The following is a 143,714-nucleotide window of genomic DNA, read 5'->3' on the forward strand; positions in this document are numbered from 1 at the left end:
AAAATTTAAAAAGACTAAAAATTATTTGAGTATCATTTTGAAGACAGTTTTTATCCACTTAGTTATCATACCAGCTGCATGTTTCTTGAACCCTTGACCTGAATGGCCACCCTCAGGGATTTGAAGGTGGTACCTGCTCTATTTTGTGGCCACTTAGATACCATGAATCAAGTTTTGGCCTTTTTGATCTTTGTTTTCTCATCATTTACGCCCAGTTGATTGTAATTACGGTACTGGAGAAGGGCTCGCAAGGTTCTTTTCAGGCCTTCTGGTGTCCTGGAGAGGATCACAGGGGCATCTGCATAGAGCAGGAGGGCAATGCTTCGGTCACCTATTTGTTTTGGGGGGGGGGGTGATTTGGTTTGTTTAGCCATTTTACTATGCCAGTTATGTAAAAGTTGAAAAGCAGGGGGGCCAAAATGCCCCCGTTTAACCCCCTTTTGAGTTTTAACTGACTTCGAGAGGGACCCCTGCATATCACACCTCACCTTGAGGGATGTTTTAGTATTTAGGGCAGGTAATAGATGAAGAAGCCTGTGGTCAGTTGAGGCAGCCTCCAGCTTCTCCCATAGCTTAGTCCTGGGAACCGTATCAAAGGCTGCCTTGAGATCTATAAAGGAGGCGTAGAATGATGCAGGTCTATTTGATACGTATTTTTCCATCAGTTGATGAAGAACTAAGCCCTGATCGGTAGTGCCTCTCCCCTCTCTAAACCCGGCTCCCTCTTCAGCGATCAAATTCTCCAGAGCCAGCCACTCTCCATCTGGAGGTGTTTTCCATCAGGATGACCAGGGAGAAGATTAGCCTGACAACTTTCTTCTTGATCAACCCATGCTTTCTGGGAATCAACCTCTTGTTTTCAAAGAGTTTATGAATTATCTTTTTCCCCTCTGTTCATTTTATTTGTCATCTGCTCTAGAATGTTCCCTATAATTGACCAATTGTGTTAATTATATTTTCTCTATATTTTGTCAGTATATGATGGACAATTTTTTCTTAAACTTTCTCATTCACTTATGAAGATAATGGCAATATTTGTATCCTATTTAACCATATTTGGAGATTAGACAATTGTAGAAGAAAGATTCAATGTGGGATAAGAAACAAAGTTTTCTACTTTTCAAATTCCTGGATGTTCCCATTCTAGTTTCATCCCTTTCTGGAGAAGAATGAATTTTGGAATATTTCCAGCATTAAATTGTACTTGGACCAAAATGGAGAGTTGACAGCAGATCTGATCATCAAAATCTTCTTGGTTCTCCCCAAGGGGGATCCCAGGAGAGAGATTCTGGCGTATTCTCTAAGACAGAGACTTACTATCATCCAAGATGCTCTTTCACAGCTAAAGTTGCTCAATAAGGTGGGAGAAATTTTGGTGTCTTTTCTCTGTTTTCCAAAGCCTGAGGTCCCATTTCAAGTGGGCAAAGCAGGGGTGAAATGTTACCAGTTTGCTCTGGTTTAGGCAAACCGGTAGTACCGTATTTTCCGGCGTGTGACTAGGCGTATAAGACGCCCCCCCCCCAATTTTCCTGTTAAAATATAGGGTTTGGGCTACACTCGCCATGTAAGACTACCCGCACACCAAATAAAAATTAAAAAACATCAGATTTGATTTCAATATGGTAATTTTAATTCAAATGCTTATGACATGCAGGTACTTAGCAGAAAAACTGTCACTTATAAACATATAATTGACTTGGCGTGGCCAAGTCAATGTCACTTCTTTGCCCTTTTTTAACCTACAAAACACAACACAACACAACTGGCTCACCCACAATGTAAAAGCAGCTGTGCTAGACCCAAAATGGCCCCTGCAACAAGCAGGAACCTCACACAGCCACAAAAAGCCCCAAAAACCAACTTTCACACTTTACACACACAAAATTCCACATACAGCTTTGTGAGATTTTGTGTGTTTGTGTAGTTAGAGTGAAAAGCTACAGAAACATACTAAATCTCAGAAAGCTGCACAGATATTATTTTAATTTATTTTTATTTTTATATAAAAGCAGCTAAATTTAAAACTTCCTAAACTTTAAATGGCTAGGTCTAAAAAAACAACAACTAAAAAACCTCCCAATTAACTATATTTTTTAAAGCTCCCAAAGGGGGAAAAAAGTTACCCAATAGAGCAGGGGTCTCCAAACTTGGCAACTTTGAGACGTGTGGACTTCAACTCCCAGAATTCCTCAGCCAGTTTTGCTGGGAGTTGAAGTCCACAAGTCTTAAAGTTGCCAAGGTTGGAGACCCCTGCAGTAGAAGGTACAAGGCAGGCAGGAAGACAGGCAGGCAGATAGAGCTGTTCACTGATGAGCTTGATTGCAGGCAGGGAGATTCAGTTGCTTGCTGATGCAATGGATTGCAGGTATTGCGACCAGCAGCTAAGGTAAGCAAGCTGGAGGCTGGGGGTGGGGCTGGGGGGGGATTTTTGCTACCAGTTAGCAGGCAACTCAGCTGGGATCGTCAGAGCCATTTAAAAGGAAAAAAAAGGCTCTGATGATCGCGCGGCTCAGTTGGGCATGGGGGGTGGGGGCAGGGATTTTTGCTACCGGTTCTCCTCTTCTCTCCAGCGTATAAAATGACCCCCGACTTTTGAGAAGATTTTCATGTGTTAAAAAGTCATCTTATACGCCAAAAAATATGGTAATAAAAACAATCAGTTCGGGCAAACTGGTAGTAAAAAATACTTTTAAAAGGTAAAAAAAGGTTCCAACGATTGCGCAGCACAGCTGTGATCATCAGAACCTTTTTTTTTTTTTACCTTTTAAAGCAATTTTTTACTACCTATTCGCCCGAACCGTTGGTAAAAAAAATGCTTTAAAAAAGTAAAAAAAAAAAAAAAAGTTGGCCAAGCCCACACAGTCACATGACCACCCCAAGCCACGCCCACCAAGCCACGCCCACAGAACCGGTAACAACAATTTTTACATTTCACCACTGGGGCAAAGCCTGGAGTCTCCGGGGTGGTTGGCCTCCCATGCCAGGTGGTCTCATCTCATGGAAGCTCTTCAAGAGACGGGACCTAAGTGGAGTGGCTTTGCCATGTTTTATGGAAACCTTTCAAGATCTTACTGGTCAGAGGTTTCTTTCTTCATCACAGTTTTACTCTACATTAAGATTATTTATTTATTTATTAGTTCGATTTATATATGCCGCCCTTCTCCAGAGACTCGGGGCGGCTTACAATGCATTAAGCAATAGCCTTCATACTTTTGCATATACCTGCTTAGTAGGGCTTTAAAAATCTAATGGAATAAAAGCTTCCTAAAATTTTTACAGTAAACTTTGTTCTCAGTTTTAATAAGAATATATCATCATACTTAAAAAAATATCAATTCCATCTCTCTAGACTTTATTAAATAGAAAATTACTTTATTGTAATGTTAAATTCTAAAAGCAAAAGGGAGGAACTAAAGGAAGAATCTGCCAATTGTTTAACCTCCTGCATCTGTTTAGAAGTAGTCAGAGATTTCATATTTACCCCAATGAAGATCAGACGCTACTTATCTCCATCCATTTCTCCCTCCATTTGAGTCCTAACACCTTTTCTTTGGCATTCCTTGTTTTTCTGCTCAGTCCCTGCCTCAGTCCAAATGTGTGGAAAGTTGCCATCCTGGATTTGTCAAGAGGGCTCGAGAAGGAGAGCCAGTTTGCTGCTATGACTGCCTTCCTTGTCCGGAGGGGACCTTCTCCACTCAGGAAGGTGGGTCACACTGAAGAAAACGGGAGGCTTTGTGGAACTGGATTGACAGATCGAAGCTCACCTCGTTTTTTATTTTTAACCTGCACAATTTCTTAGGTAAATGGAAGTAAATCAAAAAGACTTGAAAGGAGGGGCTGGGAAGAGATGGGAGGAGGGGGTGGCAGACTGGGCAAGCTTTACTAACAGTGGAGGAAATATCTCTTCTGCTTTTTAGTTTGGATATGTGAAGCTAAATTTACCTTTCTAGGAACCTCTGAGATCTTTGAAACTAGATGAATTGTTTCAGGTCCACCTTCTGAAAGACGTTGCAATTCATTGTTTATTGGCCTCCCTTGAGGATCACTGAGAAGGTGTCACTGGGCCATAATCTGGTGTTGTAGATGGTTATGGGGGGAACTCATTACACAAATAATCTGCCATATAGATCGACCAATCAATCAATCAATCAATCAGAATAGAGTAGAAGGAACCTTGGAGGTCTTCTAGTCCAGCCTCCTGTTCAAGCAGGAGACCTTATACCATTTCAGACAAGTGACTGTCCAGTCTCTTCTTAAAAACCTCCAGTGTTGAAGCACCCACAACTTCTGGAGGCCAGCTGTTCCACTGGTTAATTGCTCTCCCTGATAGGAAGTTTCTCCTTAATTCCATATGGCTTCCAGATGTTGCAGGGTACTATAGGTATCCTCCAACTCCAGTATATTAACTGCCATGTGGCAGGACTCAGGATGTTTGCCTAAAAATATTATATGATTCATTATTAACCTCTAATAATGTAGGTTCCTATGAAGATTCTACACATTACACAGGAAATAATTAACATCCTAGAACCTCCCTCAACTTCCTATACCTAGCTATATTTTTTAATTAAAAAAATCCTTCTTATGCTCCTTTTAATGAAATAGTTAAGAAATACTTCTTGGAAAATGCCCATGGTAACAGCTGTCATCCAAAAAAAGTATTTCTTGACATGTAAAAAAACCAGTATATTAAAGAAATATTGCTTTTTGGCTTTCTCAGATACACAAAAATGCACCAAGTGTCCAGATGATAAATATCAAAATGTGGACAGAGTCCAATGTATACCCAAAGTCATAACCTTCCTGTCTTATGAAGAACTTCTGGGCATCATCCTTGTCTCTTTTGCCCTTCTCTTCTTCCTAACCACAGGCCTTGTTTTAATAATCTTCATTAAATACCGAGAAACTCCCATTGTCAAAGCCAACAACAGGGACCTCTCCTACATCCTTCTGGTCTCCCTCCTGCTTTGTTTCTTGTCTCCTTTTCTCTTCATTGGTCAACCAAGGAAAGCCACCTGCCTTCTCCGACAAACAGTTTTCAGCATCATCTTCTCAGTTGCTGTTTCTTCTCTCTTGGCCAAAACCATCACGGTGGTGCTGGCTTTCCTTGCCACAAAACCAGGAAACCGAGTGAAGAGATGGTTGGGGAAGAGCTTGGCCAACTCCATCATCTTCTCTTGTTCTGCTGTCCAAATTATCATCTGCTCCATCTGGCTGGGAGTTTCTCCCCCCTTCCCTGACTCTGACCTCCACTCCCAGCCTGGAGAGATCATCCTGCAATGCAACGAAGGGGCCGTTGTCATGTTCTACGTCACCCTCAGCTACATGGGCTTCCTGGCTGCCATCTGCTTCACGGTGGCTTTCCTGGCCAGGAACCTGCCTGGGGCCTTCAACGAAGCCAAGCTGATCACCTTCAGCATGCTGGTCTTCTGCAGTGTCTGGGTGACTTTTGTGCCCACCTACCTGAGCACCAAAGGGAAATCCATGGTGGCTGTGCAGGTCTTCTCCATCCTGGCCTCCAGTGCTGGTCTGCTGGTCTGCATCTTCATCCCCAAGTGCTACATTATCCTTCTGAGGCCAGACCTCAACACAAAGGAGCAGCTCACAGCCGGAACAAATGTAAAAACATGAGATATAACACCATTATGATAATGGAAGAATTGTTAAAGTTTTTTTTAATTGAAGGGAGATATTCTTTCCATTTAGATAGTATGCAGCAGTCAAAAAAAATCATATGTATATGTTTCAAATTTGGAAATTATTGAATTCTTCACAAAGGAGCAGCTTACAGCCAGAAAAAATGTGTAAATGTGAGACTGAGGAATTTCAACCTTTAACATTTTCCACAGTCCAAACATAGAAAATCCAAGCTCTTCTCCATGCATGAGTGGGCCAACTATTTTTCTTGAAATAAATAAAGGGTGTGTGGAAGATTGTGAGGAGACAAATTTCTTGGAGAAATGGGAGCATGTTAGCAAGACAGAAATATAGAAGGAATGTATGGAGCAACGTTGATGCCCTCATTTCTCAGTACATTTCACCCAAACTGTTGTGGCAACGCAACTGAGATGTTTCTTTTTGTTTACACAATAACTCTTTCTTGAGGGTAGCAACAATACAAGGCTGGGGAGGTAACTTGAGTCTTGCTAATTCTGAATATTCATGCTCACATCATTTATTAAATGAAATATGCATATGTATGATTGTCCTTTTCTCCTCCTTTCCTGGAATGTATAAATATGAGTGCATCCTTTTGTCTGTAAAAATTTCCTCCCACTATTTTCTGGAGGGAAATTCCTCCAGTGGACTCTGAATAAATAACAACTGCAGTGAGCCTGGATTATTGGTTTTTTGGCTCCTGTGTTTGATTCCACAGAAACTGGTGTCAGGAGTGGGATTCACAATCTTCCATCTGCCACCATGGACAACCGATGGGGCAGCCCTATAGGGTGAGGCAGTGGTGGGTTCCTCCCGGTCCGGTCCGGTTCGGCTGTGCCGGTAGCGGTGATGATATGACGTCACCGAACCGGTTCTCCCCCCCCCGCCCTCCCCCCCACCTACGTTATTCTTACCTTTTATTTGGTCCCACCCCCAATCTATTGCTGCCTCCTGAGTCCCAGCTGATGACTAGAGGGAAAAAAACTGTTTAAACTCTTGCCGCGGGGCTTCAAAGGGCCGTCCTACTGCTGATCAGTGTTAAAAGCAAACAAATGAGTCAGGTCGTAAGTGTGAGGACTTGGTCGTAGGTGCGAGGACCTTCCAGAAATGACTCTGACCAGCTAGCCACGCCCACGTAGTCACATGACCTCCAAGCCACACCCACAAAATAAGCCACACCCACAGGACTGTTAGTAAAAAAATTTAGAACCCACCCCTAGGGTGAGTGTTGTGAGATTGATCCCATAACCCTTCCCACTGCCATAAAAGGCCACCATAGGTGCTTCTGTCAGACCACAGTCTGTGTCCAAGTGTCTCTTGTGGCTGGAAAGGTTTGTGGTCCCTTCTGTCTCAATTTCTCAGCCACCCTGGCCCTGCTGTGAGCTCAGCCAAGCGATGGCCGGAGGCATCCAGGAAGGCAGGGAGAATTTGGCTTTGCAGAGTGAGTGGGACCCTCTGTGTGGAAGAATGGAGGCTGACCCTGAGATTTTGTGCAAACTCCCTTTTTTCTGTTGTCTGAATGGAGGAATTCAGCTGATTCTAGGCAGGGAGGGAAGTGGATGATGGGGCTCAGGCGGACTCTGATTGGGGAAGGAATCTTTCCCAAAGAAACAAGGAAACCTGCTGTGTCCCAGGGCTGGGAGGGGGTCCAATGCCCCCAAAGGCTGAAAAAAAGGGAGAGAGTGAAATTGGAAGACATGATAAAAAAACTCTTCCTCCTTGTGAGAAGAGAAATTCCTGTATCTGCACAAGGCTGTGACAGAATCCATGCAAACAGGAGCAGGAAAGCCGGTTTTTATTTTAGTTAGATTTTCCCCCAGTGTTTTTTTATTTTTACAAATAACTAAAGGAGGTGAACATGTCCAACTCTTCTTCTTCCTCCTCTTTTCCCCACAACAATCACCCTGTGAGGTGGGCTTGTCTGAAAGAGAGGGTCTGTCCTGAGGTCAGCAAAGAGGCTTTCAGGGCTAAGGCAGGACTTGAACTCAGGATTTCCTGCTTCCTAGCCTGATGCCTTAACCATTGTCACTGTTAAGGCAGGGCGGATTTTGGGCAAAGGCCCTGCTCGTCCCCACTGCTGCCTCATGTTCCAGCAGAACCACAATCCCCCCCCCAGGTCTTTCTGGGGTAGAGCAGCCCCATCCGAGAGCAAAGGAGAGAAACTCCTGGACACAGAGAGCCCCCCCCAACCCCTCAGGTTTTGGAGGTGGGTCCTTGCAATAGTCATTGTCATTAAGTGAGTATTTCGGCTGGTCACTCTGCAGGTCCCAGAGGAATGAAAGCCCCCCTGCCCTTGGTGTGGTGGGATCAGCCCCATGAATAGGATGGCTGCATCCAGGCGGTTTTCTTGAGAGCAGGAGAGGTCGGCCTCTGCCTTTTTCTCTCTCTCTGCTTTTTCATTTTTTTCTCAGATTCTAATATAAAATGCAGAAATGAAGGAGAAAATGGGAGGGAAAATGGGGGAGGGAAAAGGGAGAAAAAGCTTCCGACTCCCTTCTCCACCGAACCCTGGCATCTCCTGGTGGTCTCCCACCCCTGTTTAAATCCAAGCCTGCTTCAGCTTTTCCAGATCCGTCTGCTGCTGCATCCTTAAGATAGTCCTTGACTTACTACCAGTATTGCAATTGGTAAGCTGGGCGGTCATTAAGTGAGTTGCTCTCAGTTTTGCAATGTTTCTGCCATGGTTATTAAGCAAATCGCTGCATTGTTTAGTGAATCAGATGGTCATTAAGCAAGTTCAATTTCGACCTTTGATGTTGCTTGTCGTATTTCCGTGCCCGTTGTCAGGAGCGTGTGACCATGGGGAGGCTGCTTTCAGTCATACGTGCGAGGACCCGTCATAGATCCCTTTTTTCAGGGCCATCAGAACCTGGGACTCTCCTGGTTGTAAGCAGAAGACGACTACGGGGTCCTTGATTAGGGACGGTGTGAAATTGAATCCCTGCGTTTCTTCAGCCACCTTCTCACCATCTCTTCTTCAGCTGAATGATCCCTGATCCTTCCTCCCATTTCTCTTCCAACTCCTCTTCAGCTGGGCCTGGAGAGGAAAGCCTGGATTCCCTGGCTCTCTAATGCCGGACAAGGGATACAAGGGACCACCTTTTAATTTGGACTGCACCCCCAAACAAGGGGAACAACCTGTGGCTTTCCAGCTCTCCAGACAACTGACAGCTGTCCGTTCAGATAGACGAGCTCTGATTGACGGGATTCAGGGCTTGCTTGCAAGAGCCCTTTAAGATTCAGTGGATAAGCCCCGCCCCCAGGTGAAGGCAGCCGTTGGTGGTTATTTTTCAAATTTCAGGTCCAGGCCAATCAGAGCCTTGGCTTGTGACATCAGAGGCTCCTCCTGAGCTCATTGGCTGGAGCTCACCATGGCAACCTCCAGCATCCTTGGGGAGTCTGGACCACATAATGGAGGCTCTGCTCAGCATCCCTGGAAAGTGGCTGGATTGGATGGCAGCACTGGGGGCATCGCAGGGCCTCCCTCGCCTGGGCTCCTCAGGAGGGAGAGACCCTCCCCTTTAAGGCAGAATTAAGGGGGGGGGAGATGAGTGAAATGGGGTTCAACCAAACACGACAGACGTGCTGATACCTGCCGTGTCTGCAGCCTCCATACCTGTCTCCAAACTCCTCATCCACCATGTCGAAGGTCCTTGTCTCGGGAAAGGGGCTGGGGCCGGGCGGCTGTGGGGCAGCGATATGAACTAGGGAAAAAATTGGCTTCGGGATGTCCCAGTTGGAGAGCCATTGAGGCCCCAAAGCTGGAAACTGACCTGGGGAAATTAACCTGAAAAGGGATTCCATTGGCCAGATGTAGTTATTTCCCAAACAGACTCGGCCTGGGGATTTATTTATTTATATATTTTCATTTTTTATTATTCAGATTTTTATCCGCCTTTATTGTTTCTCTCAATAGCTCAAGGCATGAACGTACTGAAGACGCCTTCGCCCTCACAACAACCTTGTGAGGTAGGCTACGGCTGAGAGGGAGGGACTGGCCCAAGGTGACCCTCCAGGCCTTCGTGCCTTGGATGGGACTGGTAAGTCCTTGGAGGGGGAGCTCTTTCCTTATCTGAATGGTCACCTCCCCCTTTCCCTGTGATCAGAAGCCCCCTAGCAGTGCCAGAGATGGCCGAATTGATCGATCGCTCATTCTGACTCCTTTGGAGGGTTTTGATAGATGAGATGCCTCGAATTGGAGCCAGAATCAAATGGGAAGTCAGGACAGTTTGAAGGGAGACCAGTTGTGATGGATTCTGTCAGTGTTTCTCAAACTGGGCCCCTTGAAGGCATCTGTGGACTTAAGGCCGGTTAGCAAAATGTCCCCTGAACTGAGAGAGGAAGTGACCGTGTCTCTCCATTTTTCAAACAGGTCAGCACCAGGGAAGAAAAGGTCCTTGAGGGAAGATCCTTGGGGAATCTCTCAGAGAGCAGTGATGGCCTCCATCTCCAGATTAACCAGCTGAGAGATTCCTTTGACTTTCAGATCCAGGAATTCAAGAAAGACAAACAACGGATGGAAGAGCAGCACAGTTGTCTCAACTTCAGTGGATCAACTTCAGACCACAACAGAAGACCTGCAGAAAACTCTGCTGGAGAACAAAGGAAGGTTGGACCATGCCAACACGATGATCCCCCAGTTAGAGGTAGAGAACAAATCTTTGGTGAAACACACTGAAGAAATGTCTGAGGTTACTAGCCAAGTGGCCTTCCTCAGAGTTGAGAAGGCTGCCTTAGAACCTCTGAGAAACTCCTCAAAGAGGTCTGGAACCTTCTTAAGGACTTAAGAAGCACCTCTACAGTCTGCAGCATGAACTGGCTGAGATGGACAAAAGTTCCACTTTATGGAGAAAAGCCACTCCATCCAACTGAGGCAGAAAGTCACCCCTCTTCAGAATGTGAGGGGAAATGAGAAGAAGCACCTCAACAATCGGCATCAGCAGCAGACCTCTGTTTACCAGACCACAATGGAAGACCAGCAGAAAACTCTGGAGGACAACAGAGAAGGAGTCAACCAGGTCAGAATGGCCATCCAAGAATCAGAGCTGCAGAACAGGCGTTTGGAGAAAGTCAGAGAAGGTCTCCACAGAGAGGTCACCAGCCAAGGGGGCTTCTTCAGAAATGATGTTGGCAATCCCGAGTGACCAGCACATGGCAGAACTTTGCTGACACTCTCTCCCCATAGCTGGAATGGAGGAATGGGGGCCTTTTACCCATTTGAGAAAGAAAAGAGACTCTTCCCCTCCCTTCCCTTGACGTGCCCCCCAGTGTGCCAGGGGAGTCATGGGAGCCCCACCCTTACCAGGGGAAGCCCCTCCCTTACCCCCACCTTACCAGTCACTGCAGGACTGCCAGATGAGCTGAAAGCCTCCCAGCCACCCAGCATCAGGCCCTGGAGCTTCTCACTCACCCTGCCTACTGACCCAGCTACTGCTGGGCACGTCTCGGCTGCGGCATGCCCCAGGCAGGGTGAGTGAGAAGCGCCCCACCGGCCAGCCACTGAAGCTCCGCCACTGCAGGAGGGAGGGAGAGAGATCCGATCCAACCTTGGAGGGCTGGTGGTGATGTTCTCTCTCTCTCTCTCTCTCTCTCTCTCTCTCTCTCTCTCTCTCTCTCTCTCTCTCTCTCTCTCTCTCTCTCTCTCTCTCTCTCTCTCTCTCTCTCTCTCACACACACACACACACACACACACACACACACACACACACACACACGGGTCTCTCACCCCCCCCATCCCCCCATGGCAGCGACATCCCTTCACTAACCTGCTTTCCAGCTCCGTTCTCCGCTGAGCATGCGGGGCAAGAAATCTGTGGGACTCTGGTAAAAAAACCCACCATAATTGAGACCTTCCAACTTTTCATGCAAAAAAAAAAAAAAAAAATCTCGCAAAGTTTGAAGGTCTCAACTATTTCTTTTACTGGAGTTCCACAGACTTCTGTCCATTCCCTGCATGTGCAGCGGAGAACGGAGCTGGAAAGCAGGTTAGTGAAGGGATGAGGCTGCCTTGGGGGTGGGAGTGGGGGGGGGGCTGAGGGACCCCTGTTTGTGTGTGTATATTTGGGTGTGTGTGTTTGTGTGTGTGTGTTTGTGTGTGTGCGTGTGAGAGAGAGGGAGAGAGAGAGCACATTGCTGCCAGCCCTGGATAACTCTCCGAGGTTGAATCTCTCGCTCTCTCTCTCATACACACACATACTGTCCTTTATTTGGGATTGCAGCACAGAGGCCTCTCCCAAAAGCTGAAGCCTTCGGATGGAACATTTTGGGGACGTCCTGTGGTGCCAAGGAAAGAACGATTGGTAGGAAAATGTGGGGGGGGGGAGGAGGAGGTTTGCTCCGAAGTGACAGCAGAGCGTTGCACTTGGGAGGCTCCACGGGTAATACCGGTATTGGATTGCACGTCCTGCTCCAGTGAGAGGGGGGGCATGCAGGGGACTCGGTGGCCAGGGAAGACGGGGTTTTGGGGTGCAAAGGAAGAAGGGATGATCTCCCTTTCCCTCCTCCATTTCGCTGCAGGGCCGCCATGGAGCTCATGCAGGGCAGCGCGACTGCTGGCGAAGGGGGCCCTGGCAGGCCGGCGGCTGGGGAGGTGCTCCAGAGATCTGGGCCGAGTTGCTCGGCCCTCGCTGGCTCAGCTGATTCACGGGCTGCAATTAAGGGGCCGAGCCTCCATGAAGTGACCGGGGAAGGGAAGGGGTGCCTCCTGTGCTGGCCATGCCCTCCCCTTCACTTAAATTAGGCCCAACCCAAAAAATCAGGCTAGGACTTATTTTCGGGGTAGGTCGTATTTTCTGGGAAACACGGTATTTCTTACCTGTCCAGTTGTTCCAGCAACTCTTGGTTCTCCCTGAGGAGCTCCTGGCTCTTCCCAGCTTCCTTCAGAACCCTGCAGTGGAGATGGAGGTTTTGGAGTTCCAACATCTGGATTCTGTAAAATAGGAAGACAAGAGGGAAATGAGCCCCCTCAGGTCTTCCCTTGAATCATCAAACCCTTTTAAAATGAAAACTAACTAAAATGCCTGGCACTTCCTTTGTTTTACCCAGCCTTACTTTTTAATTAAAAAAAAAAGTCGCTGGGTGAGATCATCCGTGGTTTTGGGGTGAAGTATCATCAGTATGCAGATGATACTCAGCTATACATCTCCACCCCGGACCACCCCAATGATGCCCTTAAAGTGATGTCCCAGTGCCTGGAGGCTGTACGGATCTGGATGGGGAGGAACAGACTCAGGCTCAACCCATCCAAGACCGAGTGGCTGTGTTTCCGACGTCCCGATATAGTCAGTTGGTGCCATCACTGACTATTGGGGATGAGTCGTTGGCCCCCACGGAGAGGGTTCGCAACTTAGGCGTCCTCTTGGACTCACGGCTGTCTTTAAAAGAACACTTGACGGCTGTGGCCGGGAGGTCTTTTTATCAGATTCGCCTGATTCGCCAGTTGCGTTCCTTTCTGGATCGGGACTCGTTAAATACGGTCACTCATGCCCTCGTCACTTCACGCCTGGACTACTGTAATGCTCTCTACATGGGGCTCCCCTTGAGGAGCACCCGGAGGCTCCAGCTGGTCCAGAATGCGGCCGCGCGGGTAGTTATGGGAGCAGCATGGCGCTCCCATGTGGCTCCCCTCCTGCGCGAGCTGCACTGGCTCCCTGTGGTCTTCAAGGTCTTAGTTACCACCTTTAGAGTGCTCCATGGCTTAGGACCGGGGTACTTACGAGACCACCTTCTGCCACCAATAGCCTCTCACCGCCCAGTACGCTCCCATAGAGAGGGGCTTCTCAGGGTGCTGTCAGCCAAACAGTGTCGACTGGCGGCCCCCAGGGGGAGAGCCTTTTCTGTGGGGGCACCCACCATCTGGAACGAGCTCCCCCCAGAGATACAGAAGATTCCGGATCTGCGCACTTTCCGCCGTGCCCTCAAAACATTCCTGTTTCAGCAGGCCGGCCTGGCCTAACTTTCCCTTTATATTGCTTTTTGATTTTATTTTAAACTGGGATGTCTTGAATTATCTAGGACCAGAGTGTTTAGTATATTTTAATTGGTTTTTGTTTAATTAACATTTGTATTACATGTATTTTTTATCGTTCGCTGTTCACCGCCTTGAGTCCCTCAGGAATAGGGCGGTATATAAATTTAATAAATAAATAAATAATTACTTGAGTTTTGCCATTTCTGTTGCCACAGCTACAGTGCCAAGTTCTTCTCACAGGAACCAAAGCAGGAAGGATTTCAATGATTTATTAGGCACTTCAGAAATGCTCAGAAAAACTGACAAATCGGTAGATCCTGTCTACATCGCCACCATATTCTGAAGGGATTTGATTCACTTTTTCAGTCTTCACAACATTATTTAAGTGCAAATGAATAAATGTTTACTTTCAGTATTTAGCATTACATAATCTACAAGTACCACAAAGGAATCTTCAGATCTTAAAACCTTTTTTTCCCCCTTTTTTGGCTTTCATACCAGAAAAGGCAGCAACCAATTCAAAACAATTTCCAAACTTTCTAATGGGGACAGAAGGGGGAGAAGACTGAACTGGTGAGAGCCGAGGGGGAGCCGAGAACTGAGGTCAGTGAGCAGCAGAGGAGGAGATCAAAGCAGGGACCTCCTAAATTCAGAGGATTTGGCCAGGAAAAGTCCCTGTCAAGAGATTCATGATGTCTCCCACCCATCCAGGCAACGTAATTCAACGCAGAACGTTGTGTAATGTGTGTCCAGGGTAGGGAGCTAAGGAGAATTGAATAGGAAATCCTGGAAGAGAAAGTCAGGGTTTCTCACCTCCGCAGTTTCTCCTCCACCTCCCTGCAGAGTTCTGCGTTCTTCTCCGAAAGCTGGGCGTTTTGACGCAGGAGTTCCTCAGTCAGGGAGAACGACTTGTGCTTTCTGTTGCTGTAAATAGGAAAACCAGAGAGAAATTAGACCCTTAAGTTTTTTACTTGACTCATCAAACATTTTCTTCCACTGAAAAATATTAAAAATACCTTTATGTTTGTGTCGGTGTATAAATTCAGTCTTGCTATTTCTACCAACAATCCTTTTACCATTTTTTTTATTTATTTTTTTTATTTATTAGATTTCTATACCGCCCTACTCCCGAAGGACTCAGGGCGGTGCACAGCCAAACAATAAAAACACATACAATACAAAATTTAAAAAATAGAATAAAATCAAATTAAATAATTTTGGCCCCGACAAATTTAAAACCCCAAACTTTTAAAACCAATTTAAAATTGAATATATAAATACTAAAAAATATTTAAAATTTTAAAAATCTTTTATAAAAGAGGGGGAAAATTAGGCCAGGCCGGCCTGGTGAAATAGTAAGGTCTTTAAGGCGCGGCGGAAGGTGCACAGATCCGGGATCCTCCGTATCTCTGGGGGGAGCTCGTTCCAGATAGTAGGTGCCCCCACAGAGAAGGCTCTCCCCCTGGGGGCCGCCAGTCGGCATTGTTTGGCTGACGGCACCCGGAGGAGCCCCTCTCTATGGGAGCGTACCGGCCGGTGGGAGGCTATTGGTGGTAGTAGGCGGTCCCGCAAGTACCCGGGTCCTAAGCCATGGAGCGCTTTAAAGGTGGTAACCAAAACCTTGAAGCGCACCCGGAAGACCACCGGGAGCCAGTGCAGCTCGCGCAGGAGAGGTGTTACATGGGAACGCCATGTCGCTCCCATTACCACCCGCGCGGCCGCACTCTGCGCCAGTTGGAGCCTCCGGGTGCTCCTCAAGGGGAGCCCCATGTAGAGAGCGTTGCAATAGTCCAGGCGGGAGGTGACAAGGGCATGAGTGACCGTGCGTAAAGAGTCCCGATCCAGAAAGGGACGCAACTGGCGAATCAGGCGAACCTGATGAAAAATCCTCCCGGTCACGGCCGTCAAGTGCTCTTCTAAAGACAGCCGTGAGTCCAGGAGGACGCCCAAGTTGCGAGCCCTCTCCGTGGGGGCCAATGATTCACCCCCAATAGTCAGTGATGGCGTCAACTGACTATATCGGGACGTCGGAAACCACAGCCACTCAGTCTTGGATGGGTTGAGCCTGAGCCTGTTCCTCCCCATCCAGATCCGTACGGCCTCCAGGCACCGGGACATCACTTCAAGGGCATCGTTGGGGTGATCCGGGGTGGAGATGTACAGCTGGGTGTCGTCAGCGTACTGATGGTACTCCACCCCGAAACCACGGATGATCTCGCCCAGCGGCTTCACATAAATGTTGAACAGGAGAGGCGAGAGGACCGACCCTTGCGGCACCCCACATATGAGGGGCCTCGGGGTCGACCTCTGTCCCCCTGTCAACACAGACTGCGACCGGTCAGAGAGAAAGGAGGAGAACCACCGCAACACAGTGCCTCCCACCCCCAACTCTTCCAACCGGTGCAGCATGATACCATGGTCGATGGTATCAAAAGCCGCTGAGAGATCTAACAGGACCAGGACAGAGGAGCACCCCCTGTCCCGAGCCCTCCAGAGATCATCAACCAACGCGACCAATGCCGTTTCCGTGCTGTACCCGGGCCTGAAGCCCGACTGGAACGGATCCAGATACGTCGTTTCATCCAGGTGCTGGGGGAGCTGTTGCGCGACCACACTCTCAACAACCTTCGCAACAAAGCGACCATTTATTGGGTCTTTTAGACAGGCTCCATAAAAATGGCCAATGGGTACAGTTTGAGGGATTTTTGATAAACCTCCAGGGTAGTCTTAAGGGATTTGATTAGTGACTTAATATTTAAGTCACTTCTTAAAGTGACTTAATCACTTTAGTCACATAGTCACATAAATCTTAGTCATCAACTAAGGTTTAATGTGTTGATAAGAGTTGTTTATAAGAGTTGGATTATTTAAGTTTTTACTTCAGTATTTAGCAAAGAAAGTCTACACACCCCTATTAAAAGGCCAGGTTTTGGAAATGTAAAATAAAAAATCAGACCAAGATAAATCACTTCAGAGTACTTCCTCCTTTAACATAACATATAAGATGTACAATTCAAGTCGAAAAACAAACTGAAATCTTTGAAGGGAAAAAATTGATGTTAAATAGGTGAAAAATCCATTAAGGGGACTCTGCTCAAGCCCCCATCGAGTTCAGCTGTTGAGTAGGGGGTTTCTGACATTTCTTCAGGTGCCTCTTACAGCAACAGCCTTGGTCTCCACATCTTCTAAGCCACCAAAGTCACCAGGCTCACAGGGAAGCATTATTTGCTATGTGAGAGAATTGATCTCTCAGCCCAGGGGTGAAATCTAACAGGTTCTGGAGAACTGGTAGCAGAAATTTTGAGCACTTTGGAGAACCAGCTAATATCACCTCTGGCTGGCCCCAGGAGTGAGGAGGGAATGGGGATTTTGCAGTATCCTTCCCCTGCCACACCCACTGAGCCACGCCCACCGAGCCACACCACGCCCACCAAAGCCACACCCCCAGAACTGGTAGTAAAAAAATTTGGATTTCACCACTGTCTCAGCCTGATTCGTTCACATAATAAAAGGATAATGTGAAGATTTGCCATCCTTAGTAATGGACACTTAGACCATTCCCCAGAAGATTTAGACTGCTTACCTGAGGGGGGCGGGGGGTGATGGACCGCTGAGGAGGAGGCCCTTTTTGGATGGGGGGCAGCTGGCTGGCACCTGAAGCCTTCTGCTGAAAAGCCATGGAGGTCATGAGGACGTTGGGCCTGGACACAAGGAAGACCCCCAAGCCCAGTTAACACAGGCACCCTGGGTCCTATAGATGGGTTGGAACTATATATTACATACCTCCGTGTGCCTCCATAAGCCCAAGTCCAGCGGCTCTTCTGGTACCACTGGGGAAAAAATAGACTTCTTTAAAAACACAAACTTATTGACTGCGATTAAAGACATTCATTTTTTCAGCCACAGTTTGATCTGGGTTCTTTATTCCCCAATATTAGGAGCCAGCTGATACTTCTGGCATCTAAACTCTTCACCCTTCCTGCTCAAGTTAAGGAGATAGTGTTGTTCTTTAATTGTATTCTACCTCTATTTGTAGACTTTCCCTTCCTTTTCATTACAGGGTTGAGTAATTACTATTCTAACTGCTAAAGTATATAAAGCCCCCCGCATTTGTGATCTTATTCAAGAGGGGGGAGCGGACCTGGCAGGTATCACGGAGACCTGGTTGGGCCATGAGGGGGGAGTTCCCCTCGTGGAGATGTGCCCATCAGGCTTCCGTGCATTTCATCAGCCAAGAGCTCAGGGCAGGGGCGGGGGGGTGGCGGTCATTTTAAAAGAAGGTCTTGATCCGAGGGAGACCACTGTACCTCAGATAGCCGGATGTGAGTCCCTTTTTGTGAAGTGGGGTCGTGGGGTGCAGATGGGTCTGTTGATCACGTACCTGGCTCCCTGCCACGTGGCAACGACCCTGCCCGAACTCCTCAATGTTATAGCCGAGGTGGCGGCTGATACCCCCAGACTTGTGGTCATGGGGGATTTCAACCTGCCATCCATCGGTGAGACATCTGAGGTAGCTCGAGAGTTCATGGCTTCCATGATGGCCATGGACCTGACCCAAGTAATTCACGGCCCTACTCATATGGGGGGACACACTCTGGACTTAGTTTTTATCTCTGGTCAGTGGTTGAGTGGCCTTGATATAGGGGATGTAGCTATTGAACCCTTGTCATGGTCTGACCACTCGCTCCTTCGACTTGACTTTCTGACCGCCGTACCCCGTCGCAGGGAGGCGGAACCGACCAGGTGGTTCCGCCCCAGGCGCCTGATGGACCCTGATAGGTTCCAGATGGAGCTTGGGCCATTTCCTGAGACTCTAGCTCATGACTCGGCTGACGACCTGGTGGCCGCCTGGGATAGGGCGGCTGCCGGGGCTTTGGACCGGGTCGTGCCTTTGCGGCCTCTGACCCGGCACCGAACTCACTTAGCTCCTTGGTTTTCCGAGGAGCTGAGGGTGATGAAGCGCCGGAAAAGACGCCTAGAGAGCAGTTGGAGGGCCAGTCGTTCCGAGTCTGACTTGACACTGGTAAGGTCTCATATTAAGACCTACCTAGTGGCGATAAAAGCGGCGAAATCTAGCTATTTTGCCATTCTTATTGCGTCATCAGATAACCGCCCAGCCGCCCTGTTTAGGGTGACCCGCTCCCTCCTCCATCTGGGAGCGCGGGAGGACCCCTTGCAGGGCCGAGCTGAGGATTTTGTACAGTATCTGGATGATAAAATAACTCAGATTCGGGAAGACTTGGCCGCCGACTGGGTTAGTTCAGACGAGACGACTGAGGCAGGCCTTGAGAGTGTTATCTGGGAGGAGTTCGATCCTGTGGCTCCCGAGGACGTGGACAGGATCTTGGGGCGGCTGAATGCAACCACATGTTTATTGGACCCGTGTCCCTCCTGGTTGGTGCTGGCTTCCCGGGAGGTTACACGAGGCTGGCTCCAGGGGATTATTAACGCTTCTTTGAGCGAGGGTGTCCTGCCGGCCGCCTTGAAAGAGGCGGTGGTGAGGCCTCTCCTCAAGAAGCCATCCCTGGACCCGGCTGTTTTGGCTAACTATCGTCCAGTCTCCAACCTTCGCTTTATTGCGAAGGTTGTTGAGAGTGTGGTGGCGCGACAGCTTCCCCAGTACCTGGATGAAGCTGTCTATCTGGATCCGCTCCAGTCCGGCTTCAGACCTGGGTACAGCACGGAAACGGCATTGGTCGCGTTGGTGGATGATCTCTGGAGAGCCCGGGATAGGGGTTCTTCCTCTATCCTGGTCCTATTAGACCTCTCAGCGGCTTTTGATACCATCGACCATGGTATCATGTTGCGCCAGCTGGAGGGACTGGGAGTGGGGGGCACTGTGTTGCGGTGGTTCTCCTCCTATCTCTCCGACCGGTCGCAATCCGTGTTGACAGGGGGGCAGCGGTCGACCCCAAGGCGCCTTGTTTGTGGGGTGCCGCAAGGGTCGGTCCTCTCGCCCCTCCTGTTCAACATTTATGTGAAGCCGCTGGGTGAGATCATCCGTGGTTTTGAGGTGGAGTTCCATCAGTACGCTGATGATACTCAGCTGTACATTTCCACCCCAGACTATCCCAATGATGCCTTGGAAGTGATGTCCCAGTGCCTGGAGGCCGTGAGGGTCTGGATGGGGAGAAACAGGCTTCGACTCAACCCTTCCAAGACCGAGTGGCTGTGGCTGCCGGCGTCCCGGTATAGCCAGCTGACGCCATCGCTGGTTATTGGGGGCGAATCATTGGCCCCCACGGAGAGGGCCCGCAACTTGGGTGTCCTCCTGGATGCGCGGCTGTCTTTAGAAGGGCATATGACAGCCGTGGCCAGGGGGGCTTTTTGTCAGGTTCGCCTGATACGCCAGTTGCGCCCCTTTCTGGACCGGGACTCCCTACGCACGGTCACTCAAGCACTCGTCACTTCTCGTCTGGACTATTGTAACGCTCTCTACATGGGGCTCCCCTTGGGGTACACCCGGAGGCTCCAACTGGTGCAGAATGCGGCTGCGCGGGGGATTATGGGAGCGACGGGGCGCTCCCATGTGACTCCTCTCCTGCGCGAGCTGCATTGGCTTCCGGTGGACTTCCGGGTGCGCTTCAAGGTGTTGGTGATCACCTTTAAAGCGCTCCATGGCTTAGGGCCAGGGTACTTACGGGACCGCCTTCTGCCACCAATAGCCTCCCACCGGCCGGTTCGCTCCCACAGAGAGGGCCTCCTCAGGGTGCCGTCGGCCAGACAATGCCGGCTGATGACCCCCAGGAGGAGAGCCTTCTCTGTGGTGGCACCTACCCTATGGAACAATCTACCCCCAGAGATACGAGTGATCTCCGACCTTCGGATTTTTTGTCGGGCCCTAAAAACTTATTTTTTCCAGTTAGCCGGTCTGTCTTGATTTTAGGGTTAGTTTTAAAATTTTAATATTGATTTTAAATTGACAAGTTTTAAATTATGGGCCAAATTTATAAATTATTTTAACTTTATTTTTTAACTGTGATGTTTTGTATAGATGTTTTTATCTTGGCTGTTCACCGCCCTGAGTCCGAAAGGAGAAGGGCGGTATAGAAATTTGAATAAAGTAAAGTAAAGTAAAGTAAAGTCAAGTGTTATAATAAGCCTCTCTTTAATTTCATCCTACCTCTATTTGAGAACTTCCTCTTCATTCTCATCCATTGTAGGAAATTGCCTGCCATTGTCACAGAGGAAATGCTCTTTCCTTCAGCACTCAACCCCTTGGGTGACCCAGAGCAGCCCAGGAGACCTTCTATGACACGGGCTACGATGTCACAACCTTTGGTCCAGCTGTGGGGAGAGGCCAGGGGTGCCCCTTGGGCAGCTCTGGGCCTTCCAGGAGGAAGGGGTTGCAAGCCCAGATAGAGATCCTGGGAGGTCTCAGGCAAAGTCTGTGGAATAAAAAAAGAAATTTTTTTCTTTCTAGAATATTTCTTATTCTATTCTATTCTATTCTATTCTATTCTATTCTATTCTATTCTATTCTATTCTATTCTATTCTATTCTATTCTATTCCATTCCATTCCATTCCGTTCCATTCTATTGTATTTCATTCCATTCCTGTTTCTACTCTATTCTATCCTATTCTAGTTCTATTCTATTTCTAAGGATCAGGAATTGTGTATTAATCAGCAGTTATAAAAATATGGGACTGGGCTGGGCAGGGGCCACTACAACTGTTTTAATCACTACTTTAAACAAAAGTTAGCATTCAAGTGATGAACTCAAGTTTGGATGGAGAGAGGAAAATAATCTGGAGTTGTTACGGTTTTTATTCCATCCCATCTTTGGATTCCAGCGACTTCCACAAAATAAGACAAAAAGAGAGAAGCTTTGGAAATCCAGACCATTCAGGAAATTAGACAGGTCCGTTAATACAGGAGGAAGTGAAATAAAAAGGAAAGAAGGAAAGTGTTAGGAATGCAAAGAGAGGAAAGGAAACTCCAGCACAGGGAATGACTCAGGAATGAAACTGACAAGGAGGAGCCTGGTTGGAAGTCCTTGTTGTATGCGATCTTCTTGTTCAACTGAGGATTGTCCCCATGAGATGATCTCCTGCCCTGGAAGAGCTTCCCCTTCAGCCTCTCCCATCTCGGAAGGCCCAGGAGAAGCTCCGGGTATTTGGGAGGCCATTGTTTCAGAAATAGGAAAGTTTACACATTTTTAAAATTAAAATAAACAGAATTTCTAAATTCTACATCCTTTCAACCTGTGCAGAAAGTAATGTTAACACTATAACTATTTTAGCTATTTTCTGTAAGCTGTTTGACGACACTATTTTCTTTAACGTCCAATTTCACTTCATCTTCCGATCTTTTTGCTCTGCGTCTCCAATAGATTTGCTTAAGGCTGACTTTTATCATTCTTTGCTTTTAATTTCTGTACATCTCATGGATCACACTCTACAGAGCTAAAGAACTTTTTCTACAGAGTTTGATAATTTCTCTTTTTTTGGTGTTTGCATTTTATTTTTCTTCTGTCAAAGTCTAGGTTTTCCTTTGTTTTGTAAAATATATTTGTAAATATTCCTTCATTTTCCCTGACCCTTCCCTCCTTCTGATTCTGGGCTGCATCTGAACAGAAGAAAGCAGATTTCGCATTCAAATCCTCCAGTTCTTTTTTAAAAAAAATAACATTTTATTAGGTTATAGAATAAAATACCAAAACAAAACAAAAAAAACCCAAAGAGGAAGAAATGGGAGGAGGAGAAAGAGAAGTGGAGGGCAGAGAAAAAAGAAAAAAAGTGCTGACCTCAGACTTCCTCTGTTGCAGTAAAATAAAGCATTAAAATCAAATCTCAACCTTTTACTTTTCCATAATAATATAAATGGTTTTGTAAAAGAAAGCATCCAAATCCTCCAGTTCTCAGGGAAGACAAAAGTCCTGCTTCTTTTTCTCTCTACTGGCTGCTTCTATTCCTGGCCTGCCCCCTTCGTCATGACAACCCTGTAGCCAATCAAAGAGGGGGAAGAGACGGTTGCCTGGGAGCTTCCCTGCCCTCAGCCTGATGGAGAAGAGGCTGAAGAAGCCAAGCCAAAGGGGGGGGGCATCAAATAAAGAGCAAAATTCAAAGCTTTGGGGGGGTGAGAAAGATGCAAAACCTCCCAGAATTGCAGAGGGAGGGGGGCTTAAGCCCCTTCCCCACAAAATGAAGAGGGTCTCCTCAGCTGGGGGCTCTGGAGGGGCCACAGGGTACCCCCATCTTCCTCAGAATCATGGAGGGTCACCTCCACGGTGGGACAGGCTGCCTTTTCCCACAGGGCAACCCCGGATCCCCCTTGGAAGACCCAGTCCTGCATGGCTTCTCCCCCACAGGAGCCTCTCCTGGAAAGACTATGGAGCCCAAGCGAGGCTGGAGAAACCCCCGGGGCTGCGTCCCCCCAACATTCAACCCTGGGACCCATAAACCAGGTTAGTCTCTTCCTAGGAATGCCCCAGATCCCCTCCTCCTCCCTGGCCATCCTGGGCTTTTTCCGTGGGTCTGGGCTTTGCTTTCCCCCTGAGTGCCCCATGCATGGAAAGAGGTGGCTGAGCAACATGGGATATGGTCTCCCCCATTTCCAGGACTCAGAAGATGGAAGTTGGATTTTGCAGATCAGCTTTCCATCTGCAACACGAGGGTCCTGAGCTCCCCTTCCCTCCTTTCTTCCCCATCCCTTCCCCACATGGGGAGAGAGGCAGCCTTGATTTCTCCATCTCTTTTCACTTGGCTTTCTCTAACTTCTCTCTCTCCCTCTCTCCCCCCTTCCCCCCCTCTCTCTCCCTGTCCCTGTGATTTTTTTTAACTCCGCAAAGTTCGAAAAACTAGTTTTTCACTAAGGTTGATTTTGTTCTTACAGACTGGCTGCACTATTGCATCAGCCCTTTTCTGTGATGCCCTTGAGCATTAGCTTTCAAAATAAAGTAAATTTTGGTTCCAACTCAGCTGGCAGCTATTTCAGATCTGTGACATGCCTTGGCATTAACTGGCCCTTGGAGTTTTGTCTTTCATAACTATGCAAACAAATATCAGATGTATTTATTTCTTCAGCCACAGGTGCCGTGTATTCCCTCCGGGGCCACTTTCAAGCATGGAGCTCCCAAACCTCTCAATTCTACATGACCGATTTAATTTCATCTCTGCCCCTGTTATTATGAATCACATGAGGATTATTTCCCTTTCATTTCCCTCCAGAGAATTTCCCAACAATCTTTGACTGCAAGAATTAGCTGAATTATCCAGGGATCCCTCCTGAGAGGGAGAATTATGATAAAAGTTTCAGCTCTGCTCTTTGGCCGAATCCTTCAGGGGAGGCAGAGAAATATGGAGTTTTGGGACAGGCAGAGTCTGTGCTCTTGAATGTACGTCTCTCTCATTTCCAGATGAAGCTGAGTGTTTCTTTGTGTTTGAAGAAGGAAAGCAACTGGATATTCCACCTTGTGAGAGTCCTTTGATTTTTCTAATTCTTCTTTAGAAACAGGAAAAGGATTGATTGATTCACCCCATGAATTATGGATCTCCTGCTTCTGCTTCTGATGCTGCTTTTGTCCCATCCAGTCTCTGGGAAGCTGAGAATGAAATGCCTGCTGAGTTTGGAGAACCATGATGGGAAACAACCGGAGAGCTTTTACAGCCCAGGAGACCATTTCATAAGTATAATCACCACTGGAAATAAAATATTGTATATAAAGTTGCTTTTCAATGTGGCTCCTTCTCTTCAGTTTGTTTTCGATGATCCGTAAGTCATTCAGGGTGATGGAGTTGCAGTCCCTCCATTCTAACATTCTCCTTCTTTTCAGTTTTTTATTTTTCATTTATTCCTATATTGGGGAATATGTCTAATTTCCTGAATGATTTTGATTTCCATGGCTGAAAGGGCTGCAGATTATTTTTGTCTCTTTATTCAATCCTTAATTTATCACTTGGATACTGAGTTTTATTTAAAGTAGTGGTGGAATCAGTTGTAGTTGCTGTACCTCAACCAATTCCCATATTTGTGTAACTGATCATTGCTTTTGGATCAATGTTGGCTTAAGGCTCAGTAGGCTTGTGGAGGATTATATATATTATATATAACAAAATTATTTGTTGTGGCTTTTGATTATAATAACTTTTTTTTCAATAGGAATTATAAAGAATTTTTATATTTCTTAATATTCATTTTCAACATTCAACTGGCCAACAAGAATTCCCATCTCTTCCACAACCTCACACTTGGCTACAACATCCATAACAACTATTTGAGCACTTTCCACACTTCAGATGCCTTGCTGGACACGCTCTCCACTGGAGAAGCCAATGTCCCCAACTATAGCTGTGGAAGGAAGGAGAACCTCCTGGTTCTTCTTGATGCAGCTGGCAGGGACATCTCCATCCAGATGTCAACATTAGGAGGCACCTACAAAGTCCCACAGGTTTGTGTGTGTTTTCTCCTTCTGGTAAAGTGAGGGGTGAGTGGTGGGTGAGCAATAGATGCAATCATGTCTTCTCCATGGAATTCAAGAGCTGCTTTTCTCCATATTAGCAAAAATGTCAATATTTTACCCCATTATGTTCATGTTGAGTTTAATCATAAAAGGCCTGAAATGCAAGTAATAAATTCCCTGGAGAAGATATTCTAGCAACTATTTAATTGATCAAAAAATATCCCTGATTGTTGGGGCCTCTATTGGCATCTTCATTTTCACACATAAATGATGCCTGCCCTATCCACTCAAATTGAAGTTGGCAATAGTAGCATTTAACCTATCTAAAATGTGGAATAAAAATTACTCTAGCAACTATAGGCCAAATAGATATTGTGGGTAAAATTTATACCATGATCCTCTTAGTTAAACTTGAGAAAAATTCATTCCGTGCAGAAGGTTTTAGGTATAGTTAAATGCTATGTAGATTTTGTAAGAAATAATGCATAAATTAATAATCTAATATTGGTAACATGTTTGTCTTGAAATAGTTAATCTATATCAGTGAGGTAAAACAAGGTTTGCAGGCTTTCTAGATGTTAGTGCAGCATTTGACCCAATAAACAGAGAAATATGGAGAAAATGTTTTGCCCTCAAAATGGAGCTCAGCTGTTGAGTCTGATCCAAGCCCTTGTTTGAGAGGGAGGTTTGGGCTCAATGGAGCCATGAGAAGAAGGATCTATGCTTACCAAGGGGGAAGGGAAAGAGGCATATTTGAACCCTTGTTCTTCAGTCTAGATATGAATGACTTACTAGGACTAATTCAGGGTCAAAAAACAGATCATAAATAAACTTTATTTCATTCTTTGACAAAAATGACTAAATTAGTGGACCAATGAAATGCAGTGCATGTAGTATACAGTACTTGGATTTCAGAAAGGCTTTGACAAAGTAAACCACAACCTATTTCCTGGGAAGCTGAAAAAATGTGGGATAGACAGCATCACCCCCAGATGGGCTCAGCCTGTGGTCCTCAATGGAACTACGTCTGCATGGAGGGAAACAAGCAGTGGGGGACTCCAAGGTTCCATTTTAGGCCCAGTTCTCTTCAACATCTTCATGAATGATTTGAAGACAACACTAAAGTGGCAGGAATAGCCAACACCCCAGAAGATAGGCTGAAGATCCAGATGGATCTAGGTAGACTTGAACCCTGTGGCTATCTAACAAAATGAAATTTAATGTAGAGAAAAGTATGGTTTTATACTTAGGCTAGAAAAACCAAATGTCCACTTACAGATTAGGTGAAACCTGGCTCCATAGCAGTAACTGTGAGAGGGATCTTGAAGTCTGAGTGGACAATCACTTAAACATGAGCCAGCAATCTGTAGCAGCAGCCAAAAAAGTCATTGCAATTCTAGGTTGCATTAACAGAGGGATAAAATCAAGATTGTATGAAGTATTGGTACTGCTTTATAATGCCTTGGCAAGACCACACTTGGAATAGTGCATCCAGTTTTAGTCTCCATATTATAAAAAAGATGTAGAGACTCTGGAAAGAGTGCAGAAAAGATGATTAAGGGCCTGGAGAATAAAACATATGAGGAACAGTTGCAGGAATTCAGGATGTCTAGTCTAGTGAAAAGGACGAGGGGTGACATCATACCAATGTACCAATATTGGGGGGGCTGCCACAGAGAAGAGGAGGTCCACCTATTTTCCAAAGTACTAGAAGGCAAGACAAGAAACAATGGATGGAAATTAATCAAGGAGAGAAATAACCTAGAACTAAGGAGAAATTTCCTAATGGTGAGGAATGGAACGTCTCCCCTTCAGAAATTGTGGGTGGTCCATCACTGGAGGCTTTTAAGAAGAGACTGGACAGCCACTTGTCTGGAATAGTATAGATAGATACAGATTAACAGAGTTGGAAGGGACCTTGTAGGTCATCTAGTCCAAGCAGACCCTACACCATTTCTGGCAGATGACGGTCCAGTCTCTTCTTGAAAGCTTCCTGTGATGAAGCTCCCACAACTTCTGAAGGCAACTTTATCTCTTTATTTCCAGGTTGAATCTCTCCTTGTTCAGTTTCCATCCATTATTCCTTGTCCGGCCTTTGGGTGCTTTGGAAAATAGCTTGACCCCCTCCTCTCTGTAGCAGCCCCTCAAATTTTGGAAGACTGCTATCATGTCTTCCCTGGTCCTTCTCTTCACTAGACCAGCCATGCCCAGTTCCTGCAACCGTTCATTGTATGTTTTAGCCTCCAGTCCACTAATCCTCTTGGTTGCTCTTCTCTGCACTTTTTCTAGAGTCTCAACATCGTTTTTAATAGTGTGGTCAAAACTGGATGCAGAATTCTAGGTGTGGTCTTACTAAGGCTTTATAGGGTGGTATTAGTACCTGTCTTTATCTTGATTGTATCCCTCTGTTAATGCAATTTAGGATTGCATTGGCTTTTTTGTCTGCCGCTGCACACTCTTGACTCATATTTAATTGGTTATCCACTAAGACTCCAGGATCCCTCTCACAGTTACTGCTATTATGTCTGGTTTACTGCTTGAACAGGGGGTTGGACTAGAGGACCTCCAAGGTCCCTTCCGATCCTTTTATTTTGTTATAAATTCTGTTATATACACATGTTTAGCCTGCTAAATTCCTATTGGAATACACTGATTTACACAGATAATGTGATATTCTCATACTTACACATTGGATTGTATAGACTTGGATAGTTTTGTTTTAATAATTATCTGATAATTTATAAAGCAAGTTTAAAAGTTATGGTCTTTGTGAAATGACATCATAGCCATAGATGGTCAGCCATTAGAGCAAGTAACACCTTTCCTTACCTGGGTAGTTTGCTCTGAGCCTGAATCTTGGCTCCCTCATCATCCAAGGAGCTCAGTTAGAGAAAGGGCAGGAGTGAAAGTGGGGCTTAAATGAAAACCTCATAGCTCTCCAGCTTCCTCAGCCCCAATGATTAAAGTATTGGAGGCCCAGTTTTCCCCCATGTTCTTACATCAATCTGATGTTTGGGGCTCCAGAGAGAAACCACCAGCAGAACCAACCCAATCTCAGCCTCTGAGGAGGATCTTGGGGTGGACAAAAGGACTCCAGCTGCTGCCCTCAGAGCTGATTTGGGAATTTACACAATTTCTGCTTTGTCTAAATTCAGAAAATATGGGCATTGGCATAAAATTTAATCTATGGAAACTGACAGACTCTAAAAATTGTGGCTGTTGGAACAGACAAAACTTCAATGAAAGACCAAACTTGGATTATGCATCTGACAAATCTTATTAGGCTTTGTGGTTTGCCTTTTTCTTGTATAACTGGAGAAAGAAGTTAAAAAATTTCCTCCAGAAAGAATCTGGGATAGAGAAGCAAAAAAGATGCAGCAATCCTTGAAAATTATAATAGGCCCTTTATTGGAATAGAATACTCCAGTTGGCATTTGCACGAGTTAATCAAATTGTGGTAAATTGTAGGGATACAGTAATATGATTTACATTTTTATAGTTTTTTTATTTGCTTATTATTCTCCATTATTATGATACAATCTTGCTAATATTCTGTCTTTAATATTTTAAACAATGTCTGATTAACAAACTATTCTAATACATTCAGGAGAACCAGGTTGGATTTATTAAAATCTAATATTTTCGACTTGATCTAATCCTAAATGTAACACAGCATTCTTCATTGCTTTTTCAGATCAAAGTTGAAACTGCTTCAGAGGCTCTGAGTGATAAAAGTAAATTCCCCTTTTTCCACCAGATGAATCCCAAAGAAGGATTCCAGTACCCAGCAATTGTCCACCTGCTCCTCCATTTCAGATGGACCCTGATTGGCCTCTTTGCTTCAGACACAGAAAATGGAGAGAATTTCATGAGGATTTTTCCTCCTATGCTTGTCAGGAGTGGAATTTGTGTGGTTATATCACAACTGTTCTCAGCAACTGGATACACAACAGCCCTCAGGGATTCCCTCTCTAAGTGGAGACAAGTCAACGTCTTTGTTCACTTCATAGAATTTATTTCCATTTTGGAGAGAATTCTTCCTTTCCATTTAACATTTATGCGTCTGCCAGGACCCATTGAAGGGAAAGTCTGGATCCTCACAAATTTTGCAGGGTATCCAATGAACAAGCGCAGACTTCTCAAATACATCCATAGTATTTGGAACTTTGGTTATCTGGGAAAAGAAAGGCCAATGGATTCTGCCTTTGAACCCAATTTCTTTGTGGAAGAAAAGTTTCAAGATCTTTATTTCCGCTATTCTCTTTCAAAGAATGTCTTTTCTGTCAAAGGCCGCAGAAGATGCACCCAGAAAGCCCCACTGGAGACCCAGGAGAAAAGGAACAGGTTCCAGATCCCAAATAACTATCAATGTTACAGTTTCATTCAAACTCTGGCCCAGGCCTTGAATGCCGCTTATTCCTCCAGAATGAGGAGGAGGAGAAGGAAGGAGGGAGAAAAGAATTTGGGGTCTCCAAGGCTGCAGCCATGGCAGGTATGGGGGTCCCAATATGGATTCATCTAATCTTAGATCCTTTGGAGGAGGAATCCAGAGGAGAAGGAGGGGAACCAACTCAACAGATCTGGCCAATTCTCAGGGAATAATGGTTCCAAAGAGTAGATACCATGGCATTTTGATATTAAACTGTGCTAATTTGAAAATGCTGTGTTCTTTTTTAAATAAAATTCCTGTATTTGTGGGTTTGTGATGAGCATGGTGGAATTTCCCCTTTGTTCTGTCCCCACTGCAGGTGGGTTTGTATGCAGCTCAACAGGCAACTAACCCCCCCTCTTCTCCAGTGAAAGGGAGCCTGGGGTGGATCTGGGTGTTTCATTGGGAGAAAAGGGCACGGAGAAACTGAGGAAATGCAAAGAGTGAGAATCAAATATAAATAGGAGATAGGCAGCATTAACTAACAGCCAACAAAGAAGCAGCTGGAACCTCTCCAGGGATGCTCCGTGTGAGGGACGGAGGCCTCCGGATGACCATGTGTCTCGGTCAAACCGGCTGCTTCCGTCTCCTCCAAAGGCTGAGAGAAAAGGGAGTCTGGCTTCAGACCATACAGTTAGGCTTATCTGCCCCCGGCCACTAGGTGGGGCTAGAGCAACAATAGCACAATAGATACATGTTGTGGCATGACAACCTTTATAAATTTGGAGGAGACCCTGAGACTATCTAGCCCAGTGGATCTCAACCTGGGGGTCGCGACCCCTTTGGGGGTCGAACGGCCATTTCACAGGGGTCGCCAAAGCCCTCTCTCGCCCCCCCCCACCTTCACTCACCCTCACCCTCTGCCTCTGTTCGATCGCCCGGTCACCGTTCGCTTACCCCGCCCACTCCCAATCTATTGCTGCCTCCGGAGTCCCAGCTGATGGCTAGAGGGAAAAAAAACTTTAAATTCTTGTCGCGGGGCTTCAAAGAGCTAGCTGCAAAGAGGTAAATTCCTGGAGCAGATTTTTTTCCCCCTAGCTATGCTGAAAAAGCAAAATTGAAAGTAAACAGGCTGCAACATGACAAAATGAGGCAGAGAGATTTCTTTTTCTTTTTCCTCACCAAAAAAGGTAGGTGCAAAACTACAAACAATGGGAAATTTAGGGCAAGAGGAGGTTCAAGATTTTAAAACACAGAAGAAAAAAAGCTCTATTTAACTAGGGAATTGTAATAATTGAGATACTATTAATTGTATATTTCTGAAAGCAGAAATGGTTAAGTTGTGGTTTGGAGGAATATAGGGGGGAAATTATTTGGTTTATTATTATTGGTAAATATAATTAATTGATTTGTAAGAAATTGGATTGCATGGAAATAATTGGAATATTCATGTTCATATTGATTAATATACAAAAAAGATAGTTATATAACTAATTGATTTATATTAAAATGTTGAATTTGTATTAAACAACTGTATTACATAATTAACCAATGTGAGGATGGATATAAAAATAGATGACAATGGGAAGGGGTATAATATAGAATAGAAGGGAAAAATTGAATTTGATTAAGATTAGAGATGAGGATGAAGGGTAATATTGGTTTTTTAAAAAAATAGATGAGGAATAAATATGGTAAAAAGGAAATATAGAAATTGTAAATTTAATTGAAATGACTAAATCCTGTGTTGGAAGAAATATCCTTCTGGGTTCTGCTCCAAGTGGGGAAAAAGACACTGGAAACATGGAGACTGCTTGGAAAGATGGTTTAATGGTGGACAGGATCAATGGCTTGATGGGGCCCATTGTGTTAGTTTCTGTTGCTATTGTGTTGCAAATGTCCTTTGACAAAGGATTGACTTTCTGCCTCTGGCCCATTAACAAAGGGTGGGGGGCAGGAAGGTGGGAGCTGCTTTGTCTGTAAAATATGCTTCTCCATTTCTCACCCAGGTAGGGAAATATAATATTCTGCCTTTTTAATATTTTCCAAAATATTTCATTTTTCTAGGAAAAGGGTGGGTGCTAACTTCCTACAACTGTTTAAATTTGTGAACCGGCCAAATACTCTGTTCAAAGAAAATACGTTGTATGTTTGTATGTGTGTTTCTAATTATTGCTATTTATTCCTATTTGTTCTCTTTTATTCTTTAAAGTTTAACAATTCATTCTTTATCTTAATATCTTAATATTTGTTTGGGGTTGGCTTTCTTCCCTTTCATCTTTTTTATTGTACAGCAATCTTTCTCCTCAAACCTACCACCTCTGTCTTTTCTTTCTTTCTTACTTTCTCTTCCCCCCTTCTTCTTCTTCTCCCTACTTCCTCTTTCTTTCTCCTTCTCTTCCTCTCTTCCTCCCTCTCTTACCCTCACTCCTACTCTAATTTCCCTTCCCTTCCTTCATCCCTCTCTATTGCTGTATCCTTTTATGCATATGGACTACTCAGAGGGCTGAAAAAGTTATTTTTGACTGGTCCTCGCACTTTTGACCAGTCCTCGAACTTACGACTGTCCTCACAATTTACGGTTTTTGCCCTATCTTGTCACCATGGTGAAGAGAAGCAGTTGTGAAATGAGTGACACAGTTGTTAAGAATGCTGCACAGGCATAAATGTGAGGATGGTCATAAGTGAGAGGACCAGTCCAAAGTGCGAGGACCTGTCAGAAATTACTTTTTTCAGCCCTCTGAGTAGTCCCTATACACATAGCCATGGCCATCCGGTCACATGACCAGCTAGCCACGCCCACCCAGTCATATGACCTCCAAGCCACGCCCACAAAATAAGTCACGCCCACAGAACTGGTAGTAAAAAAAATTTAGAACCCACCCCTGGTTGGGGGTCACCACAACATGAGGAACTGTATTAAAGGGTCGCGGCATTAGGAAGGTTGAGAACCACTGCTCTAGCCCAACCCCTCCTCTCTGCAGGAATCCCAGTTAAAGCTTCTCTGACTGATGGCTGCTCCGTCTTTGCACTCAGACAATCCATGAAGAGGAGATTGAACTTCTCTGCTTTATTGGCTCAGCTTTAAAACAGCTCATCCTTTTATCATATTTTTTCTCTCCTTCAGCTAAAATCTCCTCTTTTGTAACTGAATTCATTTTTCCGTGTTTGACACTCTGGAATAATAGTGAGCAGATCTTACACTCGTGTGTAACGTGTGTCAGTGATTGGAAGAGGGCTGCATCCTCCCTTCTCCAACCGAGAGATTGTGTCAGTTGGAAAAGGGGCTCCCAGACTCCTCCTGATCTTCAGCTCTTCTCCTTGTTCGATTTTGAGATCATTTCCACAAACATGCCTATCAACTTTGATATCCCTCATCTTTCTTCCAGTCCATCATTCGTGTTCTTATAGGAGACTCTATTGTTAGTCAAGTCCTAGTTCCTAAAAATCAGATATTTTTCTACTACTTTTTACTCATGCACCTTTCTCTGTGTCCTAATCATAAATATTTTTTCTGGAAGCTTGATATTCCTCTTATTAAATTTTACCTTTTATTCAAAAAGGTAAAATACAAGTTTTGGAAAATAAAGCAATTACAAAGACAAAAAAACCCCCTACACAAAACATTTTTTTAAAAAATTGTGCATTAAAAACAGACAAAAACATGCATATTGTCCCCCCAGTTGAATACAATACAGCAATAATAGTTTCTCCCTCTTGCAAAATAGGCCCACAATTATAAACTACACATCTATTTGCAACTACCTGACTTGTCATCTATCTGCTATATATAAAAAAAGGAGTTAACAGGCAATCCAACAATAAAGTTAAATTTCAAAACTTTAAAATTATCTGTTATCTGTTTTTGTATTTAACTCACAGAAAATTTGCAGGGGATTCTTATCTACCACAGATCACCACAATCATTATCTCTGATCCATCCAGAATCTGTCCAGGGTTAAACACCTTTGTTTGTTTCTTAATAATAATGCATTTCTTTAAAATTTTAATTAGAATCTTTCCCAACAACTGCTTTCCATTCCCCAAAGTCACAGGACCGCCTGTAAATTGAAACACAATGACTCTTAAGACTTTTTTCCAGTTAAATATGACAAGTCCATTCCCCAATCTCCCTCAATCTTCTTGAAAGAATCCATTTCTTCAGTCTTCCGTTCTGTCCAGTTTGAGTCTTCATGGCCTCTCCAGCCCTCTCCAAGCAGCCTGCCTTCAAACCAGACTCCTCCTTCAGGGATGCCAGCAGAAAATTAAGTTCCAGTCCATCCATCCATTCAATCCATCCAATTCAACAATTGTTGCTTGCTTCTGATTATCATCTTTAAGTTGATTTAAGACCATTGTTATTTCATTAAACTTTTTAAATGACGTTTCAAATAAGGCTTGTAAGACTTTATATTCTTTAAATCACATCAAATTAGCTTATTCTAAGATCGTATTAATTACTGTATTAATGACAATTTAGACAAATTGATGACCAATGGCAAATTGTTATCCATCACCTTCAGGTTTCATAGGAAAGATTTAAAAGGGTTAAAAATTATTTGTGTATCATTTTGAAGACAGTTTTTATCCACTTAGTTATTATACTATCTGGCCCTCAGGTTTCTAATCACATCACACAATTGTTTGTGAGTCTGTCAGATCCGTGAATCTGCCTTTCTTTGGGGGAAGGAGGGGACCCCGGATTACATTTACACTTTACCTTCTACCCCTTTCCTCCCCCCATGTATCTTGTATCCTGCAGCCCATTGATTTATAACCTTTAGCCTGGCGCCTAAGCGGCCTGGCATTTTCTCACCTTTTGGGGAGTGTCAGGGGAGGGGGGGCCATGTGTCGGAAGAGGACCCTGGGAAAGTTCCCTTATCACTTTCTCAGAGCCGCAGGTAAAATAACATCTTCACACCTGTGGATTGGCTGAATCCCCACTGGACTGTTGGGAGGGTTTCCACTTTCCTTTATTCTAACTGTATTGCCTGAGGGCCCTCAGAGCCTCCTTTGATTCCGTCCTTCCACCACTCCTTCCCAATAAAAGCTTCCTTTTGAAAGGCCAAGTTTCAGGAGTCTGTATTTTCCTGAATGAGGAGGAGAGGCCGGACCTTACAGAGTCCTTTCCTGAGATCCAGTGATGTCACCAGAATTCCCATAATCTATTTAGGAAGTGTAATGATGGGTGAGAATGACTTTTGGGATGAGGGGAAGAGAGGCTGCCTAGGGAAGGATCAGAGAAGAGGGGAGAATCCTGCAGCTGCATAAAGGGAGAGAAAGAAACTCAGAAAGGATCCTGGCTAACTCTTCAAGCTGAGAAAAAAGTTGGTGGGAGATTTGTTCTTTCAGATCTGAAAAATTTTGTTAATGTCACATTACAATTAAGTAGAATTAGCACATCTGGAGGTGTTTTCCATCAGGATGACCAGGGAGAAGATTAGCCTGACAACTTTCTTCTTGATCAACCCATGCTTTCTGGGAATCAACCTCTTGTTTTCAAAGAGTTTATGAATCATCTTTTTTTTTTCTCTGTTCATTTTATTTGTCATCTGCTCTAGAATGTTCCCTATAATTGACCAATTGTGTCAATTATATTTTCTCTATATTTTGTCAGTATATGATTGACAAATTTTTCTCAAACTTTTTCATTCACTTTTGAAGATAATGGCAGCATTTGTATCCTAATTAACCATATTTGGAGATTACACAATTGTAGAAGAAAGATTCAATGTGGGATAAGAAACAAATTCTGTTTTTCAAATTCCTGGATGTTCCCATTCTAGTTTCATCCCTTTCTGGAGAAGAATGAATTTTGGAATATTTCCAGCATTAAACTGTACTTGGACCAAAATGGAGAGATAACAGCAGATCTGGCCTTTCAGGCTTCCTTGGTTCTCCCCAAGGGGTATCCCAGAGAAGAGACTCTTGCATATTTTCAAAGACAGAGACTTACTATCAGAGGAGGTGCTCTTTCACTGCTAAAGTTGCTCAATAAGGTGAGAGAAATTTTGGTGTCTCTTCTCTGTTTTCCAAAGCCTGAGGTCCCATTTTAAGTGGGCAAAGCCTCAAGTCTCCAGGGTGGTCCAGGGTGGTTGGCCTCCCATGACAGGTGGTGTCATCTAATGGAAGTTCTTCAACAGATGGGACCTAAGTGGAGTGGCTTTGTCATGTTTTATGGAAACCTTTCAAGATCTTACTGGTCAGAGGTTTCTTTCTTCATCATAGTTTTATTCTATGTTAAAAAATCTAATGGAATAAAAGCGTCCTCAAATTTTTACAGTAAACTTTGTTCTCAGTTTTAATAAGAATATATCATAATACTTAAATCTTTTTTCAATTCCATCTCTCTTGACTTTATTAAGTAGAAAAGTACTTTATTGTAATAAATTGAATTTATTGTTAAATTCTGAAAGCAAAAGGTAGGAATTAAAGGAAGAATCTGCCAGTTGTTTTATCTCCTGCATCTGTTTAGAAGTAGTCAGAGATTTCCTATTTACCTCAGTGAAGACCAGAGGCTACTTGTCTCCATCCATTTCTACCTCCATTTTCCATGGATGAAGAGTCCTAACATATTTTCTTTGGCATTCCTTGTTTTTCTGCTCAGTCCCTGCCTCAGTCCAAATGTGTGGAAAGTTGTCATCCTGGATTTGTCAAGAGGGCTCGAGAAGGAGAGCCAGTTTGCTGCTACGACTGCCTTCCTTGTCCGGAGGGGACCTTCTCCACTCAGGAAGGTGGGTCACACTGAGGAAAATGGGAGGCTTTGTGGAACTGGGTCCATCCAGGACCTTTTCATGAAAGTGCAAGTTAAAAAATAGATTGAAGCTCACCTGGGTTTTTTATTTTTAACCTGCACAATTTCTTATCTAAAGGGAAGTAAATCAAAACGACTTGGAAGGGGAGGCTGGGAAGAAATGGAAGGAGGGGGTGGCAGACTGGGCAAGCTTTACTAACAGCAGAGGAAATATCTCTTCTGCTTTTTAGTTTGGATATGTGCTGCTAAATTCACCTTTCTAGGAACATCTGAGATCTTTGAAAGTAGATGAATTGTTTTAGGTCCACCTTTCGAAAGACCTTGAAATCCACTGTATATTGAATCCTCCCCTTGAGGATCACTGAGAACGTGTCACTGGTCCATAATCTGGTGCTGTGGATAGTTATGGGGGGAACTCATTACACAAATAGTCTGCCAGTCATGTAGATCAATCAATCAATCAATCAGAATAGAGTAGAAGGAACTTTGGAGGTCTTTTAATCCTACCCCCGGTTCAAGCAGGAGAAGACCATTTCAGACAAGTGACTGCCCAGTCTCTTCTTAAAAACCTTCAATGTTGAACCACCCACAACTTCTGGAGGCCAGCTGTTCCACTGGTTAATTGCTCTCCCTGATAGGAAGTTTCTCCTTAATTCCATATTGCTTCCAGATGTTACAAGATACTGTAGGTATCCTCCAAGTCCAAGATATTAACTGCCATGTGGCAGGACTCAGGATGTTTGCCTAAAAAGATTATATGATTCATTATTTACCTCTAATAATGTAGGTTCCTATGAAGATTCTACACATTACACAGGAAATAATTAATATCCTAGGACTTCCCTCAACTTCATATACCTAGCTACATTTTATAAGGAAAAAAAAATCCTTTTCATGTTCTTTTTAATGAAATAGTAAAGAAATTCTTCTTGGAAAATGTCTGTGGTATCAGCTGTTATCCAAAGAAGGTTTTTCTTGCAAGAGAAAAGGACAGAATATTAAAGAAATATTGCTTTTATGCTATCTCAGATACGGAAAAATGCACCAAGTGTCCAGATGATAAATATCCAAATGTGGACAGAGTCCAATGTATCTCCAAAATTATAACCTTCCTGTTTTATGAGGAACAACTGGGCATTATCCTGGTCTCTTTTGCCCTATTCTTCTTCCTAAACTCAGGCCTTGTTTTAATCATCTTCATTAAGTATATAGAAACTCCCCTTGTCAAAGCCAACAACCGGGACCTCTCTTTCATCCTCCTGGTCTCCCTCCTGCTTTGCTTCTTGTCTCCTTCTCTCTTCATTGGTCAACCAAGGAAAGCCACCTGCCTTCTCCGACAAACGGTTTTCAGCATCATCTTCTCAGTTGCCATTTCTTCTCTCTTGGCAAAAACCATCACGGTGGTACTGGCTTTCCTGGCCACAAAACCAGGAAACCGAGCGAAGAGATGGTTGGGAAAGAGCTTGGCCAACTCCATCATCCTTTCTTCTTCTGCTGTCCAAATTCTCATCTGCTCCATCTGGCTGGGAGTTTCTCCCCCCTTCCCTGACTCTGACCTCCACTCCCAGCCTGGAGAGATCATCCTGCAATGCAACGAAGGGGCCGTTGTCATGTTCTACGTCACCCTCAGCTACATGGCCTTCCTTGCTGCCATCTGCTTCACGGTGGCTTTCCTGGCCAGGAACCTGCCTGGGGCCTTCAACGAAGCCAAGCTGATCACCTTCAGCATGCTGGTCTTCTGCAGTGTCTGGGTGACTTTTGTGCCCACCTACCTGAGCACCAAAGGGAAATCCATGGTGGCTGTGCAGGTCTTCTCCATCCTGGCCTCCAGTGCTGGTCTGCTGGGCTGCATCTTCATCCCCAAGTGCTACATTATCCTTCTGAGGCCAGACCTCAACACAAAGGAGCAGCTCACAGCCAGAACAAATGTGAAAACATGAGATATAACACCATTGTGATATTGGAAGAATTGTTAAAATTTCTTTTATTTGAAAGGAGATATTCTTTCCATTTAGATAATATGCGGGAATCAAAGAAAATCATATCTATATGTTTCAAATTTGGAAATTATTGAATTCTTCATAAAGGAGCAGCTTACAGCCAGAAGAAATGTGTAAATGTGAGACAGGAATTTCAACTTTTAACATTTTCCACACTCCAGATGTAGACAATGATCCACGCTGTTCTGCATGAATGAGTGGGCCAACTATTTTTCTTGAAATAAATAAAAGGTGTGTGGAAGATTGTGAGGAGACAAATTTCTTGGAGAAATGGGAGCGTGTTAGCATGCCCTCATTTCTCAGTACATTTCACCCAAACTGTTGTGGCAATTGAGACGTTTCTTTTTGTTTACGCAATAACTCTTTCTTGAGGGTAGCAACAATACAAGGCTAGGGAGGTAACTTGAGTCTTGCAAATTCTGAATATTCATGCTCACATCATCTATTAAATGAAATATGCATATGTATGATTGTCATTTTCTCCTCCTTTCCTGGAATATATAAATATGAGTGCATCCTTTTGTCTGTAAGATTTCCTCCCACTATTTTCTGGGGAGAAATTCCTCCAGTGGACACTCAATAAATGTCAGAGTAAATGTCTAATTCTCCCAGGCAGGGGCTGGCACCTCCCCATATCCCATCATACCCCCTTACCTCAGACTCCTCCCCTGGTATATAAAAGGGTCCTACACGTGGGCATCCAGCAGTTCCAGATGTGTGCCTGCAAAGACAAGACAGAGGTCAGTGACCTTTATCCTGAATTGGGCCTAGGAGGACTCCAGGCCTAGAATAAAGAATCAATGAAGAGATACCATTGTCTCCTGTGAGTTATTGGGTTAGATCCATCCAGCACTAACAAATTGGTAGCAGAGGATGATTACCCATAACTCTAAAGAATGACTGAACAAGCCGTTCACTCTGATAAGAAGAGCAGAGTAAACACCAGGGCATTCACCAAGAGGATGGCTGCTCAACTGACACCCAAAGGTGCCATGCCAAGAGCCACCCCAGCTGGAAGTGGACAGGACATTGAGCCGGGCCCACTCCTCTGCAAAGAGAGACCACGGGAGGAAGCAGATGACCATGAAAGAGAAGGGCCACGAGAGGAAGACGAACTGAGAATGGCCCTGCTGAAAATGATGGAAGCGCCCATCAGCAATGGAGAGCTCATCACGAAACTCCAAGGCCTCCTAGAAACCCATGGAGCAATGATGAGCACCCAAGAAGACGCCAGCCCGGTAAGGGAAAGGGAAGGGGATTTCCGCGCAGAGGCCCCGGACATAGAGGGGCTCAGTTTTGCGCCAATTTCCCGGTGGCCATCTTGGAATGGCCAGTAACCAATGGGAAGCCGGGATTTGAATCCAATGGCGGGAAACAGCCAAGGCCCCAAAACAAATGGGGGGCATCCAGAAAACAACTGCAATAGACAAGTCCAAGTAAATCAGAAATTGCCTAGCGTGCTCGAGATAGAAAAAGCAATGGAGACTCTAGCAGCAGCCTTTGGCTCCGCATTCAAGCCTCCTGCACCAACCACAAGCTGCAAGGAAAACCTCGAGGGCCAAGAAGGCACCAGAGTGACCACCGGCTTCGAGACACCAACTCTATCACTACCAAAGGGGGCAACGTGCTTCCACGACGAACAAGAAACCCCGACCGCCTATGGAGCAGAACAAAGGCAGGACTCGAACTCACCACCCGCCTCACTAACTACGAGGGATCCAAGAGAAGAGAGACGTGCCAGTTACCTACCTGCTCTGCGACCTCTGCCAGGCTTCTCCAACCGACCAGGGGCCAGCACATCCGGATCAGGACCAGCCATTGCCACCGCCGCTGCTGCTGCGCCACTGATCCTCAAAAGTTCTCGACTTACGACCGTTTCGATCCCGAGCCTCCAGCCATTCTTTGCCAGGGACTACACAGCCCAGCAGCGACTTCCAGGGTCCCACGATGCATCCAGACCCACCAGGGGTGAGTCAAGGGCTCCACCAGCAGGCCTAGGCCTAGGCCTGAGAACTGCAGCCATGAGCTCCCCTCCAGCCGGCCTCCAGCATGAAATGGGCCTCGCACATGCTCAGACGCCACCTGCAGGAAGAGAAGGGAGGAACATAGAGATAAGTCAGAACATAGAGACAAGTCAGTACAGACTAGCCATTCCCATGCCATATTGTGAGTTCCCTCACTCACAAAACCATGGACAGCTACCCTCTGTAAGTAACCATTCTAACAATTCTGGGGCTTTATCTGTCAACTTTCCCAAACTGCAAATAGATGGAAAAAATCTTCTAGAGTGGAGTCAACAGCTGCAGATAGTTTTTATGAAAGAAAACTTACTTTTCCTAATATCAGATCCACCCCTGAAACCCTGGACTTTTGAAATTGACTGTAACCACCACAGGGCTTTTTGTATTTTGTTAACCAGTATTTCTCCAACTTTGTACCCAAGCATAGGGAATCACATGACAGTGCATGAAGTGACACAAAAACTTTATAACCTTTTTTACAGCAGAAGTAGAGCAACCACAACTAGGATTTCCAGAGAATTCCATTCTGCCAGACTTTGACCAGGGGTCCCCATGAGTGAACACCTGTTAAAACTTAACGCAACCAGGACTGAATTAATGCATAGGGGTGAAGCAATCACTGAGAAGAGTATGATGAGTACAGTCATAAACTCTTTAGACAGTAGCTGGGACAACTTTGTGATGCAATTGGACAGCCTCAGTCTAGAACACTTAACATTAGACACACTCACTAACCGCCTTATTGCAGAGGATAATTTAAGGAGGGACCGTCACATGTCAAGAAGGGACCCCAGACCCACCAAAAGGGTTGAGTTCCAGGACAGGGGAAAGGTTGCCCCAAAGTGTTTTTCCTGTGGGTTCAGGAATCATTTAAGGAGGGATTGCCCCAGAGGTGATAGGGACAGAGGATATAGAGAGAGACGGTCACCAGACCGCAGACATTTCAGGGAACGGGGACGTGGGTGGTCACCCAACCCTAGAAAAAGCAGTGAACGCAGGGATGCTTCCAGAGATAGCAACCCAGGGACCATGTACGGCTTCAGGCATGGTAAAGCAGACCCCAAGCAGGGGACAGATGAGAACATGTGGCTTCTGGATTCAGGAGCCACTAATCATACAACACACAACCCCAATCTATTGACCTCCCTCGTAGAGACAGACTTCAAGATCAGAATGGCTAACCAGAGCACAGCCAAGGTCATAGGGAGAGGGAATGTACATATACCAGGGACTGGGAAAATAGAGGGGGTACTGTACGTGCCAAAAATACCGCACAATGTCTTAGCCATTGCAAAGCTCACAACAGACACAGACACAGAGGTAACATTCAAGGAAGGCAGGGTACAGATACTCAACCAAGGAAAAAGGGTTGGCAAGGTAACCACACATGATGGATTACCGTACTTTACACCCAGTGAGAACAACGAGGGAAGTATAAACACAAGCATCACCCATGACCAGGGGGAAGACACTGAAACTAGAGGGGGACCCCAGGAGGAAACAAACACTGTGTCACCAGGCAAAAACAAGGTATCCGTGGGAAAACCCATCCATGACAATTGTGCCCACCTCCTTCACAGAAGGCTAGGACATATCAGTTTCCCGGTTGTAGAAAAAATGCTAGGATGTACAGAGGGTTTGAAAGTAAAGGACTGCAAAAATTATTTGGAGTGTTCAGTGTGTAAATCTTCAAAGATTAAGGTCAAAGCGAGGCCCAAAAGGTCAGAGCGCACAACTGACCACCCATTTCAGCTAGTACACATGGATTTAGTGGGACCACTGAGACCTTCCATTGGACACAGGAAAAGGTTTTTCTTAACCATAGTAGACGACTACAGCAGGTATGGCTATGTGTACTCTCTCAAGCATAAAAATGAGACATTCCAAAGGTTCAAAGACTTTTATAAAAGGGTGGAACTACAACATGGGGCGAAAATCAAACAGATAATGACTGACCGGGGCACAGAATTCATGGCCAAGGACTTTGCAAAATGGTTAAGGGAGAGGGGCATATTGCATTTTAGCTCCACCCCTTTTTCCCCATTCCAGAATGGGGTCTCAGAACGAAAAAACAGATTGCTCCAAACAATGATGAGGTGTGTTTTGGAGGACGCTGGAATGAACCAATTATTCTGGTCAGAGGCACTACACTATTCAAATTACACACTAAACAGGTTGTGGTCAAGCTCAATCAATAAAACCCCATACGAACTAATGTACAATAGAAAACCCAACCTAGCCCACCTACACGTATTTGGTGCCCCAGCTGATGTCCACATTCCCCGACAGCTAAGGAAGAAGGGAGAAAAGGTGTCAAAAAGACTAAGGTTCGTGGGCTATGAGCCTGGAACAAAGGGATTCAGATTTGTGGACTGCAATAACAAATTCATTGTGTCCAGGTCTGCGGAATTCCATGAGCACTCAAATTGGTCAAAGCTCCACTGCAATGACATTTTCCTTGGCAGAGACATGCAACCACATAACCAAAGTGACAAAGAACTGACCACCAGAGGGCCAGAGGAAACTGAAACAGACAGACCCAAACACCAAGAACTGAAAGCCGAGGAATGGAAAGAAGGACACCCCACACTGAACCTAGATAGCCTCACCGAAAAAGAAGCCGAATGCCTGCATGAAGCAGATACGCCTCCAGACAGACCAACTAGATCCAGTAGGAACAAGTTACCAAAGAGACTAGAAGATTACGTCATGTCCATACACACAGAGCATTTCACACCCAGTTCCTACGAAGAGATGCTCGGCCTCCCCGAGGAAGAGAGGGAAAGGTGGAAGCAAGCCATGGAAAAGGAGATGGAGAGCCTCCGAGAACTACAGGTATACTCGCCAGCTCAAGCACCTGAGAACAAAAAGCCAATTGGGACCAAGTGGGTGTTCAAAGTCAAAACACTCAAAGACAACAAAACGCTCTACAAAGCGAGGTTGGTCGCACAAGGCTTCGTCCAAAGGTACCCGGAAGACTACACGGATACCTACTCCCCCACAATCAGAGCTGAGAGTGTCAAGAGCGCCCTAGTAATTGCCACCATCCTAGGGCTGGAAGTATTCCAATTCGACGTGCAAACTGCATATCTACACGCAGAAATGGATAAGGAGATCTATGTTAAGGCCCCACCAGGATACAACGATGGGAAGGACAACACATGGCTCCTGAACAAAAGTTTATATGGACTCAGTCTGGCAAGAGGTGGTACGACTGTCTAGCCAAAGCTCTCAACACCATGGGCTTCAAAGCCACCTCTGCAGACAAATGTTTTTTCACAAAGAGAGAGGGAGGAGCATTCGAAGGTGTTCTTGTGTATGTGGATGATATATTCTACATAGGGAAGCAAAGGACCAAATGCGATAAATTTGCCACCGAGTTAGGAAATCATTTCTCTCTGAAGTCACTAGGGGAGATGCAAGTACCTAGGGGTGCAAGCGATTAAGACTGACAAAGGCTTCCGGATCTCACAAAGAGAGAAAATCATGGAACTGTTATCCAAATGCAACATGTCAGGGGCAAAACCCTGCGAGACACCCATGCAACTGGACTTCATAAGGAGCATGTACAATGAAGCTGAACCCTTCGTTGACAACAAGCTGTACAGGTCGACAATAGGCTCGCTACTCTACATCGCCAACTGGACGAGGTCTGACATCGCTCTGGCCGTCAATCTACTGTCCAGACACGTGAGCAAGCCCACTGTCCTGCACTGGGATGCCATAAAAAGACTGCTCAGGTACCTGAAACACAGTGTTAACGCCCAGCTGTGCCTCGAACCAGACCTGACTGAGAAACCCAAGTTAACCTGCTATGCAGACGCTGACTGGGCCGGGGAGGCCAAAAGTAGAAAAAGCACTTCCGGGTACGTAGTCTTCTTAAAACAATTGCCCTATACATTGGTATACGGGACAACAGAAGCTGGTGGCCATTTCTACCACCGAAGCCGAATTCGTCTGTTTATCAAAAGCCGCAAATAACCTAGTGTGGTTCAATGATTTACTTACTGACATCTGGGCCGAGCCAACATACCCCATAGTCATACATGAAGACAACAAGGCAGCTATAGAAATATCAAAGGCAGATGCTGTGGGACAGAGATCAAGGCACATAGACATAAAATATAAACACGTTAGGCAATTCTCAGAAATGGGATTCATTAAAGCCATATACTGTGATACTGAACAACAAACAGCAGACATACTTACAAAACCACTACCTCAAAAGCAACACGCATATCTCACATCAAGAATATGTGTATATATGTAGATCATGTGTTTTATGTGCCTAACATGTATTTTCACAAATATCATATGACTGCCGTTAATTAGACATTTAGAGGGGGATTTGTCCTCCCAGGCAGGGGCTGGCACCTCCCCATATCCCATCATATCCCCTTACCTCAGACTCCTCCCCTGGTGTATAAAAGAATCCTACATGTGGGCATTCAGTTGTTCCAGAAGTGTACCTGCAAGGGAAAGACAGAGGTCGGTGACCTTTACCCTGAATGGGCCTAGGACCACTCCAGGCCTAAAATAAAGAATTGATGAAGAGATTCCACTGTCTCCTGTGAGTTATTGGGTTAGATCCATCCAGCATTAACATGTTGCCTCCATTTTGGAAAACAACAAACAGACCTGAAGGGACCATCATCCCTTGGCCAGCTTCATAATGCAGAAACCATGAATTGTTTGGGCCATCAGAAGTGAAACATGGCACAGGTAATTGGGTTGACATGTAACTTTAAGACCCTGATCCTGGTTTGGAAGCCATCCTGGTTGGTTCTTAGAACTCTCTAAGCCAACATTGAGCAAAGCCTGGGATGCCCTGTGAATTCAGCCCCTTCCTGGCCCTTCAGACTCTGGCAGAGTCACAAAACCTTCCTAGATATTCCAAGTGAGGCTCTCAGGCCCAAAACCTCCCTGGACCAGGAATGGCTGGCAGAAGCTTCCAGGAGAGCCTCCTTGGCTCTTTCTCTCCGGCTGTAACCACTGAGCCCACCGGCTCCTCCTTGGGGGACAGAACAGCCTCCTCTGAACCTCCGTCTTTGGCATCTGCTAACGGCATAGCCGTGGCTGAGGATGATGGGAGCTGAAGTCCATGCATTTGGAAGGGGCGGATGGGAATTCACTCCATTCAGGCAGGACAGAGATCCATAAAGAGGACTTGGAAAAAACCTCGTGAAAGCAGCAGCCTCCATTCTTCCTCCCAACGCCTGGCAGGAGAGAGAGAGAGAGAGAAGGGAACCCAGGGAGGGTCACAGCCACATTCTCCCTTCTTCAGTTTTATGGGATTCATGTCCAGCCTTTCTGCTCTGGGGAGCAGCCCCAGTATCCTGAGCCATGGCCTCACTGGGAATACTGGAAACCAGCATCCAAAGCCATCTCTGGAGCTCCAAGTGGGAGGAGGGGAATCAAAGTGACCGGTGGATCCTCTGAAGAGACATGGAGAGATCTCTGGAAGTCTTCATCAAGCTTTGTCCAGAGATTGTGGGGAATCCCTGACTTCCATCCATCCATCCATCCACCCACAAAGCCTGGTTTCCGTCCCTCTCCCACCATCCCAGCTCTTTTCCCTGGAGGCCAAACTCTGCTGCGGTTCTCCCGTCCCTCCAGCCCCCCTTCGCTCAGCCATGGCTCCCTCAAAGCCCTGCAGGTGGTGCCCAGAGCCCCGGATCCAGAAGCGGATCCTGGGGGAAGAAGCCCTCCGTCCCACCTGCAAAGGCCCATCGTCCCCTGCCTGATCCGAGGGGGGCCCAGGGAGGCCACAGGAGGCCCTGAGTCCAGGTGGAGGGGAGAGGAGGGCTGTGGGGGCCACAGGAGCCCTCAAAGGGTCCAAAGGCAGGAACTGGACGGGGGCTCAGCCTCACCCACACAGGGAGGGAGGGAGGGAGGGAGGGAGGGAGGGGAAGGTTCCCCCCCACCAGAACGAGGGAAACGGAGGGATTCTATTTCGGAATCTCAGTCCCTGTTTTCAGGGCCTCCATGGCCGACCCAGGACGAGGCCCCTGGTCCTCCACTCTGCAGGCCTCCTCCACACCCACCCACACAGGCCGCCCTCAAAGGGCCCACAAGCAGCTTGGAGGCCCCAGAGGGAAACCTCCAGGAGGGCGGAGGGGCTCCTGCTTGGGCTGGTGGTCCGGCTGGATGACCTCTGGGGGCGCCTCCAGCCCTGGGATCCTCTGGGACTCCCCCGAAAGAACCGGGAGGGGCTGCAGACCTCCCCTCCCCAACCTCCCTCCCCCCTTTGGGGAACCTTCCCGACTCCTGACTGGAGAGGAGAGAAAATCTCCCCCACCTTTTTTCTCCCCTCAAAATGGAGGGAGGGAGAATCACCTCAGGAAAAAAGAGGCCACAAAATGGAGGAAGCTGCGGGGTCTTTGCCTGCTTTAGCTGTCCTGCTCGCTGCCTGTGGGGGCCAGCTGGGGCTGAAAGGCCAGACTGTAGGCTGCCCCCTACAGGCAGCGTGAGGGACAGCTAAAGCGTGGAAAGAGGATGGAGGACCCCAAGTGCTGGACAGGGGATTCTGGGAGTTGAAGTCCAGAGGCCTTTGCTGAGGTTGAGCCACCTGCCCTGGGAGGCCCTGCACTGGACACTCGGACAGATGACCTCCACTGAAGGGCCCCCCAAGGGGGGGAGGCCCAAATCCCCCGTCCCCTTTTCCCTGACTTCACGGGGGCAGGAGGGGGATATGGGACACTGGGTGGCAACCAGGGAATGAAGGATTTTTCCCTCTTTTTTAACATATATACATATATATATTTATTTTTCTCCTCCATCAGCAGAGGATCTAAAGCCTCCACCTTCTTCCTTCTGGTTCCGTTGCTGGGCAGAGGCCGAGGCAGAGCTGGGGGAGCCGAGGGGGGAGGAAGGGCCAGGCCTCCCTTCCCCCCTCAGAGCCTCCATCCTGGCTTCTCTCCTCAGGGGGGACCTGCTGGCCGATCGGCCCCGGAAGCTCTTTGGGGGCCCCGAAGCCTCTGGATCTGGGGGGGAGGAAGGTGGGAGCCTGGATGGAGACCATGGGAGAGAAGCCGGAGAGGCTCTTCCTCCTGCGAGGCTCCTCTTCAGCCCAGACTCTCCTCCGCCCAGTGTGGGGAAAGGTCCCCCCAGCCTCCCTGAGAGGAAAGCGGCCCCAGCCGCCCCTGCCCCCCTCCCCTGGGCCTCTCCTGGGCCCCCGTCTCTCTCTGGCTCCCTCCCCTCTGGGCCCCTCCAGGCTCCAGGGAGACCCGGCAGAGACCCTCCGGGAGGAGAGGAGCCCCTTCCCAGGCCTCCGCCTGGACTTCCACCCAGAACCCCCCAGGACCTCCTAGCCAGGCCCTGAGAGGAGAACCTGGGATGGGGACCCTCCTCTCCCTTCAGATCAGCCCCCTCCCCAGTTCTCCCTTCTGGGCAAAGGGGGACATCTCCATCTTCCTCATCCAGAGAAGAGACACAATCCGTCAACAATGGATCCCAATGAACCAGGGACTCGGGTGCCCCAAGAGCAGCTTCAAAGCACTCGGAGGCTTTTTAGGGAAGGGGGCTTCACCCCACAGCCTCAGAGATGGGAACGTCACAGGGGTCCCCCTTTTTAAAATCAGCTCCAATTTATGAAGTTCTGACATGAAAGAAAAGCCCAAACAGGCCCCACTCTTCACCTTAGGCAGAATCCAAGGGGACTGATTGCTTCCTCAGCCTTAGAAGAAAGGCAGCACCAGAGTTAAGGGTCACCAATCTAGAGTGGCACCAAACTCCATACTTCTGGGTGACTTTCCCCTGCAAGTCCCTGGAGACAAGAGACCCGGTTGAAGGACAGCAGAGGTCAATTCCCTTGTTATTGGACTATCTTCCTCCAGCATCCCTTTCCTGACACGTCCTGACAGGAAGGACCACAACCACTACAGGAATTGACCCCAGGAGTGTAGTTGTGGCTTTTCACAAACAAGCTTTTCTCCAGCCTCCCCTCTACACATGGAGCCCAGTAGAAGCTCAGGATCCCAAGAGGAGAAGTTGCTTCTCCCTGTAATTAATAATGATTATCTGGGCCTTGGAGATCTCCATACCTGTGATAGAGAGAGCAGATTGAAGCCATATGCAAAGGATCTTGCATCAGAAAAGGATAAATTTGTCAAGCTCTGTGGGAACAAGTTTTGGGGCAGGCAGGATCTGTGCTCTTGATTGTACCTTTCTCTCCTTTCCAGGTGAAGCTGAGTGTTTCTCTGTTTATATCAGGAAAGTCGCTGGCATTTCCATCTTCTGAGAATGCTTTGAATTCTCCCAACTGTTCCTGCTGTGGGTGTTAGAAACAGGAAGAGGATTAATAAAGCTCCATGAATTATGGACCTCCTGCTGCTTCTTCTGATGCTGTTTGTGTCCCAGTCAGTCTCTGGGAAGCTGAGAATGAAATGCCCTCTGAGTTTGGAGCACCAGGATGGAAAACAAACATGGAGCTTTTACAGGCCAGGAGACCATCTCATTGGTATAGTCAAAACTGAAACACTAATATCGCCTATAATGTTGCCTTTTGACAGTCCTCCTTCTATACCTTCTCATGCGTAAGTCATTCAGGGTGATGGAGTTGCATCCCCTCCATTTGCATTCTAACACTCTCCTTTTTTGTCTTATTTCACTTACTTTTATATTGCAGGACTTGTCTAATTTCCTGAATGATTTTGAATTCTATAATTTGCCTCCTTTTTTATTTTGTAGAAAAGACTCAAATCCAAAGATGGGGTTATAAAAACCTGAAGGCAATGCAGATTATTTTCCTCTCCCCGTTCACTCCTGAATTCATCACTTGAATTCATTTTGTGTAAAGGAGGGACTGAAACAGTTGTAGTTGCCTCTGCCCAGCCCATTCCCATGTTTCTATAACCGATTATTGGTTTTGGGTCAATATTGGCTTAAGACTCAATAGGCTTGTGGAAGCAAAAAGGAATAAATTCTTTTAAAAAGTTACTTGTTACTGTTGATAATAACTTGAACATTTTTCTACAGTGTGGCTTCTTTCCCTTTTATATACACCCTACCATTCATTTTAACCATTCAAGGGGTCAACAAGAACTCCCAGCTCCTGCACAACCTCACACTGGGCTACAACCTCCATGACAACTATTTGAACTCTTTATGCACTTCAGATGCCTTGCTGGACATGCTCTCCACTGGAGAAGCCAATGTCCCCAATTACAGCTGTGGAAGGAAGGACAACCTTCTGGCTCTTTTTGATGCAGCTAACAGGGACATCTCCATCCAGATGTCAACATTAGGAGGCACCTACAAAGTCCCACAGGTTTGTGTGTGTGTTTTTCTCTCTGGTAAAGTGAGTGGAGGGGGAGCAATAGATGCAATCATGGAAGTCAAGAGTTGCTTTTCTCCATATTAGCAAACATATCAGTTATGTTTTTTTCTCTTATGTTCTTGTTCAAATTTCTCATACAAGGCCTGAAAAGCAATAAGGTCATTGAAGAGGATTTTTTCATGGCTATTCAGCTATTCAAAATATATCCTATTTGTGGATAAACTATTGGCATGTTGATTTTTACATAGATATAACACCTGCCATATGCAGTTGTATTCAAGCTGGCAATAGTAGCATCTCTCTATATATATATTTAAAAATGGAATAAAAAGGAATCTAGCAATTACAAGCCAGTTAGACTAATAGATATTGTGGCTGAAATATATTGCTTGTTCCTCTTGAGTAAATTTGAGATTGGGTGGAACAAAAGTAAATTCCTTGCAGAAGAACAAAAAGGTTTAAGTAAAGAGTTTCATAAAGTTGTATAATAATCAATCAATTAATAATCTAATATTGTCAACACATTAGTTTTGAAGTATCTAATTACACAATATGTCAGTCGGGTAAACCACAGTTTTCTAGCTTTTATAGATGTTAGTGCAGCAATATTTTGGGTATAATAAATTATAGGTGGAAATGTGGAAAAATTTTTAAAGTGAATTATTTTGAAATGTTTTTAAGAGAGGAGTAAAATATTTTATGTTGGTTATTAGATGTGATTTAAAAGAAACATTGATTTGATTTGGGTCTTTGAGGTAAGGAAAATATATGAAATACTGATTGTTAAAATGATAAGTGAATATTATAAAGACCTGTTTAGATTTGGAGTTTTAGGGTGATTACATAGTAGAATGTCAAATGCTAGAATAAGATGCTAGACGGAATGATAAAAATTGGGTTTAGATTTGTTCTTTTTTTCCTTTTTTTTCTTTAAGATGTTAATGGATGAAATATGGAACTTATACTTATGTTTTTTTTTTAAAAATTAATTTTATCAAGTTACATAATATTACAATTCTACTAGCATTGGTTAAGCAGTGTTTGTACATATATACAGGATATATACATGGTGTCTCTTAAATTACTTATTCCTTTTAGTGATCACACCATCCCTTACTCCTTCCTTTATTTTATCATCCATCCATTTATACCACCCTTCTCATACCATATAGTAATCCGAATTTTCATTCTCATTTCATATCTCATAAGTTAGTTTACTCATCTCTGCGCATTCAAATACTTTTCTAATTATATGCTCTTCTGGTGGTAATCCCTTTTCTTTCCAATATTGTGCATATATCAGTCTGGCAGCTGTAGTAATGTGTATTATTAGATACCTCCTTTTTTTTTTGCCGTAGGCCCTTTTTAATATTCCAAGGAGAAATGTTTCCAGTGCCAAATCAATGTCTTCTCCAACTATTTCTTGTATCCATTTCCGAATCTTTTTCCAGTATTTCATCGCTTCGGAGCATGTCCACCACATATGGAAGAAGGTACCCTGGCGGTGGCCACACTTCCAACAATTTGAATTTGTATTTGGGTAAATTTTGGCTAATCTTTCGGGGGCTAAATGCCACCTGTATAGCATTTTATATTGATTCTCTTTATACGTTACTGCTCTAGTCTATTTAAAGTTCTTATTCCAGATAGTTTCCCAATCATTCAAATTTATACTATGCCCAATGTTCTTTGCCCACGCAGTCATTTGATTTTTAACCACCTCCTCCACCCTATCGTATTCTAATAAATAATTGTATAATTTGGCCAACATTTTTTTTTCCGTTCCCATCAAAACCTTATCAAATCCGTTTCATCCTATTTCTACACCGAATTCCTCCTTATCTTTTTGATATCTAGACCACCAGTCACTTACTGGTGTAAGTATGGCCACCAGTCAATATGAATACCTTGTTCTCTCAAAGAATCCTTGGATTTGAGATTTCCTCCGCCATCCGGAATGTCCTTATAGCTACACATTTTCTCCATTTCCAGCATACTGGGATGTAGCGAGGCCTCCATTATAGAAAGCCACTTCGGGACTTTCATATATTGCCGTTGCCTAATCTCAGTCCAAGTTTGTATTAGTGTGTCCCTAATTTTGTGCCTATGAAATTATGTTTTTTTTCCCCCCTATCTTTATCCCATAGGTACGCGTGCCACCCTCTCTGCAAATCGTGGCCTTCCAGAGTTAGGATTCTTTTGTTTTCTAAGATGACCCATTCCCTTATCCACACTAAATTAGCTGCCTTATAATATATTTCCCAATCAGAGAGTCCGAACCCCTCCCCCCGCTCCTTTTTTCCTGTAAAATTCTAAGTGAGATCCTAGGTTTCCCCCCCCCCCCACCAGATGAATTTCCTAATATATTTATTCAATTCAAAAAAAAAAATTGTCCAAATTTACCGGTAGGGTTTGGAACATACTTATGTTATACCGGATCAAACCCTTGCTCTAAAAAGATGTGTTTTATGTTTTATGCTTAAAAATAAATAAAAGATTTTTTTTAAAAAAAAGGTTTAAGTAGAGTAAAGAGTTTCATAAAGTTGTATAGTAATCAGTCAATTAATAATCTAATATTGTCAACACATTAGTTTTGAAGTATCTAATTACGCAATATGTCAGTCGGGTAAACCACAGTTTTCTAGCTTTTATAGATGTTAGTGCAGCATTTGACACAAAGAGCAGATCAATATGATGGAGGAAATTGATTGCCCGCAAAGTGAACTAGCCTGTTGGCCCTGATCCAAGCCCTTGTTTGAGAGGGAGGTTGGGGCTCAATGGAGCCACGAGAAAAAGGATCGATACTTACCAAGGGGTAACACAGAAGAATGAATATTTGAACCCTTGTTTTTCAGTCTGGATATTAATGACTTACCAGGACTAAGGAAGGATTCTCATGTATATGGCTAAAGTGCTAAAATATTTACTTATTTAGCATATGGCAAAGGTATAATTAGCCAGGAGTCTACAATGTTAGTACATAGTATTTGTTTCGCTGCCAAAGAGTGCGAGTCCATTCAGTTTGTGCCCATGAGCTTCTCCAGGGTTCACCACAGGGGGTGAACCAGCTCCGCACCAGAAAGCCGAGAGGTGTCCTGTGGCATCATCTGGGCCTTCTCTCGCCACCGATGGTGCCTCACAGTTGGGTGTCACATCCAAGCAAGTCCAGCATTGTTAGGGGCCTGACATCTGTACCAAACATGCCACATTTCCCACCAAAGTGGTACCTATTTATCTACTAGTGTTGTCACATGCTTTTCAACTGCTACCGTGTTTCCCCAAAAATAGGACATGTCCCGAAAATAAGGCCAAGCCTGATTTTTGGGGTGGGCGTAAATATACGCCCTCCCCCCAAAATAAGCCCTAGTGATTGGGTGGGCATGGCCAGCACAGGAGACAGCCCTTCCCTTCCACCGGTCACCTCAGCGAGTTCGAGAAGTTTGATTGAACTTGCAAGGTTTTTTTTACCCTACAAAATGTTTGCCTGCAGACAAGAGAGAGACACGCGACAGAGCTGCAAGGCAGGTAAGACGCACATCTTGTGTCTCCCCGGTCCCTGGTGAGAGGAGGGGAGAAGAGACGGAAAGAGGAGCAAGCCACGTCTCGCTCCATGTGTCTTGCTTCTCCCCCGCCCCACATGCCACCCCCCTCGATAAAGAGCCGGGTGCTGTGGAAAAGGGAGCCGGGTGGGCGCAGGCTTTGGGCGTCTGGGGCTGCCGGGAGTTGCCCGACAGAGAGGCAGGAGCGGGACTGGAGTTTGCAGGTGAGGGATGGATGGATGGAAAGCGGGCGAGTGCCAGGAACACCAGGGAGATTCCCACCTTTAGTTGTCCCAGCGAACAGCTGAGTCTCTGGAAAAGGGCGGCATATAAATCAAATTTAAAAAAAAAATGTAGCCAATACAGCAAGTAACACCTTTCTTTACTCAGTGTCACTTTTCTCTGAGACCGAATCTTGGATCTGCCATCATCAAAGGAGCTCACCTAAAGCAATGGCAGGATTGAATTTAAAGTTTAAATGGTGAACCTGAAAAAGAAAATCATAGCTATCCAGCTTTCTCCCCAATTATTAGATGAGAATATAATGCCAAAGTTACCCCCAAGCCCTTCAATTGAACTGAAGTTTGGGGCTTAATATCTACCTCTACTGAACAAGCCCAATCACAGCACCTGAGGAGTATTTTGGGGGTGGATAAAAGGACTTCAGGTGCTGATTCAGAGCTGAGTTGGGAATTTCCACAATTTCCCCTTTCTCTAAAATCAGAGGAAATACAGTCATGTGAAAAGGAAAGTTCGCCCTCTTTGAGTTCTTACGATTTTATGTATCAGGACATCTGATAAAAAACCACCTGCTCTTTAGCAGTTCTTAAAAGGAGGTAAATACAACCTCAAAGGAACAACAAAATAGGACATATTACACCATGTGATCATTTCTTTCACAAAAAGAAAGCCAAAACGGAGAAGTTATGTTTGAAAAACTAAATGCACCTTATGATACAATAGCTGGTAGAATCACCTTTAGCAGCAACAACTTGGAGTAATCCTTTTCTGTGTGACTTTATCAGTCTCTCACATCCTTGTGGGAGGAATTTTGGCCCCCTCTTCTTTACAACAGTTCATTGAGGTTTGTAGGGGGTTTATTTCTGCACAGCTCTCTGGAGGCCCCACCACCTCGTTTCAATTGGGTTGGGGTCTGGCATTGACTGGGCCATTGCAATGCCTGGATCCTTTCCTTTTTCAGCCACTTGCTGGTCTGTTTGGGGTCATCAGCCTTTTGCATGACCCAAAGTCCACCAAGCTTCAGCTGTCAGACAGATGGTCTCACATCGGACACTGGGATGTTTTGGTAGACAGAGGAGTCCATGGCCGAGTCAATGATCACAGGGTGCCCAGGTCCCGTGGCTGCAAAAGAAGCCCAAATCCTCACCCCTCCATCTCCGTGCTTGGCGGTTGGTGTGTCATGGTGCTGATAGGCTGTGTGTGGTTTCCACCAAAAGTGGCTCTGTGCATTATGGCCAAACTTCTCCACTCTGGTCTCGTCTGTCCAAAGGAGAATGTTCCAGAAGTCTTGTGGTCTTTTCAGATGCAATTTGGGAAACCTCAGCCGTGCTGCCATGTTCTTTTTAGAGAGAAGTTTCCTCCTGGCAACCCTTCCAAACAAACCCAACTTCTTCAGTCTTTTTCTGATTCTGCTGTCAGGAACTGGAACATTTAACAGGCTCACTGAGGCCTGTAGAGTCTCAGGTGGAACTCTTGGTCTTTTTTTGCCATGTCTCTGAGCATTGCACGGTCTGACCTTGGGTGAACTTGCTGGGATGGTCCCTCCTGAGAAGATTGGCAGCTGCCTCGAAAGTTTTCCCCTTCTGAATAATTTTCTTTGCTATAGAAAGATGGACTTTAAATTGTTTGGAAATGGCCTTGTAGCCCTTCCCAGATTGATAGGCAGCAACAATGGCTCCTCTCAGATCACTGCTGGAGTCTTTGCCCTTTGCCCTCAATGCTGGAGACCAGAAAACTCCCGAAACTTTGGCTTTTAAAGAGGTTGTCACACTTGTGATTATCGATTAACCCAGGTCCCTTGATCAGCAGCACCAGGCTTCCTCTCAGCCTCTTCACACCCATGGAAACAGTCAGGGTGTCCTTAGCCTTTCACACCTGGCTTCCCCATTTTGGCTCTCTTTCTGTAATGTAAATGATGACAGGTTGTAATATGTCCTGTGTTGCTGTTCACCTGAGGTTGCATTTACCTCCTTTTAAGAACTGCTGAAGACCAGATGCTTTTTCCTCTGTCCAGATACATGAAACCACAGAACTCACAGAGGGTCTCCTTCCTTTTCCACAGGGCTGAATTTCTTAGTGTACAATTAAACCTCTGGAACCTGACAGAGTCCCCAAATTCTCTGGGTTAGAAGATGCAGAATTTCAAATAAAGCTCTCTAGGATTATGCATCTGACAAATTATATTAGGAGCTGTGGTCTCCTTATCTCTTGTGTAACTAGAGAAAAGGCCAAAAATGATCAAAGTGGTAGACAAATAAATAAACAAATATTGCTTCACCAAGAATCTGGAATATTGAATGTCAACTGCATAAGAAAGAGAGAGATCAGAGTCTTGGACTGCATATTAGACAATCAACCTATTGGGAAACTTGTGTTAAAGCAACACATTTGCTGTTCAGTCAGAATTAAAGATATTATTCCTTTATTGGAACAAAATGCTCACTTGACACCTGCACATCTGGATCTGATTGTCCCAAAGATGCTTTTTTCAAGAGGCAACTGGACTTTCTGGTTTTTCTTTGAAGACCTTTTGCTTCTCATCCAGAGCTGAAGAACCTGGACGACTGAGAATCTCCATAGACATGTGGGTCTGATTGCAATAAATTGTGATACAGAAATATGTTTTTTTATTCTTATTCTTGTTAACACTCTATGCTTAATATTCTTTTTCTTGAAATAGCATAATTGCTAATCAACAATGATCTATTTAATTTGTTCATCAATACCAAGTTGAATTTATTAAAAAAATAAAGTTTTGGACTTTATCTGACCCTCAATGTAACACAGCTTTCTTCATTGCTTTTTCAGATCAGTACTAACCTTGTTTCAGAGGCTCTGAGTGATAAAAGGAAATTCCCCTTTTTCCACCAGATGGAGCCCAAAGAAGGATTCCACTACCCAGCAATTGTCCAACTGCTCCTCCATTTCAGATGGACCCTGATTGGCCTCTTTGCTTCAGACACAGAGAAGGGAGAGAATTTCATGAGGATTTTTACTCCTATGCTTGTCAGGAGTGGAATTTGTGTGGTTATATCACAAGTGTTCTCAGCAACTGGATACACAACAGCCCTCAGGGATTCCCTCTCTAAGTGGAGACAAGTCAACGTCTTTGTTCACTTCATAGAAAAGGTTCCCATTAGGAACAGAATTCTTCCTTTCCATTTAACATTTATGCGTCTGCCAGGACCCATTGAAGGGAAAGTCTGGATCATTACAGCTTTGGGAGAATTAACATTGGAAAAGCACAGACTTTACAAATACATCCATACTATTTGGCTCTTTCAGTATCTGGAAAAAGAAAGGCCAATGGAATTTGAATACAATTTCTTTGTGGAAAGAAAGTTTCAAGATTATTATTTTCTCTGTTCTCTTTCAAAGAACGTCTTTTCTGTCAAAGGCCGCAGAAGATGCACCCAGAAAGCCCCAATGGAGACCCAATGGAAATGGAACAGAAGAAAGATCACAAATCTTTACCTTTTCTACAATCTCATTCAGACTCTGGTCCAGGCCTTGAACGCTGCCTATTCCGCCAGAGGGAGGAGGGGAAGGAAGGAGGGCGAAGGGAGGTTGGGGGCTCCAAGTCTGCAGCCGTGGCAGGTATGGGGGTCCTGATATTGTGGGATATGAAGAATTGCTTCTAAAATAATGTTTCATTACAGCTTCCACTTCTGCGTAATAAATAAAGAAAATAAGGAACTAGAATATTAAGGAATTTTTTGAAAAACTTCTTACAGTGAACAATGTGATTCAGAAAAGTCTAGAAAGAAGGGGGGGGCTTTCTGAGCAAGAGCTTAATGGACACATTTCAAAATATAACCGATTTACGCAAAAGAGCAATGGAAAGTTACTGATGCAGAATCACACCAGGCCATGGAGACAGGGGGTTGCTGGGGAAAATAAGGCCATATTGTTGAACAGGAGCTCCAGATAGGCCGAGAGCTTGCTAGTCCTTCAACCAATAGAGAAGCAGGACAGGGTTGAGTGATGGGAGGAAGGGCATAAAACCTCTTGCATGCTTTGATCTGGGTCCACCTGGTGGATTTGAATAGAATAGAATTTTTATTGGCCAAGTGTGATTGGACACACAAGGAATTTGTCTTGGTGCATAGGCTCTCAGTGTACATAAAAGGAAAAGATACGTTCATCAAGAATCACAAGGTCGAACACTGAATGACTATAATTATAACCCTATGACTATCATTAAGTGTTGTGATATGGTAGAATCTAGAATTTTTTTTTTAATTGAAAAGTTTTACAAAAAACAAAAATTTTCTTCCCCCCCCATATTCCCCCCACCCTTTCCCTCCCCTCATCCCACCCTCCCCCCCAGACTTCCCAGAGCAAAATACAAGGTGTTTCATTTAACAATCATAAACTAGATTAACCTACTTATCCTCGGACTACTAACTCCCCCCCCGAAACCTTAACTCCACTATTAATAACAAAATACTTCTAATACTTAACATTCATTCATAAGCTATTTGATATTTTCTTGTTTGATACTTATTTTGAATATAGTCAATCCATCTTCTCCATTCCGATACATATCTTTCTTGTGTATAGTCCTTCAAGTACGCTGAGATTTTCGCCATTTCTGCTAGGTTCATTACTTTCAATATCCACTCTTCAATAGTAGGCAAAGAGTCCTTCTTCCAATATTGTGCTACCAACAGCCTAGCTGCTGATATTAGATTCAAAATCAATTTAGTCTCTGATACTGTAGAGTCCATAGTTATACCCAATAGGAACAATTGAGGAGTAAATTTCAACCTTCTTTTCAAAATATTCTGTATCACCCACCAAATTTCTATCCAAAATGCCTTGATTTTCTTACAGGTCCACCATATATGATAATAGGTTGCATCATTACATTCACATCTCCAACATTTAGCTTGCAAATTAGAGTACATACATGATAATTTTTTAGGATCTAAGTGCCATCTATAAAACATTTTATAAAAATTCTCTCTCAAATTTTGTGCTTGCATAAATTTAACATTTCTGACCCAAATCTTTTCCCACGTTTCCATCATCACTGGTTCCTGAAAGTTTTGTGCCCATTTTATCATACAATCCTTAACCAATTCCGTTTCTGAATCTATTTCCAATAATGCATTGTACAACCTTTTAATATGCATCTGGCTTTGATCTCTAATCTGTTTCACCAGATTTTCCTCATTTTGCATAACACCAAATTTTTGATCTTCCCTCCATCTAGCTTGAAGCTGACCATACTGAAACCAAGTATAAATTATCCTTTCTTCTTTTAATTCATCTAAAGATTTCAATTGCAACTTACCCCTTTCCAAAAAAAGAAGCTTTTTATAAGTAATCACCTCTGTTTTTTGCTCTATACTTATATTTTCTATTGCATGTCTGGGATTTGCCCATATGGGTATCTTATAGTTCAACTTGTATTGGTACTTTTTCCAAACCCTCAACAATGCATTTCTGAGTATATGACCCTTAAACACTTTATCCACTTTTTTTCATATAACAAATAAGCATGCCATCCATATAACAAATCATAACCTTCTATGTTTAACATTCTTTCTTCAGTTAAGTTAAACCAATCACTAATTTGTGATAAAGCAGCTGCTTCATAATACAATCTTAAATTAGGCATTTTAAGACCTCCTCTCTCACGTATATCCTGTATAATTTTCAGTTTCACTCTTGGTTTCTTCCCACCCCAGATGAAAGTATTAACCCCTTTCTGCCATTCCATCAAATTTCCATCTTTCTTAAGCACTGGTATCATTTGAAACAAAAATAAAAACCTAGGTAATACATTCATTTTTATTGCTGCTATCCTTCCCAGTAACGATAGTTGTAACTTTTTCCAATTTTCCATTTCTTTCTGTACTTTTTCAAAGAATTTCATAATTCTTTTTAAACAATTTCGTGTTTGAGGCTGCAATATATACTCCTAGATACTTAACCTTTATAACTACTTCAAACCCTGTTTTTCACCCTAAGTCTTCTCTTTGAGTTATGGACATATTTTTAGTTATCATCTTTGTCTTATGAAGATTTACTTTAAATCCAGATACTTTGCCATATTGAGCTACTATGTCCAGCATATAGGGAGCCACTTCTATAGGTTGAGATAAAGTAAGAACCAGGTCATCTGCAAACGCTCTTAGTCTATAATCCTGCTGTCTAATTACAATTCCTTTTATTTTATCAGAGTCACGTAACTTATTCAACAAAACTTCTAAAGTTAAAATAAACAGCAATGGAGACAAAGGACAACCCTGCCTTGTTCCTTTCTCAATTTTAAACGCATCTGTTAAACCTCCATTAACTATTATTTGTGCTGTTTGTTCCTGATATATTGCTCTAATTGAATGTATAAAATACTCCCCAAAATGCATTTTTTCTATTATCTTAAACAGGAATTGCCAGTTCAATCGATCAAATGCTTTCTCTGCATCCAAAAATATGAACGCTGCTGGGACCTGGTTATTTTTTTCCAAATATTCCAATAGGTTTATAATTTGTCTAACATTATATTTCATCTGCCTCCCTTTTATAAAACCTAATTGGTCATTGTGAATTGCTTGTTGCATAACTGGCATTAATCTATTCGCTAATATCTTAGCAAAAAATTTATAATCAGTATTCAAAAGTGAAATTGGCCTAAAATTTTCAGGTTTGATACAGTTTTGATCTTCCTTCGGAATCAATGAAACAAAAGCTGTTCTCCAAGAGGGTGGGACTCCTCCCCCTAATTGAATTTTACAAAATAAAGCTCTAAGCGGTTCTACCATTTCAAGCTGTAAATTCTTATAATAAACAGCTGTTAATCCATCTGTTCCTGGGGCTTTCCCTGTTTTTAGCTGCTTAATTGCCGCAACAATCTCCTCAGAAGTTATTGGTTGATTCAATCCTTCCCTCTGTTCCAACGTTAATTCCGAAATATTCCCTTCCTTTAAATATCTATCTATATCTATACCTTGTATTGAGTCACTAGCATATAACTTTGTATAAAATTCCAAAAAAGCCTTTTTAATCATATTCTGTTGGTAAACTTCCTTACCTCTATATTCTATCTTACTAATGACTCGTGATTTCTGTTTTTTCCTCAGCATGTAGGCCAACCACCTACCTGGTTTATTGGCATTACAAAATGTATTATGTTTAGCATATTGTAAGCTAGTTGCCACCTGATCAGCCATTAACATATTAAATTGCCCTCGTAGTATATTTATTGTTTCTTTTACTTTCTTATCTCCTGGATTAGATATAAGTAATTGTTCTTTCTTTTTTATTTCTTCCTCTATCTCTTTATGCTTCTTTTGTTGTTTTAGTCTATATTTATTGTTCATATGTATTAACATACCCCTCATATAAGCCTTGCTAGCATCCCAGACCATTTCCATAGAAGTACCCTTATTCATATTAATAACAAAAAATTCTTTCATTTGTTTTTTAAGCTCCTTTACATTTTCTTCATATCTAAATAAGTTTTCATTTAACCTCCAAGACCTCCTTTCCCCCCTCTCCTGTTCAAATTCCACCCAAACCGGACTATGATCAGTTAAAGTTCTTGGACGTATCTTCGTCTTCTTCACCCTGGAAATAAAATCATTTGTGGTTAGTATAAAATCAATCCTGGAGAAGGATTGATATCTATCAGAAAAAAAAGTAAAATCTTTTTCAAAAAACAGAAGCAGGGGGGGGGCTAGGCCGAAGAGTAAGGTGGAGGAGGAGCTTCAGCTGGTGCTCACAAGGCTTCGAAAGGCTAAAGATGGCAACTAAATTCCTATCTTGGAATGTCAATGGCCTAAATTCACCATAAAAAAGAAAGAAAGTATTTCACTACTTGAAACAATTTAACAATGACGTTATTTGCTTGCAAGAAACACATATCAGATTATCAGATCAAAAATATTTGATAAATTCAAGATTAGGCACACATTTTGTGGCATCAGCACCAGAGAAGAAAAATGGACTAGTCATATATGTAAGGAAAGGACTATCAGCTAATTTAATTGAGGCAGATGATCAAGGAAGATATATTGCAATTGAACTATTAACACAGACTGGAAAAATGCTTTTTATTGGAATATATGCCCCTAATCAGCAACAAGACAAGTTTTATAAATTTTTACATACTAAAATAATACAATGGGACTAGAAATCTTTTATATTAATGGGTGATTGGAATGGAGTAATAGACACACAGAAAGATAAAAAAAGTTTATCAAAGATCTCAACACGTGCAAAACTACCTAAATCTTTTTTTGATATGATGGAAGATATAGAACTGAGAGATATTTGGAGAGAACGTAACGTGTAGAATCTAGAAATTTGAAGGTCTCTACTCTGGATTCTGTGTTGTCTAGTATTGTGAGAGGTGGAAGTATGGGAGGGTTTCTCCTAAAGTCAAAACCATTTCTACGGTTTTGAGTGTGTTTTGAGTGTGTTCAGTTCCAGATTGTTCCGGTCGCACCACGAGGCTAGTTGTTCAACCTCCCGTCTGTATGCGGATTCATCATTGTCTCGAATGAGGCCGATCACTGTTGTGTCACCTGCGAACTTCAGTAGTTTAACAGATGGATCCTTAGAGATGCAGTCATTGTTATACGGAGAGAAGAGAAGTGGGGAGAGCACACAGCCTTGGGGGGGGGGGGTTGGGGGGCTGTGCTAATTGCAGATGCTTTGATAAACTTTTGCTCCTTCTGGGTACCAGATTGCCTTCCTTGCTTTATTGCTGGTTTCCTATTTCTAACAATATGGATCCATCAATCTTAGGTCCTTCAGAGAAGGAACCCAAAGGAGAAGAAGGGGAACCTTCTCAACCACATTGGGCTTCAGAAGATCAACGGTTGGGCCAATCTGATTGCTGGAGACATCATCTTCTAAGCACCAGGACCCACGACAGATAGATTTTGGTTTTAAACGCAGTTAATTTTTTTTTTTTAATTTGATTTATATGCCGCCCTTCTCTGGAGACTCAGGGCGGCTTACAATGCATTAAGCAATAGCCTTCATACTTTTGTATATTTATACAAAGTCAGCTTATTGCCCCCACAACTGGGTCCTCATTTTACCTACCTTAGAAAGGATGGAAGGCTGAGTCAACCTTGAGCCTGGTGAGATTCAAACTTACAGTAATTGCAGGCAGCTGGTGTTAATCACAATGCTTTTAGTCTGCTGAGCCACCAGGCCCCTGAATTTTAAAAGGATGTATGCATTTTTAAATACACTCATGTCTTTATAGGTTTGTGATTAGCATAGTTGATTTTTACCTTTATAACTTTGAAGGACACTTTGAGACCATCTAGCCCAACCCCTCCTCTCTGCAGAAGTCCCAGTCAAAGCTTCTCTGACTGACGGCTGCTCAGTCTTTGCCTCCTCAGTGAAGGGGAGGCTGAACTTCTCTGCTTTGAGGGCTCAGCTCTGAAATGGCTCCTCTTTTCAGGGTCTTTTTCCTCTCCTTCAGCCAGAATCTCCTCCCTTCTGACTGAGCTCATTTCCCCATTTCCCCTCCTCCCTCTGGAGCAACATGGAGGAGATCTGGAGCTTCTGTCCAACTTCTTCCAGTTATTGGAAGAGGCAGGATGGGATTTACGACCACAGTTGAGCTCAGCATTTCTGTTGCTAAGCAAGACAGTCGTTAAGTGGGTTTTGCCCTATTTTATGACCTTTCTTGCCTTTTCTTGCTAAGTGAATCATCACAGTTGTTAAGTGAATCTGGCTTCCCTATTGATTTTGCTTGTCAGAAGTCGCAAAAGGAGATCAGGCGACCCTAAAACTCTGCAACCATCATAAGTGGATGCCAAGAATTCGGATGTTGATCACCTGGAGACCCTGGGGATGCTGCCAGGATCCTGGGAAAATGATCAGTGCCGTTGTAACTTTGAAATGGTCACTAAATGAACCATTTTTCATAATCAACCTGATGTTTTCCAGGTGTTTATAAATAATTTTTTTCTCTATGATGCATTTTATTTATCATCTGCTCTAGAATGTCCCCTATAACTTACCAATTGCATCAATTATATTTTGTTAATATATATTTTGCCAGTATAGGGTTGAGCAATTTGCTGGACTTTTGTTTTATTTATGAAGGTAGTAACGCCTATTTTTCTAAATGTATATTTTGATGTTAGGCAGCTGTAGAAAAAAGATTCAAATGTGTAAAGGCTAAATGGGATTTTTTTTAAAAAAAAGCTTTCAGATGTTAAACTTCCTGGATGTTCCCCTTCTAGTTCCATCCTTTCCTGCAGAAGAATGAGTATTGCAATATTTCCATTATGAAACTCTACTTGGATCAAAATGGAGATGTAGCAGCAGATCTGGGAATTGTGAGCTATTTGATTCTCCCCAAGGGGGATCCCATCGAACTTCAAATGGGGACTTTGGAAAGACAGAGACTTACTATCTACCAAGATGCTCTTTCAGAGCTAAAGTTGCTCAACCAGGTGGGAGAAATTTTGGTGTGATTCCTCTTTTTTCCAAAGATTTGGGACCCATTTCATGTGGACTAAGCTTAGTTTCCAGGGTCCATGACCTTCACTGAGAATTGAACATGGGGAGTAGAAACCTTATAGTTTTCTTTCTATAGGCCACTTGGGAGCCTTCATCACTATTGACCAAGCTGTTCTTCAGCTGCTGTAATACTGAAGACTCTTTGTAGCTGGTTCAGCCATGTCCAACCTGGGATGAGAAACCCTCAAGTGCTGGAGGTTGTGTTGTTAAGAGCCTCAGGTTCGCTTGTTCCTTGTCCTGAGAGAGCAAAGCAGAAGGGGATTCTGTTGAAGAGACCCTGAATTGAGGTTTGGACTGAATGAGATGAAATTGGATCATGGCTGGATGGAGCTCCCATTGGGAGAGAAGCTTCCTCTTGTCCTGCTTAGGGAAAGGCCATTGGGAAATGGTTCCCTTCCTGATATCAGAAGTAAGGAGACATATTGTGACAGGAAATGCTACTTAGATTTGGCCTTTGATAGTTAAGAGGGCTCTTCATCTGAAAATGAATGGCCTTGTTGATCTTGAGTGTTAGCTATCTTCAGTCCCTCTGGGTGAAAAGGAGTCTCCAAATTCAACTACTATTAAATGTGGGTCTGTCTTTCCATGCCAGTTGGAGTCTCTTAATAGGAGTTCTTCAACACAAAGGACTTTTTCTTGGATAACTAGATGGGCCTTAGAAATATCTCCTTCTGACCCAGGACTCACACTCATGTCCCCTCTGTTGCAGCCAAAGGTTTGCTACTTAATCTTTTTCAGGGAACCTTCTCATGATCTCACCTCAATCTCACTACAGTTCTAGAAACTATGCAGAAACCTTCAGTCTTAATAAAGGAGAATATTGGTAGCTCAGGACTGACATGAGGACTCCTTGATATTCTCTGAGCTTGCTTGTTTTCTTCCAGGCATTTCATTACCTAACTAGGTAACATGATCAGCTATAATTTATGAGGAATTTTTGCTTTGTCTCTTAATGGGGAGACTGTTTTGAACTAGTGTCAAAGGGGAGCAGCTTTGCAAGGCTTTCTGTAGTCCAGAAGAAACCTTTCCAGGCCCTACTGGTCAGAAGTTTCCTTTTTAATAACGTTTTACTCTACTTAAATAAATCTTTAATAAATCTTTGACAATGACTGTATTTAAAAAATTAATATGATCATCATCACCATGGATAGATAGATGAAGAGTGGAGGAATGCCTTTTAATATAGTCATGAGGGGGAAACTTTACGTCTGTCACAATGCTTAAATCTTTTCTCAATTCCATCCTTCCAGAATTTATTAAGTAGAAAAGTCCTTTATTATTCCAATGTGTTGTGCCAGAAGCAAAAGGGAGGAACTAAAGGAAGAACCTGCCAGGGTCACATCTCCTACACCTGTTTCGGAGAAGTCAGAGATTTCATATTTACCTCAGTGAAGCTCAGAATCTACTTGTCTAATGTCTATTTCTCTCCCCATTTTCCACGGATGGAGAGTCCTAACACCTTTTCTTTGGCATTCCTTTTTTTTCTGCTTAGTCTCTGCCTCAGTCCAAATGTGTGGAAAGTTGTCATCCTGGATTTGTCAAGAGGGCTCGAGAAGGAGAGCCAGTTTGCTGCTATGACTGCGTTCCTTGTCCGGAGGGGACCTTCTCCACTCAGGAAGGTGGGTGACATCAGAGGAAAGGAAGGCCTGGTGGAAATGGATTTATCCAGAGCATTTTGATGAAAGTGCAAATTAAAACATGCCTTAAAGTTCAACTAAAGTTTTTTGTGTTTATTCAAAATGCACTAGAAATCCTCCAATTTCATATAGTTAGCTACAAATGTATTAGAAAATTATATTATCATTATTTTCTGTGGAATGGTTAAAGAACACATCTTGGAAAATATTGCTGGAATCAGTCCCAAAAAAAAGGACTTCTTGAAATGTAAAGGACAGAATATTGAGGAAATATTGCTTTTTCCTTTTCTCAGATACAGAAAAATGCACCAGGTGCCCAGATGATAAATACCCAAATGAGGACAGAGTTCAATGTATCCCCAAAGTTATAATCTTCCTGTCTTATGAAGAATATCTGGGCATCATCCTGGTCTCTTTTGCCCTTCTCTTCTTCCTAACCACAGGCCTTGTTTTAATCATCTTCATTAAATACCGAGAAACTCCCCTTGTCAAAGCCAACAACCGGGACCTCTCCTACATCCTCCTGGTCTCCCTCCTGCTTTGCTTCTTGTCTCCTTCTCTCTTCATTGGTCAACCAAGGAAAACCACCTGCCTTCTCCGACAAACGGTCTTCAGCATCATCTTCTCAGTTGCCATTTCTTCTCTCTTGGCCAAAACCATCACAGTGGTGCTGGCTTTCCTGGCCACAAAACCAGGAAATCGAGTGAAGAGATGGTTGGGGAAGAGCTTGGCCAACTCCATCATCCTTTCTTCTTCTGCTGTCCAAATTATCATCTCCTCCACCTGGATGGGAGTTTCTCCCCCCTTCCCTGACTCTGACCTCCACTTCCAGCCTGGAAAGATCATCCTGCAATGCAACGAAGGGGCCGTTGTCATGTTCTACGTCACCCTCAACTACATGGGCTTCCTGGCTGCCATCTGCTTCACGGTGGCTTTCCTGGCCAGGAACCTGCCTGGGGCCTTCAACGAAGCCAAGCTGATCACCTTCAGCATGCTGGTCTTCTGCAGTGTCTGGGTGACTTTTGTGCCCACCTACCTGAGCACCAAAGGGAAATACATGGTGGCTGTGCAGGTCTTCTCCATCCTGGCCTCCAGTGCTGGTCTGCTGGGCTGCATCTTCATCCCCAAGTGCTACATTATCCTTCTGAGGCCAGACCTCAACACAAAGGAGCAGCTCACGGCCAGAACAAATGTAAAAACATGAGCTATAACACCATTGTGATATTGGAAGAATTGTTAACGGTTCTTTTATTTGAAAGGAGATATTTTTTCCATTTAGATAGTATGCAGGAGTCAAAGAAAATCATTTCTATATGTTTCAAAATGGGAAATTCTTGAATGACTGGAATTCTTCTAGCTCTCTTCCCTTTCAGCTCAATAAAGAGAACTCTGTAAGAGTCATTCAGAGAAATTTTCTGTTCTATTGAATGTGACACCTTATAAAAATAATTCCAGCACTTCTTCCTACAGCTAAAAGTGTGTGTGTGAGAGAGTGAGCAGGAAAAGAGGGCAGGAGGAAGCTGTGGGAACCAGCCTGGTTGCCTGATCCTCTCAGTGAAAATGCCGGAATGATGTGAAATGCCATGTTTGACTGGCTCTCAGCTGGGGAGGGAAATCTTCATCCCTCTTATATAATTCTTTCTTGATTTCCTCATAAAAACCTCATTTGCAGAAAGAGTTCAGCAGAACAGCTCTCTGGGATTTCAGTTTGGGATTGTTTTTATTTGTTGTTTAGTACTTTACACCAAAATAAAAAAATAAAGTAAATAAAAAAATTTAAAGTGTGCAAAGAAATTTTCACTGTATATTTTTTCTTTCATCAACCAGAGAAATAAAATAGCAGTTTTCAGGCTGTTTAATTTTCCACTTTACAATTTGTACGTAAAGTATTTCTTGTCTGTGAAGGGCTGTGTCAGGTATGCTTCCTTCAGTATCCAGGAAAGAAAACCCCAAACTCAAGCATTTTGAAGAATTTGGTACTTTTACTGAATATGAAAAGATTAACATCCCAGTGAATAGCTGGAAGTGATCAAAACGCGCGAAATGCATCTACTAAGCTTCTTCCCCCCCTCGTGTTTATAGTTTCTCAGCCAATCTAAAGGTCTTCCAAAGGTCAGGTGGCAACACGTCTGGCAGCGTCATCCATCAGGAATGTCAGGACAGTTGGTCGGCCATCCCCTTCTGAAATGTAGTTTCGATTTCCCCGAAGTACCCTCCTACAAAGACAAACCCCCTCCTGCTCTCTTCCCCCCCTCTGCTCCATACCTAATCCCTCCCCGTTTCTTATGGCAGCTAAAGCAGGAAAGCTGATGCTGACATTCGGCCCCTCTTGCAGAAGAGACGTTAGTCCTAATTAAAAGGAAAAAGAGAAAGAGAAACAGAATATATACAATGATCAAGGTTTATCAGGGTATTTGGCATAGAACTGTTGAACTTTCTTGGGAGCTCGGACATCCCGTTTATTTACCCATTCAGCCTGAGATAGTGGAAAATGTTTCCAGGCAATCAGATATTGGATTTTACCATGGTGTTTTCTAGAGTCCAAGATTTCCTTAACCTCAAAATGTTGCTCCCCTTCTACTAGGATGGGAATTGGAGGGTTGCTATGATCAACCCTTAGGGGAGATGAGTGTTCAGGTTTCAATAAACTAACATGAAATACAGGATGTATTCGTCTCAAAGTTTTTGGTAATTCTAATTCAACTGTCACTGGATTTATCAGTCTGATCACACGGAATGGTCCTACATACTTAGGCCCCAGCTTTTTAGACCTCTGGGTGGTTTGTAAGTATTTGGTAGACAAATAAACTTTATCCCCCACTTTGTAAATGTGAGTTGGGGACCTTTTCTTATCGGCTTGTGCCTTATGAGCTCGGTGTGCCTCATCTAATGCCTTACGAGTCACTGTCCAGGTGCTCCTTAATTGTTCTATCCAGTCTATCAAAGAGGGATTTTGAGGATCCTCTTGAGGTAACTCGGGAATGGGTACAAAATCCTGGCCTGATGCAACCTTAAAAGGGGTGAATCCGGTGCTACTATGCACAGAATTGTTATACGCCACTTCTGCAAATGGCAACAAGTCTACCCAATTGTCCTGTTGGTAATTCACGTAACATCTAAGGTATTGTTCGAGTACCCCATTGGTTCTTTCACAAGCACCATTTGTCTGAGGGTGGTGACTGGAACTCAACCCCTGTGCGGAGCCTATCAATCTTAAAAATTCTCTCCAGAAACTGGAAGTAAATTGCACACCCCTATCAGAAATTATTCTTTTAGGAGACCCATGTAGTCGGTAAATCTGCCGAATAAACAACTTTGCGAGGGTTTTTGCTGAAGGGATCTTTGAGCAAGGTATGAAATGTACTTGTTTAGAAAACAAATCAGTTACTACCCAAATGACAGTGCAGCCCTCACTGTCGGGTAAGTCCACCACAAAATCCATAGATATTTCCTTCCATGGGGCGTTCGGTCTAGCCACACTTTGCAGTAATCCAGGGGATTTTCCTGGAGGTCTTTTAGCCGAGGCACATACTGGACAACTAGCCACATATGTCTGTATGTCCTTTTTTAGTGCAGGCCACCAAAACTGTCTCTTAACAAGATGTAAAGTTTTGACAAACGCAAAGTGTCCTGCGGCTTTGGCATCATGCGCATATTTCAATACGGTTGGTCTTAATGTGGACGGAACATACAATTTCGATCCAACCCAAGCTAGTCCATCGCGAAGTGTGCATTCATTCGAGTGGAGTTTAAACCACTCGTCAACTTTTAGTGCTTCTCGTAACTTTTCGAGTAAATCCCCTGAGAGTTCTGGATCGGTTTTACTCTGCGCTCTGGTAGTGACGGGTGTTGCCAATTGCGTTAAGGGGATCATTGGTTGAACCAGTTCCTTCTTTATGCTGTTGTACTGTGGCAATCTGGAAAGTGCGTCTGCCATGAAATTTTTTCCCCCAGGAAGGTAACGTAAAGTGAAATTGAAACGCTTGAAATGTTGGGCCCAGCGTGCCTGTTTGGGTGACAATTTGCGTGGTGTTTTTAATGCTTCTAGATTCTTATGGTCAGTCCACACCTCGAAAGGATGTTTTGCCCCCTCCAAAAATTGTCTCCATGTTAACAGCGCCCATCTAACTGCAAACGCTTCCTTCTCCCATATGGCCCATCTCCTTTCTGTTTCAGATAGTTTACGGGATGTGTAAGCACAGGGTTGTAATATTCCATTCTCATTCTTTTGCAAGAGTATCGCTCCTACGGCAACGTCGCTAGCATCCGCTTGTATTACAAAAGGTTGTTCTATGTCGGGGTGTTTGAGCACAGGTTCAGCTGCAAACAGCCTTTTCAGTTTTTCGAAAGCGGCCTGACAGTCCATAGTCCATTCTAGTGGTTTCGAGGGTTTGGGTTTTATTTCCCCTTTTGTTTTGAGCAAGTTTGTAATTGGCAGTGCGATTTTTGCGAAAGAGGGGATAAATTGTCTATAAAAGTTAGCAAACCCTAAGAAACTCTGTAACTGTTTACGGGTGCGCGGTGCGGCCCATTCCATTACTGCCCGGACCTTTTCCGGGTCCATCTCTATTCCCTCATGCGATATACGATATCCAAGATAGTCGATTTTGTCTTGATGGAATTCACATTTAGAAAGTTTGGCATAGAGTTCAGCTGCTCTGAGTTTATTCAAGACCGCTCGAACCAATCTTATATGGTCGGCCATGTTGTCAGAATAAATTAGAATATCGTCCAAATAGACCAACACCCCCTTATATAGATGCTCATGCAAAACTTCGTTGATCAACTGCATGAATACGGCCGGGGCCCCCTGTAGTCCAAAAGGGAGTACTCTAAATTGGAAACACCCCAGTGGGCAATTAAATGCTGTCTTCCATTCATCTCCCTCTTTTATTCTTACTCGGTAGTATGCCTCTCTTAAATCAAGTTTGGTAAAAATTTTTCCCTTTCCTAAATGGGCCAACATGTCCTTCATAAGTGGGAGGGGATAGACATTTTCCACGCAAATGGCGTTCATGTTTCTATAATCAACAACTAATCTGAAGGATCCATCTTTCTTTTCGCGGAACATTACTGGCGCTGCTACCTTGGGTTTGGCTCGTTCGATAAATCCCCGTTCTAAGTTTTTGTCAATAAAATTTCGCAATTCCTCCAATTCTCGAGGTGTCATGGGGTATATTTTTGGTTTGGGAAGCTTCACCCCTGGGAGTATTTCAATGGTGCAGTCAGTGGCCCTGTGGGGAGGCAGATTATCAGAAGCTTTTTCACTAAACACTTCCTTGAGGTCCCAATATTCCTTCGGAATTTTCTCTTCTCCCTCAATATAGTTAATGGCTACTGCGGCCCCTTCTGGTCTTATGTCGTCCCTTAGGGAGGGGCCTTCCTTTTCGGGAGGTGGTTCTGCCGTACGGATGCGCAGGACCCCCGTTTTCCAATTTACTCGTGGGTTCCATTTTCGAAGCCAGGGCAGTCCTAGAATTAGGGGCCTTTCCATGCCAGGGGCTACAATAAAGCTGAGCTTTTCTATGTGATTCCCCAAGTGTAGTTCGAGGGGTTCGGTCATAAAACTAGCTGGGCCCCCCCCTGCAATCGATCCATCTAATTGACAAAATGCAATGGGTCTTTTTAACGTTTTCAGTCTCAGTCCCATTTCCTCCACTACTTTGGGGCTAATTATGCACCTAGTGCACCCCGAGTCCAACAGGGCTAACAATTGCGCGTGAGTTCCTGTGGAGGGCACCCTTACTTCTACGGGGATGAGTAAGGGTTCTTCCGTGTGACTCACCCGTTCATCGGTGTCCGAGTCGGAGTCTGTCTCGCTGTCGTCATCGTTGGTCGGAGTTCCCAACTCACGCTGGTTCCGGGGAGTGAACTCAACGACTTCTCCTTTCAGGGCGGTGCCGCGGGTTTTGGCGGGTATTTTATCGCTTTTCTTTTGGCTGGCCCCGGTGGCTTTTGGCGGTGGTTTGGAGAGACATTCGGCCGCCCGGTGACCCTCCTTCCCACATTTGAAACAGGTGAAGGGCTTTGACTTGGGTTTGAATTCGGTCTTCCCGCCAGTCATCTTGGCCGCCCCCTTACGGTAGAGAGAGGATGACTGGTCCCCCATCCGCCTTCCTCGGAGTTCACTCCGTTTCAGCTCGATCTCCACATCCTCAGCTACTATGTACCATCTATCCAAATCATCGGGGACCCCCATGCTCCTGCAATCCCGATATATCTCATCATTCAATCCATCCTTGAAACTCTCCAAAAGCGCCATTTCTGACCAGCCTGTCATATAAGGTGCCAGTTCACGAAACTCTTGGATATACTCTGCCACCGGCCTCCGGCCCTGCTGAATGCTCTTCATTCTGAGTCTCGCCTTTCGTTCAGCTAAATGATCTTCAAAACGTCTTCTAAGGGCCCTCATGAACTGGTTGTAATTTCTCAGCAGGAGGGAGTTGTTATTGTGGAGAACTACCATCCACTCAGCCGCCACTCCCTCTAGGGCATTCGCAACGCTTCTGACTTTAGCCGCCTCTGTTTCGTAGTCCTCCCCCCAATCTTGCATGTGGTTCCACACTTGGGTCAGGAAAAATCCCAAGGTTTTAGGATTTCCATCAAACTTTCCAGGAAGGGGGGGGATTTTTGGCTTTTTACGTCTGCGGGGGGGGGCCTGCAGGGCTGGGGTTCTCTGGCCGGCTGCATCTCTTCCTCGAGCTGCCGAAGCCTGGGATGTTCCCTCCTCAAACTCTTCCTCTCCCCCGCAGGCTGTCTCTTCTGCCTCCCCCCTGGGGTCTGCTTCCCCCTTTTCCACAGGAGTTTCAAAAGACTCACGGTTTTTTCTGCTTTCTTCCACATCACGGATAAGCTGCAAGGCTTGATCTATCATGAGACGTTCCTTCTGCTGTTGCATCCACACTGCCTCCCTTTTCCGGGGTCTGGAAGTCGTCACTCCCCGGGGATTCTCTCCCCAGTCCGGCAGTCTGCCCACACCCTTGGACCATCTAGCTTCCTCCGGTTCCAAACGGAGTTTTTCCAGCCATTCTGCAGTTTCTCTTTCCGACTGGAGGGCGGTTGAACTTGCTGCCCCCATCTTCCCTTCGTCATCACTCCCACGATCTGACATACTTTGGATTTTCAGTCCCCTCGGGTTTTGTCCGGGATGACTGAGATGACTTCCAGCTTAATGTCAGGTATGCTTCCTTCAGTATCCAGGAAAGAAAACCCCAAACTCAAGCATTTTGAAGAATTTGGTACTTTTACTGAATATGAAAAGATTAACATCCCAGTGAATAGCTGGAAGTGATCAAAACGCGCGAAATGCATCTACTAAGCTTCTTCCCCCCCTCGTGTTTATAGTTTCTCAGCCAATCTAAAGGTCTTCCAAAGGTCAGGTGGCAACACGTCTGGCAGCGTCATCCATCAGGAATGTCAGGACAGTTGGTCGGCCATCCCCTTCTGAAATGTAGTTTCGATTTCCCCGAAGTACCCTCCTACAAAGACAAACCCCCTCCTGCTCTCTTCCCCCCCTCTGCTCCATACCTAATCCCTCCCCGTTTCTTATGGCAGCTAAAGCAGGAAAGCTGATGCTGACAGGCTGGAGAAGATGCCCAGAGAAAGGGGACCTTGAGACTCTCCCCAGGAGGAGATTGAGGGGATCCTGTCTAAAGGCAGCCGCATCACTGACCAGGTCACAAACCTTCAATGCTGCATAATATTCATCCAGGTCCAAGATGGGGGTGAATAGAGGGGGGGGGAGACTTCCTGGTTTCTAGGGAGAGGCACCCATGGAAGCTGTTCTGCTCTCCAACCACACAGATTGCTGATCAATTGGGAATCAATGTTTAGTTCTCAGAATGGCTCCTAATTGCGAATAATTTGCAAATTCCATTTTATAAGGAGCTAAGAAAAGCTCTGATGGCTCAGACCAAGATCAGTCTAAGATTCACAGTGACCACACAAATTCCTCTGGTTCTCTCACAAGCAGAAGGCAGAGAGACTTATGGCTTTGCCCAACATGGAACAGGCATTTTCCCACAATTTCACTTTCCTCCTCCAAACCACACAATATTGGACACTCGGCCATCTCACAGTCTAGGAATCCCCAATTCTGCCATCACAAATTAATCTGAGAAAATATTTTCCATATTTCACAGCGCCAATCCAAAAGTACTAAGGTGGGATTAGAACTCAGGAGTCTCCTGGGGATCAGCCGAAAGTTACTCAGGAAACTTTCACGCCTAAGGGAGGATTAGAACTCAGAGCCTCCTAGACCTTGGCTCAAACTCACACAGCTGGCTTTCATGCCTGAGGCAGGACTAGAACTCACAATCTTCTAACGATTGTCTCAAAGTCACCCATGTGGCTTTCATTTGAAAGTTTGGATCTCTGCCCCTCCCAGGGCACTCCTCCCCCCCTCCGCCCAGAACAAAAGGTTCTTTCTGCCGCTGCTTCCCTTCTCCCCTCCCCCGTCGCCCAAACAGACAGCTGTCACTCAAGCCCCTGTCCTGCCGCCACCCCCGGTCTGCCTGAGCCGCCTTCCCTCCCGCCGCCTTGTCCCCGCAGAAGCCTCCTCGGGGCTGGCCGGGAGCCTCGCCAGGGAGCTGGTGGGAGCGGCTGCACAGTCTTCTTCCCAGACAGGCTGTAGGTGTGGCGGGCGGGCTCTCCCTGCGCCTCTTCCCTCCCGGGCCACGTCGGGGCTGCGGCTCCAGCGGGGGAGAGGGGCAGGCGGGAGGCCTCGGGGGTCTGAACCCACATGGGACCCCAAGGGGGCTGCAGGGGGAGCCTCTCTCTGTCTCCCCTCAGACTCTGCACAGCAGGCAGCGAGGCCGGCGGGCGGCTTTTTGATCTGCCTCCAGTGAAAGGGGCTTCCTTTGTCCCTCGCCCCACCTGCCACTGTGAAGTATTTTTCCAAGGATCTTGCCCAATAATCACAGACACGATAGATTTCAATTTCAACGTATTTATTTACTCCATTTCCTTTCATTCAGGTACACATCTGGAACTGCTGCTAAACTCCTGTGCACAGCCTTATATATGGAGAAGGCGGGGTCAAGGTAAGGAGGGGTCATGGGAAGGGCTAGGTGAGGGAGGAGGGGTCAGTCTATGCATTAATGTATACACAGTTAGGCATTTATTCATAACAAATCCCCCTCTAAATGCCTAACATTTGGGGTTGATTCTGTACAAGGCATAGCCACCCCTAATTTTGATGTCAGATATGTGTGCTGCCTGCTTGGTAATGGCTTTGTCAGAATGTCTGCGACTTGTTCAGAAGTTTCACAATGCTCGGCCCTGATGAAGCCTACATTCGATAACTGCCTGATGTGCTTGTGCTTGATGTCGATATGTCTGGACCTTTGACCCACTGCATCTGCGTTGGAAATGTCAATGGCTGCTTTATTGTCCTCGTGGATAGTTATAGGGTAAACTGGCTCGGTCCATATTTCAGAGAGCAGGTCATCGAACCACACTTTTGACAGGCAGATGTACTCTGCTTCCGCCGTGGATGTGGCAACCAGATTCTGTTTACCGGTATACCAATGCACCGGGCAGTTATTGATGAGGAATATGTAACTGGAGGTACTTTTCCTGCTCTTGGTATCCCCCGCCCAGTCAGCGTCCGCATAGCAGGTCAGCACAGGTTCTTTGGATTTGGATGGTTCCAGGCATAGGTATGCGTCTATGCTGTGTTTCAGGTACTTAATTATTCGCTTTACCCCTTCCCAGTGGTACACCTTAGGTTCACTGACATGTCTGGATAATAAATTAACAGCTAAGCTGATATCGGGCCTTGTCCAATTGGCAATATAGAGGAGGGATCCAATGACGGATCTATACAGGGTGTTGTCCTTAAATGACTCCCCCTCTTCGTGCATGTTTCAGGAAGTCTGTTTGCATAGGTGTTTCGCATGGCTTAGCGTCCTTCATGTTGCATCTGTGTATAAGTTCTAATATTTTTTCCATTTGTGATACCTTGAACCCGTTCTCTGTTTTCTCGATTTGCACCCCTAGATACTTGTTGACTCTCCCTAGGGACTTGAGTGTGAAGTGTTTCCCCAGTTCTCTGGCGAATTCATCGCATTTTTGTTTGTGCTGCCCTATGTACAGGATGTCGTCTACGTAAACGAGTGTGTACTCTACTGATGTGCCCTCCCTCTTGGCGAAGAGGCAGAGGTCCGCTGATGTGGCGGTAAAAGCCATGTCCCTGAGTGTTTTGGCTAGGCACTCATACCATCTTTTTCCCGACTGTCTTAGGCCATACAAACTTTTGTTTAGTAGCCAGGTGACTCCCTCTTTTGCGCCCTTCCCTGGAGGTGCCCTGACATATATTTCTTTGTCTAACTTCGCATGGAGGTATGCGGTTTGAACGTCGAATTGGTAGACTTCTAGGCCTAAGACAGACGCTATTACTAGGGCGCTTTTGACACTTTCTGCCCTAACTGTGGGTGAATAGGTATCCGTGTAGTTGTCTGGATACCTCTGGGCGAACCCCTGAGCTACGAGTCTAGCCTTGTAGAGGGTCTTGTTGTCTTCGAGTTCCTTAATTTTGAAAACCCATTTTGTGCCTATGAGTGTCTTGTCGCCTGGGGCCTTAGAGGGGGTGTACACGTTTAGTTCCTGTAGGCTAGCCATCTCCTTTTCCATAGCTTGCTCCCACCTATCTCTCTCTTCCTGTGGCAGGCTAATGATATCCTCGTATGAGTTGGGGGTCATTCTATTTGGGTGAATGGACATGACATAATCTTCAAATCTCTTGGGCATTTTATTTCTGTTGAGTCTTATGGGTCGTGTGTCGGTGCCGTGCATGTATTTGGCTTCCTTCTCTGTGACTGTGTCTACCTTAATGATGGGGTGGTCTTCCTTCCACCCCTTGGTGGCTACCTCATGGTGTTTTGGTTTTTGTCTCTCTTGTGTATTTGCTTCTAATGTGGTGGGTTTGCTTTTATCCCTTAATTCATCTGTGTCTTCCTGCCTGATGAGTGTCTCATTGAGATGTATTTTTGACCAGTTGGTGTTCTCGTGGAACACCACTGTTCTGGATATAATGAACCTGTTGTCCCTGTCTATAAATCTATAGCCTTTTGTGCCTGGTTCATACCCCATAAACCTTAATCTCTTGGAGACCTTGTCTCCTTTTCGTCTCAGTTGTCTGGGGATGTGCACATCCGCCGTGACTCCAAATATGTGTAGGTGCGCAATTTTTGGCTTTCGGTCATACATCACCTCATAAGGTGTTTTCCCTATTATGCTAGACCAGAGCCTGTTCAGCGTATAATTTGAGTAGTTGAGTGCTTCCGCCCAGAATGGCTGCCCTAACCCCGCATCCTCTAGGGTGCATCTCATCATTGTTTGCAGGACTCCATTCCTTTTCTCTACGACTCCATTCTGGAATGCGGAAAAAGGAGAAGTCGTGTAGTGTATTATCCCGTGCATCTTTGACCAGTTCGAGAAGTCCCTTGATAGGAACTCAGACTCCCTATCTGTCATTATTTGCCTTATCTTTGTGTTGTGTTGCGTTTCCACCCTCTTATAAAATTCCTTAAATTTTTGAAATACCTCGTTCTTATGGTTAATGGTATATACAAAGCCATAGCGGCTGTAGTCATCTACTATTGTCAGAAAATACCTCTTTTTATATTTTATAGAGGGCTTCATGGGGCCCACAATGTCCATATGTACCAGGTGGAAGATAGAATTGGTGGTACGGGTGGCTTTTCTAGGTCTGGGTTTGGTTTTTAACTTAGATGATTTACATACAGAACACTCTAAGTAGTTTTTGCAATTTTTTATTTTCAAGTCACTGGTACATTCTGTCATTTTTTGGATGACTGGGAAGCTGGCATGGCCCAATTTTCTATGTAGCAAGTGGGCACAGTCATCGTGAATGGGTTTGCCAATTAGCAGTTTCTCTCTGTGTGTTGTGCTGTTTTTGGTGGGGTCATGTTCTCTGCCCCCCTCTGTCTCAACATGTGCATTGACTTTATCCTCAGTGTTCTCCAGTTGGGCGATTACTTGGGCCTGGCTATTCTTCTTAGGGTGGAGGTATGTTAGCCCTCCGTCAATGACTATTTTGCCGATGCTTTCCCTGTTCCTGGTCATGTAGGCTTTCCCCTCTTTGAAGGTAGTCTCTATGCCCATGTCCTTGCTTAGTTTAAGCGCTGCTAAAATATTGTGGGGTATTTCAGATATGAGCAATACCCCCGCTATTTTGCCTATTCCGCTTATGAACGTGTTCCCTTTCCCTGTTACCAGGACCCTGTTTTGATTAGCCACCTTAATGTGGTAGTTTTCCTCTGTGAATGAGGTCAGTATCTTCCTGTCATGAGTTGTGTGGTTGGTGGCTCCCAAATCGATGAGCCACGCTTCTCCTTCTCTAATTTGTGGGTGTGAGTGTGTGTTCTCCCCGATCCCATACATGGATCCTGATCAGCTCTCCCTAGAGCTGTCCCTACTTCCCCTTCTGTCCCTTGGGTCGGGGGAGTCCCTACACCTGTATCTGTTTTCTGGTGGGGATCTATCGGGGAGCCCTGGCTTCCTGCCTCCCCTTTCTCTTTGGTAGGTGTGATCCCTCCCCCTTGAGTTTTTTGGGCAATCCCGTTTATAGTGGTTCTTGGAACCACAGGTGAAGCACTCTGGGTAGCCTAGGTTCCTGGTTTGGAACTCAACTTTCTTTGTTGGCTTGCTGTCCCTGCGGCTGATGGAGCGGTCCCTCCTTAAGCTATCTTCTGCTACTATCCTGTTTGTCAGTGACTCGAGTGTGAGGTGGCCTAAGCCTATGCTATCCAGCTGCATTATGAAATTATCCCAGCTGGAGTCCAGGGAGTTGATGATAATGCTCTTCATGCTCTCCTCTGATATGTCCTCCCCCCTTTGTATCAGCTCAGTTCTTGTGGCATTCAGGTTCAGTATATGTTCACCCATGGGAGTCCCTGCTTTATGTCTGGCAGAGTGGAATTCCCTAGATATCCTTGCTGTGGTGGCAGCGCTTTTACTATAGAACAGGTTAAATATCTTTTGCTGTATTTCAGACACAGTCAGGTAATGGCTAAGGCTGGGGTATACGTCTGGTGGAATACTTGCTATGATTAAATAGTAAGCCCTGTGATGTAAACAATCTGTTTCTAAAGTCCAAGGTTTTGTGGGTGGGTCATCAATTAAAAACAACAGATTCTCTTTTAAAAATAAAACCTGAAGTTGGTGATTCCATTGCATGAGGTTTGATCCATCTAATTTAAGAGTGGGAAAGTCAGTTGGTAATTTACTGAGCTGTGTGGTAAATTACTCACAGTCTGTTGCTGTCCATGGTATCTCAGGTGAGGGAACTCACAATATGGCTTAGGGATGCAGTTTGCGGCTCTGTACAGACTTGGATTTATGTTCTCTCCTTCTCTTCTTACAGGAGCCGATTGAGCATGCGTGAAGCCCATTTCGCGCCTGTAGTCGATGGGTGAGTAGCTGGCTGTTGCTGCTCTTAGGCCTCGGCCTAGGCCTCCAATTGGGGGTCGTACCTCACCCCTGGGGTATCCGGCTTCGTCCCTGGAGGCAGGCATCCATCGGTGGGCATCCGGATCCATGCAGGAAGCTGGAGAAAGTCGAGGAGGCGAGGAGGTCGTAAGTGGAGGACTTCTGGGATTCGGCGGCGCGGTGGCGGCGGCAGCGGCGGCGGCAGCAGTGGTGAGAGGTCCCGATCCTTGGTCGCTGGTCCCTGGGCGCGTGAGGAGGCCCGGCGGAGGTCGCATGGGGGGTGAGTAGCTGGCGTGGCCTCTTCCCCTCGGGTCTCTTGTATTTGGTGCTGCGGGTACTGGGTTCGAGTCCTGCCATTGGCAGGCCTCGAGCGCAATCGGTGCCCAGTGGTCGTCCTCGTGGGGGGTGGTCCTCGGGTGGAGGATCTGGCGGGATGTATCGTCATCGATGGCCCCCCCGTAGCCCCCTCGGCTCGTGGTTGTGTCTCTGCGGTGCGTGGCTGGTGCGATGGGGTTGCGTGCAGGGCCTATCGCAGTGGCTGGGGTCTCGGGTGTCTTCCTGGCTTCGAGCTCGGCAGGCGAGCTCCAGATGCCTTGGTGTGTCCCTTCTGGGACGTTTTTGGTTGTTCCCCCATTTGTTCTGGGGTTTCTTTCATTTTGCGCCATTGGATTTGAATCCTGGCTCCCTATTGGTCGGGGCCATCCCAAGATGGCCACCGGGAGCATGGCGCAAAACTGGAATTGCTTAGGTCCTGGGTCCCTGCCAGGAGGTATCTTTGTCTTACCAGTCTGGCAGCCTCGTGGTCTTGTTCCTGGGGGCTCATCGCTGCTCCGTGGTCATCTAGTAGGTCCCAGAGTTTCGCGAGGAGCTCCTTCTTGCTGATGGAGGCCTCCATCATTTTCTGTATGGTTTCCTTTAGCTCATCTCTCTCGGGTGATCTGTTCCTGGCGTGCCTGGCTGCACTTTCTTTTGGTCTCACGCTTCTGTTTGTTTGGCCCAGGTCCTCCATCTCCAAGGCAGTTGGGATTCTGGCGGCGGCACCTTCGGGTTCCCCCAGCTCTGACATCAGTCTGGTGGTGGACCTTGTGTTCATCCTTCCTTCCATTTTTGATATTAGTTCTGGTTATTGGGCATAACCATCCTCTGCTACCATCTTGTGAAGTATTTTTCCAAGGATCTTGCCCAATAATCACAGACACGATAGATTTCAATTTCAACGTATTTATTTACTCCATTTCCTTTCATTCAGGTACACATCTGGAACTGCAGCTAAACTTCTGTGCACAGCCTTATATATGGAGAAGGCAGGGTCAAGGTAAGGAGGGGTCATGGGAAGGGCTAGGTGAGGGAGGAGGGGTCAGTCTATGCATTAATGTATACACAGTTAGGCATTTATTCATAACAGCCACGCCCACCGCGGCTCTCCTCCTGCCTGGCAGCTGCTGCCCAGAAGCCCTGGAGGGGCAGCCGAGGACCCTTCAAACCCCCCCAGGACCGAAAATCCCCCCTTCTGCCTCTCTCAAGGGCTGCGCTGAGGCCCCTTCGCTCCCAGACCCCCTCCAAATAACAAATAAATAACAAATAACAGAACAGAACAGAACAGAACAGAACAGAACAGAACAGAACAGAACAGAACAGAACAGAATAGAATAGAATAGGAATAATAGAAAAGTAAATACAGGATAGGATAGGATAGGATAACTTTATTGTCACTTTAAATGTACACTAATCAGCATACATTAAAATGGAATTTTGTTGCATAGAGCTCTCAAAGGGCTGCCACCTCCAATATACACTACATAATCATGACTAAATAAATAAATAAATAAATAAATAAATAAATAAATAAATAAATAAAATTATGTATATATATCCACATACACACCTATATTATCTGACACAGAGAAACATCACAGTCTCGTTCGGATGTGTACATGTACCTGGTGAGAAAAAGGCATCCTGAGTTTCCCAGGCGGAGGGCATCGGGAGTAAAGCCCCTACAGAATCGGGGAGTCCTGCTGGAAATCCTTGGAAACCCCTCCCAGAGGGAAGCCGGAATGGGTGGGTGGGGTCTCCAACAATGCTTCGATATCGATATCCAATTTATATTGTAAGCCGCCCTGAGTCTCCGGAGAAGGGCAGCACATCAATCGAACAAATAAATATACAACCTCTTTGGCCACTTTGGTCATTAAGTGAGTCCGGCTTCTCCCATTGACTTGGATTGTCAGAGGCTGGCTGGGAAAGTTGGCTGGGAAACCTCTGGACCAAAAAGACTTTGGAATCCGATCTTTCCATAAATGATGGACCGGACCGGATCTCTCCTTCCCAGCTGCCCCGCCTGCCTCCAATGTCCCACCTCACCAAATAAATCTCCAAGGAAATTAAGTGAAGCGAGTCCGTTTTATGAGAGGAGTGGGCTAGAGGATCCAGGAGGGAAAGGGGGGAAGGAGGGGAGCGGGTGGACTGAGAGGGAGACGAGTGATCCACTTGATCCCTTTAACCTTGGAGAGAGAGATTGACAGGTCCTCTCTTGGGTCTGCAACAAACCACTGCAGCCTTCATAGTTTGTTTATTTTTATTTATTTTTTATTCATTTTGTTTTATTTATTTGTCAAGCAGGTATTAGATAACAGATATAAGTATAAACATGATTATGAATGCAGGAAATGGATACGAATAAATGGGGGCAGTAGGACAAGGACGGAAGGCATGTTGGGGTGCTTATGCACGTCCCTTACAGACCTCTTAGGGGGGTCATAATATTATAATATTATGATATTGTACTGTATTGTATAATATTATACTATTACAATGATATTGTAATATCATAATATTGCAATATTAGCACTTAGCGGAACATTCTGTGGGCTCCGTTCTCCTGGGAGCCTTGGGGGGCCTCCCCTCCATCTTTCACCCCCCCCCATTTCCTCTTTTCCTTCCAGACCTCTCGGGGTCTCTCTGTTAGCGCGTGTGAGCCTCCCTATGGAAAGGCCCACCGTTGCTGGAGGGGGCAGCCTGGCATCTGCCCACAGCTGGATCAAAGATGATGACATCACAGCACGTGTCATAAGACCTTGGCCGGCTGTCCTGCCTCATTCTCAACTGCTACCACTGGAGAGATGGCTGGAAACTTCTTTTATCGTTTCCAGAAAAAGGTCCAGCGGAGAAATAAAGGTAGGATACAATCAGTGGTGGGATTCAGAAAATTTAACAAATGGTTCTGTGCCCTAATGACCATTTTAAGTATAAAAAACATTTCTTAAGTCTTATTTTGGGGGAATGTCTTACTTTAGAGCAGGTGGGGGGTGGGGCCTGTGGATAATGAGAAGGAAGGAAGGAAGGAAGGAAGGAAGGAAGGAGGGAGGGAGGGAGGGAGGAAGGAAGGAAGGAAGGAAGGAAGGAAGGAAGGAAGGAAAGAAAGAAAGAAAGAAAGAAAGAAAGAGAGAGAGAGAGAGAGAGAGAGAGAGAGAGAGAGAGAGAAAGAAAGAAAGAAAGAAAGAAAGAAAGAAAGAAAGAAAGAAAGAAAGAAAGAAAGAAAGAAAGAAAGAGGGAGGGAGGGAGGGAGGGAGGGAGGGAGGGAGATTCTGACAGAATCGGGGTTGAAATCAGAAGGGGCTGACCAGGGGTGGGTTCTAATTTTTTTTACTACCGGTTCTGTGGGCGTGGCTTATTTTGTGGGTGTGGCTTGATGGTCATGTGACAATTCTTTAGGATTTAGCAGAGGCTTTTAACTGGTAGACCAGTAGCCCAGCCCAGACCCCCTTGGGATCAACCCGCAGCCCTCCCCTGCCTCCTCAGGCGATGGAGCAGGTGGGGGGGAAGCTTTTCAAGAAGTCACAAGGAGGGCTGAGAGCTAAGATTTGGTCCAGAACCAACCCCAACATGAAGGTCTCTTATTTGCTCCTTGTACTCCTTGGCTTTGCATTTTTAACAGGTAATAAATTAAATTTCTGATGATGCAAAAATAGCTCATAACTCACCTTTCTAGACAGCTCTTCTCATGTCTAAAAGCAAGATACTCTTCTCCATCTTTTCTCTGGAGGACCATTTAATCCAGAGCCTTTTAATTCCAGAAGTCCAAGTTTAAAGAATGGACTTCTGGAATTAAAGCTCCATTTTTTAGCTAAAACTTAATTCACACCTGTTAGTTTTGCTTGAGCAGTGTGAACAATTGACAGTGTGAAAGCAGGGGTGGGTTCTAAATTTTTTTTACTACCGGTTCTGTGGGCGTGGCTTATTTTGTGGGCGTGGTCATGTGACTGGGTGGGCGTGGCATGTGGTCATGTGACCAGGTGGCCATGGCTCTGTGTATAGGGACTACTCAGAGGGCTGAAAAAAGTGATTTCTGACAGGTCCTCACACTTTTGACCAGTCTTCGCACTTATGACCGGTCATCATTTAGGCCCATTGTAGCATTCTTAACAACCGTGTCACTTATTTCACAACTGCTTCTCTTCACCATGGTGACAAGATAGGGCGAAAACGTAAAATGTGAGAACAGTCGTAATTTCGAGGACTGGTCAAAAGTGTGAGGACCAGTGAAAAATAACTTTTTCAGCCCTCTGAGTAGTCCATATGCACAAAAGAATACAGCTATAGAGAGGGATGAAGGAAGGAGAAAAGAGATGGAAGAAGGAAGGAGAGAGAGGGAAGGAAGAGAAGGGAGGAAGGAAGGGAAGGGAAATTAGAGTAGGAGTGAGGGTAAGAGAGGGAGGAAGAGAGGAGGAGAAGGAGAAAGGAAGAGGAAGTAGGGAGGAGAAGAAGAGGGGGGAGAGAAGGGAAGAAGGAAAGAAAAGAGAGAGGTGGTAGGTTTGAGGAGAAAGATTGCTGTACAATAAAAAAGATGAAAGGGAAGAAAGCCAACCCCAAACAAAAATAAAGATATTAAGATAAAGAATGAATTGTTAAACTTTAAAGAATAAAAGAGAACAAATATGAATAAATAGCAATAATTAGAAACATACATACAAACATACAATGTATTTTCTTTGAACAGAGTATTTGGCTGGTTCACAAATTTAAACAGTTCATTCATTCATTCATAAACATTTCAATTACATTTACAATTTCTATATTTCCTTTTTGCCATATTTATTCCTCATCTATTTTTTTAAAAAAACTAATATTATCCTTCATCCTCATCTCTAATCTTAATCAAATTCAATTTTCCCTTCTATTCTATATTATACCCCTTCCCATTGTCATCTATTTTTATATCCATCCTCACATTGGTTAATTATGTAATATTACAGTTGTTTAATACAAATTCAACATTTTAATATAAATCAATTAGTTATATAACTATCTTTTTTGTATATTAATCAATATGAACATGAATATTCCAATTATTTCCATGCAATCCAATTTCTTACAAATCAATTAATTATATTTATAATAATAAACCAAATAATTTCCCCCATATATTCCTCCAAACAGCAACTTAACCATTTCTGCTTTCAACACAATATACAATTAATAGTATCTCAATTATTACAATTCCCTAGTTAAATAGAGCATTTTTTCTTTTGTGTTTTAAAATCTTGAACTCTCCTCTTTTGCCCTAAATTTCCCATTGTTTGCACCTACCTTTTTTGGTGAGGAAAAAGAAAAGAAATCTGCCTCTGCCTAATTTTCCAATGTTGCAGCAAACAGCAAAGCAAACAGCCTGCTTTACTTTCAGTTTCGTTTTCAGCTTGATTTGCACAAGGAGAAAAAAAAAATCTGCTCCAGCAATTTAGCTCTTTGCAGCAACAGAGCCCTGCGCAAAACATCTGACAGCAAATCAGCTGAGAGTTGGGAGGCCGATCTAATCAATGGGCTAATTAGCCTATGCTGAAGCTGAAAAGAGTTGTTTTTTCTGGCTGTTTGCTTCCAAGGATAACTGCACAGGCGAAAGGTTGGCGGCCACCCACCTTGCCACTTAGTGCCCCCCCTCCGGCCCCCTTTTGCCTCTTACCGCCCCCCTAAGGCATCCCACCACCCCCCAGGGGGTGGTACCACCCACTTTGGGAACCACTGGTCTAATCATTTGTTTTCTTCTAACACTGATCAGTTGTAGGGCGGCCCTTTGAAGCCCCACAGGGGGTGGGGGGACCCTCAGGAGGGGAAGGGCCAGGCAGGGCCAGGCAAGGGAGGCCAGGAGGCGGGGCCAGGTCGAGGCAATGTCAATAAGTTTGTGTTTTTAAAGCAGGCTATTTGTTTTCCAGTGGTTCCAGAGGAGCAGCCCGTCCTGTGGAAACGGGGACCGACGGAGGTATGTCATATTTATTTCTTTAATTGTTTCTCAACACGTACCCAATGGGACCCAAACCCTGGAAGTCAAAATGGCTCTTTTGGGTGAGGGGGCCTGGATTAACCGGGCTTGAGGGTTTTTCCTGGGCTCAGGCCCAACGTCCTCATGGCCTCCATTGCTTTTCAGCAGACGAATTCACGGGCCGGCAACCTGCCCCCTATCAATGAAGGTCCTCCCCCTCAGCGGTCCTTTACCACCCGCCCCCCCAAGGTAAGCAGTCTAAATCTTCTGGGGCAGGGGTGGGTTCTAATTTTTTTTTATTCCCGGTTCTGTGGGTGTGGCTTATTTTGTGGGTGTGGCTTGATGGGGGGTTAATGTGACTGGGTGGGCATGGCCACCTTTTTTTATTAAACTTTTAAAAGCATGTTTTCTACAACCTTAAGAGGTTGCAGAAAAAAAATGCTTTGAAAAGCCTCTGACGATCAGGCAACTCAGCTGGGATCGCCAGAGGCTTTTAAAGGCATTTTTCCCCCTACAACCTCTTCAGCTGAAGAGCTTGTAGGAAAAATACTTTTCAAAGCCTCTGACAATATATATATTTCACGGCTGTTATTTTAACTTTTCCAGACTCCTGCAACATCTGGGGGGCGACCGCTGAGGAATCCGAGGGAGAAGAGTGGCACGTAAGTCTTCATTTTACCTAAAGAATATAAAATATAACATTTATTTTTTAAAGGAATCCTTTGTTGAAACACCTTTGGCTTTTATGAGAGCATCTAGTCTTTTGGCCTTAGAGCCGATCTTGCCATGGAAATCTTTGCCCACTCTTCCTTCAAAAGGGCTCCAAAATTGGAACATTGGGCGCTATCTAACAAAATGAAATTCAAGGGTGAAAAAAGTGAGGTTCTACATTTAGCCAAGAAAAACAAAATGCACAGGGACAGTATATGGGGCACCTCGCTCAACAGGAGTAACTCTCAGAGGGATCTTGGAGTCCTAGTGGACAACCATTTAAACAGGAGCCAGGCGTGTGAAGTAGCTGCCAAAAAAGCCAACCCAGTTCCAGGCTGCATCAATCAAGACCACGTGAAGTGTTAATGCCACTTTTTAAGGCCTTGGTAAGGCCACACTTGGAATATTGCATCCAGTTTTGGTCTCCACGATGTAAAGAGGATGTGGAGACTCTAGAAAGAGTGCAGAGAAGAGCAACGAAGACGATGAGGGACTGGAGGCTAAAACATAGGAAGAACGGTTGCAGGAACTGGGTGTGTCTAGTTGAATGAAAAGAAGGACTGGGGGAGACATGACAGCAGTGTTCTCAGGGGCCGCCACAAACAAGAGGGAGCGAATCTATTCTCCAAAGCTCCCGAGGGCAGGACAAGAAGCAATGGGTGGAAACTCTTCAAGGAGAGAAGCAACTTAGAACTAAGGAGAAATTTCCTGACAGTGAGAACAATCAATCAGTGGAACAACTTGTCTCCAGAAGTTGTGGCTGCTCCAACACCGGAAGTTTTTAAGAAGATGTTGGATAACCATTTCTCTGAAGTGGTGGAGGGTTTCCTGCCTGGACAGGGGGGTGGACTAGAAGACCTCCAAGGTCCCTTCCAACTCTGTTGCTGTTGTTGTTGTTTTGGTTGGTATAATTATAATTATATGAAATTGTCAGACTTGGGAGGGGGTCTTCTGCTGTGCCCAGCTCTCTTCCGGTCCCCTTCTAAATCTCTGGATTAGATTCCGAGCCCGGATCATTCATTTGATCTTCTTGTAGGGAAGCCACTGTTGTGTGGGGTGTCCTGGGGCAATCTCTGTAGGGCGGAAGGCATGCAAACGCCAGTCTGTTCGAGGGAGTAGTTGTTTTATAATCTAACCTTTTTGCTTTCAGCCCTTTGTTCTTTCCAATTGACCTGTTTGTGCATTTCTACAACGTCCTGGGCTTTTCCTAAGCTTTGTTTTTCTTTACTCTGCCTGTTTGGTGGTTCCTATATCTTTGCCTGGGTTCTGGTGTGTTGTAAACGTTCCTTTTCTTCACCTGTCTAAGGTTTGGATGACCTCGGTTTCCCTCCTTTGGATGGTTGCTTTAGAGCCTTTTTCCTATTCTAATGTGCTTAGAGTTCTTAGTTGTTTGTTTGTATTTGGTTGCAGTTTGTTATCGATTTGGTTTCTAGTTCAGCTTTTAATGGTAACTGTGTCCCAATAGGGGTTCTTCAGATAATAAGATCTCAGAGCATTTCCCTTCCTACAATGCAATGAAGGGACTTGTTGGGCAATTCCGATGGTGGCTGAGGGCTAATCCTACCTTTGCTCAGAATATCCTGTCTTGAATGGATGACCAAATCTGTATTTGTAAAGATTGGCCCCTTAGTTTCTACTGAAAGAAAGAGGTACTCGCCTTCTTTCCAAGCAGCCTTTGAGCTCAGAACTCAAAACCCCTTTAAAGCCCTTGTTCCCAACAGCCAAGGTCTGGGAAAAATCCATCCACGGACCCAATGGGTCTGTGCCAGGAAGGGAGGCTTACCCGGGCCAGGTCCGTTGATCAGATGAGTTTGAAGTCCCATCTTGGGGAGCCAAACTGATGGAAGAAATATCCCTCTGGTTCAGTTCCAAGCTGGGAGAAAGACACTGGAAACATGGAGGCTGATTGGAAAGATGGTTTATTGATGGACAGGAGGACATGGGTTTGAAGTCCTGGGCAGCTGAGCACATGGAGTGGAGAGTCAGGGGTATTGATACCTTCTCTTGGGCCTTGAACTTGAGCTTGCTGTTCCTGTGCAAGAACATGTATTCTATTGGCTGTTGTCAGACTCCCATGGAGCCATGTGCAAATCCGCAGAGTTTGTCTGAGATACGTTTGTTTGAAGCTTGGGCTGATGCAATGGCCTTAGGAGATTTTGCAATGCAGTGAGCTCTGCGGTTAGATAATCTGTCAGATGTAAATGCCTTATTCCCTATTGTGTAAATAATGTATATATGGGGTATCAGGGGTTAACTTATTCTTTGTTTCTTAATGTATTCATAATTCACCACTCCCACTCTTGGCTCCACCCTTTGTATATATAAGGAGCCACCTTCACCATTTTCTTTGTTTCTATCTGTGAATATTCAGTGAATATAGAATGCCTACTATAATTAAAGAGAAATATATTTGAAACTCTAACTCTCATTTTTTATTATTGAGTCTGATCCTAAAAATATTGCAACAAACTGGTAGCAGAGGATGGTTAATTGACTCAATAAATAACTAAAAATGTCTAAGAAAGATAGGCCCAACACCAGGGCCTACAGCAAAGAAATAGAAACTGAACAAGAAATAATCAACGAATCCACAAACGCGATTTCGAGAGAATCCGAAGAATACACCACTGAAGAAGAAGAACTAATATATGAAAATGATGGCCAGGAGGAAATCGAAATAGAAAATAACGAACTCAGGTCAGAGATACTGAAGCTTTTAAAAAGCCAGAAGAATGATGAAAGCCTCATCGCGAACCTCCAAGAAATGCTGAAGAACAGCGGAGCAGCGAGAGAGAAAAACATCGCTAAAGAGAAACCCAAAGACCAAAAAACTGTGAGTGAGATGACTACAGAGAAAGTCGTTATGAAAAAGAAAAGATGTGATCCCGCGCGAAATTTTGAATGGCAGCCATCTTGGTTTCAACAAGCCTCCAAAGTAAGCAAAGCAGAGCCAATCAAAATGCTCAGTTCAAAATTTCTGGCGCGAAAAACGTTATCAGACAACGAAAGTGAAAAGGAGGATTCAAACTCTTCGGAAGAGCCAGAATCAGAAAATGAAAACGACTTAACGAAATCCCAAGTAAAGTCAGCTATGAAGACGCTTTTTGCTGCATTCGGGCCAAAATTAAAAATTTCCAAAGCGCCAATGAAGAAGCAAGCGAACAAGCCGATACTTCAAGACCTGCACGCTCCCATCCTGACTTCGAGAACGACGACGCCCGAGCCCAGAGAGCCATGTCGATTCCGCCCTACACCGCAGACCAAAGCAAGTGCCAACGCACCCAAAAGAAAGAGAAGAACAGTCGCCGCCATCAGAACTCCTAAGACCGAACCAGAGACCGACTCGTCTGAAGAGGAACGGAGCGAGCGAGCTACAATGGAGAGAACCTTCCACGACGACGTCAAAGAAGAAATGAACAACGCGCATGTGCGAAACTACGTAGACGGTCCGGAAAGACTTGAACTGGCCAGAGAACCGCGCAGACTCGTTGCGAGCATTCCCATGCCGTTTTGCAATTTCCTACACTTGCGAGACCACGGACTACCTCAGGTTGTAAGTAATGGACAAAATAATGTGGGTAACTTACCCAGTGACTTCCCAAAACTTAGGGTTGATGGCATTAATTTACAAGAATGGTATCAACAGCTCCAGGTTGTCTTTATGAAAGAAAATTTACTATTTTTTATCACTAGTCCCCCAAGAAGACCTTGGACTTTAAAAATAGATTATTTACACCATAAGGCATTTTTCTTAATAATATCTAGCGTGTCTCCTGCAATGTATCATAGCATCAAATCAAATCTAACTGTTTCAGAAATAATTCAATGCATGTTTAATTTGTTTCACAGCGATAGTGTAGCTACCACCACAAGAATGTCTAAGGACTTCTTTTCTTCCAGAGTAAAACCAGGGGTTTCCATAAGTGAGCATTTAATATCTTTAAACAAAATAAGAGCTGAGCTGCATTTGAGGGGGGAAGTGATTTCAGATCAAACAATGAAAAGTGTTATTATCAACTCACTTGATTCATCATGGGATAGTTTTATGTCACACTTAGACACCATCAATCTAGGATATTTGTCAATAGAAAGTCTGTCTAACAAATTGATAGCAGAAGACAATTCAAGAAAAAATCGTTATAGCAATCACACAGAACACAAACCTTTTAGGAAGGTAGCTTTCCAAGAAAAATATAATGAAACTTTCAAATGCCACAATTGTGGATCCAGAGAACACAATAGAAGAGATTGCCCCAAAATTTCAAAGGAAAGACATAGGTCAGAATATAGGAATAAATACAATTATAGACAGTCTTCCACAGATAGACATAAATATAGAAGCCCACCAAATTACAGAGAAAGTAGAGGGGGCAGAGAAAATTCAAAAGAGAGAAAATCTGGTTCACTGAATGGACTAAATAAACAAGATAGCACTAAAACGCAACCAAATGAGAACAATAATTGGCTTATTGATTCTGGAGCAACTAATCACACCACTAATAACAAAAATATATTGTCTTCATTTACAGAAGATAAGTTTGTAATAAAGGTAGCTAATCAAGAAAAAGTTCAAGTATTAGGCAGAGGGAATGTGACCTTGCCTGGTCTAGGAAAAATAGAGGGGGTATTGTTAATACCAGAAATACCTCATAACATACTAAGTGCCATAAAACTAAGCAGAGATTCTGACATCAATATAGTTTTCTCAAAGGGAAAAGCAACTTTAGAGAAGAATAAAACAAATGTAGGCACTGTGATGATTAAAGGAGGCCTACCCTATCTGATAACAAAAGAAAGATGGTTACATAACATTGATTCAAATATGGAAGATTGCATTGAGGCAGATGATGAAAATATTAGTAACAGTGACAATGATGAATGTAAAATATCTCACGATCACACAGATACACACAATGAGAAGAAACCAAAAATAGGTAAACCAATTCATGACGAGTGTGCTCATATCTTACATAGGAAGTTAGGACATGCAAGTTTTCCTGTAGTACAAAAAATGACTGAACACGCAGAAGGTGTCAAAATAAAAAATTGTGAAAATTATTTGGAATGCTCAGTATGTAAATCTACTAAATTAAAAACTAGTCCCAGGCCAAAAAAATCCACCAGATCAACTAACAAAATTTTTGACTTAGTACACATGGACTTAGTTGGTCCATTGACTCCATCAATCACTTATAGAAAACGTTACTTCCTAACAATAGTAGACGATTACAGTCGCTATGGTTTTGTTTACACATTAAAACACAAGGATGAAACCTTTCAAAAATTTAAGGAATTTTACAAACGCATAGAAACACAACATAATATCAGAATAAAACAAATTATGACAGATAGGGGATGTGAATTCATGTCTAAAGAATTCTCCCAATGGTTAAAGGATAGAGGAATGCTACATTACACGTCTAGTCCATTTTCTGCGTTCCAAAACGGGATTGTAGAGAGAAAGAATTCCACATTACAAACCATGATTAGATGCACATTAGAGGATGCTGGTTTAGGCAAACAATTTTGGTCAGAAGCCCTACATTATTCAAATTACACTCAAAATAGAACCTGGTCCAGTATTGTGAATAAGACACCATATGAGGTGATGTATAATAGGAAACCAAAATTAGCACACATGCACATATTTGGGGTCACTGCAGACGTACACATACCCAAACAATTGAGAAGAAAGGGAGAAAATGTATCCAGAAGATTAAGATTTATGGGATATGAAACTGGCACCAAAGGGTACAGATTCATTGATAATAATAATAAATTTATAGTTTCCAGAACAGCTGTGTTCCATGAACAGGCCAACTGGTCTAAATTACATCTTAATGAAATATTTCCGAATAAATGCAAGGATACCAAATCTCGTGAGGAAGGGACGATAGAAAATCAAAATATTAACAAAAATAAAAGCAAAACCAAAACATGGACAAATAGTCAACACAAAATAAAGACAGACACATTAACAATAAAGGAAGCAAGATATTTGCATGACTACCATAGCAAACCAGAAAGAGCTATTAGGAACAACAGAAATCAAATACCAAATAAATACAAAGATTACATAATGCATATGGATGGTGAACAAATAACACCTAATACATATGAGGAAGTATTAAAACTACCTCGTGAAGAAAAAGAAAAATGGGAACTAGCTATGAAAAAAGAGATGGAGAGTTTGCAAGGATTAAATGTATTCACACCTGCGATTGCACCCAAAGATAAAACAATTATTGGTACCAGGTGGATTTATAAAATTAAGAATCTAGAAGGAGGCAATACCTTATACAAAGCTAGATTGGTTGCACAAGGTTATGCACAAAAATATCCAGAGGACTATACTGACACATACTCCCCCACAGTAAGAACAGAGAGTGTTAAAACAGCTCTAGTAGTAGCATCCACACTCAATCTTGATGTATTTCAATATGACATACAGACTGCGTATCTACACGCAAAACTAGATAAGGAAATATACGTGAGAGCACCTCACAGTCAATACACCAATAAAAATGAAATTTGGCTATTGAACAAGAGTTTATACGGATTAAAGCAATCTGGCAAAAGATGGTACGATTGCTTGGTAAAAGTACTTAAAACCATGGATTTCAACGCTACCACTGCTGATAACTGTTTCTTTGTCAAAAAGAGTGATGATCACGTTGAGTTTGTATTGATTTATGTAGATGATATTTTATATATAGGAAAACACAGAGAGAGAAGAGAAATCTTTGTAAACAAGTTAAATGAACATTTCTCGTTGAAATCTCTAGGTAAAGTAAACAAATACCTTGGTGTACAAATTAACAAAACTAGAAGGGGATTCAAACTTACTCAGAAAGATAAGATTATTGAACTTCTAAACAAATGCAATTTAAACAATGCCAAACCCTGTGACACTCCTATGCAAACTGATTTCCTTAGAAATACTGATGAATCTTCCCCTGAATTCAAGGATAATACATTTTATAGATCAGTCATAGGTTCACTTCTTTATATATCTAATTGGACCAGGCCAGATATTGCATTACCACTCAATTTATTATCAAGGCACGTTAGTAAACCAACAGTGTATCACTGGGAAGCTGTCAAAAGAATTTTAAGATATCTGAAAAGTACATTAGACTTTTGTCTAGTATTAGAGCCTAGTGATAATAAAGAACCAAGACTTATATGTTACGCAGATGCGGATTGGGCTGGAGATACATCATGCAGAAAAAGTACTTCTGGTTATATTTTTCTGTTAAATGACTGTCCAGTTTACTGGTACACTGGTAAACAAGAACTGGTAGCCACTTCAACCACAGAAGCGGAATATGTTTGTTTATCCAAAGCTGCAAATAACCTTGTATGGTTTAATGATTTAATTTCAGATGTTTGGAAAAAACCTGCTTTGCCTTTTGTTATGCATGAAGACAATAAAGCGGCCATTGAAATATCTAGATCCGATGCCATTGGACAAAGATCCAGGCATATAGATATAAAATTTAAGCATGTGAGACAATTGTCTCAAGATGGATTTATCAAAGCAGTGCATTGCGATACCTCTGAACAATTAGCTGACATATTGACGAAGCCTTTACCTTCTAAACAGCACAAATACTTAACTTCCAAATTGTATGTCTTATATTGTCCTGAATCTGAATGTAATTGGTGTTGTATAGCGAACCGGCATTTAGAGGGGGATTTGTCAGATGTAAATGCCTTATTCCCTATTGTGTAAATAATGTATATATGGGGTATCAGGGGTTAACTTATTCTTTGTTTCTTAATGTATTCATAATTCACCACTCCCACTCTTGGCTCCACCCTTTGTATATATAAGGAGCCACCTTCACCATTTTCTTTGTTTCTATCTGTGAATATTCAGTGAATATAGAATGCCTACTATAATTAAAGAGAAATATATTTGAAACTCTAACTCTCATTTTTTATTATTGAGTCTGATCCTAAAAATATTGCAACATAATCCTATTATGTCCTGGAGGGCCATGTCTTAATCCCCAAACCCTGGAGATGAAGGTCTTTTGTCTTGTAGATAGGATGGCCCAGTCTCTCTTCATGGGCACCAAGTATCTGCTGGGGGCAGGGATTTCTATTTCTCTTTTAGGGGAAATATAATACTCTGCCTTTTTAAGGCATTTCATTCTTCTGGGAGGGAGTGGCTTCCCACAATGGTTATAGCATTGTTTCCTGTAAGGAGAGATTTCTGATTGTTGCAGTAGAAATGGCAACACCGAATTTATGCACACACACAAACATAAAGGTATTTTAAAAATATTTTTCAATTGAAGAAAACGTTTGATGATTCTAGTAAAAATAATCAAGGGACTAATTTCTCTCCGGTTCTCGTATTTACAGCAAAACTCTGAAGGAGGAGCTCCCGCACAAATCTCCCCAGCGTCAGACCACCAATGCAGAACTCTGCAGGCAGCTGGAGGAGAGCCACAGGAGGTGAGAAAGGGCCAGAGAAATCATTTGGAGTTCTTACGGTTTCTGTTCCATCCCATCTTTGGATTTCAGCGACTTCCACAAAATAAGATGAAAAGAGAGAAGCTTTGGAAATCCAGGCCATTCAGGAAATTAGACAGGTCCTATAATATAAGGAGGAAGTGAAATAAAAAGGAAAGAAGGAAAGTGTTAGGAATGCAAAGAGAGGAAAGGAAACTCCAGCACAGGGAATGACTTAAGAAGGAAAGTGACAAGGAGGAGCCTGGCTGGAAGTCCTTGCTGTATGCGAACTTCTTTTTCACCTGAGGATTATCCCCCTTGGTTTACTAAATAAATCAGTCTTTTACAACAAAGGCTGTTAATTAATTGCATTAACAGCTGCCAAGAATTCAAAGAATAATAACTGAAAGCTTACTATGACTGGCAGAATGCCCAGAAGCAATTTGCAGGAAGCTGATAAGATAAGCAAGACAAGACAGGAGGGTATGTGAATGAAGTTGTTCCCTGGAAATTGCTTCAGTCGGAGTTCCTCCTTAAATAGGCTAAGGGAGTGGCTAATTAGCCCCAAACCTTACTCTCGAGGAGACCTCCTCCTGAGGAGCCACTCCTGCCTTTTGGCAGCTCTGCACCAGTGCATCAGGAAGAGGCTCCTCCTCTTCGTCCTCTTCACTTAAGGGAGCTTCTGAAGGCTCTGGCTGAATCCCTGCCTCTGGCACCACATCTCTGGCACCACATCTTCTCCAGCCTCCTCACTGTCCGACTCGAGAGCCAGCTGCACAGGCTGCTGGCGCAGCACCGCACCAGCCTCCTCGCTGTCTGAGTCAGCTATTAGCTGCACAGGCCGCGTACGGGCCACAACAGCTGGGTGACTATGGGCCAGTCACTCTCAGCCCAAAATTTCAAGCTCAGGGAACAAGCTAGCCGGTCAATTCCAGTTTGTCAATCAATTCCTATTGCAACCAATGAGCAATCAACTCAGGGGTGCAATTCAGCGGGTTCTGACAGGTTCTGGAGAACCGGTAGCGGAAATATTGAGTAGTTCGGACAACGGGCAAATACCACCTTTGGCTGGCCCCAGAGTGGGGTGGGAATGGGGATTTTGCAGTGTCTTTTCTCCAGGAGTGGGGAGGAAATGGAGATTTTGCAGTATCCTTCCCCTGCCACGCCCACCAAGCCACGCCCACAGAACTGGTAATAAAAAATTTCAATTCGACCACTGAATCAACTTGGTACCAAAAGAAAGAAAAAAAGAAAGAGAGAGAGAGAGAGAGAGAGAGAGAGAGAGACGGAGGGAGGGAGGGAGATTCTGGCACAATCGGGGTTGAAATTGGAAGGGGCTGACTCATCCAGAAGGGGGATCCTAACCCACAGAAAGGAAGGAAGGAAGGAAGGAAGGAAGGAAGGAAGGAAGGAAGGAAGGAAGGAAGGAAGGAAGGAAGAAAGAGGGAGGGAGGGAGGGAGATTCTGCCACATTCCGGGTTGAAATCAGAAGGGGCAGACTCGTCCAGACGTTGAGAGAGAGAGAGAGAGAGAGAGAGAGAGAGAGAGAGAGAGAGAGAGAGAGAGAGAGAGAGAGAGGAAGTGGGTGGGGGGAGGGGGAGCTTTGGGGGGGCAGAGTCCTTGGGGGCTTCACCTGGAGGAGGAGGGAGTTCGTCGCAGAGAGGGAAGCGGGGAAATGGGGAGGGGGGGATCCATGCGGTATTGGGGGGGTGCAGCTCAAGGGGGGGTTCATGGCAGCCCTAGACGGGACCCTCCCCTTCCTTTCCTCTCTTCGCGACTCTCAGCCAGGGATTCCCGCTCCCCCCTCCTTCTCCCCCCCCCGAGATTCCCCACAGCGATGCCTGAACCCAAAACCGAGCTCGCTCAGAGACCCCCAAGTCCCCGCCGGCTCTGGGGCTGCGTCCCCCTTCGGTCATCCTCTGCAGCCCCACTGGGGGGGTGGGGGGGGAGGCCAAAGGAATCCCACCCTCCCCTCCAGGGCTGGCCTGAGCCCCCCTTGAGCTGCGGCCCCCCAAGACTGACAAGATTCCTCCCCCTCCCTCCGCTCCTCTCTCTGCGCCCGACTCGCCCCTCCAGCAGGTGAAGTCGACGGAGACTCTGCCCGGAGACCGATGACGCTCAAGAAGGGAGGATTCTCATTGGCCCTTCCGCTTAGTGGCCCGTATAGCCTGCTTGCTCCTTTCCTTCGGCCTTTCTCTGCCCATCCGGCGTTTCTCAGGCATTGCGTCGTCTGAAGCCCCATTCCGCCTGAACCACAATCCTATCCTATCCTATCCTATCCTATCCTATCCTATCCTATCCTATCCTATCCTATCCTTTCCTTTCCTTTCCTTTCCTTTCCTCTCCTTTCCTTTCCTTCTCCCTCTCCCTCTCCCTCTCCCTCCCCTTCCCCTCCTCTTCCCTTCCCTTCCCTTCCCTTCCCTTCCCTTCCTTTCCTTTCCCCCTTTACTCCATCCTTCTCCTTTCCCTTCCCTTTCCTTTCCTTTTCCTCTCCCTCTCCCTCCCCTTCCCCTCCCACTCCCATCCCTTGCCATCCCTCCCTCCCCTCCCCTTCCCTCCCCTTCCTTTTCTCTTCTCTTCCCTTCGCTTCTCTTCCTTTCCTTTCCCCTCCCTTCCTTTCCTTTCCTTCCTTTCCTTTCCTTTCCCTTCCCTTTTCCTCTCCCTCTCCCTCTCCTTCCCCTTCCCCTCCCATCCCTTGCCATCCCTCCCCTCCCCTCCCTTTTCTCTTCTCTTCTCTTCTCTTCTCTTCTCTTCTCTTCTCTTCTCTTCTCTTCTCTTCTCTTCTCTTCTCTTCTCTTCTCTTCTCTTCCCTTCCCTTCCCTTCCCTTCCCTTCCTTTCCCCCTTTACTCCATCTTCTCCTTTCCCTTTCCCTTTTCTTTATTACCTTTATTTTCTATTTTATGCCATAATAATCTTAATAATAATAATAATAATACGAGCCTTTTGTTTTAGGAGCGCTTCTTGTTGCACAGCCTCAATATGGAAATTCCTGGGGCGAAAAAACCTCATCCCAATTCCACTCTCTATCTGCACTTTTATCCTGGCAAAATCTCTTCCTGGCCCACAGAAAGAGGGGCGGTTCCTTCCCATTTGGGGGTGAGGGGCGGAGAATGGGAAGGAACCCGGGTCCTCCAGTCATGCCGAGCAAGAGAGACGCGACTTTCAAGGAAGGAAACGGTTTTTTCTCCCGTAAAGCGAAGCGGCGCCTTTCCCGAGAGAGCCGAGCGGAGGATTTCCCCGGGAAAGCGGGGAGAGCCTGCAGATCCCCTCCGCCTCTTCCTGAGTTAGCTTCCCTTCGGATTGGGGGGTGTCTGTGACCTCCAAGTCCTGGCTGGCTGCGGGGCTTCCCCTCCCCCCTTGGCATCCCGTGCAGGGACTCTCCCTTGGCAGCATCTTCACCTGGGGAATGAAATGGGCGTCTGGGTCAGAGGCTTCCAGCCAGGGCTGAAATGGACATTTGGAGCAGTTTGGAGAACCGGCAAAGTCCACCTCTGCCTGGCCCCAGAGTGGGGAGGGAATGGGGATTTTGCAGTATCCTTCCCCTGCCACGCCCACCAAGCCAGGCCCACAGAACCGGGGGGGGGATTTGAATTTCACCACTGGATCGAAATCCCCGGTTCTGCATTTGGGGGGAGGAAGCGTTGATCTTGGACTTTGGGGGTAGGAAGGGCCAGAAGAAGCGGCAGCACCAATGGGAATTCTCCCTGCTTGAGCGTCATCGGTCTCCGGGCAGAGTCCTTGGTGGCTTCACCTGAAGGAGGAGAGCCAGTTCTGCAGAGAGAGAGAGAAGCGGAGAAAGTGGGAGGGGGATCTTGGGCTGAAGAACCGCATGGAACTCTCTCCTGCATTGGGTGAAGTCAAGGGAAACTTTGCCCAGAGACTGATGATGCTAAAGGAGGGAGAATTCCCATTGGTCCCCCTGTTTTTCTGGACACTCCCAATTCCGAAGTTTGAGGCAGCCCCATTCTGGGCCAGGCAGCCTTTCTGCCATCTCTTCGCTTTGCGGGGAGAGGGAACCGGTGGGAAATTCTACTGCCTGAGTCAAAATATTGCTTAACGCATTGTAAGCCGCCCTGAGTCTCCGGAGAAGGGCGGCATATAAATCAAATTAAAAAAAAAAAAAAAGGATCTACGGCAGGGGTGAAATGCTCCCGGTTTGGACCGGATCTCCCAATCCAGTAACGATAGAGGTGGGTGGTTCGGAGAACTGGTAGCAAAAATCCCTTCCCACCCCCATACCCAGCTGAGCCGCGCAATCATCAGAGGCTTTTTTTCTTTTAAATGCCTCTGACGATCCCAGCTGAGTGGCCAAGTCATCAGAGGCATTTAAAAGAAAAAAAGCCTCTGAGGATCAGGCAACTCAGCTGGGATCGTCAGAGCTTTTTGAAAGCATTTTTTTACAACCTCTTCACTGAAGAGCTTGTAAAAAAATGGTTTTAAAAGTTTAAAAAATGGCCACGCCCACCCAGTCACATTACCCCACCACCACCACGCCACGCCCACAGAACCGGAAGTAAGAAATTTTAGATTTCACCCCTGGTCTACGGGATGTTGAGACAGAGGAGTTCAAGAGCTGCCTCTAGACATTCCTTTCAAGGAGAGTTTTAGAAACCTGCAGTTGAAAGTTCTTCATGTCTCCTTACCCTGAAGACTCCATTTCATTTGGAATTTAATCCCAAACTGATTGGCCTTTTGGCATTTCTCTTGACGCTTCTCCAAAATGCATCCCCAAGAAGCCCCATCTCTCTCCCCCTCCCCCTCCCTCTCCCTCTCCCTCTCCCCCCCCCCCACAGAGAGAGAGAGAGGTTGGATTGGGTCTCTCTCCTTCCCTTCTGCTTCAGGCTTGGAGAGTCTGCCAGGGCTGCTCCTCATTTGGCTGAAGGGGAATCGGGGGCTGGAGCCAGGTGACGGTCTCATCTCTGCCACAGGTGAGGCTCTCAGAGAGACTTTCTGGCAGGCAGCCAAGCCTTCTCCTCAGCCTCTCCGCACTCAGGAGAGATGCAGCTCTACTGCCCAGCGGAGGCAAAGCTTCTCATTTTCTACAAACCATTTGCAGGGATTTTTCTAAAAAATATTTTCCCTAGGAAAGGGGGGGGGCTACCAAAATGGGCAGGGTGCCTCTGCCTAGGGGGAGACTCTCCACCCCAGAAAAACCAATGGCTTGAAAAACGGCTCCTCTGCCCCCCCCCATTTCCCCGCTGCCTTCCCCAAACACCTCCCCCATTGCAAAGGTGGCATGCCATTCTGGTGGGAAATGCCTGGAACGCAATGAAGCCCCACAACTCACCTCCATCTGGCAGGCTGCCTAATGGGGGGAGAGGAGAGGCGGGGGAGCTGCCTAGCTAGCACCCAGATTGGCGGCTGCAACACAAGCATTCCTTCCGGGCTTTATGTGAGGTTCCCAGCCAAGCTCGGACTGGCCCCAGCCACCTTTCCCACCCAGGAGCCTCTGCTGATCAGGAGAGAAGGCGCTGCCTCCCCCTTTGCAAGACTGGAGGCAGGAGGGCAGAGCCAACGATGCTTCTGAAGAGCCGGCTGGCCTCTTTCTTCCCCCTCTCTCCCCAGGCAGCCGGGAAGCACAACACGAGGCCGCAGAGGCTTTGCAGCGTTTCTGGGACGATGGGAGCTGCTGCTGCTGCTGCCCTTCCAGAGGGTTGGGGGGGGGACAGCTGGGAGGCCAGGCACCCCCACAACCTGACCGGGCAGGCAGGCGGCCGAGTGCCAGCTGGTGGAGGGCAATCATTCCTTCGCTCGCGGGTTTGGACGACCTCCGGAATGCCATGTAATAGCCGTTCCATTATGCTTTGAAACAGCCCCGGGGCCACGCTTACCCCAAACTGCAGCCGGTTGCACTTAAATGCACCCCTGTGGGTAACGATCGTTTGGGCCTCTGCCGTGGCAGTTGTTGATACGCCTGGGCCAAGTCCAGTTTTGCAAAGACCCTACCTTTCCCCAACGAGTGCAGCAGATGTTGTACTACGGGGACCGGATATGCGCTTTGTTGCAGGGCCCTATTTAATGTGCACTTATAGTCAGCGCATATTCTAATAGACCCATCCGGTTTCATCGGGGTCACAATCGGGGTCTCCCATGTGGCATGATCTACTGGCTCAAGTATCCCTTGGGCGATAAGTTTATCTAATTGCTCATCCACTTTTGGCCTCAGCACGAACGGAACTCTTTGATACTTAAGCCAAATGGGAGCCACCCCGGGGTCTAGATTAAAGGAAATGGGTTTCCCCTTATAGTTACCTAATCTGCCATCGAACACGTTGGCGAATTCTTGAAATATGTCTTTGTGTTCCCCACTGCTGATCTGGTGCAGGCCCACAATATCCAGGTTGAGGGGTGCGAACCATTCTACCCCTAGCAAGGTCAGTCTATCTTTCTCCACCACCATGAGCTTAAGGCACCCACTGAACTCCTTGAATTGTACCTTGACTTTGGCTCTTCCTAGGACTTTAATCGTGTTTCCTTGGAAGTCGTTCAGCCTGATGGATTGGGGTTGCAGTTTTCCTCGCTGGTATTTGGGGTTGAGGTGACGCAACGTTGTCCACGAGATGATCATGAAGAATGATCCCATATCCAGCTCCATGTTGCAGTCCCCGCCCTCAATGTTGACCGTTGCATGGAACTTTCTACCTACGCAGGCATCTGAGTGGCCGACGGTTGTCTGGTTGATACTTTTCCCATCTGGAAATCTCTTGTCTCTGCGACGCTCCTTGGTTTTCCCCAGTCGGTAGGTTTCACCCCGTTGTCTCGGGAGGGCGGGTGTGGGTTGCGATGCCCTGCATGCTTCTGTGATGTGCCCCTTCCTCTGGCAGCCCCTGCATACCGTGTCCTTGAATCTGCAGTCCGCTCGGCTGTGGAACGCCATGCATCCAGCGCATCGAGGGGTTTCTTGCTCCCACCTCTTGGGGCTTACTCGCCTGTCGTGATGGATGCGGTGTATGGAGTTCCCTCTCTCCCTGTCGTCGTCGCTTTCGGACCCGTCGGATGACTCCCCCTCTTCACATTGGGTTAAGTGGACTCCGCTCCTCCTGCAGATGTCTGCGGCCGAGCTTTCTGACGATTCTATGGCTCGGGCTGCCTCTAATGCATCTTTGAATGTGGCGCCCCTCTTTATTAACAGCTTCTTTTGCAAATTCAGGTCTCTCATCCCCAATATAATTCGGTCTTTCATCATTTCCTCCGGGTTTATAAACTCACATTTGCCGGCGATCTCCCTCAGGTTGGCCACAAATTCGTTAATTGTTTCGCCTTACTTCTGACAACGACTGTAGAATTCATTCCAGCTGATCATGGGAGTTGCCGCAGGCGCGTAATGGTCACGGAGCGTGCTCTGCAGAGTGGTCCACGCGATGGACTCGATGTCTGCTGGTGCCACGAGGGTTTGAGCCATCTTGAAGACTTTTGGCCCACAGTACGTTAGGAACAGTGCCCGCTTACGATTGTCTGGAAGATCCTGGTAGTTGTTCACCTCCAGATACATTCGGAATTGGCACATGTAGGTTTGCCATTCCTCTGCCTTCGGGTCGAACACCGCGGGCGTTTGGGACGGGTTTGCAGCCATCGTGTGATTCGGAGGTTGTTGCTCTTCGCTCCCGGTGGCGATGGATTGTCCGAGTTTTCCCGTGCGATCCCACCTTCATCGCCAGTGTTAGATTCGCACACGGAAGCACGACTCGGACCCGAAATCCGTTACAACAACTTTATTCAGAACATTTCCAAAACCGAATTAACACGAGGCAGCCGAGGCTTGCCTTTTTAAACCGTTCTATTGTTCACCTTCTAGCCATTGACATCGCTTCTAATTTCCCGCCGTGGCTCTTAGCCAATCCACGGCGGCTTACCTCCTTATACTGTGCGCTCTCACGTAACATGGACAAAGCTTGATAGAGGCTTCCAGAGATCTCTCCATGGGTGTTCAGAGGATCAACTGGTGACTTTGATGCTCTTTCTCCTGCTTGGAGCCTCACAGATGTTTTTGAATGCTGGTTTCCAGTATTCCCAGTTAGGCCAGGCCTAAGAATACTGGAGTTGCTGGGTGTTTATGAAGCCACATTTAAAAGGGGAATGTGGTTGTTGCCCTCACTGGGTTGGCTTCTCCTGCCAAGCCTTGGGAGAAATAATGGGTGCTGCTTGCTTTAAAGAGTCTTTTTCCAAGTCCAAGTTCCAGGTTTCCCATAATCCTCAGCCACAGCTATGCAGTTAGCAGAGACAGTTAGATTTTTTTAACTCTGCAAAGTTCGAAAAACTAGTTTTTCATTAAAGTTGATTTTGTTCCAGGAGTCTGGCCACACTATTGCATCAGCCCTTTTCTGTGATGCCCTTGAGCATTAGCTTTCAAAATAAAGTAAATTTTGGTTCCAACTCAGCTGGCAGCTATTTCAGATCTGTGATATACTCTGGCATTAACTGGCCCCTGGGATTTTCTCTTTAATCACTATGCAAACAAATATCAGATTTCTTTCTTTCTTCAGCCACAGGTGCCGTGTTTTCCCTCTGGGGCCACTTTCAAGCATGGAACTCCCAAACCGCTCAATTCTAGATGACCAATTTAATTCCATCTCTGCCCCTGTTATTATGAATCACATGGAGATTATTTCCCTTTCATTTCCCTCCAGAGAATTTCCCAACAATCTTTGAATCCAAGAACTACTTGAATTATCCAGGGATCCCTCCTGAGAGGGAGAATTATGATAAAAGTTTCAGCTCCGCTGTTTGGTCAAATCCTTCAGGGGAGACTTTGGGCAGAGAAATATGGAGTTTTGGGACAGGCAGAGTCTGTGCTCTTGAATGTACGTCTCTCTCCTTTCCAGATGAAGCTGAGTGTTTCTCTGTGTTGAGAAAAAGCAACTCGATGTTCCACCTTGTGAGAGTTTTTTTGATTCTTCTAATTCTTCTTTAGAAACAGGAAAGGGATTCATTGATTCACCCCATGAATTATGGACCTCCTGCTTCTGCTTCTGATGCTGCTGGTGTCCCATCCACTCTCTGGGAAGCTGAGAATGAAATGCCCGCTGAGTTTGGAGAACCAGGAAGGAAAACAACCACAGAGCTTTTACAGGCCAGGAGACCATCTCATTGGTATAGTGACCAGTGGAAATCAAATATTTCTTAAAAAGTTGCTTTTCAATGTGGCTCCTTCTCTTCAGTTTGTTTTCCATGATCCGTAAGTCATTCAGGGTGATGGAGTTGCACCTTCTCCATTCTAACACCCTCCTTCTTTTTAGTTTTTATTTTTCATTAATTCCTATATTGGGGAATATGACTAATTTCCTGAATGATTTTGATTTCCATGGCTTCTCTCTTTTGTCTGATTTTGTGAAAGAGACTCAAAAAGGGGTCTGAAAAAAAGCTGAAAGGGCTGCAGATTATTTTCCTCTCTCAGTTCTGTCCTTAATTTATCACTTGAATAATGGATTTTATTTAAAGTAGTGGTGGAATCAGTTGTAGTTGCTGTATTTCAGCCCATTTCCATATTTGTGTAACTGATCATTGGTTTTGGATCAATGTTGGCTTAATGCTCAGTAGGCTTGTGAATGATTCTATATTAAAAGAAGTATTTGTTGTTGCTGTTGATTATAATATTTTTTTACAATAGGGATTATTATGGTTTTTTATATGGCTTACAATACATTTTCACAATTCAAATGGTCAACAAAAATTCCCAGTTCCTGCACAATCTCACACTTGGCTACAACATTCATGACAACCATTTGAGCCCTTTCCGCACTTCAGATGCCTTGCTGGACATTCTCTCCACTGGAGAAGCCAATGTCCCCAACTACAGCTGTGGAAGGAAGGGAGAACCTCCTGGCTCTTCTTGATGGAACTAGTAGGGCCATCTCCATCCAGATGTCAACATTAGGAGGCACCTACAAAGTCCCACAGGTTTGTGTCTTTTTTCTCTCCCTCTGGTAAAGTGAGGGGTGGGTGGTGGTGGGTGAGCAATAGATGCAATCATGTCTTCTCCATAGAATTCAAGAGCTGGTTCTCTCTATATTAGCAAAAATGTCAATATTTTACCCCATTATGTTCATGTTGAGATTCATAAAAGGCCTGAAATGCAAGCAATACATTCCCTGGAGAAGATATTCTACCAACTATTTAATTGATCAAAAAATATCCCTGGTTGTTGGGGCCTCTATTGGCATCTTCATTTTCACAGATAAATAATGTCTGCCATATCCACTGGGTTAGAAGTTGGCAATAGTAGCATTTTATCTTTCTAAAAAGTGGAATAAAAAGGATTCTAGCAATTATAGATCAAATAGACTAGCAGATATTGTGGCTAAAATTTATGCCATGTTCCTGTTAGTTAAACTTGAGAAAAATTCATTCCTTCCAGAAGGTTTTAGGTAGAGTGAAAAGCTATATAGATTTTATAAGAAATAATTGATAAGTTAATAATCTAATATTGGCAACAAATTTGTCTTGAAATATCTCATCTACAGAATATCAGTGAGGTAAAACAAGGTTTGCTGCTTTCTAGATGTTAGTGCAGCATTTGACTCAATAAACAGAAAATTATGATGGAGAAAAATGATTTCCATCAAAATGGAGCTCAGCCTGTTGGCCCTGATCCAAGCCCTTGTTTGAGAGGGAAGTTTGGGCTCAATGGAGCCATGAGAAGAAGGATCTATGCTTACCAAGGGGGAAGGGAAAGATGCATATTTAAACCCTTGTTCTTCAGTCTAGATCTGAATGACTTACTAGGACTAATGCAGGGTCAAAAAACAAATCATTAATAAACATTATTTCATTCTTTGACAAAAATGACTGAATAACTGGACCAATGAAATGCAGTGCATGTAGTATATAGTACTTGGATTTCAGAAAGGCTTTGACAAAGTAAACCACAACCTATTTCTCGGGAAGCTGAAAATATGTGGGATAGACAGCATCACCCCCAGATGGGCTCAGCCTGTGGTCCTCAGTGGAACAACGTCTGCATGGAGGGAAACAAGCAGTGGGGGACCCCAAGGTTCCATTTTATTTTATTTATTTATTTATTTAATCAAATTTCTATACTGCCCTACTCCCGAAGGACTCAGGGCGGTGAACAGCCAAGATAAAATACAAATAATACAAATATTAAAAAATCCCTTAAAATTATTAAATATTTTGGCCGAAACACAGATTAAAACACCCAATTTATAAAATCACGAATTAAAAAATTTAAAAAATTTAAAAGAGGGGATTTTAGGCCCAGTTCTCTTCAACATCTTCATGAATGATTTGGATGAGGGGAGAAATGGGGAAATCATCAAATTTGAAGACAACACTAAAGTGGCAGAAATAACCAACACTTCAGAAGATACTGTAGGCTGAAGATCCAGATGGATCTAGGTAGACTTGAACCCTGGGCCTATCTAACAAAATGAAATTTAATGTAGAGAAAAGTAAGGTTTTATACTTAGGCTAGAAAAACCAAATGTCCACTTACAGATGAGGTGAAACCTGGCTCCATAGCAGTAACTGTGAGAGGGATCTTGGAGTCTGAGTGGACAATCACTTAAATATGAGCCAGCCATCTGTGGCAGCAGCCAAAAAAGCTAATTCTGTCCTAGGTTGCATTACCAGAGGGATAAAATCAAGATCACATGAATTATTGGTACGGCTTTATAATGCCTTGGCAAGACCATACTTGGAATTGTGCATCCAGTTTTAGTCTCCATATTATAAAAAAGATGTAGAGACTCTGGAAAGAGTGCAGAAAAGATGATTAAGGGCCTGGAGACTAAAACATATGAGGAACAGTTGCAGGAATTCAGTATGTCTAGTCTAGTGAAAAGGACTAAGGGTGACATCATAGCAATGTACCAATATTTGGGGGGCTGCCACAGAGAAGAGGAGGTCCACCTATTTTCCAAAGTACTAGAAGGCAAGACAAGAAACAATGGAGGGAAACTAATCAAGGAGAGAAACAACCTAGAACTAAGGAGAAATTTACTAATGGTGAGGAATGGAGTGTCTACCCTTCAGAAATTGTGGCTGGTCCATCACTGGAGGCTTTTAAGAAGAGACTGGGCAGCCACTTGTCTGGAATAGTATAGATAGATACAGATTAACAGAGTTGGAAGGGACCTTGTAGGTCATGTAGTCCAAGCAGACCCTACACCATTTCTGACAGATGACGGTCCAGTCTCTTCTTGAAAGCTTCCAGTGATGAAGCTCCCACAACTTCTGAAGGCAACTTTATCTCTTTATTTCCAGGTTGAATCTCTCCTTGTTCCGTTTCCATCCATTATTCCTTGTCCGGCCTTTGGGTGCTTTGGAAAATAGCTTGACCTCCTCCTCTCTGTGGCAGCCCCTCAAATATTGGAAGACTGCTCTCATGTCTCCCCTGGTCCTTCTCTTCACTAGACCAGCCATGCGCAGTTCCTGCAACCGTTCATTGTATGTTTTAGCCTCCAGTCCCCTAATCCTCTTGGTTGCTCTTCTCTGCACTTTTTCTAGAGTCTCAACTTCTTTTTTATAGTGTGGTGCAGAGGTGGGTTGCTACCGGTTCGGACTAGTTCGGGAGAACCGTCAGTGGAAATTTGGCACGTTTTCCAGAACCATTAGTGACCGTTAGTGGACCGATGCACGCAGGGAGGGAGGGGAGCGCACGGGAGATTGCAGCACCGGAGCTCTTCCCGTGCATTTCCCCCAGCCGGCCTGCCCTGCGAAGGAAGCATGCGGGAGACCCTAGCTGCAGTTTACTAGTGAGCAACATTGACTGGGAGAAGCAGGGAGAAAGGCCAATAAATAAATAAATAAATAAATAATTTTATTTCTATACCACCCTTCTCCTGAAGGACTCAGGGCGGTGTACAGCCTATTAAAAGCACAAAGACAAACATCAGTTAAAAATAATTAAAATTATTACATAATTTTGGCTCAGATTTAAAACCCCAAAAATTTAAAACACCCAATGTAAAAATCTTTACATTGATAGCCCGGCTTGGCGGAACAGCAGGGTCTTGAGGGCACAGCGAAATACACGGAGGTCAGAGATCTTACGCATTTCCGGGGGCAGTTCATTCCACAGGGCTGGGGCTCCCACAGAGAAGGCCCTCCCCCTGGGTCTCGCCAGTTGACATAACTTGGCCGATGGCACCCTGAGGAGACCCTCTCTGTGGGAGCGAACTGGCCGGTGGGAGGCTATTGGTGGCAGAAGTCGGTCTCGAAGGTACCCGGGTCCTATACCATGGATCGCTGTAAAGGTGATGACCAGTACCTTGAATTGCACCCGGGAGCCAGTGCAGCTTGCGCAGGATGGGTTTCACGTGGGCACAATGGGTTGTGCCCATAACCACCCGCGCGGCCGCATTCTGGACCAGCTGGAGCCTCCTAGTGCTCTTCAAGGGGAGCCCCATGTAGAGAGCATTACAATAGTCCAGCCGCCTTCCTTGTCTTCGGCGACGGCGGCGCTCTTTGAAGCTCCGCCAGCCCCGCCGCCTGTAGAGCCGCTTCGCGATCGAGAAGCGGCTCGAAAACTTCAAAATCCTGAGGATTGTTGGAGGAGAGATAGCAGGGCACAGGTCGAGCCCCTGTAACCCCCCAGGGAATCGTTTCTGGGGAGGAAACAGGCGCGGCTCCCTTCCAACCTGCTGAGACTCCGGGCGGCGTGGGACGATTCTGCTCCTGCAGAACAAGCCGGCTGCAGGAAACTTAAAGCGAAAGAACCAGCTTTAATAAACAGTGAAACTACCTGAATCCTGAAATTTGGAAACGCAAGTATTAGCACTTTGTTGACTTTTCAATCTGAGACAATGCGAATGAGTGAAAGTGCTTTGAAAAAACATGGCGCCTAGCTTCAGAGTTAACGAGCCAGCGAGTGTGGATTGGTGAAGTTATTTTGTTTTGCTACAAAGTTTCCAAGTTGCTACTAAGCTGCCTTGCTTGTTATAAGAGAAATAACTGGGAAATTTTTTCCCTTTTCAATATTGGACTCTGTTTTATTTTAACCCTTGTTTGATCAAATCTGGGGGACTTTTTTAGAAGTCTTTGTGCAGGAGGGAAAGGAAAAGGAACTTCCCTCTTTAGAAAAACTAGATCACGAGCCAGGATGGCTTCAAAGAAGCAGGAAGGGAAGGCATTAGGGGGGGGATCCCCCACACACAAACAGCAAACGCAACTTCCCCCTGCTCAACAGCTACAAACTCAGAAAAAAGAATTTGATGTGGGAGATTTAAAAGAATTTATTTCTAAAACTCTGGATGACAAATTTCAAAAATGTCAACAGGAGATAGATGATAAATTTCAAAAATCACATCAGGAACTTATGCAGGAAATTAATGAAGTCAAAGACATGGTGAAACAGAATCAAAATAAGGTGACCAAAAAAATATCAGAAGTGGCGTCTGGCCTGGCAGAATTTATTGGGAAAGTTGATTATAAAGTTGAAGAATTCAAATCAGAAGTTAATGTCAAGATGAAAGACAATGATTATAAAATTGATGAAGTTGATAATAAAATGCAGAGAATTGATGATGAGATTGTTATGATACAATTCCGGGCGATGGAATTCGCCATACGGCTTCGGGGAATTCGAGAGGAGGAGAGACAGGATTTGAGACAAGTTTGTTCTGAAGCCTTGGCCAAGATTCTACAAGTTAATCCTGATGTGGTATTTCACAAAATAGATAAAATCTATAGAGTGAACTCTTGGGTGGCCAGACAAAGACAACTGCCTAGAGATGTGGTCATATACTTTACAGAAAGAGGAATTAGAAATGATATCCTGCAAAAATCTTTTTATACTTCTGTACAAGTGGGGGGTTCACGACTTCAAATCTTTAAAGAATTACCTCCTAAAATGTTGAAAGCCAGAAAAGAATTTGGTTTTCTTGTTAAGGAACTGAGAAATTTACAGATACCCTTCCGGTGGGACGCACCAGCTGGGTTAATTTTCAGATACAAGGGAGAAGGGTATCGGTTGAATACCGTGGAGAAGGCTTTTACACCACTATTCTTAAGGAAAGAACACCATCTCCACGTACATCTACAGTTTTGGAGATTAAAGAGAGTGAAGAGAGGCAATTGCAAGAACAGTCCAAGCAGGAATTAGAAGTAGTGCAAGGTGCAGAAGGAGGTTTTCTGAGTGAGCCCTTGTTGGATTCTTCTCCAATTTTGGATTTGATTCAGTTGACAGAAGTTAAAGATCAACGTATAACTAGAGCCCAATCCAAGCTACTTAAACAAAAGCAACAACAACAACAGGAAAGACAAGACAAGAAGGCAGTTAAGAGTATCGTACAAGAGAGTGGAGCTATGGGAGGAGCGAGATCGAAGCTCTCGGATGAACTTCAAATATTCTGCTCTGTGCTCCAGAAAGAGGCTGATGACCTTTAAGTGTCTATCTTGGAATGTCAATGGGTTGAATTCAGCACAGAAAAGGAAGAAATTATTTACATATTTGAAACAATTTAATAATGATATAATATGTTTACAAGAAACGCATATCACAACTCAAGATCAAAAATATTTGATAAATTCAAAACTAGGAGCACATTATATATCTTCAACTTCGCAGAAAAAGAATGGTGTGGTTATTTATGTAAATAAAAAATTAACAGCGAAAGTTATAGAAGCAGATCAAGATGGTAGCTTTGTAGCAATTGAATTGCTCACAGCAAATGGTCAAATTCTTTTGATTGGAATTTATGCTCCCAACCAACAACAGGATTATTTTTACAAGATGTTACATACTAAAATATTGCAATGGGACTATAGATCTATTTTAATTATGGGAGACTGGAATGGAGTAATTGATTCTAAACTAGATAAAAAGAGCTTGGCAAAGTCTAGAATTAGATTACCACAGACTTTTTTTGATATGAAAGAAGATATGGAATTAAAAGATGTTTGGAGAATACATAATCCAAATGAATTGGACTATACTTTTTTTTCGGATAGACATAGATCTTTTTCTAGGATTGATTTTATCCTGTTGTCAAATGATCTACTTGTTAAGACAAAAAGAACAAAGATTTTTCCAAGAACTCTGACTGACCATAGCCCTGTATGGATAGAAATTGAGATGGATAAGGTTGAGAGACGTTCTTGGAGATTAAATGAGAACTTGTTTAGATATGAAAAAAATACAATAGAACTTAAAAAGCACTTGAAAGAATTTTTTGAAATAAATTTGAATAAAGGTACCCCAATTGAAATTGTTTGGGATGCAAGTAAAGCTTATATGAGAGGGGTACTCATCTACATGAACTCTAAACATAGACTGCTCCGACAAAAGAAAAGATCTGAGTTGGAAATGGAAATAAAGAATAAAGAACAGTTACTTATTAAAAATCCAACAGATGAAAGAATACGAAGTGCTATAAAACTTTTGAAAGACCAATTTCAAATGCTTATGGCGGAACAAGTTGCAACAAGTTTACAATATGCGAAGCATAATACATTTTGCAACGCTAACAAACCGGGCAGATGGTTGGCTTACACATTGAGGAAAAAACAAAGTATACGGACTATTGATAGTATTGATATTGGAGGGAAAGAAATCTTTCAACAAAAACTAATTAAAGAAGCTTTTGTGGATTATTATACTAAACTATATGCCAAAGAAGAGGTGCAGAATGGACTTATAGAAAAATATTTAAAGGATAAGAGAGTTACAAAAATTACTGATCAACAAAAGGAAAGAATGAATTATCCTATAACAGAGGAGGAGATAATAGCAGCAATTAAACAGCTAAAAACAGCCAAAGCTCCTGGCACGGATGGTTTGACTGCAGTGTATTACAAAACTTTACAAGCTGAAATGGTGGGACAACTTAGAGATTTATTTTGCAATATTCAACAAGGGGGTAAAATACCCCCATCCTGGACAACTGCTTATATATCTTTGATACCAAAAGAACAAGTTGGTCCTAAAAAACCAGAGAATTACAGACCAATATCTCTTTTGAACACAGACTATAAAATTTACGCGAAGGTATTAGCCAACAGGTTGATGCCAGTAATCCAAAAGGTGATTCATGCGGACCAAGCGGGATTTATTGAGGGCAGATATATGAAGGACAATGTAAGGCAAGTAATAGACTTATTGGAATATCTTGATAAGAATAAACAGATTTCTGCAGTGCTGGTTTTTTTGGATGCGGAGAAGGCCTTTGATAGAGTGGATTGGAATTTTCTACTAAAGACTTTAAAAAAGATGGGCTTTGGGGACCAATTTATACAGGCGATCTCAGCAATTTATCAAGAGCAAAAAGCACAGATTATTATTAATGGAAGTTTGACGACAGAGTTTAAAATTGAAAAAGGAACAAGACAGGGATGTCTGTTGTCCCCACTTTTATTTATTTTAACATTGGAAGTCTTGCTAAATATAATACGGGACTCAAAAATTTTGAAAGGCATAATGATAAGGCAAGAGGATTATAGAATAAAGGCATTTGCAGATGATCTGGTGGTTACCCTATCACAACCAATGGAATCAATAATCTTGATGAACGACATTATACAAGACTATGGTAGAGTTTCAGGTTTTAGAGTGAACTCAAAAAAGACTAAAATGATAGTCAAAAATATGACACAAGATCGTAAACATGAGTTTGAAAGGAGGGCAGGTTTTGAAATTGTACCTAAGGTAAAATATCTTGGAGTTCAGGTTGCAGAATCAAACATGAAATTGTTTCAAAATAACTATGAGGTGTTGTGGCGAGAGGTTCAGAAAGACATGGAGACTTGGAAAAAGCTGCAACTGTCTTTACTTGGAAGAATAGCAGCAGTTAAGATGAACATTTTGCCAAGATTTCTGTTTTTGTTTCAAATGATTCCGGTGCTTAAAAGTGATAAACAACTGAAAGTTTGGCAAACTGGACTTAATAAGTTTGTCTGGAACGAGAAAAAGCCGAGAGTGAAATTGAAAATTATGCAAGATGTTCCAGAAAGAGGAGGCCTTAAACTTCCAAACCTACAGTTATATTATGATGCAGCTTTAACTTTAACAAGTGATTGGTTTGGAAGTAAAAAGGCTGGAATATTGAATGCAGAAAGTTTTGATCTTGAATTTGGATGGCATGCTTACCTATTTTATGATGACAAAGTTGATAAAGTATTTAAAAGTCATATACTTAGAGACTCTTTGATGAGAGTTTGGAAGAAGCACCGACTCAAATGGGATTATAAAATACCGCTATGGCTGGATCTTGGTCATACCTTGTGGAATACAAATATAATGTCACTCGGGGGGTTTTTATACAAAGAGGTTCTTTTTACAGATGCGGGCAGATGGCAGTTGAAGACATTGCAGACACTGTTGGACGAAGGGATTAATTTAACCTGGTTACAATATAATCAATTACAATTGAGATGGAAAGAGGACCAAAAAACTGGTATTATGTTGCATGAGGAAGAATTGGTTAGACATATAAGAGAGAAAGGTCCAATGCATATTAAAAGGCTTTACAATGTTTTGCTAGAAAGGGATTCAGAAACGGAATTAGTTAAAGATTGTATGATTAAGTGGGCACAAAATTTTGAAGAACCAGTGATGTTGGAAACATGGGAAAAAATTTGGGTTCAGAATGTTAAATTTACACAGTCGCAGAATTTGAGGGAAAATTTTTATAAAATGTTTTATAGATGGCATCTAGATCCTAAAAAGTTGTCATGTATGTACCCTAATGTTCAGCCAAAATGTTGGAGATGTGAATGTTTGGATGCTACGTATTATCATGTTTGGTGGACCTGTAGGAAAGTTAAGGCTTTTTGGATAAAAATATGGTGGGTCATGCAGAATGTTTTGAAGAAAAAAATTCAATTTTCTCCACAATTGTTTTTATTGGGTATAGTTAAGGGTTTTACACGGGGTGAAATAAAATTAATATTGTATATGATAACAGCAGCAAGATTGTTGATAGGTAAATATTGGAAGAATGAAGCTTTGCCTACTATCGAGGAATGGACTTTGAAGATGGCCAGTTTTGCAGAGATGGCGAAGATTTCAGCATATTTAAAAGATTGTTCACAAGAGACTTATGAATGGGAATGGAAAAGGTGGATAGAATATGTTCAGAACAAATACCAAACTAGAAAGTACCAAATAGCTTTTATTTGAAAACAATGTATTAGAAATATTTTAATGTAAAGAGATAAAGAGGGAAAATTATATAGGGGGAGGGATGGGTTCAGGTATATATATCAGTATTATTAGTTATGAGTATATAATAGGGAAGTCTGGGGGGGAGGGTTAGGGAGGGCTAGGGAGGACGGGAAGTTTGGGGAGGGAGGTGGGGGGGTGAAAAAAAGGGGTGAAAATGTAATTGTAAAACTTTTGCAATAAAAAAAAAAGATAAAGATAAAATACAAATAATACAAATATTAAAAAATCCCTTAAAATTATTAAATATTTTGGCCGAAACACAGATTAAAACACCCAATTTATAAAATCACGAATTAAAAAATTTAAAAAAATTAAAAGAGGGGATTTTAGGCCCAGTTCTCTTCAACATCTTCATGAATGATTTGGATGAGGGGAGAAATGGGGAAATCATCAAATTTGAAGACAACACTAAAGTGGCAGAAATAACCAACACTTCAGAAGATACTGTAGGCTGAAGATCCAGATGGATCTAGGTAGACTTGAACCCTGGGCCTATCTAACAAAATGAAATTTAATGTAGAGAAAAGTAAGGTTTTATACTTAGGCTAGAAAAACCAAATGTCCACTTACAGATGAGGTGAAACCTGGCTCCATAGCAGTAACTGTGAGAGGGATCTTGGAGTCTGAGTGGACAATCACTTAAATATGAGCCAGCCATCTGTGGCAGCAGCCAAAAAAGCTAATTCTGTCCTAGGTTGCATTACCAGAGGGATAAAATCAAGATCACATGAATTATTGGTACGGCTTTATAATGCCTTGGCAAGACCACACTTGGAATAGTGCATCCAGTTTTAGTCTCCATATTATAAAATGATGTAGAGACTCTGGAAAGAGTGCAGAAAAGATGATTAAGGGCCTGGAGACTAAAACATATGAGGAACAGTTGCAGGAATTCAGTATGTCTAGTCTAGTGAAAAGGACTAAGGGTGACATCATAGCAATGTACCAATATTTGGGGGGCTGCCACAGAGAAGAGGAGGTCCACCTATTTTCCAAAGTACTAGAAGGCAAGACAAGAAACAGTGGATGGAAACTAATCAAGGAGAGAAACAACCTAGAAGTAAGGAGAAATTTCCTAATGGGGAGGAATGGAACGTCTCCCCTTCAGAAATTGTGGCTGGTCCATCACTGGAGGCTTTTAAGAAGAGACTGGGCAGCCACTTGTCTGGAATAGTATAGATAGATACAGATTAACAGAGTTGGAAGGGACCTTGTAGGTCATCTAGTCCAAGCAGACCCTACACCATTTCTGACAGATGACGGTCCAGTCTCTTCTTGAAAGCTTCCAGTGATGAAGCTCCCACAACTTCTGAAGGCAACTTTATCTCTTTATTTCCAGGTTGAATCTCTCCTTGTTCCGTTTCCATCCATTATTCCTTGTCCGGCCTTTGGGTGCTTTGGAAAATAGCTTGACCTCCTCCTCTCTGTGGCAGCCCCTCAAATATTGGAAGACTGCTCTCATGTCTCCCCTGGTCCTTCTCTTCACTAGACCAGCCATGCGCAGTTCCTGCAACCGTTCATTGTATGTTTTAGCCTCCAGTCCCCTAATCCTCTTGGTTGCTCTTCTCTGCACTTTTTCTAGAGTCTCAACTTCTTTTTTATAGTGTGGTGCAGAGGTGGGTTGCTACCGGTTCGGACTAGTTCGGGAGAACCGTCAGTGGAAATTTGGCACGTTTTCCAGAACCATTAGTGACCGTTAGTGGACCGATGCACGCAGGGAGGGAGGGGAGCGCACGGGAGATTGCAGCACCGGAGCTCTTCCCGTGCATTTCCCCCAGCCGGCCTGCCCTGCGAAGGAAGCATGCGGGAGACCCTAGCTGCAGTTTACTAGTGAGCAACATTGACTGGGAGAAGCAGGGAGAAAGGCCAATAAATAAATAAATAAATAAATAATTTTATTTCTATACCACCCTTCTCCTGAAGGACTCAGGGCGGTGTACAGCCTATTAAAAGCACAAAGACAAACATCAGTTAAAAATAATTAAAATTATTACATAATTTTGGCTCAGATTTAAAACCCCAAAAATTTAAAACACCCAATGTAAAAATCTTTACATTGATAGCCCGGCTTGGCGGAACAGCAGGGTCTTGAGGGCACAGCGAAATACACGGAGGTCAGAGATCTTACGCATTTCCGGGGGCAGTTCATTCCACAGGGCTGGGGCTCCCACAGAGAAGGCCCTCCCCCTGGGTCTCGCCAGTTGACATAACTTGGCCGATGGCACCCTGAGGAGACCCTCTCTGTGGGAGCGAACTGGCCGGTGGGAGGCTATTGGTGGCAGAAGTCGGTCTCGAAGGTACCCGGGTCCTATACCATGGATCGCTGTAAAGGTGATGACCAGTACCTTGAATTGCACCCGGGAGCCAGTGCAGCTTGCGCAGGATGGGTTTCACGTGGGCACAACGGGTTGCGCCCATAACCACCCGCGCGGCCGCATTCTGGACCAGCTGGAGCCTCCTAGTGCTCTTCAAGGGGAGCCCCATGTAGAGAGCATTACAATAGTCCAACCGGGAGGTGACAAGGCGTCCCGGTCCAGAAAGGGCTGCAATGGTGCTCATGAGTAAACTGAGGCTCCTAAGGGGGGGGGTCAAGCCTCCCCGCCCACAACATCTTCACCTGAGGGCATCTCTGGCAGCCACTTCCTGTGCCTCCCGTCCCGGGCTCTTCCTGGGAAGAGGCAGGAGGTGGCGGTTTCTTTCGCTGCCTGCGAGCTGCTGGCTGCCTCTAATCTGCAGTTTACTTGTGAGCAAGTTTACTCCTGAACATGGTGCTCACGAGTAAACTGCAGATTACAGGAAGCCGGCAGATGGCTGGCTTACTCGCTCTGCTGCTCGCCTGGCAGAGCGCACTCTGGCAGCTCCAGGTGGTCCCTCAGCCGTTGTGTGCAGGGAAAAACCTTGCAAAGTAAAGGAAAACTTCTCCTGAGTGCGAGAAGTTAATTGCCTCGCACTCCCTGCACGCAATGGCTGAGAGATGAGCCAGAGCTGCCACTCTCTGGTAAAATGTGCCTCTCGCAGTGGGGTGCTATTTGGGGTGGCAGGTGGGGCAGGGGATGGGGGGGAGTTCGGCAAGCTTTGCTGTGCTCCCCTCTCCCTGCCGGCCAGTGCCGTTGCATGCAGCCGCTGCGCTGGGACTGATAGGGGCCGTAGCCGCCCTCTCCTGTCTTTCTCCAGCTGGGCGTGAAAAAAAAGGAGGGGGACTTCACACACAAAAGAGAATTCTCTCCTTTGGTACTGGAGCCAAAGATAAAAGAAACTGGTGGGGAGAAAAAGAGGGAGGGGAGGAACAGGGGAAGGGCATTTTTTTCCTTGTTTTAACTCCTTCCCAGCTTCTGCTTTCTCTGCTCAGCAGCACAGATTTCTTTTTTCTTTAAGGTTAGTCCCCTCCTTCCCAGGGAGAGAAAAAGAAGGCAGCGTGGGATGGTGGGGGGTGGGAGCGGGGGTCTTCTTAGTCCCGGCTGGGACTAAGAAGTCTTAATGTCTGGTTAAAATGGGGAGTACTTCCGTTTAAAGAAGAAAAGCATAGCTCAGGCTATTGCTATGATTTTTTGCTCCTATATTTGTTGTTTAGGTATAAATTTTGTTAATGTAGAAATTTTACTTACAGCCTATTAAACAAGGGAGCTAGCTGTCTGCCTGCAATCGTGTGTATCTATTAGGAGTAATTCCCACTGAAAGAGACGAGCCTTACTGCCAAGTAAACATGCATAGGCTTTACATAGTTGAGAGATAGGGTATCGATTAGTATGAGGTGTATTAGAGAAATGAGAACTTCTGTAACAACAGATACTTTGTGCCAAGACCAGGTGTGTGTGTGTGTGTGTGTGTGAGTGAGTGAGAGAGAGAGACAGAAAGAGACAGACAGAAAGAAAGAAAGGGAAGGAGAGAGAGATAGAAGGGAAAGAAAGAGGAAGGAAGGGAGAGAGAGAAAAAAACTGTGCTATTATTTTTAATTGTTCCATTATGTGTTAATATTTTACACTGTCCCTACACCTAGAGTGATTTTACAGCCTTTCTTTTGCCCAGGGCTACCACATATTTTTCAGGGATTTACATGCATTCAGTGACTATAGTCCAGAGCATAAATATGTTTATTTTGTACATGAGGTTGCATAAGTCCATCTTAATACGCTATTCCTGGTATGTGATGTTTTGTATACATACAGAGAAAGAAGCACCCTTGGGATCTTTGACTTTTAGGCTGGCTGTCAAACATCAGCCATAATAGCAATGACTGTTTTGAACAATAGGCAGGTTGCATTACATGAATGGCTATTTTATATGTGAAATTTTGACTGAAATATTTCTGCACCTCTATTGGTTCTCATTGTCAGGAAGTTTCTCCTTAGTTTTAGGTTGCTTCTCTCTTTCTTCAGTCTCCATCCTTTGCTTCTTCTTTTGCCTTCTGGGGCTTTGGAAAATACATTCTTTCTGGCAGCCCCTTAAAAGCCTGTTGCCTATCACCCTCTTGGGCAAAGCATGGGAGCCTTTTCCTCCTTTCCGTGGTCCAGGAAAGTGCATCTCTAGTATGTAGATAATAAAGTTGAAAAAAGGTGAACAACATTTTGACAGAACTAGAGATACGTTGAGGCTGGGTGTGACAAGGAATGGCTGGGAGGGGAGGGGCCAGGCGAGGCACCCCTTGACATGAGTGACATTGAGTTGGCCACGCCTACCCAGTCACATGACCATCAAGCCACACCCACTGTCACATGACCATCAAGCCACGCCTACAAAATAAGCCACGCCTACAGAAGCGGTAGTAAAAAAATTTAGAAGCCACCCCTGGTGTGGTGACCAAAACTGGATGCATTATTTTTTGTCAAAATCTTCGTTTTATCTTTATTTATTTTCAAACCTGCCACCTTACCAAATTCTCCTATTTTGTCTATCAATTTATTTATTGATTCAAGTGGATCTTCCAATATAAACACCAGGTCATCCGCAAATGCTTGCAATTTATATTCTTGATTCCGGATTTTCATTCCTTTTATTTCTTTTACTTCTCTAATATTTCTATTTAGTACCTCTACCACCACAACAGTGGTGACAGTGGGCAACCTTGTCTCGTTCCTTTTTGTATTTCAATAGCTTCTGTCAATTCTCCATTTATCATCACTTTTGCTATTTGTTTATCATATATAGTTTCTATTGCTTGCATAAATTTCCTCCCAAAGCCCATCTGTTTCAGTTGTAAAAACATAAATTGCCAATTCACATTCTCAAAAGCTTTCTGTGCATCTAAAAACATCAAAGCCATTTGCTTTTCCGGATGTGCCTCATAATATTCCAAAGTATCCAGAATTATCCTCAAATTATCTCTCATCTGTCTTTTTGGTAAGAATCCATTTTGATCTGAATGTATAAAATTATTTAAGAATCTTTTAAGTCTTTCTGCCAATATCGTAGCAAAGATTTTATAATCTGAATTTAGCAAGGATATAAGGCCTATAGTTCTTAACTTGTCAGTGTCCTCTTTTGGGATGAGTGTAATATATGTTTCTAACCATGTTTTGGGTATTTCCTTCTTTAACATTACTTCGTTCATGACTTCTAACAACCGGGGACTCAGTGCTTCCTGAAAAGTCTTATAATACTCCACGGGCAATCCATCTGGATCTGGCGCCTTCCCAATATTTTGTTTTTTAAGTGGTTCTGTCAATTCCATCATCATAATATTTCCTTCTAGCATCATCTCAGTCTCTTTTGAAATCTGTGGTAAATTTGCCTTTTGCAGATACTGTTCAACTTTTTCCTCCTCTATGTTTTCTTTTTCATATAGTTTTTTATAATACTCTTGTATGATGTTTTTCTTCTCATCATTCCAAAATCTAATTTGTCCTTGTTCATCTAATAATTGTGTTATTTTTCTTGATTCTCTCTCCTTTTTCAATTTGTATGCTAGCCACCTGCCTGGTTTATTGGCATTCTCAAAATAATTCTGTTTAGCACTTCTAATTTTTTGTGCTAAATCTTCTTTTTCTATTAATCCCATTTTATGTTTGGTTATGTCCATTTTCCTTTTAATGTCCTTTTTTTGCGGAAATTTTTGTAATTCTTTTTCATATTCCTTGTATTCATCCTCTATCATTTTATATGTTTGTCTTTTCTTAATATTTCTTTTTCGTGTATAGTCAATTGTCAGGCCTCTGGCATAGGCTTTTATAGTATCCCACAGATTCTGCGTAGATGTATCCTCTTTTCTATTTTCTTTAAAGAAGAAAGCCAATTCTTTCTCCATTTTCTGTACAAATTCCTTTTCTTTTAGTACTGTAGTATTTAAAGTCCATCTGGATCTTTTCCTTTGTCCTTTCCATCTCATCATCATTGGATTGTGATCTGCCCAAGTATTAGCCTCAATATCAATTTCTTCTATATTCGAAGCCAAATCCATTGCCATCCATACCATATCTATTCTAGACCAGGATAAATGTCTATTCGAATAAAAGGTATATTGTCTATTTTTTTATATTTCTTTCTCTCCATATATCTTTTAAGTTTATTTCCTCTATCATCTTAAAGAAAGATTTCGGCAAAGTTCTTCTACTTTGTTTTGTTATCTTTTGTGGATTGTAGTCCATTTTCTCATCCACTATTCCATTAAAGTCTCCCATCATACAAATATTGTCATAGTCCAGCTCTAATAGTTTCATATGTAGTTTTCTATAAAAGTCATAACAACATAAAAATATGTTAAAAAAACAAAAAGAAAAGCTGGTGGAAGTATCAAGGATGCAGGTCACGAATAAGGTTAAATATTTGGGGATACACTTGACAGCAAGATGTAGTACACTTAAGGAGAATAACTATAATAAGCTCAAGCAGCAGATGGTGACAGATTTGGCTAAATGGGAGAATTTGCAATTATCACTGATAGGGAGAATATCAACTATTAAAATGAATATATTGCCTAGAATTTTATATCTGTTTCAGACAATTCCAATTAGGCTGAGAAAAGAATATTTTGAAGATTTAAATAAAATTGTATTGAAATACATTTGGCAGGGTAAAAAGGCGAGGATAAAACTAAAGTTGCTAGAGCAAGAGGTGGCTTTGGTTTACCAGACTGGGAATTATATTATCAAACTAGTAATCTGATGTGGATCAAAGAATGGATAATGTTAAGAAATACTAGATAGTTGACCTTAGAAGGACATGACTTGTTGTTGGGCTGGCATGCTTTTTTTGTGGTATAAGAGCACAAAAATACAGGGTTACTTTAGAAGACATATTATAAGAGAGTCTTTCTTATTAAATTGGGAGAAGATTAAAAGATATCATTACTTAAAAATACCAGTCTGGCTATCTACTATTGAAGCATTCTCATACTCAATAACATTTAGGAATGTTATTGTTAGATATTGTGAATTATTGAATGAAAAGGGTGAACTGTGAACTTAAAACAAAGCAAGAACTGGAAGAGCAAGAGATAAAAATGGATTGGTTTTCATATATGCAAAAAATACAGTCTAGATATGATAACGGAGGGCTTTTATAGTAATTTGACGAACTTAGATAAAATTTTAACAGGTTCTGATGACCATGTAATTAAAAAACTTTATGGTTGTTTATTAGAAGTAAAATTAGAAGAAGAACAAGTTAAAAAAACAATGATTGCCTGGGGGAAAATTTTTGGTTACGGGATTGAACTAGAGAAATGGCAAAAATTGTGGTCAGAAAACTATAATATGACAATGTCAACAGCATATAAAGAGAATTTGCATAAGATGTTTTACAGGTAGCATTTACCCCCGGCGAGAATAGCCAGAATGATTAAGAATAAATCAGAGAAATGTTGGAAGTGTCATCGGATCCCAGGTTCATATTACCACATGTGGTGGACTTATATAGAAGCTAAAAGATTTTGGACTAAAATTCACACATGGTTGGAAAAAATGATAAAGAAACATATTGATTTTAAACCGGAGATATTTTTACTAGGGATCTTACCAGAAACATATAATAGAGAACTGAGATATTTAATAGTGAATGTATTGACTGCGGCTATAATTGTATTTGCTAAAAATTGGAAGGGCGAGAAAATACCGTCGGAAGATGAAGTTATTAAGAAGATTATGGAATGTGCTGAAATGAGTAAATTGACATTTGAAATTAGAGAACAAGAAGACAAGCAATATTATAAGATATGGGATTTATTTTATCAATGGCTAGAGAATAAAGCATGGAAATGAATTATGAAATATGGAACAAATGTAATAATATAATATATGAAAAGGGCTTCTTTTTTTTGTTTTCTTATGGGATGAAAATGCTGTTGTTAAATGACAAATGAGAATAATAATACAAAGAAATACAGTAGATTGATAAATATGAGCAATTAGACAATTCATAAATTAGGAATATGGGATTAAGCACAAAAGATCTGTAACCGATCAATACACTTTCTGCAGTTGTAATGGATGATTTTGCTTTATGTTTGACTTTTGTTTAAAAATAAAAAATTCAGATGCAAAAAAAAAACTGGATGCATTATTCTAGGTGTGGTCATACTAAGGCTTTATAGGGTGGTATTAGTACCTCTCTTGATCTTGATCGTATCCCTCTGTTAATGAAATTTAGGATTGCATTGACTTTTTTGGCTTCCTTTGCACACTCTTGACTCATATTTAATTGGTTGTCCACTAAGACTCCAGGATCCCTCTCACAGTTACTGCTATTATGCCTGGTTTCCTGCTTGAACAGGGGGTTGGACTAGAAGACCTCCAAGGTCCCTTCCAGCTGTTTTATTTTGTTATAAGTTCTGTTATAGGTACACATGCTTAGCCTGCTAAATTCCTATTGGAATCCACTGATTTATACAGATAATGTGATATTATCATACTTAGACATTGGATTGTATAGACTTGGATTGTTTTGTCTTAATAATTATCTGATAATTTATAAAACAAGTTCAAAAGTTATGGTCTTTGTGAAATGACATCATAGCCATAGATGGTCAGCCATTAGAGCAAGTAACACCTTTCCTTACCTGGGGTTGTTTTCTCTGAGCCTGAATCTTGGCTCCCTCATCATCCAAGGAGCTCAGTTAGAGAAAGGGCAGGAGTGAAAGTGGTGCTTAAAGGAAAACCTCATAGCTCTCCAGCTTCCTCAGCCCCAATTATTAAAGTATACGAGGCCCAGTTTTCCCCCATGTTCTTACATCAATTTGATGTTTGGGGCTTCAGAGAGAAACCACCAGCAGAACCAACCCAATCTCAGCCTCTGAGGAGGATCTTGGGGTGGGTAAAAGGACTCCAGCTGCTGCCCTCAGAGCTGATTTGGGAATTTACACCATTTCTGCTTTGTCTAAATTCAGAAAATATGGCTATTATTGGCATAAAATTTAATCTATGGAAACTGACAGACTCTGAAAATTGTGGCTGTTGGAACAGACAAAACTTCAATTAAAGACCAAACTTGGATTATGCAACTGACAAATCTTATTAGGCTTTGAGGTCTGCTTGTTTCTTGTATAACTGGAGAAAGAAGTTAAAAAATTTCCTCCAGAAAGAATCTGGGATATAGAAGCAAAAAAAGATGCAGCAATCCTCTAAAATTATAATGGCCCTTTATTGGAATAGAATACTCCAGTTGGCATTTGCACGTGTTAATCTAATTGTGATAAATTGTAGGGGTGGGATACAGTAATATGATTTACATTTTTATTGTTTTTTAATTTGCTTGTTATTTTCCATTATTATGATACAATCTTGCTAATATTCTGTCTTTAATATTTTAAACAATGTCTGATTAACAAATTATTCTAATACATTCATGAGAACCAGGTTGGATTTATTAAAATCTAAACTTTTGGACTTCATCTGACCCCAAATATAACAGCATTCTTCATTGTTTTTTCAGATCTGTTATCAACCTTCTTCAGAGGCTCTGAGTGGTAAAAGTCAATTCCCCTTTTTCCACTTGATGAATCCCAAAGAAGGATTCCACTACCCAGCAATTGTCCAGCTGCTCCTCCATTTCAGATGGACCCTGATTGGCCTCTTTGCTTCAGACACAGGGAAGGGAGAGAATTTCATGAGGATTTTTATTCCTATGCTTGTCAGGAATGGAATTTGTGTGGTTATATCACAACTGTTCTCAATACGTGGATATACAGCACACCTCAGGGATTCCCTCTCTAAGTGGAGACAAGTCAACGTCTTTGTTTATTTCATGGAATATGAGTCCATTTGGGAGAGAATTCTTCCTTTCCATTTAACATTTATGCGTCTGTCAGGACCCATTGAAGGGAAAGTCTGGATCGTCACAAATTTTCTATGGTATACACTAAACAAGCGTAGACTTCTCAAATACATCCATAGTATTTGGAACTTTGGTTTTCTGGTAAAAAACAGGCCAAACGATTCTGCCTTTGAACCCTATTTGTTTGTGGAAGTAAAGTTTCAAGATCCTTATTTCCGTTGTTCTCTTTCAAAGAACGTCTTTTCTGTCAAAGGGCGCAGAAGATGCACTCAGGAAGCCCCAATGGATTCCCAGAAGAAAAGGGACAGGGTCGGGATCCCAAATCACTATGTATATTACAGCCTCATGAAGACTCTGGCCCAGGCCTTGAATGCCGCTTATTCCTCCACATCGAGGAGGAGAAGGAAGGAAGGAGAAAAGACTTTGGGGTCTCCAAGGCTGCAGCCATGGCAGGTATGGGGGTCCCAATATGGATCCATTAATCTTAGATCCTTTGGAGGAGGAATCCAGAGGAGAAGGAGGGGAATCCCCTGAACAGATCTGGCCAATTCAATTGTTCAGGGAATAATGGTTCCAAAGAGTAGATACTGAAGTGGTTCGGGAATAACGAGAGGCACAACCAAGCAAGTGACAACAGCTCTTTAATATACAGTGAGACTTCAGCAAAAACTCAGAGGCTGCAGCCCTCTTTATATACAATCCAGGAGGGACTGTCAGCCAATCAGAAACTTAGGCAGGTTTGAATTTCCCGCTGAAAAGTATCAATACATAACACCCTTCCCTTCCCAGAAGGCACTAACATTCAAATATTTGCATAAGTACACACAAAATCTCACAGGTGCCCAGGCCGAGTTCTCGTCCTAGTTGACCTGCGCAGTTCAGTGTTTGGTGGGGCGTCGAGCTGGTCGGAGGGACTTTCTGTCTCTCCCGGCTCCGCCAATGGAACCTCCTGGATTTTGTCCGGGGCGTGGTTATCCCCGGCTGGCAGTGGCGACTCACTGGGGCAGCGCTGGAACCAGGGCTTGTCAGCTAAGTATTCTCGCGAACCCGGGCTTGAGTTAGCTGTTTTGGGAAAGTTGTTGTAGTTAGGTTCGGAGATGTCTAAATTGATGTTTGCTTCGCTGACTACCCTTTTTCTAAGTTGGTCTATGTGGCGCTTCCAGAGTCTGTCTACCCCCACGTCTACCGTGTAGGATTTTGGGCCTGTTATGCCCACTATGGTTCCTGCAACCCATAGAGGTCCGCTGGCATAATTGCGAGCGAACACCGGGGACCCAACCTGAAACTGTCTTAGCCCAGAGGTCTCTCCCTTGAAATTTTCGTGCGAGTAGTTAGGGTGAAGCCTATCTAACACGCACCGAAGCTTCCTGCCCATGAGGAGCTCTGCAGGGCTTCTCCCTGTGGCGGTGCATGGTGTGGCATGCTGGACAGCTAAGAATTGGTCTATCCTGGCCTGCCAGTCCCCGTTATCTAGTCTGGACAGTGCTTCTTTGGCCGTTCTTACAAAATGTTCGGCCAATCCATTAGAAGCCGGGTGGAACGGGGCCGATAGGACATGGCGGATGCCCAGTCCAGCCAAGTAGCCCTCAAAAAGGGTTGCCGTGAATTGCGGGCCGTTATCAGATACCAGGGTATCCGGCAGGCCGTGGGTGGCAAACAGCTTCCTTAGGACCTTGATTACTGCCTCGGCTGTGGTTGAAGGCATTAAGATTATTTCGAGCCATTTTGACTAGGCATCGACTACAATTAAAAACGTTTGCCCGTGAAAGGGACCGGCAAAATCAATGTGGATCCTCCCCCATGGCCCTTTTGGTTTCTCCCACTCTTGGATGGGCGCTACTGGGGGATCGGGATGAGACTCCTGGCAGGGTCTGCACTTCCCCACCCACTCGGAGATAACTTGGTCCATGTTGGGCCACCAAACATAGCTGCAGGCTAAGCTTTTCATTCTAACGATGCCCGGATGCCCTTCGTGCAGCAATTCTAAGACCCTTGTTCTTAGTTTTGATGGTACTACCACCCTGTCGCCCCACAACAGACAACCCCCTTGCATAAACAGTTCGTTTCGTTTGTTCACATAACCTTGGTATTCCCCCCCGTCCACTTTGACCGGCCACCCCTTCAGAACCCAACCCATCACAGTGCGAATGATTGGGTCCCTAGCTGAGGCTTTCGCCACCTCGGCAGAGGAGATAGGTCCCAAAGTTAAAGTGTCCAGCAGAAGGACGGAGGCTTCTGGCGTTGGGTTGGTCAGTAAGTCAGGTAGGGGGCAGCGGCTGAGGGCATCTGCGTGACCTAAGGTTCGTCCGGGTCGATGGACAAGCTGATACGAATAGGCTGATAGAAAAATAGCCCATCTGGTCAAACATGGAGAAAGAGCAGCGGGGGTGGGCCTATCGCCTGCCAAAAGTCCTAGCAAGGGCCGGTGATCAGTCACAAGTTCGAATTGCTGGCCATAGAGGTATTCGTGGAACTTTTTAACCCCCGCAATTGCAGCCAGAGCTTCTCTGTCCAATTGACTATAGTTTCGCTCTGCGCTCGACAGGGTGCGAGAGTAAAACGCAATGGGCGCCTCTAGGCCGTTCGGCAGTCTATGGCCTAGGACGGCACCAACTCCTACGGGGGAGGCGTCACAAACCAATACAAGCGGTAGCGCTGCGTTGTATTGGATTAGGAAACTGTCTTCCGATAGAAGTCTCTTTACTGCCTCAAAAGCGGCTGCTTGTGGTTTCCCCCAGACCCATGGTACGTTCTTCCCCAATAGTTTGTGTAGGGGATCTGCGATGGTGGCCTTGTCTTTCAGAAACATTGAGTAAAAATTGAGCAGTCCAAGGAAGGCTTGGAGCTCTGCTTTGGTCTTGGGGGTAGGTGCGCTCTTAATACCTCTCACCTTGCTTTCGGTAGGGTGGATGCCTGTGCCGTCCACCCTGTACCCCAAAAATTCAATGGAGGGGACTGCAATCATGCACTTATTTTTCTTCAATTTGAGTCCCGCTTCTCTAAATCTGAACAGGACGTTTCTAACTCTGTCCCCTAGCTGTCGTTCGTCCTGAGTGCTGACTAGGACGTCATCAAAATATGGCACCACCCCGGGAAGCCCTTGCAGAAGGCGCTCCATGGTGCTTTGAAATAGGCCGGGTGCAACGCTCACCCCAAACTGGAGCCTGGTGCATTTGAATGCACTCCTATGAGTTACAATTGTCTGCGCCTCTGTCGTGGCGTCGTCAATTGGCAGTTGTTGATAGGCCTGAGCCACGTCTAGTTTAGCAAAAAATTTTCCGGGCCCCAGGGAGTGTAGTAGATGATGCACGATAGGCGCTCGGCTGCAAAGCCTTGTTGATCGTGCACTTGTAGTCGGCGCAAATTCTAATTGAGCCGTCCGACTTAACTGGGGTCACTATGGGGGTTTCCCATTTTGCATGGTCAACGGGAACCAAAATCCCTTGTTTAATTAATTTGTCCAGTTCCGCATCGATTTGGTTTCAATGCAAAAGGCACCCGTCTTGCTTTGAGTCTTATTTGGGCTACGTTGGGGTCTAAATTAAGAGAAATAGGGGTCCCCACATACTTGCCCAACGTGTCCCTGAAAACGTCCGGGAACTCGATCAGGAGACTGTCCTTTAGTGATGACTTGAACATCTGGTGGATGCTGGTGAAGCCCATGCCGAGGGCTCGGAACCACCCCATGTCCAGAAGGCTAGGGAGCTGCTTCGTGATGATGGTCAGCGGCAGGTCTCTTTCGTAGTCTCCGTAGGTGACTCGAAACGTGCCCACGCCTTCGAGGGGGACTCGGTTCCCCTGGTAGTCTAGGATGCGCAGTCTCTGCTTGGAGAGCTGGTCCTTCCGGAACGACGGCAGGAGGGTCTTTAGAGTCGCCCATGACATTATGGAGAGAGCTGATCCGGTGTCGATCTCCATCGAGCATGGCTTGCCGTTGATTTCGACCACCGTGCTGACTTTGTCCTCGATTGCCGTGCTGGCCTGGTCTATGTGTATGCTGCGGCCATCTCGCGGTTCAATTTCGCACCGTTTTTTCGCACCGCCATCTCTCATTGGATGCTTCTGGCGCGTCGATTCTGGTTGGCTGCGGCGTTCACGTGGTTGGTGTTTTCTGGGCAGAATGGCTCTGCAGACTCGCGCCAGGTGCCCTTTCTTCTCGCAACGCCTGCAAATAGCCTCTCTGTATTTGCAGGACAGTCTATCATGGTGCCCGCCATAGCTGGGACAGCTTCGCCGGGGGCTGCCTGTGTCCTTCCTCTGGTGCTCCGTTTGGAAGACATCCTCATCTGACTCGGATTCTGAGCTGGATCCGGCGTCTTCCCTATGCACCAGGGCAGACTTGGGCCTGTCTTTGCTGGTCAGCAGATGCTGCAGCGTTTCTGCGGCTTTTGTGGAGGCTTCATGAGCCCTGGCCTCGTCTAGGGCTCCAGCAAGCGTTAAATCAGGCTTGGCGAGCAGGCGCCGTTGTAGCCTAATGTCTCGAACGCCACAGATTAGTTGCTCAAGCAACGCATCGTCCAAGTCCCTATAGTCGCAATGAGTTGCGGCTTTTCTCAGGCTGGCCATGTACGCGCTGACCGGTTCTCCCTCTCGTTGAACGCGCTGTCTGAGTTGGTATCGTTGCACGAACTTGGAGGGCACAGGAGCATAGTGAGCCCGGAGCGTGGCCATCAGGGTGTCCCAGGAGACAGTCTGGACCGGTGTTGGCTCACACAGTGACTCTACCATCTCGAACACGTCCGGTCCGCAGTGGCTTAGGAAGAGGGCCCTCTTTCGATTAGCGGAGAGCCCTTGCATGTCGCTGGCTTCGAGCGAGCATTCAAACCTCGTTAGGTACAAGACCCATTTTTCGCGGGTTGGATCAAAAGGCTTGGGTGGAACGTAGGCAGACATGTTCGGTATGCCTCCTGTAGTTCGCCTCGTCGCCTTGCTGAAGCTCGTGGTCTCACTGGTTTGCTTCTTGTGACCTCAATCCCATCCTCATCACCAATGAAGTGGTTTGGGAATAACGAGAGGCACAAGCAAGCTAGTGACAACAGCTCTTTAATATACAGTGAGACTTCAGCAAAAACTCAGAGGCTGCAGCCCTCCTTATATACAATCCAGGAGGGACTGTCAGCCAATCAGAAACTTAGGCAGGTTTGAATTTCCCACTGAAAAGTATCAATACATAACATGGCATTTTAATATTAAACTCTGCTCATTTGAAAATGCTGTATTCTTTCTTAAATGAATTCCTGTATTTGTGGGTTTGTGATGAGGATGGTGGAATTTTCCCCTTGTTCCGTCCCCACTGCAGGTGGGTCTGTGTGCAGCTCAACAGGCAACTAAACCCCCCTCTTCTCCTCCAGTGAAAGGGAGCCTGGGGTGGATCTGGGTGTTTCATTGGGAGAAAAGGGCACGGAGAAACTGAGGAAATGCAAAGAGTGAAAATCAAATATAAATAAGAGATAGGCAGCATTAACTAACAGCCAACAAAGAAGCAGCTGGAATTATGCTCTGTGTGAGGGACGGAGGCCTCCGGATTACCATGTGTCTCAGTCAAACCGGCTGCTTCCGTCTCCTCCAAAGGCTGAGAGAAAAGGGAGTCTGGCTTCAGACCATACAGTCAGGTTTCTAATCATACCACAAAATTGTTTGTGAGTCCTTTACTGAAATCCAGTGATATCACCAGAGTTCCCATAATCTATTTAGGAAGTGTAATGATGTGTGGGAATGACTTTTGGGATAAGGGGAAGAGAAGCTGCCTAGGGAAGGATCAGAGAAGAGGGGAGAATCCTGCAGCTGCATAATGGGAGAGAAAGAAACTCAGAAAGGATCCTGGGTAACTTTTCAGGCTGAGAAAAGAGTTGGTGGGAGATTTGTTCTTTGAGATCTGCAACATTTTGTTAATGTTGCATTACAATCAATTATAATTAGCACATCTGGATTTATTTTTCATCAGGATGACCAGGGAGAAGATTAGCCTGACAACTTTCTTCTTGATCAACCCATGCTTTCTGGGAATCAACCTCTTGTTTTCAAAAAATTTATGAATAATCTTTTTTCGTTCTCTGTTCATTTTATTTGTCATCTGCTCTAGAGTGTTCCCTATAATTGATCAATTGTGTCAATTATATTTTCTCTATATTTTGTCAGTATATGATGGACAAATTTTTCTCAAACTTTTTCATTCACTTTTGAAGATAATGACAGTATTTATATCTCAATTAAGCATATTTGGAGATTAGACAATTGCAGAAGAAAGATTCAATGTGGGATAAGAAGCAAAGTTTTCTGTTTTTCAAATTCCTGGATGTTCCCATTCTAGTTTCATCCCTTTCTGGAGAAGAATGAATTTTGGAATATTTCTCGAAGAAAACTGTACTTGGACCAAAATGGAGAGATAAAAGCAGATCTGAGAATTGACAGCTTATTGGTTCTCCCCAAGGAGTCTCCCAGAGAAGAGACTGTGGCGTATTTTAAAAGACAGAGATTTGCTATCAGAGAAGGTGCTCTTTCACAGATAAAGTTGCTCAATAAGGTGAGAGAAATTTTTCTGTCTTTTCTCCGTTTTCCAAAGCCTGAGGTCCCATTTCCAGTGGGCAAAGCCTAGAATCTCCAGGGTGGTTGGCCTTCCATGCCAGTTGGTGTCATCTAATGGAAGTTCTTCAACAGACGGGACCTACCGTATTTTTCGGAGTATAAGATGCACCATTTCCCCCCCCCAAAAGAGGCTGAAAATTTGGGTGCGTCTTATACTCCAAATGTAGCTTTTTCGAAGATTTTTTTCAGCCCTAACGAGGCGCCAGCCGAGTGAAGCAATCTCCCCCCGTGCTTTGCTTGCTTCTCTCATTGCTGCTTCCTCTCAGCTGTGCCTTAGAAGCTATTTTTCATCCCCAAGCAGGGAATAAAAAACCAGCAAGCTAATGTGCTGAGCTGACCAGACTAAGGACGCTAGCCAGATGAATACCTGGTAGGCAGATTTTCCTCCCCTGTTTTCCTCCCCAAAAACGAAGCTGTGTCTTATACTCCAAAAAATGCGGTAAGTGGAGTGGCTTTGCCATGTTTTAGGAAAATCTTTCAAGATCTTACTGGTCAGAGGTTTCTTTCTTCACGACAGTTTAATTTTGTACTAAAAAATCTAATGGAATAAAAGTTTCCTAAATATTTTACAGTAAACTTTCTTCTCAGTTTTAATAAGAATATATCATCGTACATAAATCTTTTTTCAATTCCATCCCTTTAGACTACATTAAATAGAAAAGTATTTTATTGTAATGTTAAATTCTGAAAGCAAAAGGGAGGAACTAAACGAAGAACCTGCCAGTTGTTTTACCTCCTGCATCTGTTTAGAAGTAGTCAGAGGTTTCTTATTTACGCCAATGAAGACCAGAGGCTACTTGTCTCCATCCATTTCTACCTCCATTTTCCATGGACGGAGAGTCCTAACACCTTTTCTTTTCTTTCCTTGTATTTCTGCTCAGTCCCTGCCTCAGTCCAAATGTGTGGAAAGTTGTCATCCTGGATTTGTCAAGAGGGCTCGAGAAGGAGAGCCAGTTTGCTGCTATGACTGCGTTCCTTGTCCGGAGGGGACCTTCTCCACTCAGGAAGGTGGGTCACACAGAGGAAAATGGGAGGCTTTGTGGAACTGGATCCATCCAGAGGATTTTCACGAAGTGCAAGTTAAAAGACAGATTGAAGCTCACCTGGGTTTTTTATTTTTAACCTGCACAATTTCTTATCTAAACGGAAGTAAATCAAAAAGACTTGGAAGGAGGGGCTGGGAAAGAGATGGGAGGAGGGGTTGGCAGACTGGGCAAGCTTTACTAACAGCAGAGGAAACATCTTTTCTGCTTTTTAGTTTGGATATGTGCTGCTAAATTCACCTTTCTAGGAACATATGAGTTCTTTGAAACTTGATGAATTGTTTCAGGTCCACCTTCTGAAAGACCTTGTAATCCACTGTATATTGGATCCTCCCCTTGAGGATCACTGAGAAGGTGTCACTGGTCCATAATCTGGTGCTGTGGATCGTTATGGGGGGAACTCATTACAGAGATATTCTGCCAGTCATGTAGATCGATTGATTGATCGATCGATCAATCAGAATAGAATAGAGCTGGAATGGACCTTGGAGTCTCTTAATCCACCCTATACCATTTCAGACAAGTGACTGTCCAGTCTCTTCTTAAAAACCTCCAATGTTGAAGCACCCACAACTTCTGGAGGCCAGCTGTTCCACTGGCTAATTGCTCTCAGTGATAGGAAGTTTCTTCTTAATTCCAGGTTGCTTCCAGATGTTACAAAATGCTGTAGGTATTTTCCAAGTCCAGGATATTAACTGCCATGTGGCAGGACTCAGGATTTTTGCCTAAAAAGATTATATGATTCATTATTAACCTCTAATCATGTAGGTTCCTATGAAGATTCTACTCATTACACCAGAAATAATTAACATCCTAGAACCTCCCTCAACTTCATATACCTAGCTACATTTTCTAATTAAAAAAAATATCCTTCTTATGCTCTTTTTAATGAAATAGCTAAGAAATGCTTCTTGAAAAATGCCCATGGTAACAGCTGTCATCCAAAAAGGGTATTTCTTGAAATGTAAAAAAAACAGTATATTAAAGAAATATTGCTTTTTTGCTTTCTCAGATACAGAAAAATGCACCAAGTGTCCAGATGATAAATATCCAAATGAGGCCAGAGTCCAATGTATCCCCAAAATTATAACCTTCCTGTCTTATGAAGAATTTTTGGGAATCATCCTGGTCGCTTTTGCCCTAATCTTGTTCTTAATCACAGACCTTGTTTTAATCATCTTCATTAAATACCGAGAAACTCCCCTTGTCAAAGCCAACAACCGGGACCTCTCCTACGTCCTCCTGGTCTCCCTCCTGCTTTGCTTCTTGTCTTCTTCGCTCTTCATTGGTCAACCAAGGAAAGCCACCTGCCTTCTCCGACAAACGGTTTTCAGCATCATCTTCTCAGTTGCCGTTTCTTCTCTCTTGGCCAAAACCATCATGGTGGTGCTGGCCTTCCTGGCCACAAAACCAGGAAATCGAGTGAAGAGATGGTTGGGGAAGAGCTTGGCCAACTCCATCATCCTTTCTTCTTCTGCTGTCCAAGTTATCATCTGCTCCAACTGGCTGGGAGTTTCTGCCCCCTTCCCTGACTCTGACCTCCACTCCCAGCCTGGAGAGATCATCCTGCAATGCAACGAAGGGGCCGTTGTCATGTTCTACGTCACCCTCAGCTACATGGGCTTCCTGGCTGCCATCTGCTTCACGGTGGCTTTCCTGGCCAGGAACCTGCCTGGGGCCTTCAACGAAGCCAAGCTGATCACCTTCAGCATGCTGGTCTTCTGCAGTGTCTGGGTGACTTTTGTGCCCACCTACCTGAGCACCAAAGGGAAATACATGGTGGCTGTGCAGGTCTTCTCCATCCTGGCCTCCAGTGCTGGTCTGCTGGGCTGCATCTTCATCCCCAAGTGCTACATTATCCTTCTGAGGCCAGACCTCAACACAAAGGAGCATCTTACGGGCAGAACAAATGTGAAAACATGAGATCTAACACAAATATGATAGTGGAAGAATTGTTAAAAGTTTATTTTATTTGAAAGGAGATATTCTTTCCATTTAGATAGTATGCATGAGTCAAAGCAAATCATATGCATATGTTTCAAATTTGGGAATTATTGAATTCTTCACAAAGGAGCAGCTTACAGCCAGAAGAAATGTGTAAATGTGAGACTGAGGAATTTCAACTTTTAACATTTTCCACAGTCCAAACGTAGAAAATGGTCCAAGCTCTTCTGCATGTATGAGTGGGACAACTATTTTTCTTGAAATAAATAAAGGGTGTGTGGAAGATTGTGAGGAGACAAATTTCTTGGAGAAATGGGAGCATGTTAGCAAGACAGAAATATAGAAGGAATGTATGGAGCAACGTTGATGCCCTCATTTCTCAGTACATTTCACTCAAACTGCTATGGCAATGCAACTGAGAGGTTTCTTTTTGTTTGCACAATAACTCTTTCTTGAGGGTAGCAACAATGCAAGGGTCGGGAGATAACTTGAGTGAATATTCATGCTCACATCATCTATTAAATGAAATATGCATATGTCTGATTATCATTTTCTTCTCATTTCCTGGAATGTATAAATTTGAGTGCATTCTTTTGTCTGTAAAAATTTCCTCCCACTATTTTCTGGGGAGCAATTCCTCCAATGGACACTGAATAAATAACAACTGCAGTGAGCCTGGATTGTTGGTTTTTTGGCTCCTGTGTTTGATTCCACAGAAACTGGTGTCAGGAGTTGGATTCACAATCTTCCATCTGCCACCAGGGACAACAGATGGGGCAGCCCTATAGGGTGAGTGTTGGGAGATTGGTCCCATAACCCTTCCCACTGCCATAAAAGGCCACCATAGGAGCTTCTGTCAGACCACAGTCTGTGTCCAAGTGTCTCTTGTGGCTGGAAAGGTTTGTGGTCCCTTCCGTCCCAATTTCTCAGCCGCCCTGGCCCTGCTGTGAGCTCAGCTGAGCGATTGCTGGAGGAGTCCAGGAAGCCAGGGAGAATTTGGCTTTGCAGAGTGAGTGGGACCCTCTGTGTGGAAGAATGGAGGATGACCCGGAGGCTTGGTTCAAATACCCATTTTCCTGTTGTCTGAATGGAGGAACTCAGCTGATCAAGCAGGGAGGGAAGTGGACAATGGGGCTCAGTCAGGCTGTTAGGCTGTTAGGACCGATGCCCTAATTGAATCGTGAGTCTCAAGCCGAGCTTCAGAAGAAATCCAGTTATTGATTAGGAGCTTCATGTAGGCACGGACCAAGTGAAGCCAACACTGACCTCACATAATTCGCACCTTGGCTCTGACTCTGTTTCCCACACCCCCCAAGGTGTGTCATCAGTCTCATTCCCCAACGAAGCAATTTTGCGGGTTGTAGAAGTCACTCCCTCCAGCCACTCTGGATCTCCATGAAGATGGGCTTGAGGTTTGCAGGCTGGAATGTGCTTTGTTTTGACTGAGATGCGAATTCCTCAATACAGCTGTGAGGCTCAATTCCCCAACCCCCTGTCTATGGCAACTCAAGAGGAGTTCGGGAAGGCTTCGCGAGTTGACAGAGACTCTGCTTGGGAAAGGAATCTTTCCCAAAGAAACAGAGAAACCCTCTGTGTCCCAGGGGTGGGAGAGGGTTCGATGCCCCCACTGATGCCTACACAGGCTGTGAAAAAAGGGAGTGAGTGAAATTGGAAGGGATGACTAAAAAAAAACTCTTCCTCCTTGTGAGAAGAGAAATTCCTGTATCTGCACAAGGCTGTGACAGAATCCATGCAAACAGAAGCAAGAAAGCCAGTTTTTATTTTTGTTAGATTTTTCCCCAGTGTTTTATTGTTTTTTCAAATAACTAAAGGAGGTGAACATGTCCAACTCTTCTTCCTCTTCCTCTTTTCCTCACAACAATCACCCTGTGAGGTGGGCTTGTCTGAAAGAGAGTGTCTGTCCCAAGGTCAGCAAACAGGCTTTCAGGGCTAAGGCAGGACTTGAACTCAGGATCTCTTGCTTCCTAGCCTGATGCCTTAACCATTGTCAATGTTAAGGCTGGGCAGATTTTGGGGCAAAGGTCCTGCTGGTCACCACTGCCGCCTCGTCTTCCGACAGAACCCCAAGTCCCCCCTCCCCCTCCCGGGTCTTTCTGGGGTAGAGCAGCCCCATCCGAGAGCAAAGGAGAGAAACTCCTGGACACAGAGAGCCCCTCCCCCATCACAGCCCCTCCCTCTTGCCAGGGGTCAGCTAAGACTCACTGCCTGTAGGGGGCAGCATAGAGTCTGGCCCTGAAGTCCTAGCTGGGCCCTGGGAATTGAAATCGGGGCCTCCTCATGATTGGCTCAAAGCCCCCAGCCGCCTTTGATGCCTAAGGCGGGACTAGAACTCAGAGTCACTTACTGATTGGCTCAAAGACACTAATGCCCCACCTTGTCTTGATAGCAAGATAGGTTGGCCACTGCCTTCTCCTCAACCTACCCCTGGCATTTCCTGGTGGTCTCCCAACCCTGCTTAAGCTTGTCCAAATCAGACTGCTCCTGCGTCCTACAGCTAGTCCTCCACTTACAACCAGAATTGGGACCAGAAATGACATTGCTAAGCTAGGCGGTCGTTAAGTGAGTTGTGCTGAATTTTACCATGTTTATTGCCACCGTTGTTAAGCGAATCACTGGGGTTGTTGAGTGAATCCTGCAGTCATGAGACAAACGCCGTTTCGCCCACTGATTTTCCTGGTCATAAATCCGTGTTGATTGCCAGGCACCCAAATAGTGACCTTGTGTCCAAGGGAAAGTTGCACTAGTCGTAAGTGCGAGGACCCATCATAGATGACTTTTTTCAATGGCCGTGGGACTTGGAACTGTCGCCAAATGAATGGCTATAAATCGAGGACTCCCTGAAGGATACTTGGTTAGGGACTGAACCAGTGGTGAAATGTAAAATCTGTTACTACCAGTTCTGTGGGCGTGGCTTGGTGGGGGGGGGTAATGTGACTGGGTGGGCGTGGCCAACTTTTTTTTTAACTTTTAAAAGCATTTTTCAGGTTGTAGAAAAAATGCTTTTAAAAGTAAAAAAAAAAATAGCCTCTGATGATCGCACAGCTGAGCTGGGCTTGTGAGGGGGAAGGGGGGGGCACAGGGATTTTTGCTACCGGTTCCCTGAACCACCCGCCGCCATCGCTACTGGATCAGGAGATCCGGTCAGAACCGAGAGCATTTCACCCCTGCCTTGGGGGGAGGGGAAACAGGGTCAGGGCCCAGGTGCGAATTATGTGAGCTCAGAGTTGGCTTCCCTTGGTCCGTGCCTACCTGAAGCTCCTAATCAACACCTGGATTTCTTCTGAAGCTCCGCTCGAGGCTCACGATTCAATTAGGGCATCGGTCGGAACCCTGACAGCCTCCCTGAGCCCCATCGTCCACTTCCCAGCTAGCATGAATTACCTTGGCTAAACCAGGTGAAAAAGCCAAGGAAGCCGGCACTTTTCAGACTCCTTGCCGGCCTTTGCCAGACAAACTAATTCAAATCAAATCACAAAATGCACAAAAGAAGCCTCTAAATTCCAAAATGCTGCAGAAGAAACTGCCTCCAAATCCCCGTCCTGACCGAACCGAGAATCGAAGGCTGTGGTGGCTTCCGCCTCCATTCAAGCTTCTTTTTGAGCTGCTGGCTTCCCTCTTCCTTCTTCCTCGGATCCTCCCAGCTGAGGACCCAGCGGATCCCTTCCCTGAGATTGGCAAGATCCTGCTGATCTTGCACAGAATCCAAAGGATTCCCCCTCCTTTGATCTAGAAATTAGAAATCCTTCTGGGTTAAATACCAGGCAGGTAGGAGTTCATATAGAGGATCTTCCTTAGTTTCCCCTAATGAATATAGTACAGGTAAGTCCTTGACTGACAGGAATTCTTTTAGTGACCATTCAAAGTTACAACGGCGTCACTGAAAAAAGGTGACTTATGACCATTTTTTACACTTTCGACCTTTCTAGCATCCCTTTTGATCGCTTGATCAGAATTCAGCCACTTGGCAAATGGTTCGGACTTATGACCGTCGCTGTGTCCCAAGGTCACGGGACCCCCCTCTTGCAACTTTTCCACAAGCAAAATCAAGGGGGAAGCCAGATTCACTTAACAACCATGATACAAACTTCACAACTGCTGTGATTCACTTAACGACTGTGGTGAGAAAGGTCGTAAAATGGGACAAAATTAACAAGTATCTTTCCTAACAACAGAAATTTGAGGTTCAATTGTGGTCGTAAGTCAAGGACTACCTGTAACTCCTTTTTCATGCAATGTCCTGGTGTCTGATCTTTGTCTCATCCCAGCTATGAACTCAGCCGAAAGTCTCCTCTGATATCCACCGTTTCCCTCGTCTCCTGATAACCCCATTCCTTCCTTCACCCTCCGTTGTGGCTGACATAGTCAATGGGGAGGGGGGGATCTGGCAGCCCCTCTTAGTTCCTCAAACTGATCTCTCTCCCCCCCCCTTGGATGCTTTCCTCCCAAGGTCCTCCTGGCTGGAGGGGCAGAGAGGAGCCAAGGGCTGGCTTTTCCAGGGGGGTCTGTGGATGGGAGCCTCCCCGGTGCTTCCTAAACCCCTTGAGAAGCTCCTGTTCAATGTAGGCTTCCTGGCCATGAAAAAGAGCATGGAGTGAGTTAGTTCAAGGCCAGTTTGACCTTCCTTTGAAGGACTCTTGGAATCTTGTGCTGCACAATTTATATCAGGAAGGGAAGTTGGGTTCTGCCAGCCGTAGGTTTCTGATTCGGCCATTACTAAGTGAATTACAGGGTGTTTTTTTATGCTTCAGATGATAATGAGTCTCTTTAGAGCCAGACTTTTACTGTTTTTACTACTTTTATTCGTTTTTCAACACTGCACAGTTGCCCTGCCTGGTTGATGCTCTCAGGACAAACTGTATAAAATATATACCATCCTCATTCTGATACTGTTAAGTCTGCTGTTCTCTATAACCTTCACACAGATCATAAGATTTCTACTGTCCATCATACGAGTCAAATGGACAGAAACAGAAGCAATCTGGGCGCCAGGTGCTGAATTCTGTGCAGCCTCCCTCCCCCCACCTGCTGTAAAGTAAGACATCCCCCCAAAATAAGACTTAATATCCATTTTTTTATACTTAAAATGGTCACGAGGGCACAGAACCGGTTGTTAAATTATTTGAATCTCACACCTGCTGGATTTTGTTGAACTCTTTTCCGTTGATGGGTGGGGCCATGCAGGCTATAAAAGCTTGGGTGGATCAGAGAGACAGAGAGATGGACCCAAATGAGCTGCTGTGACCATCCCTTGACAGACCCCAGAACGTCCTTAGAGACCATGGAAAGTGACCTTGTTTGTCCTTGGGGTCTATGCATTGGTTGGCCTCTGCGTTTTCTTCCACCAGTGCAGGTAAGTTGCTCCTGATCAGGGGAGTGGCCTCACCACAACCTGGGGAGCCCTGGGGCACTGAAAGCCTCCCAAAATGTTGGTGGGACTAACAGGAGAAAGGATAGAGTCCCTCTGGGCTGGAAGGGGCCTTGGAGGTCTTCTAGTCCAACCCCCAACCTTTCCTTGAAAATCTCCACTAATGGGGCTCCCATTAAGAATAGGTTTATTATCCTTGTTAAGAAAAGAATGTACCAGTCAGTGATATTTTATTCTTTTTTTCTTCTTCAATCCCCAGGAAAAGGTGTCTGCAAGTGTCACCAGAGCAATGAAGTGAAGATGTGGAGGCCGCCATCATCACGGTAGAACCCTACATACCGGAACCCATCAACCCCAACCTCACCATCATTGATGAACGAAGGAGGATGTCAGACGTTCTACCTTGCACAAGATGGAAGAGATGCCAACCATCGCATTGTTGACCAGGGCTGAATATCTGACATCGTCTTTCATCAATTATGGTGATGTGGGAATTATTGTTTTTTTCTTCAATTCCCATAAAAAGGTGTTTGCAAGTGTCACCAGAGCAACCAACTAAGGATGTTGAGTCGGCCTCCATCACAGTGGAACCCTACATACCGGAACCCATCAACCCCAACATCACCATCATTGATGAAAGAAGGAGGATGTCAGACGTTCTACCTTGCTCAACAATATGATGGTTGGAAAGTGTTTGAACTAATTTGGTTATCAGGTTTTTTCCATTATGATGATATTATTGTTATTTAATTCTTGGATGGATTCCATTCAAGAGACGGAAAAACCCAGGTGACTGCAGTCAGTGGACAACTTGGAGGCGGCAAGAAGTGAGTGGACCAAGGACTTGTCCACAAGAAGAGTCCTAGCTGAAGGGAGAGGATTTGGGGTCTCTTGAGGTCACCTGGTGTCCTTGGTTGCGCTGCATTTCCTGCTTTGGATTTTTGGGTGGGGATGGCTGGCCTTGGAAGCTAAAAAGAAAGAAGAGTGGGAGCCTGGTACTTTTAAATACTAACTAGGTTGCTAAGTTTTATTTATTTATTGCTTCTTGCTTATTTATTATTTTATTATTAAAATATTAAATTGGTGCTTTTTTTGCCCCATGATGAATAACTGCCATCAGTGAAATCCCAAAACAATTGGAGCCCCATTTCGACACCCATGGCATTGACAACCTCACCATTGGTCAATTGCCAAAGGCCGCTTTCCTTGGAAGAGCTGACATCCAATCTGGCTGACGGTGTGAAGAACCACAATCCCCCTGTGAGGCAGGACCTTGACGTGGTTGTGGGGCTTGTGTGCTCAGAGGAAGATGAGGGCTACACCTGAGGTTCAACCATACTGGAGAGGACTCATGAGAGGAACTGGACAAAGAATGCCTCTCCCATAAACAATAGGGAAAAACACACATGACAGAAACCCAGGTGGGCTCTCCAGTTGCCCAGGTCAGGAAGGACCATGCCAGGGGTTGAAATTCCTGGACATCTGGTGGAAAATGACCTGCAGGACTCAGGACTGCTGGCTGAGCATCCAGGGGTGGCAGCTGCTGAACCACTGGAAGGAAAGTGTTTTTCCGACTCCCCCCAAGATGGCAGCCAGACTCAGCAGGGGTTTTTTCCCCTGTTCCTGGTTTCCTCATCTGAACTGGTTCTTTTCTCCCCTTTTATCTTTTTATGCACTTTTTAATCTAGTTTTATTTAGCTTTGGGGGCTTGTCTGTCATTCCCCCCCCCCATTTTTTGGAGGTTTTGAATGAAATGAAAAATAGATTTGAAAAAAAGAAATGATATGAGAAAAAGTACAAATGAAATCTTAATGAAAGATTCACATTGTAGCTGCCATTCGTTTGTTCTTATATAAAATAGGAGAGCTTGTTAAGTCCTCCTGCTAAAATTATTTATTTTTCTACTGGATTTTACTTATGCACTCTATTAGGAAATCATAGATATTGTTCTAAAAACTGGGTGGTATTTTTAAAACAACATCAAAGTAGCTTTGTCTAAGAGTCGATATAAATGTTGCATCCTGAAAAAATCCTATTTCTTCAACTATCCTGCCTGTATTAATGACAATATAGAAGAATAGATGGAGAAGATGCTGCACAGGGAATGATCAGATAAGGGGGGAGGGGAGCCCCCAGGTGCATAATTGGCAGAGAAAGAACCTCAGAAAGGACCCTCCCTCATTTTTCAGGCTTTCAAAAGCTTTGGTGGGAGATTTGTACTTTCAGACATGCAAGGTTCTCTTATGTGCCCTTCCAATAAAGTAGAGTTACATCATGTTTCTCATCTGGTGTACCTGGGAGAAGAAGCGGGGGGGCTTGATACCTAGTGTGCCAGGTGAGTCTGGCCAGAGCCGGATCTGGGAGGTCTGATGTGGCTGCTGCAGACTGTGCTTCTGCTTGTTTTCTCTCATAGTCCGACTTTCTCAGTTGGCTGTAATGGCTTTTCTCCACATGGTAATTGTGGTCCATCTCAGCCAGTTCATGCTGTAGACTCTGGAGGAATTTCTTACCTTCTGGCGGAAGGTTCCTCACCTCTTCGAGGTCTTTCTCAGAGTCACCTTCTCTCGGCTGAGATGGACAATTGGCTAGTTCTTTGTGGAGTTCTTCAATGTATTTCATCAAAGATGTGTTCTCTAGCTCTAACTGATGACATGATCTTCTGCAGGTTTTCTGCAGGTCTTCTGTTGTGGTCTTAAGTTAATCCACTTTCTCCTGGAGACAGCTGTGCTGATCTTTCATCCATTGATTTTCTTTCTGGAATTTCTGGGACTGAAAGTCAAAGGAGTCTCTCAGTTCATCAACCTGGAGGTTGGGACCATCAGTGGTCACTGAGAGATCGCCCAAGGATATTGACCATTTCTTCCTTGTTGCTCACCTGTTTGAAAAATGGAGAGACACAGTCACATCCTCTCTCCGTTCAGGGCCAATTTTGCTAACCTGCCTTCTCCATTCTGACTTTTTCCTAAAGTTTTGGAGTCCATCATCTTCTGCTAGAATGAGATGCAGGAGGAGTGAAGAACCAATGAACAATCTGCAGAGGGGTCTCCTGCCAAAGGATCCTTTAGATATAATTTACCCAGATCAGTTCTCAGCTACAAAGCACCAGGTTCAAAATATCATATTTGAGGGCACATCAAGTGAAAACCAGCTCTCTGGAGACGTTCCTAATGCTGGGAAAGGTGGAAGGGAAGAGAAGGAGGGGACAATTTGGGGTAAGGTTAGTGGATTTGATTATTGTGTGGATGGGTGAACTTTAGGGAGACCTGAAAATCCAGACTGGGGACAAGTCATCCATCTACCTCTTTGGCCACTCAGAATCCACACAGTTTCAATGCTGTCAATCAATGCAGACAAAGCTCCCTGGAGAAGTCGGTAATGCTGACGTGGGTGAAGGAAAGAAAAGAAGGGAAGGATCACTAGTAAGCAGCTATAGTGGGGATGGGGGAAGGTTGGGAGACCCGAAGGACCAGGTTGGGGCAGATCTACATGGAGAAAATCATCTATGGGCTGCTAGGCATCAGCATCAACATCAACTTGATGACATAGAATTAATCCATCAATCAGTCAATCAATCAGGCAGGCAGTTGACTTACAAGGTCCCTTTCAGCTGTAGGCTTCTATTGACTACTTCCTTTTCATTGTCATCTTAACCTACAAATAGGGAACAGATGAGGGTTAATACAATCAAATGACAATAGCCTACATCAGTCATTAAATTACACGACAACAACTTTGTGTAAAAACCTTTAACGGATGGATGGTCTTCAGCTCCCAGAATTCTGCATGCTGGCTGGCTGGAGAATTCTGGGAGTTGAAGTCTCCCCCCATACCTTAAAGGGGCCTAGTTCAAGAAACACCAACAGAATCCCTCAATACTGATCTCTCTTCAAATTCTTCTGGCTTCCCATTTGATTCCGAGTCACTCTCAAGGCATGTCATTGCTCAAAACCCTCCAAAGGAGTTGGCTCTCCATCAATTTGGACGTCTTTGTATTGCTATGATTTCTGATAACAGGAAAAGGTGATGACCATTGGAATTAAGACAGATCCCCCGCAAGTACTTACGAGTCCCATCTCAGCCACGAAAGACAGGTGGGTGACCTGCAACCAGTCTCTCTCTCAGCCTTCACAAGGTTGTTTTTGTGGGATGAAGGAATCTTAGATAGGTTCACTGCCTTGGGCTATTTAGAGAAATAATAAAGGTGGTATAAAAGCCTATGTAATAAAAAATGAAAATAAATGAATACTTCAGTTGCCTTAAAGGGGAGGGTCTCTCCCTCCTGAGGAGCCCAGGCGAGGGAGGCCCTGCGATGCCCCCAGTGCTGCCATCCAATCCAGCCACTTTCCAGGGATGTTGAGCAGAGCCTCCATTATGTGGTCCAGACTCCCCAAGGATGCTGGCGGTTGCCATGGTGAGCTCCAGCCAATGAGCTCAGGAGGAGCCTCTGACGTCACAAGCCAAGGCTCTGATTGGCCTGGACCTGAGATTTGAAAAATGACCACCAAATGGCTGCCTTCACCTGGGGGCAGGTGGATGAGCCAATCCAGAAGGGGCTTTGAATTCCCTTCAGCCACAGCGGCTCCTTCTGAGGGGGGAACCGTTGGTCGCCTGGAGAGGTCGGGGAGCCCCAGATTCTGCCCCTTCTGTGGGGATGGAGCCCAGATTGAAATGTCGCCCCTTGGATCTGGAATGAAAGCTCCAGAGAGTCCAGGTTTTCCTCTCCAGGCCCAGATGATGAAGGGGAGCTGAGAGGGAAACACCACAAAAGATTAAATATTATTCGTATCCAAAAGGCCTTGTGAAAATGTACCTAAAGGAACACAGGGGTCTTTGCCAGCTTTAGGTGTCCTCCTCGCTGCCTGCAGAGGCCAAGTATGGCTTAAAAGGCCAGAGTATAGGCTGCCCCCTATAGGCAGTGAGAGGGACAACTAAATCATGGAAGGACCCGGTGGAGGAAGGACCCTGAATGCTGACTGGAATTCTGGGAGTTGAAGTCCACACCTCTTCAGGTTGCTAAGGCTGAGAAAGACGCTCTAGTAAACCCTTCACTGGGCAGTTGGAGGGATGACCTCTGAGGTCTCTTTCGACTCCATTTGTCCATTATTCTAACTCTTCGTCTCTTTACGGAGGGCAAAAGAATCCTCTCCAAAAAGGGACTTGGGCGACAAAATGGAGGATGCGGG

The 143,714-nt window shown here is 44.4% G+C and overlaps 5 protein-coding genes and 1 long non-coding RNA gene across 6 annotated transcripts; 5 read left to right on the plus strand and 1 right to left on the minus strand.

Moving 5' to 3' along the window:
- Positions 1-4,626: 4,626 nt before the first annotated feature.
- On the plus strand, positions 4,627-5,631 carry LOC148111928 (vomeronasal type-2 receptor 26-like). The gene is made up of 2 exons (XM_087879401.1): positions 4,627-4,635; positions 4,741-5,631. The coding sequence occupies exons 1-2, from the start codon at positions 4,627-4,629 to the stop codon at positions 5,629-5,631; spliced, it is 900 nt and encodes a 299-aa protein (XP_087735527.1).
- Positions 5,632-34,245: 28,614 nt separating this feature from the next.
- Positions 34,246-38,093, plus strand: LOC148111929 (vomeronasal type-2 receptor 26-like). The gene is made up of 2 exons (XM_087879402.1): positions 34,246-34,300; positions 37,183-38,093. Exons 1-2 carry the CDS (start codon positions 34,246-34,248, stop codon positions 38,091-38,093), a joined length of 966 nt encoding a protein of 321 aa, XP_087735528.1.
- Positions 38,094-48,614: 10,521 nt separating this feature from the next.
- Positions 48,615-56,931, plus strand: LOC148111930 (vomeronasal type-2 receptor 26-like). Its single transcript, XM_087879170.1, has 3 exons — positions 48,615-48,708; positions 49,204-49,442; positions 56,039-56,931. The coding sequence occupies exons 1-3, from the start codon at positions 48,705-48,707 to the stop codon at positions 56,840-56,842; spliced, it is 1,047 nt and encodes a 348-aa protein (XP_087735296.1). The 5' UTR covers positions 48,615-48,704; the 3' UTR covers positions 56,843-56,931.
- An 8,683-nt stretch (positions 56,932-65,614) lies between these two features.
- On the plus strand, positions 65,615-67,185 carry LOC148111931 (vomeronasal type-2 receptor 26-like; the record flags this gene model as incomplete). The annotated part of the gene is made up of 1 exon (XM_087879403.1): positions 65,615-67,185. A coding segment is annotated over one exon (957 nt), but the record flags the coding sequence as incomplete, so codon positions are not given.
- A 7,028-nt stretch (positions 67,186-74,213) lies between these two features.
- On the plus strand, positions 74,214-94,256 carry LOC132711352 (uncharacterized). Its single transcript, XM_087879405.1, has 8 exons — positions 74,214-74,408; positions 78,755-78,802; positions 78,902-79,099; positions 80,069-80,134; positions 85,029-85,075; positions 85,241-85,324; positions 85,682-85,737; positions 94,160-94,256. The coding sequence occupies exons 2-8, from the start codon at positions 78,799-78,801 to the stop codon at positions 94,254-94,256; spliced, it is 552 nt and encodes a 183-aa protein (XP_087735531.1). The 5' UTR covers positions 74,214-74,408; positions 78,755-78,798.
- Positions 94,257-140,401: 46,145 nt separating this feature from the next.
- Positions 140,402-142,941, minus strand: LOC132711968 (uncharacterized). Its single transcript, XR_009622674.2, has 3 exons — positions 142,596-142,941; positions 142,125-142,182; positions 140,402-141,406 (listed from the first exon to the last, which is right to left on the minus strand). It is a non-coding gene; the product is annotated as an uncharacterized LOC132711968 (long non-coding RNA).
- Between the last annotated feature and the right edge of the window lie 773 nt (positions 142,942-143,714).

This window comes from Pantherophis guttatus, chromosome 15, assembly GCF_059756535.1.
Source record: "Pantherophis guttatus breed Tessera chromosome 15, ASM5975653v1, whole genome shotgun sequence".
In the NCBI taxonomy this organism is placed as follows: Eukaryota; Metazoa; Chordata; class Lepidosauria; order Squamata; family Colubridae; genus Pantherophis; species Pantherophis guttatus.

Excerpts from the sequence above, each read along its gene's own strand:
- LOC148111929 (XM_087879402.1), top strand. The coding sequence starts at position 34,246 with ATGTGTCGGAAGAGGACCCTGGGAAAGTTCCCTTATCACTTTCTCAGA. Across the intron at positions 34,301-37,182 it reads TCACTTTCTCAGAGCCGCAG|ATACGGAAAAATGCACCAAG; the intron begins GTAAAATAACAT and ends ATGCTATCTCAG.
- LOC148111930 (XM_087879170.1), top strand. Across the intron at positions 49,443-56,038 it reads GCACCTACAAAGTCCCACAG|ATCAGTACTAACCTTGTTTC; the intron begins GTTTGTGTGTGT and ends TTGCTTTTTCAG.
- LOC132711352 (XM_087879405.1), top strand. Across the intron at positions 85,076-85,240 it reads GGAAACGGGGACCGACGGAG|CAGACGAATTCACGGGCCGG; the intron begins GTATGTCATATT and ends ATTGCTTTTCAG. Across the intron at positions 85,738-94,159 it reads CCGAGGGAGAAGAGTGGCAC|CAAAACTCTGAAGGAGGAGC; the intron begins GTAAGTCTTCAT and ends TCGTATTTACAG.